The 144,179-nt window shown below is 42.9% G+C and overlaps 4 protein-coding genes across 4 annotated transcripts; 1 reads left to right on the forward strand and 3 right to left on the reverse strand.

The window, feature by feature from the left end:
• Positions 1-817: 817 nt before the first annotated feature.
• Positions 818-27,925, reverse strand: EFCAB7 (EF-hand calcium binding domain 7; the record flags this gene model as incomplete). The annotated part of the gene is made up of 13 exons (XM_080623023.1): positions 818-892; positions 1,948-2,055; positions 5,774-5,983; positions 7,589-7,737; positions 9,924-10,057; positions 10,410-10,567; positions 12,466-12,575; positions 13,292-13,433; positions 18,154-18,278; positions 19,368-19,563; positions 20,367-20,453; positions 23,235-23,446; positions 27,739-27,925. 13 exons carry the CDS (start codon positions 27,923-27,925, stop codon positions 818-820), a joined length of 1,893 nt encoding a protein of 630 aa, XP_080479149.1.
• Positions 27,926-30,599: 2,674 nt separating this feature from the next.
• Positions 30,600-63,463, forward strand: ITGB3BP (integrin subunit beta 3 binding protein). The gene is made up of 9 exons (XM_080623159.1): positions 30,600-30,621; positions 34,729-34,771; positions 38,391-38,529; positions 45,450-45,522; positions 48,209-48,287; positions 49,392-49,482; positions 51,908-51,967; positions 61,723-61,776; positions 63,355-63,463. The coding sequence occupies exons 1-8, from the start codon at positions 30,617-30,619 to the stop codon at positions 61,773-61,775; spliced, it is 543 nt and encodes a 180-aa protein (XP_080479285.1). The 5' UTR covers positions 30,600-30,616; the 3' UTR covers position 61,776; positions 63,355-63,463.
• Positions 63,464-67,280: 3,817 nt separating this feature from the next.
• On the reverse strand, positions 67,281-87,563 carry ALG6 (ALG6 alpha-1,3-glucosyltransferase). The gene is made up of 14 exons (XM_080623342.1): positions 87,468-87,563; positions 83,858-83,942; positions 80,396-80,485; positions 79,382-79,470; positions 77,077-77,159; positions 76,323-76,428; positions 73,938-74,112; positions 73,326-73,461; positions 70,960-71,045; positions 70,066-70,150; positions 68,902-68,972; positions 68,297-68,365; positions 67,952-68,150; positions 67,281-67,494 (listed from the first exon to the last, which is right to left on the reverse strand). Exons 1-14 carry the CDS (start codon positions 87,547-87,549, stop codon positions 67,297-67,299), a joined length of 1,554 nt encoding a protein of 517 aa, XP_080479468.1. The 5' UTR covers positions 87,550-87,563; the 3' UTR covers positions 67,281-67,296.
• A 10,247-nt stretch (positions 87,564-97,810) lies between these two features.
• FOXD3 (forkhead box D3) lies at positions 97,811-99,749 on the reverse strand (the record flags this gene model as incomplete). The annotated part of the gene is made up of 1 exon (XM_080623415.1): positions 97,811-99,749. One exon carries the CDS (start codon positions 99,747-99,749, stop codon positions 98,541-98,543), a length of 1,209 nt encoding a protein of 402 aa, XP_080479541.1. The 3' UTR covers positions 97,811-98,540.
• Between the last annotated feature and the right edge of the window lie 44,430 nt (positions 99,750-144,179).

Raw genomic sequence — 144,179 nt, forward strand, 5'->3', positions numbered from 1 at the left:
GTTTTCGTTGCTATTGCAGCCTAAACTTGAGGGGACTTCAGTGTCCCTATTTCAGCTACCCTGGAAATAATAAATTGCTGTTAAAAGTCAAGAGCCCAAGACAAAAGTTCATTTTCCTCAAATTAGGTTATTTCCTTATCACATATGAAAAGGCAGACTTTATTTTATATAAAAGAGCATAAAAATCAGGCAGTGATTACTCAGAACAAGTGTAAAATTAGTGTTATTATCAAATAACAAAAGAAAATTAAATACAAAACTAAATCCTTTATCAGGTGGCCATACAACATGATGAACCCCACCTCTTCATACCTCTTGCATCAAAACAACAGGAGTATTTAATTAGGAATCCATCAGACTCATTAAACAAAGCTTTTCTTCAGTTCCACTGTGTGATGGAACTACATTATGATATTATGTTATAGAAAACAAAGGCAAGTTTAGGGAATTTAGCCTTTATAAAACAGTTACATTAGAACTGTCAGCTCTATTACTGAACAGCAGTAATTTTTACTGTCTTAATATTTTAATGCCAATTTATTTTGTTAGACTGTATCTCATGAACACTATTCTGTCAAAGGATTTTACATACTTACAGTTTTTAAACTACCACTATACACGTTTCTTAAAGCCATCAGCAGAAATGTGATAGCAGAAATAAGTATTCAGATGATTCATTGGCTTTAACAAATCAAACTCAACAAAGTATAAATGACAACTTTTTGAGAAGTACAAGACTATAAATTGTCTAAAAGCTGCCAAAACAATCTGCTGGCTTAGTCTGAATGCTACCAAGAAGCAGCTGTAACTGGATTGTTTAACGTACAAGGGAATGCACACAATTATAAAGCCATTCTTCCTGCTCATTCAGTGGCATCACATGCTGAGAAACCTGAATAAAAGAGAGAAAACAGAGGTGAAATAGTTGTTTATTGGAGAACTGCATGTTAACTAAAGTGCTAGTAAGCAAAATGAACTGTTTTAGTACTTATATCACAAAGATTTAAATGATGAACATTGACTTCTGTCACAGTTGGTATTCAAAACTTAATATTGGATTTAATTGTATGACAGCAAAACATCCATAAGGGGCACTAAGCCTACAGCTTATACTGAATGAAACTGAAACTTAAATAACTAAAACACTTTATGAGATCAGGCTATGGATATCTGAAGTGCCAGCAGCAATATTAGAACAGGCCCCAACCCTGCCTCTGTCATGGGACTGGTACCTGTTCAGAACAGCTTTGAATGCATCTACCCTGGGAAGCAGTGATATGAAATAGTTTGGATGCCTTTGCTTTTAAAGAAAGAGACCATACTTTTAGAATAATAAAAACTGGATTTTCTTCATTCATTCATGAAGAAAAATACCATGTAATACATTTTCAATTTCATTCTATCCCTTAGAACCCTCATGTAGGCTTTCACTAAAGCCTGCCTAGCTCTGGAACAGGGATCAGCAGATCAAATTGCTGCATGGGTACACATGATCTGTAAGTCAAGCCTGCAAATCACATTGCACGTAAGGGCTGCAACACATACATTTTTGCTTCTGAGTATCATGCTTGGTCTGTATCTCACAGACATCAAAATACCTGGTTAAAATTCACTAAGTAAAGAAAATACAGCCTTAAAAAAAAGTATTAAAAATGAAAGAATATTAAAAACATTAGTACAGGGTACATGTATTGAATGGACAACTGAAACAGGCATACATAAGAAAAACCAAACAGCTACGGACTTCTATAGCAATCTGCACAGGAAAACATGGATGCATCAAGTACAGCTTCAGCTTGGAAATATCTGATCTGTGCTGGTGATGAAGATGCCACTATCCACATTCTCCCTATCATGGTAAAAGATTTGCAGAAGGAAACTGTAAAGATGCTATGTGATTTTGTCTTTTGCTTTGATTTGAAGTTGCCCGAACAATACAAATCTTACCATCATGGATTTTGGTGCCACTTCTACAGCAAAAACAGTAAGTCCCCTATTACTTAGGCAGTTCTTGCTCTGCTCATTGTTGACATGAATAATCACTTTGTTTTCAGACTGCAAGTGAAAAAACATGAGGAAACCCATTAGTCTCAATGGTTAAGTGGGTATTCTTTTTGTAACAACTTACACATTCCTCTCACTTGCTCCTGCTTTGTTATTTCATGGGACAGAAATGCTTTAACAATGCTGACAACTACTCTCTTCAAGAATAACAATTTCAAAGAGTACTTTGGCATCACCAGAGCCCATATTCATTGCCAAAGTCATTTAAGACTCATTGATACAATGTAAGCACTTGTGAATATACAACTTGAGAACACTATTGAGTAAGAAACCTCTTTGCCACAGAACATTACTGATACTAATGGTTTACATAGTTTCAAAAGGCGACTGGAGAAAGTCATGCTGAAAAAAATACATTAAGGGGTTTTAAGGACAGGGATTTTAAGAATTTAAAGGAGAGGGATTTTAAAATCTTAAAGGACAGAGATTTTAAGATTTTAAAGGACAGGGATTTTAAGTTTCTGGCTCAAGTAGTCTGTGAACTGCAAATAAGTAGAGGCTAGGACAGCACCTGGAGAAGCATCATTGGATTCTTGCCCAGTGTTTGTACTTGCAACATCACCTACAGGGCATTTACGGAGGCAGGATGCAGACCTAGAAGAAGCTTCACCTGTCATTGCACACCCATTTTGATTTTCCAAAATCCTATCCCTCCAGCAAAAGGCCACTTTCTCCAGAATTTATACTACACATTCTTAAATTCTCACCAGCTATGTATGATTCAATGGAGACCAGGCTCCTCACAAGTGAAGTTAAATGCCCAGTGTAAGCAGTAGCAGCATCCTTCATATTTAGTTTCCTTTCATATGTTTCCTTAGCAAACTTCGTACATGGTTTCCTTTCAAAATAAGTGACCAGGATTGACTATTTCTTCACTGCCACAAATCAAAGGTGCTTGTAAGAGACACTCATCAAGAGGTGACCCATCCCAATATAATTATAATCACCCAAAGAACAGATGTTCTTGCTGTGCAAATACTTCCCAGAAGGCTCCAAGATATAAAACTGAAAGGCTGGGTGATGGAAAACTCATCAGCCACCAGTTTATCCCATGCAATACTCAGACATAAGACCCAAGGACATGCTATATTCTCTGCTATTCAGCTGTCTCTAGATAAATTTCAGTTTGACAGAGACACTAGGAAACGCTACCCAACATTCTCTCTGCACTGAGAAGTGGAAGAGAAACACAGTTACACCACACAATCAGCTTTACACAGCAAAGCTACTATTAGACTGGTGAGGACTGACTAGAAAGGTTCTCTGGTGCTCACAGTACAAAGGGTTTCTGGCCAGCAGAGTGTAATAGTCATTTTTGAAATATGGTATTGTTGCAGACATGTAAACACAATCTAAGCTGCTTTCTGACTTTGATCCATCTGCTCTGGCATCACTTCAGTGAAGTCCTCATTTCTACATGGCCAACAAAAGAATTAGCAATGCCCTAAGTATCCTCCTGTAACAGGAACAAGGTCACAAAGATTCACCTAGCATAGAGGGTCTATTGTAGTAAGTTTGTGTTTTGAATGACAGGACTATTTCTTTTGGCACACAAATGGGCAGACAATAGATTGGGTAGTGCTCACTCCCCGAGAAATGTGAAGCTCTGTGCACAAGGTCTTTTCATCTCCCCAGCTCACACCCTGGCTACAGAGTGTAGGGTGTAGCCCTACACTCTCAAGAAGACAGACACCTTTCTCTGCCCACTGAGTCAATACATATGCAAGACTGAAACAGAATCCCTGAGAAACTGGAATATTTCCTTAATTTAATTACAGAAATAACAAAGAAACAATTATTTTCATTGAAATCCTCAGCACAATAACTGAAGATACAATCAGGCTGCCTGCACTGTGGGAAGCTTAGAAGACAGATGCATAAAATTTCCTTTCTTTCTTTCACAGAACAGAATCATGGAATCATTTACGTTGGAAAAGACCTTTAAGATCATCAAGTCCAACTATTAACTCAGCACTATCAAGGCCACCACTAAACCATGTCCGTAAGTGCCACATCTACACATCTTTTCAACCCTCCAGGGATGGTGACTCCCTGGCCAGCCTGTTCCAGTGCTTGACAACCATTTTGGGGAACAATTTTTCCCTAATCTCCAGTCTAAACCTCCCCTGGTACAGCTTGAGGCACTTTCCTCTTGTCCTGTCACTTGCTCCTTGACAGCAAAGACCAGCCCCCTCCTGGCTCCATCCATCTGTCAGGCAGTTGTAGAGAGCGATAAGGTTCTCCCTGAGCCTTCTCTTTTCCAGACTGAACCCCCCAGGTCCCTCAGCCATTCCCCATCACACTGTGCTCCAGGCCCTTCACCAGGTCTGGCCCCACTCCAGCCCCTCAATGTATCTCTTGTAGTGAGAGGCCCAGAACTGAGCACAGGATTCAAGGTGCGGCCTCACCAGTGCCAAGTACAGGGGGACAATCACGGCCCTGGCCCTGCTGCCACACTGGTGCTGAGACAGGCCAGGATGCCTTTGGCCTCCTTGGCTGCCTGGGCACAAGCTGCCCATGTTCAGCCACTGGTGACCAACATCCCCAGATGCTTTTCTGCTGAGCAGCTTCCCAGCCGCTCTTCCCCCAGGCCTGTAGCATTGTATGAGGTTATGGTGACCCAAGTGCAGGACCCATTACTGAGCCTTGTTGAACCTCATACAACTGGCCGCGGCCCATCGATCCAGCCTGCCCAGATTCCTCTGCAGAGCCTTCCAACCTCCAGCTCCACATGGTGTCATCCACAAATGAAACTCAAATGGTATATATGGCAGTGGTCAGTGATTTTTACCAGACAGCATTCAGCTGCCTCAGTACAGACCTCATCTCCTTCTCTGACATGTACTGGAGTTATTTATATGTTTGAGGATAGCCATGCTAAAGGGCGAAGTGCAGATCTAAACCGGTAGTTCCAAGGAGACTCAGCATTCAGTGGACTAATATTAGTCCACAAATCCACTCCCTTTTGCATGTTTGTCCATTTAAAAATATACTTCTTGCTGTGATCTTTTAGGATCTAAAGCATCTTAAGCTCAACATCTTACTGCACTGTATTTATTTACTCACACAGTTCCTGATATAAATGAAAGTGAGAATGAACAGTACATTCATTATGATCTATGCAGAAAGGTTTTAAATCTCTGCTTCTCACCGAGCACTTCTGCTTGGATTTACAGTTCTTAGCTTGGGTAAGTAATAAAGCAGACCTGTAAGACTGGCCAGTTAGCAAGTCACCCATAATATGCTTCTAAACCACAATCAATGCAGATCAGTGCTCTTTTCCTGTCTTATGAACACTGTAAATATTAAATAGGGTAAATGCTGTAGTCTTTGGTCTTTCTATAATTGTGCTTCCTGTTCTCAGTATTGGTTTTCTGGTATTATGAACATATTATGTCTCCAATGATTATTAACATATTGAAAAACTGGAATATGAACACAAATACTCATATTCTGTATGATACTTAAAAGCGCTTGCCTCATTATAACAAGCTGCCCCTTCAAGAGCACTGATCCAGACTGTTTTAGAGCCGGAGTCATACGTCAAAATCAGCTTGGCTTCTTCTTTTTTCTAGTTTTATTAACTAGATACAGAAACTTTATAACAGAAATATTAGAAAATGTAATTCTCAAAACTGAAGCAAGGAGGGAAGAGGAAAATAACAACAGACATTAAGCCAAAGTACCTTACAGAAGTCTCATGCCATACCTTATTCTCAATAACAGACGTGATTCTCCCACCCGTGCTGTAGGTATAGACGATGACGTTTTCACAGCCATCCAACACTTTGGCCTCTCCTTTACTAACAACAGACTTGCAAACAGCCCTGTTGAGTTGTGAGCTCCCTGCCTCTAGATACATGGCTTTAATTCTGGGTTTGCACTTTTCTGCATAGATGTCAATGACAAAGGGGCATGCCTGCAATGGAGAGAGGGAGGTTTATCATCACTTTCATCTGCAGTTTTTCCCCTCAGATTTTCATCTACAGCTCCTAAATATTTTCATTGATGCTCTGAAGTAGGAATACCCAAATACAAGCATGTCACTGAATATTAAATATTCAAAACCTGAGAGCTGTGGCCATTTTCTAAACCAAATGAAAGCCCAGGACAAATGAATGTTTTTCATACACTCTATATGCAGTTCGGTGCATTTGGCTCCAACACAGCAAACCCTTCCTTGGATAGCAAACTGTACAGGAATTAAGATGAAGTACGAGTGTATTTCAGGGTCTGAAATAAACCTGTCTCCTTTATCTGTTACACTCTTGCTACTTATGCCACTTCATACAGAGTTAAAATATCTACAGCACTGCATTAAGCACTCTGCCGTTACACTCTCTTGGCTAAGATTAGTACATGTAACTAACAGGAGTTCGCATACTCTCACTACTAGCAGCTCCAGTTTTTTCAAATGGCTGTTGGAATCTATAAGGATTTCTCAGGTTCTGTCCTTAATTTGTTAGAGGCTCAGTGCTCCTGAAATACCAATTTCTTAAGTCATCGGAAATCAAAGCATTCAAGAGTTAAGTTACAGCACAAGTTAAGGAGAGGTACATTTATTAGATGGATGACTAAAGCATTCAGACAGCTACGTTGTCCTTTGTGGCAAAGGCTACAAAGCAAGTAACCACAGCGAGTGTAAGGCACAAAAATACCTTTTTGAAATTCCTAACTTGATGAAAACTTCCCCAAAATCTTCTTTCTTACAGGAGAGCTCCCTCTTACGTCCGAAATGCAGAAAGACACTTAAGTAGTTGCTCTGGCCAACCATATTCGCAGGAAAGGGGGAAAGTGAAAAGCATTAAGAGATCAGTCACAGTGATCTCAGGATTTTCACTGAGACAACTGATGTCTCTCAACCATACTGAGTATTTTTGGGTCTGCGTGTATTTGCTTCACACACATCTATTTGATACGGTGGCTATGCAGACCTGTTTTAGTTTAACAAAAGTTAAAGAAATACTATAATCAGACAATGATTTTTAAAAATCATATTTTCTTAGAAATGATCTTTCAAATGTTAAATTTTCTGCATATTTAATGTTTTATTTTCCATATTTTGTTTCTCTTCATAGATCCTCTTTCCTAAGTGAGAACTATTAATACCAGCACAATTCTATTGTGGCTTGGGCCAGGAAAGTGACTTTTATAAGCAGAGCAAGTCCTGCATTTTGAAGGTTAGTTGACAGGCCACAGTTCACCATCACTGTCTCCTTATCACTTCCCACCTGTAAGGTGCCTGAATTCTTTCAATGGGTACAACCCAGGATTCCTTCCTCTATAACCCCACAAAATACCAGCTTTCTCTAAAGCAAAAGGCAAAATTCTTCTTTTAAGAATGTCTTAAGGAATAGGATACCATAATGACTGAAAGTCATAGTGTAAACCCTGTATTATCAGTGTTTGGACTGGATCACTGACTTAACGAAATCAATTTACGACAGACAGAAACACTCCTGCAGTTAAGCATGTGCACCAAGTTATAAGTGAAGCAGTTATTTCCGCTATATGGCTGTCATACCTCTGTCATTTCTAATGCTTTATTGTAGCCCAGAGACAATAAAGTGACCCAAAGGTCACTAGGATCCCCTTCACGGTCATTGGCTTCCATGAGATTCAAATCCATAAATCCTTGTCTTGTTAGTTCATTCTTCCTCATATCAAAATTCTCTGTTTAAAAAGAAACATAAGGTAGCACTTAAATATCTGTTCTCTCTACAAACACCCTTTATCCTTCCAAAAGCAAACTTGCACTTATGTTAACAAGGTTTAAAAGATGGAGCCATCCTGCAGCCTCAGACTCTCCAATATTATTTGGGAAACAGTATCCTTGACCAGCTCTTTCCAGAGCTTCCCTGTGGATTTTAGATAACAACTAGAAACAGCTGCCCCCTGTATAACTCAAAAGAGGGTGAGATTTCAAAACAGAAAGAGTTGATACTGGGTTTTGGTTTTCTTTTTGCTAGCAGTATTTGTTATGGTTGAGATTTGGAGAATGGGATATATTAGGAATAGGAAATGAAAGTCTGCTGGAGCCAGCACCCTTAGTGCTTGAGGTCCTTGGTACAGAAATGATTTACTTAGTTCCCAAAAAGCAATAAAATGCCAGTAATCCTAACACCCTTCTCTAGAGAGGATATCATAGATCGAGCACTCTAATGTCAGCAAACACATAATTGAAATGTCCTTGTGTCAGAGACTTTTAAAAATGGTTTTTCCATCTTCATAACAATGCTAAATCTTTACTATATATTATTAAAAAGGGATTACCAATTTCATAAATCTATCTCAAGGTACAGATGCTATGATAAATGGCTTGAACTTTGGTGTCAAGATTTATGACAGTCATCTGAACCCTTCCACTGATTAATGACCTGGTAAAAGATTCACCATATTCTCTTTTTCCTCTCCTATGCATTTCACACACCCCCCTCCTACTCATGTTGAGACCAGTGCACAGAGATATAACACTGACAAAGTCATCAAGCATGGAAAAGCATGTACAGGGATGAAACAGAGGAGAAACTCAGTTATAGCAAAGTATGTTTGTATGAGTTTTCCATTCAATATCTTTGGGGAGAAATAATTAGCAGGACTTGCCAAATCTGAAGTATCTTGCAATGTATCATAGCTTACAAAGGAATTACATCAAACACGAACTGAGCTAATACACAATGATATGCTACATTGACATGCCAGGTATGAGTTGCAGAAAAACTGCATTTCTTATAGAAACTTCAATTTTCATGCAATGGCTTCTAAATTTCCAGCTGTTCACTCACTGCAGTTGAACCACCCATGCTTTGAACCCACTGCTTTCATGTACTGCATTATTAGAGCAGCCTACATTCACTGGTGGTTCTATGACAAGGTAAATACCTGCAGGTAAAGGTAAAGGCCTTTGCAAGCTTAAAGCAATGTCCCAGAACTCCTTTTTTCCTTCAAAACTGACATTTTGAGCCCCACACTGCTCCTGCAAGCTGGCAATCCAGTAACACTGAGGAGCTGTATTGGCAGATAGAAAACACTGAAAGAGTCTTAACTGCCTATCAGCTTCCTTACCTCACTCACAGAAGTGAGTATCTCAGTATGAACAAACTGACACCCCATGTCTGAACAGAATCTGACAGATTTTTAATGAAAACCTGCTTACATCTGAAGAAAATATATAGTTGCAATAGGTATTTTCTGATGTCTAATTTTCCGAACAATCATCATAAGGTCTAGATGCCATTTTTAAAGCATCATATACACACTAACGGAGTATCCCCTCAATGCTTTCTTAGATCTGAAAGTAGCATCAGCTTAATCTGAAGAATGGAGACTGATGAAACAATTATCTGTTACAGTTTAGTTGCCATATGATCCAGGATACATGCCCCATTCCTTGGCTTTGTTCAAGGCCAGGCTGAATGGGGCCTGGGACAATTTGTTATAGTGGAAGGTGCCCCTGGCCATGGCAGGGGCTTGGAACTGGATGAACTTCAAGCTTCCTTCCAGCTCAAACCATTCTAGGATTTTACGGTAAGAAAACCTGCAGTTTTTCACAGCTACAAAATCTTTCACCCACAAAACTTTGCAATGAGCAACAGGAAGAGTTTTCTCAGTAGAAAGTCAGTGGCACAGAAACCAGAATGAAGTAAAACAAAGGACAGGAGACTGGGGAAGGGAAAAAAGAAAACCAAAGGGGGATGAGAACAGTACCCGCATGTGTTCTTGGCATAGGCTACAAAATACTCAGTAGTTCCACACTAGATACATAGTAGCATGCTATTAACAACAGCATGTAAGTAGATTATAGGTTGTAAGTACATTATAGCACTAATTATTTGTATCAAGCACAGCAACAAACTTACCCTTACATACAGCCCATGCTTCTTCATCACACTTCTCACCACTAGTTCTCAGCTCAAAGAAATTGTATTCCTCCAAACACAGAAGTCCATTTCCATCCAAATCAATTGTTTCAAATATATCCAGTAAAGCAGCTCTAAAAGATTAAAAATGCAGAACTATTTTCTGAGTACTTCTGTTTCCTTTACTGTTTCTTAATACTGTTGATACCTAGTCAATCTATTTGAGAATATTCTGCACCAACAGTATTTTGTGGCTGCTCCATCCCTAGTAGTATTTAAGGTGAAGTTGGATGGGGCTTGGTGCAATCTGGTCTAGTGGAAGGTGTCCCTGCCTGTGGCAGGGGGTTGGAACTGAATGAGCTTTAAGGTCCCTTCCAAACCATTCTAGGATCCTACTTTAGTAACATACAGCTTTAAAAAGTTAGATGTTATTTGGAGCACATACTTTTACAATGGATACCATGCCTATTTGGGAATACAACTCACCGGAAATCTGGGGTCAGAGCCAGTTCTCCATCTTCATCTCTATACACCAGTTCTGCTTCTTCAGTAATTTGTGTTTTTACCTTCTTCAGCCTACAGCCAGTAGTGAATGGGAGCAGCCAGTAAACACCTGATCCAAGCTCCCCTTTCCAGCCAGACACCTACTCTTAAAGGAAGACAGACAAGTTTGTAAGTTACTTCTCACATGATGTGTTTCTTTATCAGTAGTAATATTCATACTAACATAGTTAATGACTTGAAAGCACTGGCAATGCTAGGTTCTTCACTTAAAGAAATGTCTGCAGCAAGATGCTGTGTAATGTCACTTTAAAGACACAAAAACTAGTGAATCTCTTAGTTATAGGGGCCCTACAAGGATGCTGGAGAGGGACTCTTCGTTAGGGACTGTAGTGATAGGACAAGGGGTAACGGGTTCAAACTTAAACAGGGGAACTTTAGATTGGATGTAAGGAAGAAATTCTTTCCTGTGAGGGTGGTGAGGCACTGGAATGGGTTGCCCAGGGAGGTTGTGAATGCTCCATCCTTGGTGGTGTTCAAGGGCCAGGTTAGACAGAGCCTTGGGTGACATCATTTAGTGGGAGGTGTCCCTGTCCATGGCAGGGGGGCTGGAACTGGATGATTTTAAGGTCTTTTCCAACCCTAACTATTCTATGAGTCTATAATAAAATCTACAAAAACATTCATGACCAGAAATGAGCGGAGAAGAGGCATTACTAGAAACGTCTTCTAACAGTGCTATCGTTTTTCAGATTTGTAACACTCTCTAATTGTTAAACCTTAAAACAAAAGCAGCCAGAAGCAAGCTGACAAAAACCATTGAGATTTTTATTTCCTCCCTAATTATTCAGCTTTGTTCAAACTAGCAACAAAAACTTCCTATGTAAAAAGTCACACGTGACTTAGCATTTAAGAACAAGCTGAATTCCCTGTGTCTTGGGAGGGAGAAGGAAGTCAATGCTGCCATTTCTCCTTCCCTGTTTCTGCCACAGGATAAGAATATTCTGTGCACTGTGAAGTTCAAAATCATATATAAGGCAAGGAGAAAGAAAATTAAAGGGAATTTTAACAAATTATACCTTCGAAATTTTGGGTTTGAAGGTGCAGGAATACAAGTGAGTTTCTACAGAGTATCTATACAGCTATATAGAGATATATATATCTATCTATATGTGGAAGTATAGAGACTTTCCACAGAGTTATCTATACAGGTAACCAGCAACTCAACAACACTTGCCAACACACCACATGGTAATATGGACCTCAGAAGAATGTCACTAAACTTCTGAACAAGTGCAGTTCTGGTGTCCTCAACACAAAAAGGACATGAAACTGTTGGAACAAGTCCAGAGGAGGCCACGAGGATGATCAGGGGACTGGAGCACCTCCCGTATGGAGACAGGCTGAGAAAGTTGGGGCTGTTCAGCCTGGAGAAGAGAAGGCTGCATGGAGACCTCATAGCAGCCTTCCAGTATCTGAAGGGGGCCTACAAGGATGCTGGGGATGGACTCTTCATCAGGGACTGTAGTGACAGGACAAGGGGTAACGGGTTCAAACTGAAACAGGGGAAGTTTAGATTGGATCTAAGGAAGAAATTCTTTACTTTAAGGGTGGTGAGGCACTGGAATGGGTTGCCCAGGGAGGTTGCGAATGCTCCATCCTTGGCGGTGTTCAAGGCCAGGTTGGACAGAGCCTTGGGTGGCCTGGTTTAGTGTGGGGTGTCCCTGCCCATGGCAGGGGGTTGGAACTGGATGACCTTAAGGTCCTTTCCAACCCTAACTATTCTATGATTCTGTGATTCTATGTGGCTTGCAATTCAGCCCATTCAAAGGGCAAAACTAAGATAGTGTTACATCTTACCTTGCAGAAGTGCTGTCAGTTTTGAAAAGGAACATGCACAGAACAAGTGTTCCTTCTCTCCTCTAGTCTGATTAGGTACAGTTTGAGTTCCTTCAAAGCATGTGGGAACTCACCTATACACCATTAAAACAAACACTAGAGATATAACAAGTAAAATAAGAATACAACACAACTATCTAACCTCTTGGTTTTGTTGTTCAGTAAAGCTCACAAGCTGCAGATTTTCTTGGGTTTCACCTTCCTTCAGAATATACAAAGCTGTGTCCACTGACAACCAATGACAACATATTCCTAAAAAGAAAAACATTCCCAACACAAATGCTTAATAATGACAAAAAAATCCTTTTTCATTGAACTCCAAAATCGATATTTCCAAGGTATTTATACTAATGATCCCTGTCAACGTAACATAGAAAAGAAGAAGCCATTATATGCTATCTGGGTTTCCTTCCTATTTAGGCTGCTCAGATAAATTGTTCCAAATCTTCTAATTGTCTTACAGATAATGATTACTATTCTAGTAACGATTACTATTCTAGGTTCTAATATTAAAACCTTTGATCATGTCTGATTTGTTTGGCTTGGGTTGGATTGGAATGGAGGCCTGGTCACACATATGTTGAATTGATGTCAATTGAATCTCTCTCATTTCTTGTAGACACTCAGATCCTGATGGCAATCAATCAATGAGCTACTGAGTGGTCTTAAAGTTGATCAGACCACAACAAAACAATGAATGCAGAGGCTTAGATCTACAGTTAGGAGTCAAAAACACCAAAAAGTGGCTACACACCACAGAACTCTGTTAAAAAGTTGAAGATATTTTTGATTTCACACAAAAAGGTAATTGCTCTGCTATCATGAATCTTTTCCTTACATCCCAGTATAATGCCTTCCTCTTCGCAACAAAACACAAAGAGATTTCTATGTGCAGGACAATAATGTGCAAAAGTAGTATTTGTTTTACAAATTGTAAGTAAGTACTCCTTGGTTACACAGACATTTACCTTCTTCCTGATGAATGTTTAAAGGCTTGATGGTGATACACACTGTAGACCTTTGAGGTACATGCAACCTGTACTTGTGGCTAATGATTTCACCATCTTCTTCTAAGTAGAAGCATCCTTTGGACTGTGCACAGTGCCACTCCTGGAAACCAAGCAAACATCAGATGTTGCCTTCATCTTTGATCAAGATAAAGTTTTCTCTTTGAAATATTAATTTGATGATTAAAAAAAAATCCTACATAAAATATACCCCAAAATACAGCACTGATCTTCTACTTAAAATATGTATTTACTCAAATAGTCCTTTTTGTAGTTCATTTTCAAAGCAGTAACATTGCTCCACTTGTGAAAATGCTTGACAAACATAAAGATTACCCCAATGCTCAAATAATTGAAATGAAATTAGAATTGCCACAAAGAATCAAACTGAATTCATGAAATTCTCTGAACTGTGTGATTTACTGACATTTTGCTACATTAGTTCTATCAGGCCAATCAAGCAAAGAACATAACTGATGAGCTGAACAACGAGGAGTCACTTGCTCAGACATAATCACAAACACACGTACTAGTCAAATTAACTGATTCTGCCTGATTGCTGTTAAAGCTATTGGAAAGACAAACTAAAAAGTGCTGTTTGTGAATAATGTGGTTTTCAGAGAACCCATGAGTGTGCTGAGAATCTGTAACAGCTACATGCTTCAGTCTGATTTTTTTTAACAGCAGGTCCCAATTTTCAATTTCAAATATCATTTGACTGATATTTCGTTAGCAAAATAAAACTAAAGGCTATATAAAAATATCATACGTTCTGAGGAATGGAAGACATTCTTGGTTTGCCTTCTCTGCTCTGGATTAAGTCCATGAGTTCCAGTCTCTTCCCTAGCAATGGAAGATGATGTTTCTGGGTGGAGCCTAGAAGAAGGAATCTTCCAGTGTAACTTTAGCAGAGAGCTTTGTGCAGGCAGCTGTACCCATGCTCAGTCTTCACTACCTCAGGTAAGCTAACACTGACTTGAGAAGAGAGATGGTAAAAATTGGAGAAGCTCTGCATGTAACTCACAGTTATGAGGCTGATGACTAACTCCACATATGGTCAGTCTTACCAGAGTGCTGCATTTCATTTCTCCTCTTAAAGAGCCACTTCTTACAACACACTCACATCCGCTTTATGGTACTTTACAGTCAGTGACCTAAAGGTGTCAGGCAAGAACTGGACTTTACTAGTGTACATCCACTCAGGATGCTGAGTAACATTTGGAATGCATGCAGCTCTGACCCTGAATTTGGATTTCTCCACTGAGAACTCTAGATTTCTTAAGAATATTAATTACTCAGGGACTCCTGGATTGAAAAGCTTTCAGTCCTGTGCCAATTTTGCCACTGATTTTTATGGCAACAGGATCAACTTCTCTATACTAAACATTTCTCATTCAAACATTACCAAATTCATCTTCATTATAGTCCTTTCTGCTTGAAGAACTTTTATAAACTAATCAGAAGAAAGAGAGATGTACTCTGAGCAAATTCACACTCCGTGTCGGCACAGTCAGACTGCAGAATCTAATACTATCTCTCGCTTCATTTTCTACCTCTGAATATGCAGGACGTTGAGATTTTTCCTTAAAGCCTGACACAGCTGAGGAAACTGGTTGTCAGCTCATATAGTCCCTAAACTTAATACTTTACAAAATAGTTTAAAAACTAAACATTTCCAAAAGATCAAAAAGTCTGCTAGAGAAGCAGTATGGCTGTTTTTTGAGACATAAAAGTGCATAACGTAAGTTTTAACAGCAGTCCAACTGTGCTAGAACTATTCAAAAACATACTGTGACAACTTGTATGTTCAAAAACTACTAACAGCCATGTTCTATTGCCCCTTTTCCACTATGGCAGTGGTCTTCAAACCATCACTTCAAGATAGTCCATGGAGAGTAGCTTTGGCCTGTTTGCTCACCTATTTTTCTAGCTTTCCTTTCAGATGGAAGACTACCTCTTTTGCTGTTTGCATTCAGATAGACATTGCTACAACAGAGACATCAAACAATCCAAGCAAGCAGCGAAAACACCTCATGGAACAATTGTAGGTTAAGATGTGAACAACAGTAAGGAAAAGTTTGGCAATGCTCTGGGAATCAAATACTAAACTGTTATTCTTGCAGAGACCATAAGGTGGTGCTATGCTCTCTAAATAATCCATGTCAAATTACAAAGAGGGATGTAAATTTGGGAAGCTAAAAGATGATTTTCTGTTTTGATTTTAGTATGTCACTTCAAAACATAACAAGAGTTGTCAAAGAATAGCTATCACAGTGGGAAATGGTAGCATTGGAAATGTTAATCATGAAGAAATTATATACTGAATTAGCGACAGAATGAAAACACTATCTGCTGCTGCCAGTGCTGGTCACCGCCCAAATAATGAATTCTACTGCCATTACATTTAGTTATTATTGGAATTGTCCACACTGTCATGCATAACTCCAAATAAAAAGCAACGTTTGTGAGAGGAATTGTTTTTCTGACTAATGCAAAGAATTTCAACACTTTGTCTTATACAAACCTGTTCATACACAAAGAGAAATTCTTGCTAGTTCAATTGCATGAGGCTACTTCACAGGTAGGAGCGGGGTCATGTAAGTGCTTCTTTCAGGAAAAAGACTTTTTTCAGGTATTCCTTCTGCTACCCTCTGTATGTACAGGTCTTTCACTGACTTAAACAGCACAGAATGCAAAAGTTAGACTCCTTAGCAGGGATAATTTGGCTACCCAATGCAGACAGGAGATTTCACACCACAACACACTGCTTGGGAATTCGTTTTCATGTCTTTCAATCTTGACTAAAACCAACACAAAGAAAATTTGGTAGAAATTTAAGATCTTCACTAGCCTTCTTTTAATGAATTGTGACTCAACTCACTTGAAGTCCAACAGGTCGGTATGTGGTTTATGCACATCTGCAGCACTTCTGTAACTGATTTTTTCTCCCCCAATTTACATATATGGTTTTGAATATTCATTTTGAACTCCGCTAACTAAAACACATGGAGAACGTACTATGAATACATTCATGTTTTCAAGGGATTCTGAATCTAGACTTTCACAATGTTTTGACTTCCACTATTCTGCTCTGTCAGAAATCTGTTCCACTGTTCTCTTCTATTAGTATTGACAGTACAAGGGGTTTTAACCTGCCAGAGGGGAGATTGAGATGAGCTCTTAGGCAGAAGCTCTTCTCTGTGAGGGTGCTGACACACTGGCACAGGGTGCCCAGAGAAGCTGTGGCTGCCCCATCCCTGGCAGTGTTCAAGGCCAGGTTGGACAGGGCTTGAAGCAACCTGCTGTAGTGGAAGGTGTCCCTGGCTATGACAAGGGTTGGAACTGGACAAGCTTTAATGTCCCTTCCAACACAAACCATTTCAGGATTCTATGAAATCTAAGCTGGCAATGGTCCAACTTCACAATGGCAATATTTTGTCACTGTCCCCAAAAGACAGGTAAACTGCAGGGAAAAAAAAGGTAAGTATTTATGAATATAAGATAAATAAGAAGAACTTCGGGGTGTTAGATTCTGATCCACACCACAAATGAATCACTGTGCATTTATTCATTGATTTTGACATTGAGTTTGCATTGTGGCCTTAATAGTTAGGATTTAAAACATTACTAGTTCTACTTACATCTTTTCCTGTTTATTGATTGATTTCAGGTTTGTATGATGCTAATTAACAATAATCAATATCTGCAGCTGCTTTTTTTCAGTCAGGTTTTACTAGCTTGTACAAAGAAAGAGGAATCCAATATTGGGGAAGTGTGCGATGGTTTTATATACTACATATCATGTTTGAACAAGGTGAAATTGCAGGTTAAATTGCATGGAGGTCCAGATACCTAAACAGACTGCAAAGAATTCCTTTGAGATTCTGGTTTGAAATTTTAATATAGAGCAAATGTCACTGTATAGCAATGTGGAAGATATAAAGGACTTCAGAGTTCAATAACAAATACAGAGTTGTTATTTGAAACAAAATGTAACTCATGAGAACAATCAGTTCAGTTTTCTAGCAGCAGTTATACTATGTGGTCATAACCATTTTTCCCCCTTTATACAGGAGTCTCAAGGTGCACATTTTTAATGTATCCTAGCAGTTTCCAGTTAATGTTTTATATTTCTACAGCTATTATATTCTGGTGAAAGAAAACTAGTAAAGGTTCAGTCAAGAAAGGGAAAACAAAGGAAAGAGATCAATATTAACACTCTACAAATATTGACTTAGCAAAGTGACTTTGTTGTCTTTCTCCCACAGGGAATTATATTGAATGAGTGATTTATTTAAAAGAAAATCCTGATAGAGCATATTAGTCTAACTAAAAATCAATATTTTCAGGCTACAGCATATATTTACAAAGTAATGCCCAACAAACTGAATATGCTCTCAGCTCTGTTATTTATTTCCAATTACCTTTCATCTAAAGGTTTATGATACACAATCTTTCAGGCTATTTAAGCATTTAAAGTTCTCACCAACCTAATCAATTATTAACTTTTAAATATCTCAAAAAGTCATTAAATGTTTTATCCAACAGTGGTTTCATTTATAAAACACACACTTTGTTCTATTAAACCTTCACACCTGAAAAATTATTGTCAATAACTAAGTGTCAGCAAAACCAACAGTATATAAAAATGTTGATAACAACATGGATCAGGAAACTGCTCAGTAGTTTATAGCTGCCCTTGACAAACTATTAATAAAACATAAGATAAAAATTGGAGAAAAATGGTTTCTTATTTAAAATGCAATAACATATGTGCCTACAGGAAAACAGCATAATTCCAACAGGACTGGCTGACAGGATACCTTCATTGTGTCTGGCTCAATTAGCTTTGTGTTTCTGTTGCTCCTGGCAGCCATGCTGATAGCGGTAGAGATAGATGCTTTGCAGCTTTGAGCTGATGATGGTCTTGAAGGAGTTCTGCTATCACCTGTAAACATAGGTATTTAGTTACAATTACATTACTTCATTCCACTTTTAGTGCTATTTAGCATAAAGCTTTACATTTATAGGCACACAGAGAAAAACTGGATGACAAGAAATTCAGTCAGAGAAGCTGACTTCCCTTATAATTCCCTTATAATGAATTTAACAATTCATTAGTCAAACATCCTTACTTCTCTGAATGTACATCCCAGGTGAATGGGAATACAAACGCAAAACCTTGGAACCAAATCTGCCTGAAGGATGAGACATTGTTACCACATGATTCCATTTACCTTGGAATCAACGTAAACCTCTCGTAAGTGGATAGGTTTTACCTGCTTCTAATTTCAAATTATTTCTTTTCAGGACAATGAAGTTTCTCTGCCAGATAGTGCATCATTTACACAAAGCTGCCCAATGCAATTACTTCCAAGGATTTACCTTCTGGTTCCTTATCTTGGGGCAACTCTACTAGTACAGTTGTTGATCTAACCACATAAACTCAGTCTTCATCACTGTTCTGTCATTTTTGCACCTCTTCAGTATTGCCTAGAATTGAAGCAACTTAAATGGCACACACTACATGCAATATTTCACACATGGTACCTTTGCAGTCTGTTAGCCTGTGGTCTTTTTCCAGGTTGGAAAGGTTTTAGGTATCTTTGTAACTTCAGGAAGAACATTAAACTCTCATATTCATTGTGCTTGAAAAGGGGCCTCAATAATTTAAACAAACAGACTGCTCATTGAAAAAAGGTTAAGGTTTCATCTCTGACCCGGGAAGGAAGGAAACAACCTGTCTGTGTTACAACATCTGAGCATTCATTTTCTCTCTTCCCTCTGGATTGTGTCATATGAGAGTCACAAAATTCACCCTTTACAATTCAGCTTGAGAACATAAAGGTAGCCAAAGTCCATGTGAAAAAGAGGTCAGATACTCTACCGAGACATTTATGTGATTGCCACAGCAGAAATGAACATTAGTCAAGAACATCCTCACTAATCTAAGAACATTAAACAAATTCCCATACGTTCACTGACCCAGAGCATGATCTCCAACAGAAACACAACTCCCAACATGAAATACAAATACCTTTTGTAGTTGACAGTTTGTGATCAGTTTTCCTTGAGACTCTTGGTGATGGTTTTGACACAGGCAGTGTGATCTCTTCGGAGGAAGGTTCAGTTTGATTTCCAAACTGCAGTTGCTTCAATCGACTATCAAGTTCCAGTCTCTCTCGTGCAGTCTTGCAGCACTGCTCTCTGGTTGTCATGTATAAGTCACAAAACTTTGCATAAAGAAAAGTAATCTGGTAAGTGAAACATTCTTTCTCTTTAAGGATTAAAATGTAAGGAAAGGACAGGTCAAGAGATGCAATGCTTTTTTTCTGAAAGCACAATACTCATTTCACTTTCATGAATCAGAGACCAATTAAGTGACACAGAAAAATAGAGCCATGATTCAACACAGAAGTCCAAATCCTGAACAGAAATTAAGTGCAACTTTCAACCCAAGAGGTGATTTATAGTTCTTTATAGATTCTTAATATTCTTAGTACGGGGTTGTTTTTCTCCTATGAAACTATATTTATGTACAAATCATTGCGGACTGTTTATTCAGTTCAAAACTTAATCATTTAGCAGTTATGTCAAAAAAAACCCCAGTGAGATGTTGCATCTTGAAAATAAGATGTTCAACACGTACATTATGTGCCCCACATAAGAACTTATGAAATGCCACAGACGTATCAACACTTACTGATCAGTTAAGTTTACTGTCAGTTGTCATCTTTACTCTGCCATTCCTTTAAATCTTGGCTTCACACAGGCTGTTAGGCTTCATGCTGGCTATTAGGCTTTGCTTAATACATTAAGTTCACTTGCAGCAAGTGACCTTTTCAGGGATAATAGCCAGATAAAGTGAGCGAAACAGAACTATACAACAGCTTGTGTTCCAGTATGTAGGCAGCTGGGGGTGGCCTAGGCCAAGGTAATCAACAGATGGAGGTGGTATGTATTGTGTTTGATAATGCTAATACTGTCAGTAACATCAAGCCAATAAAACAAGAACAAATATCACTGTTTGCCATACCTTCTTGTAGTCAAGTTTGCCAGCACAGTTAAAATCAGCTTGTTCAGTAATGGCATTCACTTCATCCTCAGTCATTTTTTCACCTCTCTGCAATGAAAAACACCACCTCAGGTTGGGTTCCTAATCAAGACTGATGGTCATCTACAGAGTACATTTAATGAAACCACAAAGATTCTTTCAATATCTTTTCAGGGAGTCTTATCTTGCAAAAGATCTAAATGCACTTTAATGTGAACCATCAAAATAGAGGTTGACACTGTAAAAAATTATTGTCCCTACAATTCTCAACAGACACATTGCATCAGTTTATGCAGTTCTGTTGGTGTCTTCTGGAAACCTACCACGGATGATACATCAATCTCAGAAAATCTTCCACAACTGGGGAATCCCAGCTCTCATTCTTACTAACATTATAGCGTGCTAACAACCAAGAGCTAACTTCACAATGGTTTCACTTACTTCCTTGAGCTATCCTATTATACCAGGCTACATCTGCAACTCAGTTCACTAGAAGGGTTACTCCAGGCATGAGCTTGCCCTGCGCCTATCTCTGCTTGGAATAATTAGTGTGAAGCCAAAGCAGTTTCTCTCCTTTAGGAACCAAGTCTGAAGTTGCACCATCTCAAGTGCCCAAACTGCAATGGGGACACAAGGTACATCTCTCAGGAAGAAAGCATGTCTTCCACAAGGTCCTCCACCAATGTCCTCTACACAGATTCACAGGGCGGTTAGCAATGACAAGGCAATATATGTTTGCTGTACAGAAATCTACATCACATCATGTTTCAGCTATAGATCAATGGTGTAAATTTAGGACTGAAAACTAATGCAAACTTCATTGTTGGTGAATACATGATGTGGACAAACTGTCCCAGAGACAGAGTGGATTGCAACAAATCAAATCCTGATACTCCCCTCTTTGAGCAGCACCAGTTGCTACTGCAAGTAAAAATCCCTCAGTCTAGGTCTATATAAAGCAATGCCCTGATGTTGTCTAACAATACAGAGTTTATAGCTCTTCATGGAATAACTACAGTAGCATTCAACATCTGTACTTCTATTTTGCATTATATAAAGAGTATTCCCTTACCATTGCAACTATATCTTTTGGTTCATGCAGAATGAGGATTGAAGGTTCTGTCCCAATGTTTGAAGTAAACAAGTAATTCTGTTTTATTGGGTCAAGCACGACAAATACAATATGTGAATTGTTAGTGCCTTCTGTCCCAGTTTGCTCTCCACATTTCCTTAAAATTGTTTTATTCTCACTTTTGAGCACTCTACTAGAACTCTACTACTAGTTTTTAATTGTTACTGCTCCTTAGTGTTTGTGCTGTGCAAGGTGGCTGGCTTTTACAATGAAGGCGGTGGGTTTCATCATCTGTGATGTACCTCTGTCTAGTTTAAAGGCAGAGCATCAGCTCTACAGCAGCTTGGAAGACTTCTGTATCAGAGGTTGTTTGCTTGTTTTGCAGATCCTCAGAGGACCTGGTATCCTTTCAGATTATACAATGAAGCCTAAAACTACGGTGGCAGCTCAGCAGCTAAATAAGAAGTTCCAGGTATTTTTTAATGTCATTATTTTAAGCCACGTTAATGACATGCACGGGTAAGCCTTATGACATTTGCATCCTTTAGGTTGATAATGTATAAACTCCAAACCAAAGTATTCACTTACCCCAGTACAGTTTACTTTAAGAGCCTGATGAACTATCTGTAAGATCCAGTGAAGTCACTGGCACGATAGAACATCAAATAAAATGAAAGCACTGACCTTAATATTTTATGTATAACATAAAAACATTATTAAACTTTGTATCTGAACATGCATAGATACAGCTTGAGGGGAGAATAGCAAAGGTATGTCATTAATTCTCATGGTAAAAGCTTGTAAACCCCAAAGGGATGAACAGAGGGTTTGCACTAACTGAAGCAAGGGAGAGACCCAGGCTTCCCTTTCTGCTGCTGCACTCCATTATAAACAGGGTTTTAACAAAGCATTCTCTCAAACTACACAAAACAGTTTTTCTGGCAGCTTCTACCTTCAAGGCACAGACAGGTTATCAACTGCACGGCTGTAAAGGGAAAAAGTGGAAGAAAGATCAGCTAACCACAGAAAATTAGACATAAAATTTGGGAGAAAACAAAACCAAACCCAAAGACCATGCATCAGGTTTTGATCTTTTCATTCTTCTGATCAGGAAGATGTGTTTACACATGCAGAACAGTTTTATCACCTCATTTCTAAAATCATAGATTGAGTTGGGTTGGAAAGGACCTTAAGATCATCCAGTTCCAACCCCCTGCCATGGGCAGGGATACCTCACACTAGACCATGTCACCCAAGGCTCTGTCCAACCTGGCCTTGAACACCGCCAGAGATGGGGCAGCCACAGCTTCTCCGAGCACCCTGTGCCAGCATCTCAGCACCCTCACAGTAAAGAACTTCTTCCTTGTATCTAACCTGAACTTCCTCTGTTTAACTTTAAACCTGTTACCCCTTGTCCTATCGCTACAGTCTCTGATGAAGAGTCCCTCTCCAGCATCCTTGTAGGCCCCCTTCAGACATTGGAAGCTGCTATGAGGTCTCCACTCAGCCTTCTCTTCTCCAGGCTGAAAAGCCCCAACTTTCTCAGCCTATCTTCATACGGGAGGTGCTCCAGCCCCTGATCATCCTCGTGGCCTCCTCTGGACTTGCTCCAACAGCTCCACATCCTTCTTACATTGAGGACACCAGAACTGCACACAGTGCTTCAAGTGGGGTCTCATGAAAGCAAAGCAGAGGAGCATGATCACCTCCTTTGACCTCCTTACTGGTCACACTACTAATGGTTAAAGATGGGTAATTAAGTTTCCACTGATACTTACCATTGTGAGAATTCTATAAAGTTCATCATGTAAAATATATCCAGTCTTATCTTTGTCTATTTTTCCAAATGCTTCCAGCAGCTCAGTTTTTGTGGCTGGTTTTTCTTCTTTTAAAATAGTACAAAAGTCATCAAAATTCAACGTAGTTGTTTGTGAAGTCCAGTATTTATTAACTGTCTTCTGAGATGGATTTCTTCCAGCCTGTTGAAGCACTGAACAACAGAACACAATATTAACTATATAATCCAGCTGTCAGTAAAGGAGTTTGTTCAAAACATCCTTTAATCACTTTCCATGTTCAGACTTTCTATTTAAGCCCCATCAATCCAAGGGGAAAGTGCATATGAAGGACTCAATCCTCTACTGATACTGATGACCTTCCCTGGTCTTGAATTCTGTGGTTTGCACTAGAGAGGCTCAAGCAGCCTGCGGGGCAAAGGAGCTCACTTACATCTTCTTTTGAAAGAAGACATCAAAAAGGCAATGCCTGGCACCCCGCATCATCCCTTGTGAACTCTGATCCAGCACAGAGGTAGTGCTGCTGAGAATCACACTCACTTTCTTCTACAGGAAAAGGAAGAAGCTAGAGAGCAGTTTGTGACTTGCTATAACACAACAATATCACAGGAATTGTTTTGCTCAGGCTCTGAGCTGCAGTTTCCACTTACTCATGTGCACTGTTGTACTAAACTCAATGGGATGTCTTCCTTAAAGTTAATGGGTTTAAACCCTTAATTAAGCAAAATATCCATGAATTCAAAGACAGTCTCCTTAAGTGACAAGTGTAAAATTCAGCCTAGTGTCTATATTTCCCTTGCCTTAATATCAAGAACCCATTATTTGTAAGCTACTACACTATAGAATCCTAGAATGATTTGGGTTGGAAAGGACCTTAAAGCTCACCCAGTTCCAAGCCCCTGCCACAGGCAGGGACACCTTCCACTAGAGCAGCTTGCTCCAAGCCCCTGTGTCCAACCTGGCCTTGAACACTGTCAGGGATGGGGCAGCCACAGCTTCTCTGGGCACCCTGTGCCAGCACCTCAGCACCCTCACAAGGAAGAACTTCTGCTTAAGAGCTCATCTCAATCTCCCCTCTCTCAGACCCACTTGTCCTGTCCCTACAGGCCCTTGCCAAAGCCCTTCTCCAGGTTTCTTGTAGCCCCTTAGGCGCTGGGAGCTGCTCTAAGGCCTCCCCTTAAGGAGCCTTCTCTTCTCCAAGCTGAACTGGCCCAACTGTCTCAGCCTGTCTTCATAGGAGAGGTGCAGCTAGATTATTAGATACTGTTTCTACTAAGATCCACATAAGCCTTTCACCCTTATTTTTCCAAGAACTGAGATCTAGCACAGAATTTATCTTCAACAATATTTTATGTCAAATCTATACATCTGAACTCATCAATTCAAATTACACAATGTGTATTTCAAACGTGAAGGAAAAATTATACCAACAGCCAATATCGTACATGCAACCAGTATGCAGTATGCAACCAGACCTGGCATTCTTCAAAATCCATTTGCTGGATCTAGTTAGCCTCTTAAAATCTTTACTGAAAACAACCTTTCATCAGCTGCCAGTGTGAGGAAGGTATTATGTTAAATTGAAATTAAATCCAAATTCAGAGTCTATCTGGAACTGGAGAGATGTTTTTGTATCTTCCCATATAATCAAGTTTTTAGGGAAACACAAATGATCCTTCATCTCTTCCTACACTGGCAGTCGGATTTTCAGCCAGCTGATCAACGACCAAGTCTATACAGGCTGAGAGCAGATCAGTAGCATCTGTGAAATGAGGTGGTGGCATTGTTACAATTCTCTGTAGGCAACTGTGTCACCATCAGAACAAACACAACCAGCCACCTTTGTTGTTAATCTCTGATTGAATGCCAAGGACTAAATAAAGATTTCTGCCCTGTCATCTCTGCAAACAGTCAGGAGAATACAGCAAAGCTCATATCTTTATCCATGCAATGCCTGGGCACGCAGCAATTGTTTAAGGATTTCAATGTCAAGGTCAGCCAAGGAAGGGCAGTTTCTCTGCGTGTTTGTGTACGTGGATAGCTGAGCTCCCTGGAATGTCAATATAGCTCAGTATTCACTTACTTTAACAGAGTATCCTTCAAATATATGATAATTCTGTATTTTTATACATCCAGGGAGATCAGCACTTGCCTCCCAAGTCTGTATAGCTGGAAGTTCAAATAGACTGCACCTTTTATGTATACTTTTTTTTTACAGACTGATCCTGCTAAATACCTTCAGTAATGTTACAACACAGGAAATGAAGTTACATTCCATGATTAAGTCAAACTCCTGCAAATAGCATTTTGCAGGGCCAGTCTCTAGTGAATATTTCAGTTTGGAATTTAGGCAAACATCATGTGGCAAGAGATGCTTAAACACTGGCATCAGCCATTTGATAAACACCAGAATTTACTTAAGATGCAATAAAAGTCTATAATAACACTCAATGCTTTCAAATTTTAAAGTTCTTAAATATCTCTAAAGAGACTGGGAGCCTGAGCAATTAATTGCCCTTTCTGAGTCGACCTTGAAACCAAAATGCCCAAACACATGCTACATGGCAAAGTGGCATATGGATAGAGATGAAAGCCAAAGCATATATAAAAGAGATGACATTTGTTCACACCACTCCTATCTTACAATCCAGATTATCCAAAACTATCATTAGGATGCCTTTATAGGCACTTTTATTACAGCTGAGAAAGCCTGGATAACACTAAGTCACATGGGGAAAGAATGCACTTTCTAATGGGTAGAATTTAATGCACTGGTATAGGGAAGAAGCTACACTCAGCTTTTGTAGTACAGTCTCCACATGGAGACCTCACATATTTTAGACATGGGCCATTGTAAGAAATATTTGTTCACATATGCAAATAAAACCTGGTCATTAGAATTAGAACTAAATTATTTGACAGCTCAGCATGGTCTTGCCTTTAGCTGTTGCTTGGGGGTTTTATTACAAACAACTGAAATGCCATAATACACACACATACGTTTTCCGGGCATCATAACCTATGACGAAGACTTGAGAAACCACAATCCCAAATGCATTCTGAGCTGCACCCCAAAACCCACAAAATAAAAATCATTAGGTTTTTAATGACACATTTCAGTTCTTTTTATCTAACTGAAGATTTATGTTCTCATGATTTCATGAGCTGGAAATATGTTTGCAATAAAGCAAGATAAAACTTTCACATCACAGAACTCCAGGTAGAAAACAAGACAGAAAGACACTTTCATGAGTTCCACAGCACAATCCCATGCTATTATATACAACCATGAATAAACCTCTTCATGAAAAGACAAAAATGCTCTAAGAAAGAAAGAAAACAAATAAAAAATAGACAACAAAAGACCCTAAACCCGTACAACTCCAAGAGGTAGCAAAATTGGATCATATTTGCTTGAAAAGTTTTATCTGGGAGAGTAAAACCTATTTCAAAATTGAAACAAGTTTTCACTTGGTCTTATCTTACTCAGTCACTAAGATATGTTATAAGGAAATCCATTTCCAACACACAGCCCTAACTACCATTTTTGGAGTAAACTTTTCTAACTTTCCTAATAACTCCATGAAAAGAACTGTGAAAGTCCATAGGTTTTCAAAACAAACAGGATCTACTAACACCTTTATCCGGCACAGCTGAAGCAGGTATTTTTTCCTGTCATGCTGCTGATAGCAATAACACTTATCCACAAATATTAGAGGGATGAAAAAATGGAAACTTCTGATTTTAGTCTATGGGAACATTGTAATTCAGTAGGAGGTTAAATAAGAGTAAGATTTTTTATGAACACCAGTGCCTGAAACAGTCCATTTGATCACATAAATTGGGAGCATAAAGGCAGTATGTTCACTCACTCAGAACTGCTCTGAGGGTAAATTCCTGTATCTGCACCTCTAGTACCAACCTCTTCTCTGAGTCTGCAAACCTCTGTGCCAATTCATGCCAGTTCATGGCGATTTTCTGGGTCAGGGCAATTGTCCACAATTATTAACTGAACTGAGACCAACTCCAGTAATCATTTGAAACGGAGAGGGAAAAACTTATTGTAGAAGTGTCACAATCACAAAGCTAATCACTAAGCAGGCCCACCTCAGGTAAGCAACAACACTACCATCAAATTTGGTGCTTTTAAACAACTCACTTGGGTCTCCTGTAAGCTGACAGCTAGCATTGACTTTTGCCCAATCCTGCTGGTGATTTACAGATGAAAAGCCCTGTTTACTATTCCCACTTCCATGAGTCTTCCAACACTTAGCAGCAAAGAGTAAGGATGAAAAGGTCTTCAAAGATGCAACTACCAACACTTGAAATTTGAACTCTATCTAAACCTACTGTAAATTCCTTGAAACAGTTACTGAGTTTATGCATTGGGTTACACACTACTGAATTGCTGACTACTGCTTGTAAACTACCTGCTGTAATCATCACACACAGTAGTTACAGGGAAAAGAAATAATCTATTCCTTACCTAATCTGAGTTGTTCCTTTGATTTAATATTTTCTAAACTGCTTTTTAGAACAGCTAGATAAGCTGCTCGGCAGTTCATGTAAAAGGCGGCTTCTTCTGCATGCTGAGACTTCTTTGCTTGGGAACTTTCTGGGTGCACGACTTTCTCACTGGATAGGGAAGTGTTATCCTCAGGACTGCTGGCCATTCTGTGAAGGATACAATTACAGTTAGAATTTGTTACTGCCTTGCCTGTTTAATAACACAGCTGCTTTGTCCTCTGAAACACAGACTAGCGAAAACTATCCTAACATCGAGGTCATGTTTTTAATTCTCATTTGATATCACAATGATTGTATAGTCATGTTATTTGAAAGCATAAAAACGAACTTTCAAGTTATCTGTGATAGAAATCACTGCTGTCCATGTTTAGAAATGAACCAGTAGGACTTGTCCTTACTACACACTTCCACCAGAATTTCTATTCTTGCCACATTAGCTAAATTCTCATAATGACAGAAACAATGGGATACTTTGTACAGAAGCACACTTGTTGGCTCTGAGGACTTTCCTACCTCTGTCTATACTTAGCATGATCTGTCACAATGTTGACAATATTAATGGACATAATATTATTATGGTATGTTCATATTAATAAATCAATATACCACACTTAACCACTGTTTTGCTCTCAGTGCCACTCTCACTGTTGTTAGAGCTCACCAACAGTAGAAAAGTTGGAGTGTTTTTAGGGAAAAAAAGCCAATTTAAACATGGCCACAGGTGTGACAGGCACAGAATTATCTAAAAGACTTTTTCATCAAACAGCAACAACAGTAAATACTACCAAGAATGGATGCAGTGCTTATCTCACTGGAGACAGCTCTGTGGCTGCATGAGTGCGACTGACTTACGTTGGATTCTCTGTTATATTTCTTGGTGTTAACAGCAGAGTAAAAGCCTCCTTTGTCCTCCAGTGGAAACTACACGTGAGCATGTTTATGTTGAACTGAATATTTGTCAGGATTTTCACCCTCAATCAAAATCTGACTTTCATATTTCCAAGACTGATACAGCTGGAAAACCAGGTAGCTTTACATAACTTCAGCAGACACACTGTTAATGTCATAAACGCCATATAACATCCAGTGTTAAAGAAGTGATACAGCTATTAAATTGATTAAATGTTTTTTTATGGTGCCAACTCACACTAGACTGGGCTTTTGGTTTCTGATTTTAGTTGTAACTCAATAAAACATACAGCTAATAGTAAAATCAACCAAAATTATAACCCTTAATCCTTCAAGTATGTGAAGTAAAGCACACTATTCTACTTTCAATAGTTATCTGAATACATTGTGCATAAAACTGTGCCACTCAGGCCTTTAAAGTACAAGAACACTGCCCATGTAATTGTAAATATATGGTAAAAAGTATAAAATGTGGTTTTTCTACAATATTACAGCCACTCAAAACAGTAACTAATACTGTTTGCCCACCAATGGCCAGTAAACTTTAACAGCAGCTCTCTGCTTTTACCAAGGGTGATTAAGGTTTTTAGAAGGCCATCACAGAGGGCCACTAAATCCTGTTGGTCTAACAGCCTCTCCTATTATTTTACCCAATGTTGACTTCAGAAAATATATTCCAGTATAGTAAATTAAATATCTCAAGTTCAGCAACAAGACAACGACATCGTAGGGTCCCCTTCAGGACTCATTGGATTTTTACTCAGAAGGCCTAAATCACTTGCACCTTATTGAGTTATATAGGTCTTTTACACTTGGGAAAGAAAGATAATAATTGCTTATCATGGATGAAGTACCCTATTTATAATACACAGACCGCCTGCCTGACACTTTAATATTACACTGGCATTAGAAGGACCCCATAGGGACACTGTGATACAGTCTGGTTACTGCAAACGGGTGTCACTATAATTAAGCACCAGTGTTACACACACAAAATGGAAGTGGGTTAAAGTCGAGGAGGAAAAGAAGAATAAATGTTAATTTTCCAGCAACTGGTTTATAAAATGTGAACTCTGGTTTATACTCCTCAGGCTTCCCATTACCGAGATATTTCTTATGTGGGCCACAATTCTGACCAGAAGTGCTGCCAATGCATTGCTCAGAAATCCAGCGAGCAATAGCTTAGTGACAGCTCTGCCAGCAGCCCCATGGTATGTTTTTACTGCACAAACGACACTTCAGACAAAATAGATGGAGGGGAACGATCAAGCCTTGGCCTGAAGTGGGAAGACAACCTATTACATGCAGTTTTAGTTCTATGATTCTAATAAAAACGATGTTCTAACTACGAATGAAGCCATATCCATCTCTGCCACACTGACCTCTCCCACCACGGTCCCAGACCTCCATCCACAGTGAACACACACCAGCTGCCAGCTTCCCACTGCTGCTTCCAACCTTCCGAGCCCAAGCACCGAGGCCTCACCTGAAACACGGAAACTTTTACCACACAAATCTTGCTATGTCCTCCTCCAGTGGGCGCAGGGATTTTCTTGGGTTAAATTTACCACCCAAAAGACACAGAAGTCATTACAACCCCTGCCCCTCAGATGGAAACCATCCCGCCCGCCGGTCACCCTCCATCCTGCTCTGAGGTGACCCGTTGGCAGCCCCTCACCTCCCGCCCAAGCTGGGCTCGCACCAACCTTCCCGAGAGGAGGAAGCCGCCACCGGCCTGGCTCCTACCGCTGCACAGCACCGGGGCGGCGGGGCCCGAGGAGCCACCCCTCCGCCCCGCGGGCCTGATCGGCTCGGCTCTGCTCCCGCCCCGCCCCTCAGCGCCGTTTCCAGCCGGAGGCCTTTGGCTGGTGCACGGCGGCAGCGGCGGGAGATCCGCAAAGGCGGCGGGAGCGGCTCCAGGCGTCGCGATGTCGTAGGTACCGGGCGCGGGCGGCGGAGCTGAGGAGCTCGGCTCTAGGAGGCACTTTCCCCCCTCCACCCCGGGAGCCGTTGGAGCGGGGCTAGGCGGGCGAAGGAGCTGGGGCCCGTGTGGGACGCTGAGGCGGAGCGCTCCTCCTCGGCGGCCCGCGGGCTTCTGATGCGGCAGCGCTCTCGTTCCCTGAGGAGAAGCGAGCTCCTCGGGATGTCCGGAGAGGGGAGGAGCGCGCCGCTGCGTGGGAAGGGCAGGTTTTGTTCCCAGCCCCGTCTCCCGGGCGTTGGATTTGACTGGGAAACGTCTAAGATGGTGGCTCCTTGGGGCAGAGCCCTTGTCCAGGTGGAGTCCGGGTGGACGATGCCCGCTGGTATGGGGGGAACTTTAAGTTGCATGTCCGTGCCCGGCTTCCCTAGCCGAGGAAGGGAGGTGGTTTATCTCTGCACTCCCCGTGGATAAACATGTCTCTTCATCAGGGATTGTAGCAATAGGACAAGGGGTGATAGGTTAAAACTTAAACAGGGGAAGTTTAGGTTAGGTATAAGGAAAAGCTCTTCCCTGTGAGGGTGCTGAGGCGCTGGCCCAGGGTGCCCAGAGAAGCTGTGGCTGCCCCATCCCTGGCAGTGTTCAAGGCCAGGTTGGACACAGGGGCTTGGAGCAAGCTGCTCTAGTGGAAGGTGTCCCTGCCCGTGGCAGGGGTTGGAGCTGGAGGAGCTTTAAGGTTCCTTCCAACACAAACCATTTCATGATTCTGTGATTCAAAGTCTGGTGCTGTTCTTGTGTATCTATGCTAATCGTGGGCTTCTGAAGAACAATAAAGAAAATGTGTAGGCTGTTGCTAACTTCAACAGCAGTAAGGTGAGGCCGTGAGGCTCATGCTGACTATATACAGGCTTGGGATATTATCCCAGTTTACAGCTCCTTACACAATTTCAAAGGTAACTTATGTTAGAGCTAGCATAGGTTCCAACTTCTGCCATTCTTGACCACTTGAAGTTGAAGTAATCATGCCAGACAGTAGTAATACAAAGAAAACACCAATACACAAACTTTGATATTATTTTGGTGTTTAAGTCCCTGATTGCACACTGAGCTTAACTACCATTTAAGCTGAACATAGAAAATGATTCAAGGTGATTTCTTCTGGTTTTCCTATTAATAAGACATTTTTGCTGGCAGGTTTTGAAGATGAAGCAAATATCATGAATATGTAAATAGCATAGAGGTGCTTTCTTTTTTCCCCAGTAAAAGCAGAACCTTAAGTGGAAGCTGACTGAAATGGCCTCAAAATGCACTGCAGTACTCCCTAGGGTGTTTTTAATGAAATTAATATGATCAGGTCCTTGATTCTCTATGTTCTTTTTTGTGTGTTCAATCTGTATGTGGCTGTTGCCATTGCATTTATTCATAAATGAATTGTGGCGAGAACGTTAAGTGTACGTGGAATTAAAAACAATATAAATAATTTATCTCTTTATAGAAAGTTAAATTACATACCTAAGACTCTCACTGTTAAACAGTTCCTCATCTAAGTGGTTTCATCAAAGCATTCTTCAAATGAGTGAAGGTATTAGCAGGAAACTGACAATATGACCTGGAATGATGGATGAACAATATGCTATAGAAGTAATATGTAATTCTTTAACCTGATAAGTCCTATGGACAAAATAATCATTGCAGGGTGGACATTAGCCATAAACATATGTCATCATGCTTTGCCTAGTTAAGTTGTCAGGCCAACAATTCAAAGGCAGAAGAAAAACTCGGGTAAATAAGTGTACTTTTATTACATATGCCTAATTTTTCTATCTCCTTTTATTGTTCATAGTCTAACATTTTATTCTACACCATAGCCAAAAGAAGGCTTTTATAGAATCGCAAAGTAGTTTGGTTTAGAAGGGACCTTTACCAGCCATATAAAAAAGATAAACCAAACCAAAGCTAGTGCTCTTTCTCCATCGTGTTTCCTAAAATACTTCAGGATTTTGTTTGCACCTAGATGCATGCACCTAGATGCATGCATGGGGTTTTCTCCATGTTCATCTTTGGAACGATCTGAAAGAAGACACTTTGGCCAGCTGGATCTTCATGTTAGATGTCTGGATGAATTTTGTTTCAATTGTCCTAGCCACATGTTTTAACTTAATATGAGTGAATCGCAGTTGCCCAGAGATTTACCTTCTCACATTATGGCATCAGAAAGACAGTCACTAAAAGCAAGCAAACCAAGCTGCTGGGAAGGGTGGACTGGGAAAAGCAAGGCAAAGTTGAACTCATGAAGCGAAAATTGTATCTCCCTATACGATATGCCAGCTCCTTCCAACATTGAAGTCCTTGTCTGGAATGAGGCTGCCTCTTTGCCACCATAGCTCAAGGAGTTTGCAGGGGTTTTACAGACCAGCAAAGAGAAATCTGGGCTGTCTGCATCTCTACTGCTGTACACAGTATTTGACAGACTTTAAAGAACATAGCCTTGACCAGTTCACAACTTTCACCATAGAAATTTTCTAAATGTTTATAATTTACTGGGATTTTCATGTCATTTCTCATTTATCTACATCCTACAGCTATGTCGAGTCCAGATTCTGCTTTGCTTTGGCTTCCAGCTTCTTTTGAAGTCCATCATAAAAACTTCCATCATAACATGCCTTAGTATAACATGCAAATGCATTGGCCCCTAGAGCATCCTTTCAGAGTAGATGTATTAATAAATATAATGTTTCTCTGCTGCCACCGGGGTGAAAGATGGAATGGAGTCTGCATTCCTTAAGCAATATGGGCTCTTATTAAAAAAAGAAATACATTGTAAAGAATTCCATCAAACTGTTTCAGCTTTGACTGCCCTTTGGCAAGAATTTCACTCCCTTTTTTAATTTAAATGTTACCTGTTTACTTGGCTTTTTTAAGATAGAATACTTCTCTTCCCCTTCTTGTAATAGAGATAGTTGTAAAACACTGTTCGTATCACACTGCTACCTGAGATATATTTCAAAGATGTGTTTTCATTCTATTTTTCCAATCCTTTAATTTGCAGGTTTGGAATAGTAACATAAATTTTAAAAGGATATGTTTGGAATGAGGTCATCTTCAAAGTCAAAACATTCTTTTCCACGATGAGAACTGAACTAAGTCCTTGAAATATGCATTTTCCAAATCTTGTTTGATATAATAAATATATTTTTATATAATAAATATGTTTCTTGGGGATTGTTCTAAGAAATATTTTAATTTCCTTCCCCCCCCCCCCATTGTTTTATATCATGCTTTTAACTATTGTTAAGATTTAGGGGTGTGCTTAAAAAGTTCCAGTTGTCTGTGGGAAAAATAGTCTTAATTTATGTTGACCTTTCTTTCCTTGGAGCATTTAGTCTGCATTCAATAAAATTTTGATGACTGCTCTTTAGAAGACAGCTGTACGATATAAAGTATTATAAATATTCAGCTTTCCTCTTCTAGTGTTGCCATTAACAGCTGGGCATCCAGTTCAGCAGAGCAGATTTTGCAGAGAGAGCTTGGCATGTTCCTGAATCAGTATAGTGAAGAAGACTAGCAGATAGTTTCGTATGGTTTGGGGACCTGTAAAGACATAGAGCATCTGTTCCCCAGTTAAGTCATAGTCTGGTAGCACTGAATCATGTTAAGAGCTAAAATGATGGGAAGAACTACTTTTTTCACCTTGGCTGTACCTGTGTTTTAAATGCCTAATACATTATTTCTACTAATGGCAAAATAATTTCAACCCTTGCTCAGAAGGTATGTAAATGATAATGCTTTTGCATTCTTTCCTTGTTTTTAGTCTTTGAAGAAGAGACAAATACATGGTGTGATTTCGCTTCACTGTCTTGATTTTTATCTCTAGTATAAAATGGAGAAGTGGATTTTCTTATGCAAACACTTCATCCTTATAAACAAGCAATATTTTTGGTACCTGGTATTTTAATCAGTTAAATTATTTTCTTTGGATGACATTAGTTTTCTTACATGGTATTAAAAAAATGTGAAACACAAGAAAGAAAAATGTCTATAAAATTACCAGTTATAGACCTTACTAAGAGAAATCTTTGTGTCTAGATGACCATAAAACTTGTCTGTATTTTTCTTTTGCAGAGCTAAGAGAGAGTTGAAGATGGACAGTGTTAAAAAAGATATTGTAAGTATTTTTTGGTGTATGGAATCATCTGGGCTGTATATATGTGTATGTGTATATACATATATCCACACATGTATATATAAACATGGTATTTCATTAGAGCTTCATTTCTGTTGTTACAGATTGGATATTGTCTAGGAAAATCTTAACAAGACACAAAACTACTGCTGAAAATATTAGTATAAAATTTATTATATGCCATTTGTCATGGAACTGCCTGGCATTAAGTAATGTACATGTGCATGAATCACTGGAAAATAATGGAGAAAGATGCACATTTTTATTGCCATCACTATTTATCCAAGAGCTGAACGAGTTAAGATCCTTGGTGAAATCATTTATTAGAAATTAGCTCCATTATCCTGGAAGCAAATGTTCTGCCATGTAATTGTACGTGGAACAATATGGAATTATGATCATGCTGTAATCTGCATATTATAAACTGCAAAATTGAAATGAAAACATTAAAGGCATTTTCATGTCAAGGATATAATTACCTCCCTCAGCTAATCTGGCAGAATGAAACACTAAAGTACCAACACTGCAATAAATTTCACCACAGTTATCACAATAAAAATAAAATTGTACTGTTGCTATTATTTTCTGTAAATGCAGCTATAGTATACTCCGAGTACCAGCATGTCATGACATATGTCAGTTTATTATCTGCTCCTACCAACAGTGGGTGTTGCTGCAGGCGTCAATCCAGAGGAGCTGGTGAGGATGGCAGTGTTTAAAGGAAGGAAAATTTTGGAGAAGTAAATAGAAATAGCAGGTCAGCAAATGAGCTCCCAGTAAATCTCTGTGTCATTTTGCAAAGATTTGCTTATATGCAGCACATATTTGGAGCTCTCACTGGTATTTAGGGAGACAGAAATTTGCCATTTTTAAAAATTTCTAGATACTTTTTCGTTTGAATTTAAACAAAGGTGGCAAAATACTGCAGTGGCACTAAAAAAAATCATTAGCAATTTAATTAGCAGCTTAGTGTACCATTACCCAACTTGTTCTGCTCAGAATGCAGCTGTGACTGTAATTTTGCATCTGTTTCTTGGGCTTTAGTAATGTTGTTGTAGATGAGTGGTCCAGCTGAAATTGCATAGAGTTCTTTTCCTGCACTAAAGCTATTCTTTCCCTGCTCCCTCCCCATAAGATAGTTACTTGATGGTTCCTTGCATTCAGGTTCTTGTGCTGCAAAAAGCTTAATAAAAGCCCATCTGAATGATAAAAACTTCTACCGGAATCTCAGTAATGTATGTTTATGTTATGATTTTTAGTTCATATGATGCCTCTAATGGGTACATGGCAACGATTTAAAGTGTGCCTGCTGGACAGTAGGGGCTTTAAGTCACCTTTGTATCTGTAGCTTTCTGATCTGATCTGGCTGATATCCTGACATGATTTGTGGCTTTCACACGTGTTACCTGATAAACCTGGGTTTTGACCTTAAAAATACTGCAGAGCCCTTTTGAGATCTAAAACTGCTGTAGTTTAAGTTTCCAGGGGTTATTTGTGAGACCTTAAACCTATGAGATTCAGGCCTTCTCAGAGTTGTCTTTCCATGCTGTCCCATGCTCCCAGCTCAGCTGCGTTTGCCCTCAACCATGTTCCCAACCATCCTTTTCCCAGAGCATGCAGGAGATTCCTGTGTTGAGGAATCCTTACTGGACTCAAAGATTTGTATGTCCATTGTTTAATCTGGTTTAAAAAGGGGTAGTGTGAGGATCTTATTCCAGGAAAACAGGACAACATATGATTAAGTATGAATAAATGAGTTATTAATTTGAAATTGGAGTGGATAGGTCAGTTACCAGAGTGCAAATATCAGTTTTAAGCCCCCAACTTGGCTTAACTGCTGTGTATTCTTTAATGAATATAAATCATAGATCCTCACCTTCTGTTTCATTCATGGTGTTGAAACAGAGTAATGTGCTTACCTATTATACTTTCTAACATTAATAAATGGAATAATAAATGGAACTTAAAGAGATTATGGAATAATCATGTACAATAAAGCTTTGATTGAAGAAATACTGTAGGAAATTGAAGGACTGTTATGAATGACATGAAGACAAATGATAGATATTCAGTTTTACAGATGCAGTGAGGCTCAAGCTGGTAGAAAAGGATGGTTATTTGAGAAGTGGGTTAGTCAATCTTTTGCTTACTACGTAGAGATAAATTAATTTGCTCCTCAAACTCAAAGCCTCAGGATCGTAACAAATTCAACAATGAAGAAATCACTTATTACATTTTAATGTGAGATTTGCTTTGTTTATACTGTGTTTCCAAGAGAAAATAAGGTACTAACCAGTATACAAAATGTCTGTTTCACTGCATTGGACAGCCCATCTTTAAGCCCATGAAAGAATTTTGAAAGGGACTGGAAAAAGTGATGTTGCCCAAAATGTCCCTTTATTCTTTGTACAGCTGATGCTAATACAGTGCAAGGGGTTTGGACTAGATGACTTTTGAAGGTCTGACCCAGACCATTCTATGATTCTGTGAAATCAGTTGTTCACTACTTGGATTCTCCTCTTCAGAGGTGGCTAGTCTTGTTTGGAAGCAGTAGTTTATGTGCCTGCGGACTTTATCTCCTTGAAATGAAAGGTAGGCAGGACTAGAAGGCTGTCATTCTGCAGCTTGCTACATGGAGTACCTGCCAGCTCTTTTGTTGAATGGTTGGATCAGCAGGTCATCAAAGTGAAGTATTGTAGGTCTGGTAGTATGCACATTGGTTAATACTCCAAATTCAGCTACCTGGAAAATCCTGTAGCCACTTATCAGTTGTTTCTAAGAGTGTGACATGACATTATGATGCTGCTGGTGCTATTGGAGCCTCCTTTAAATCCTATATGTGTTCTGTTACTGCATATGTCTCATTTGTGACAGTTGTTGATGGTGTTACTTAAAACTACTAGACTTAGTTGGAATCAAGTTGTTACTAGAGCTAAAGCCCTTTATGTGCAAACCAAGCGTGGGTTTCTTTTTTTTCTGTGTATATCAGTTGTGCAGTGAAATCCTAGTTTCTCAGAGTTGCAATTCAGCATTAGAAATAACTGTGTTTTTATAGAATTAAAATAGTATTAAATAGATAGAATGAGAACTAGTTGTTTATAGTTCATGTGCCTTAAACTCTCAGTACTATAGGAGAAATAATACCAGGGTTTAACTGCTTAAAAAAAGCCCAAACAATCAAATGTTCATGCCAGAATAACTAAATATCTGGAAACTACATACTTTTTGTATATGAGAATTGGTAGGTTAGTATTTGAAGGGCTTTTTATTTGAGTAAAACTAATGTTATTGAGGATGGGGAGTGATAGAGCAGCTCGGTGGGCACTTGGCAGCCAGCAAAAGTCAACCCACCACAACCTAGAGCAGGGACTTCCCATAAAAGGGAGTACATAAAGTTGGGAATTACTAAGGAAAATCTATTAGCAGATAGTAAGTGTTCAGAGAGGCTTTGTCTAGTTTGGGAGCCAATATGTAACCACTGATAGGAAGGGTAGAGGTGACAGTGTGTTTATTTTGCAGAAGGGAAGTTTACAGTGGTTGTAGGTTTAGATGGACATAGGTACTTATTTATCTTTAGCCAATGTCTTTTGCTATGTTTTAGCGATATGATGCAACACCTTTGGAGACCAAAGTGAAAAATCTAAACACTTACTCACCAACAACAGGAACACGTGAAATGAGTCCATTCTCATCTCCTATGACTTATGATGCACAAAATCTCAAGAATCACCTATCAAATGGTTAGTTTAACATTTTGTCTTTCTTAATGCAACATTTTCCTTGTTATTGACTTGATTTAGTAACTTACCTGGTATGTTTGAATTCTTTTTCCTCTTAAAGAATTTTGATCTCTTCTGGAAAAGCTGATGCTGGTTTTTAAAGCTTGAATCTTTTCAGTGTAAATCTTGGAGGTGTTAATGAAACAACTTGGTTATGCAACAAGTTCTGCTTTCTGTTGATCAGTATTGAAATTGCTGGCTCAGAAAAAAAAAAAACAAACCCAAACACCTGCATTGCGTTTTTCTCAAGAATTCCAGTAACTCCACTGCTTGGGCATGTTCGTGCTAACAATATCCTTTGTTTCTTTCTTTCTAAGTCACAGCTGTCACTGATACATGTGTGTGTACAGTGACTGTTCTTTGGATTATATGGGAGATGCTCTGAGGTTGCTGGGTGCAAAATTACTGCAAGGAAGTCATAGAATCCCAGGCTGGTTTGGGTTGGAAGGAACCTTTAAGCTCATTCAGTTCCAACCCCTGCCACGGGCAGGAACATCTTCTACTAGAGCAGGTTGCTCAAGGCCCCTTCCAACCTGGCCTTGAACACTTCTGGTTGAATGCAAAGTCCTGGTTCACTCTAGCAAGGCAGTGTAATTCATTGCACACAGGTAAGGTCTGGACTCTCTCATGCTCAGGAGAGCTGAAAAGAAAAGATGTTTGCAGCTAGTGCATGTTTAATTTTGTGGCCTTTTGAGAACTACATTGAGATTTGCAGTGCAAGTCCTGGTTTATGTACTTCCAGGTTTCTGGTGGTAAATTCTTGCATGGATGTGTGCATACATGCATACAAGATTTCTCAGCTCTGAGTTTTTCTTTATGAATATTGAAAGTTATGTAGATCTTATCAAATCAAAGCTAGAAGGGGAGTTCAGTTTAACTCTTCCACTTTGCATTCATTTATGTATTTTTTTACTATTGATTTTCATAGTAAGGCACTTCAAGGCAACTTTTAATTAATCTAACATAACACTGAATGTCATTAGCTCTCAGAAGATTTCCGGTTGACTTTAGTCCACTTACTAACACAGTCACAGGTTTTGATGCAAACTAAGACTTCTTAAGAAGTATATTTTCATTGACTAACCTACCTTTATAGCTATATAGATTGTGTTCTTTTTAAGTGTTAATGAACCATTAGGTCACCTGATGTGGCTTTTTAGTATGAAATAAAATAACAAAGAAACTTTTTTGTCATCTTTCCCTTACAGAGCCCAAGAGCTTTTATTTCTTGGAATACAGCTCCTGGAAAGATGCTGACGTCTTGATTTGAAGACTTCAAATTATTTAAATAATATAATTTAAATAATTATCATTGTAATAATAATAATAATATCTGTCACTTCCCTTTTTTAGCAAGTTCCTTGTTCAATTACCTTTGCTGTTAAAGGAACAAAATTCTCCTGTCTGATTTTGAATGTGTCTGGCTTTAATTTTGAGCCATCACTTCTTGTTATGCCTTTTTGTTGGGTTAAAGAGCTTTTTATGCCCCATATATTTTGGAATTTATGTGCAGTAATTGAGGCCTCACTAACATTCATGAATTATGATGAGCAGAAATATTCTGAGCAGGATAGAATAACCACTGTTTGAAATTTATCTAGATATCTGCGGATTTTTGCACTGGTTATCACAGCATATGCTCTTATGATGGAGCTGAAGAAGTGAGGTTTTCCTCCAGGAAAAAAAGGAGGTTTATTTTTTAAAGGAATGTGATCAAGAAGTTTTTGTCAGAGGTGGCTGGCCAAAAAATGGAAAGTACTGGAAGCCTTCAAGCTGAAAATAGTACAATTTGTGAGCATTACCTCCCTTTTCCTTATTAAATTAACAGAGTACTTGAGGAAGCATGGAAGCATGGGGTGTTTTGGTGGCAGTATAGCTTTGCATAGTTACAGTGCAGAGGTTTGGTTTTGGTTTTTACTTTTCCTAATTCATAGTCATTCTAGGAAACTAAATAGAAGCACCTATATCCTAATTCTTTAATGTGCTGTCAGTCTTCATTATGACCTGGCTTTATGGCCTTATTACCTGTCTGTCAAACAGCTTTAACACAGTTGAGTTTTCATGAGCACTTGCTGCCAGTCAGAATGTTCACAACTCTCCTACCACGTTCTCTGCTGATTCCAGTTCTTCCCAGAGTAGCTGTTCTCCTCCGCAAGTGCTATGTTTTTGAATTGGGCACCTGGAACTAGTACAAAAATGACTCTGTTGACCATTGACATTCCAAGAAGCCTTGGAGGAAGAATTACCCTAATTTCTGCCCATTCTTTCAGTGAATGATGGCATGTCTCAACTAGTTGTGCAAACCTGGTACATAGAATCAATCATAGAATAATTAGTGTTGGAAAGGACCTTAAGATCATCTAGTTCCAACTTCCCTGTATTGAAAGGAACACCTTTGCCTTTACATATTTTAACATATATGTAGTTGGTGTGTGTTTAATTTTGTGGCCTTCTGAGAACTATATTGACATTTGCAATGAAAGGCATGGTTTATTCCTGGGTTGGGATGGAAGGAAGTCTGTCTGCCAGACAGCAAGTATCTTTGCCACAGTGCCCACCCTGTCTTGTGAATAATTTCTGTTCTCAAAACTAATGGCTCCTTGATTCCTAAAAATATGTTTATTTTGAGTATCTCCACATTCCCACTTATTTTAGATCTTTAGTGACATTTGATCAGCCTTTCAAACTATTGACCCCTGTATTCTTAGAAAGACCATAAGCAGTTTCTCTTTAGGGTTATTTTCCTCTTCAATAAAGTTGCTTAAAGCATTGTGTTAAGTATTTCCACAGATATCCCTAGTTATGTGTTGAATTTTCTCCTTGGAGCTTAAACCAAGTTAGGTAGCAGTCTAACCGCACTGTTTTCCAACTTTCTTCTAACTGTGAAAATTAACTCTTCTGGTGAGCAGCATTCTGACTTAGTTTCTTGGGAACTTATGTCTTATGTAAGTTTATCTACTTTACCTTTCTATAGAGAGAAAGGTATTTTCAAAGTATTCCCAGGACAAATTTCTGTGGCAGTGGTGTCTGCTTTCATCAGTAAGAAGGAAATATTGTGTTTGTATGTATTAACTCCTTTAGCAGGTGGTGCTTGATGGTGCTTCCTGGGTAGAATGAAGAGCCTATGTCTTTTTTTTTAACTTCCTCATGGTAAATATGAATCTCTTCATCCAGTACAACAAAACCTTTCAATGAGAAATGTTGTCGGTAGGTGTTCTCCATCACAGCAAAGAGATGGATGTTAGTGCAATCAGTGCCTGTCCTGGCATCTGTCATGTCCTGGAAAGGTCAGCTCATGCCATGCTCCTATTAATTGTTTTGTCATGATGTGGCATCCTGTGTTCTCACCCAGAATGGAGCAATAAGTATTCAGAATCAAGCAAAGTGACTGCATGTCACACCTAGCTGCTGCTTCTGGCTGAATCAACATCGCCTGTATACTGAGGGAAGAATCGGGTTAGAACAATCTATGTTCCCACTGACTCCAGGGTGAGGCACTGGCAGCAGTAAGTTTGCTCTTAGTGTTGGCACATCACAAAAGCAGTTCTGAAGAAAACCCATATTTTTTAATGTATAGATACAGATTTCCATGTTATGGATGTCTGCGGAATATGAAACTATACTTCAACCTGGCTGGAAATCCACCTGCACTTAAACACTTTGAAAAAGGCTTTTAAAATTGTATATCATGATAGCAGTCAGATACAAAATTAAAAATGCTGTGGCTCTTTAGATATGTTCTCTTGAATATCCCTCCATGTTTGTAATTCCTTGCTTTAACAACCTCTTTTCCTTTAGTTTTAGTCGATGCCTTTTTGGTGACACAACACATGATAATACACAAACATTTAAATCTACTACAAGTAGTAAAACTTCTTCAGCATCTCTGCATTTACATTAAATGCCTTATCTCTTAGGTGAAAGAAAAAAGGAGGCAAAATGTCTTGTACTAAAATGCCTGTATATTAGGATGTCAATGGGAAAGGTGAACCTGTACTGGATTTCCGTACTGATATTAAGTATGGACATAGGGGAACTTTCTTTTTGCCTATAAAAAGACCAAGCACATGCTCATAGCTGACATTTAGATGGATAATTATTCAGTAATGTAGTACCAGACATCTTTTTTTTTCCTTGTGTTCATATAGCTACAAGGTGGTGGTACATGAGCCTTCCTCTTATATCACAGGTTTCAGGCTGGCCTTGTAAACACACAATTTCTTTCCTTCTTCTGAAAAGACACTTTTATTTTAAGTGTAATAGATTACACATATCATCTGTGAGGCCTTGAGTGTAATCTATGTCCTATTTTTCTATTATTAATATGTAAGAAAACAACAGAATGAAAATTATTGCAAATTAATGCCATTAGCTGTGCAAATGTAGTTTGCATTGTGTGAAGTATCATGAAGTATCAAAGTAGCATGGATCTATCTCACTGAGAGGACAGACAGATGGGAATTACTTGTCTTATGAATATGGCTTTCTTTTGAATATCAGTGTGGAGGAGTGCCTTAAAAAAGACTAAATACCTACAGAATGCCAAGATTGCTCAAAAGTAACATTTATGTTAGGAGAAGACATGAACCAACCCAATTGTAAGATAGTGGGTCTTTATGATGTTGTCCTATATATGTCCTGTAGGGCTGCCTGATAATTCATATATTGCCCAATTATCCGCAATCTCACAACCCATTTATGACATAAAATGCTAAAATAACAGAATATTAAATCTTCATTGGTTTCTCATCATTATTGGTTAATGTATTTTTAAGATTTATTTTAAACCAATCTATTTTTAATCAAGTCAAACCAGTGTTCCACTATTCCATAGTATTTGTCTGAAAGTAGTGTCTTTTTGATAACTGGTGACTGGTTTAAGTGCAAGTTCTATGAATACTTAGAGTTAAAATGAAATCCTTTTGGGTCTTAACCTTTAGCTACTGTAGTTTAACAGCTTGAAGTTTCATAGCAGCTTGTCATTCTGAGGTCTTTGTAAATGTTTTACAAAATATTGAAATTAAAAGTTAATTTATCCTTCAGTGCTGATACGTGCATGTAATAATTTAGATCTAGCAAGAAGAAATCAGTGTTTAATGCATAGTGTGGCCTCTCTTTTCATGTCTGATGTCAAAAAGGAGACGTATTACAGTGAAATGGGAATAGCACCTCATTGCAGAGGGTCTGTTCTAGGATCAGTGTTAAGGCCACAGTAAAGACTGTTGGATTTGTCTCCAAATCTTTCCCTTAAAGGTGAATTTCACCTTACAATAACAGCCGTTGAATATGAAACATTTTTAAGATGTGTATGTATCTGTTGGAGGGACAGTAAATAAGAACTCATTTTAAACACCTTGTGAACGTCTTTGGCATAAGGAAATGAGCTCTTTCTTGGGTGTTGGATAGATGAGCAGAGTCTGAATGGCTACAAGTCCAGGGAGACTGAGATGAGCTCTTAGGCAGAAGCTCTTCCCTGTGAGGGTGCTGAGGCGCTGGCACAGGGTGCCCAGAGAAGCTGTGGCTGCCCCATCCCTGGCAGTGTTCAAGGCCAGGTTGGACACAGGGGCTTGGAGCAAGCTGCTCTAGTGGAAGGGGTCCCTGCCCGTGGCAGGGGTTGGAGCTGGATGAGCTTTAAGGTTCCTTCAACTCAAACCAGTCTGGGATTCCATGATTCTACGTCACCAATTGTCAAATGCACTAGTCATCTCATTGTTCTCATTATTTAAGGGAAAGCTGTTACCAGAAAAAAAAGAATCAAGGTATGGCTATGTCTCTCCTCCTTCCTATATATGCATACACCTCACTGTTTTGTTTTTAATGACTATCAGATCCAAAAGAAATCCATTGCATAGGAGAACAGAACTGTATCCAAACCCAGGAGCTTTTACATTGTAGTAGAAAATGAAAGAGTAAGTAACTGATACTGTTAAGGGGGGAAAATCTTAAGGTGACAATTACAAAAACTCCAGGTTATATGGTATCTTCAACTTCAGCTGCAGTGAAACAGAGATCATTCCCACTATTCAGATGTGACCTCTGTGTTGCTGGAGCCTCAACAGGTAAAACACTTGAAGCAGTGGAAAGTGACCATATAGGTTGTGTGGAGCACAATACTATGAATAGTTACAGCCTCACTAATTTAAGTAGAAACCAGGCAGTTTACCAATTTACCAACACCACGTGTGAGTCGAGGAAGTTTTATCAAATCCATGGGAATGGACTTTTGGGATAATACATTCCTGTTTCCTCCCAGAAACATGCAACTGCTCAAAATATCAGTGCACTGCAATGTAGAAACATGACTTGCCATGCAGAATAATGGCAACTGGCATATGATTTATCATACCCCATCAGAGGACAAGCTAGAATATTATATTGTCGGTATAGCATGTCCGAGCCTTTGGAAATAATTTGCAGCATCTCTTTGTAGTTGTTTACAAGATGGAGTTGGGGGCCAGGCACTTTTTATTGAAGGAAAACAGAGGTTTCATTGCTCAGTCGTGACGGTATTTTCATGATAATGGTCTGTGCTAATAAGCTGTATTGAGGCAGTTAATAGGATAAAAATCTTCTGAGCAGAGCATGTAACTATCTGTCAGAATTATCCTAAATCCCAGTAACTATTACTATAATCCCAAGATTCCCACAAATGTAAATGTCATGTGAACTGATGAGAGGTCAAATTATGAAAGAGTAAATATAGTGAACTTAATGTGTTTCATTACAAGGGAATCGGTCCTGCTTTGTGAGTGAGTTTTGGTTCTTGTCCTCTTCCTAAAAGATCATACAGCAGTCAAGGTTCATACTAACACTTTTTTTAAGTGCTTTAAATACTCAATGTCTTATTTTCATATTTTTTTTCTTCCATGTGAACCTCTTAGGAAATCGAACGGAGCAGAATGGTTCAGCAAGCAGATTACCCAGAAGAGGGCAGCCTCAAACAGAAAAGGATGTGTAAGTATGTGAAGTGCAATACTGTGATTTTTACTTATGAAAGATTAATATTTCATACAGAATTAAATTAATAGCAATTATTTTCAATACTTTTAATTCCACAGGATCGGATATTGGAAGGCAGTGAATGGCAGCCTTGCAGTTATAGGTACAGGGTTTGCAATACAACTGTCCAGCCAGTTCTGCCTTTCACTGAAGTGTGGGGCATATGACACTGCCAATTACAGGAGCCACACTCACAGTACTACACAATGAGGTGTCATAAGTCAGCTACTGGAAGGAAGATACGTTTTGTCTTTTCAGACTTCTGGAAGTGTACATTCCTTCACCTTATTTTTGGAAGCATTGACTGTCAAAGTTAAAGGGCCAGGAATGCAGGACACTTCTATTAAAAACTAGCCACAGATGCTCATGGTGAAACTTCATGTTTGCTTTGTAGGATCTTTTAAAATTCTTGTCTTTTCTTCCACAATCTTATTTTAAGCTGTAAGTTTCTTGACATTAATGGGTTTTGGACAGTCCACAGTTAGTAAAGCACTTAAATAAGTGTTTCAGGTGAAGTATCCAATAAACTGTTTTCCTAAACGTGCTAGATATGAGGAGGGAGAAATGATAAACTGTGTTATTAGAAGTAAGGCTGTTGTTAGCATTGCTTGATCTTTTCTGTTATGCAAAACATATGTAATTGTTTTTAACAATTCCAAATCTCAGCTGAAAAGTGAACTGAACTTTTCTGCACCAACAGCCAAGTGTCAGGCTAAATGTTTTATGCATTTCAGCCACAACAAACACATCCATCCATAAGAGCTAGATAAAGGAAATATTTGTTTTGTGTTGGTGGAAAAGTGGAAAACTGACTCTCTGTAAGTTGAATTGTATCAGGGATGTCTTTTGTCTTTGCCATTCAGAAATCCTGCAAGTTATGAGGTTTGTTAATACACAAGGTGTAAATGCTCAGTAAAACTACTTTGAGTTTAAGCTTTAGAGCAGCTAAAAATCTGCAAGTTTCTTCCCTCAGTGAGCACAATCGTACTTCTTGCTGCTAATACAGTATTATCCCAGGTAGCCCCCCATCCTTTTCCATCCTTTTTTACTCAACTGGAATTGCATTCACCAGACCTTTGTGATCTTTCTTAGGAAAATTGGTTTAAAAATTCTTTATTCTCATTCTTCAATAATCTACATTTTTGTTCTTGAGATCTTCTTATCCTGTTGTGTTGTCCAGCTTTTTTATTTGGTACTTCAACTTGTCCTTGGTGGCATCTTGACATGTATCTTTGACATCTATCCCAGGAAGTCTAGTTCCCAGCTCAGCATTGACATGGCTATACCACATCTCTTCTCTCTTCTACATTATAACTTATTTCTTTCATCATTCTGTGTAGTGACTGTCCTGGATGGCATGTTAGATAGTAAAAACTAAAATCTTACAGTTATAACAGTGGGAAGCTGTAAACTGATTAACTGAGGGGTTTTTTGGTTCAGTAAATCCCTTGGTCAACACATCCAGACTCATTTCTTAGTGATAGTAACCTTGAATTGCAGAACAATTTGAGTAATCATAGTCTTCATTGACATGTAAATGTTTGCATTCAGTAATTCAATATGTTTTTAGAAACTGCAAGAATTACAGAAGGATGTGTCAGTAAAACACATTTATAAACACAGTAATATTTATGTGAACTTCCATACACTTTAAGTTTACAGGTGGAAAATATACTGTACAATGCACTGACATTAGCATTTTCTTTTGTGAATAGCATTCTGTTCCCATGTTGAGACGCAGCAGTGAGAAGTTTTTCTCATACTATAGTTCTGTTTCTAAATTTGAGGTTTCTTATAAGGGTGATTCTCTCTTCTGTAGAAGGAAGCAGTAAATAATAGATTATTTCTCTGTTGTCTCAATTTGCTTTACATATTTAAATGGTTGAAAGAGAAAATAAGCCTAAACATTCATTGCACGAATGACTTCAATACATATTCAGTGCAAATCCTTAATCACATGTTAAAGTCTGCCATTTAGATCTAATCTGATTGTATATTACTTTAATTTTTATTGCAAAGCCCATTAAACTCTGGAAGCTGACCATCTTTATACTGGTAGTAAAATATTTGTAGCTTTGAAGAGGAGACATTAGGACAAAGCTGAACAAATTACATCATGCAATGTTAGAATCGTAGAATCAACTAGGTTGGAAATGACGTTTAAGACCATCAAGTCCAACCATTACCCCAGGAACTGGGGAATGTTGTCCCTGTTGGGCTCAGTTTTAACTTCCTGTGTCTCCTACAGCTACAAGCAGTGTTGTATGGCATTAACCAGGGCTTTGGGGAGCTCATCCTCTTCACTGAATTCCTGTTCTTAGGAACAAATGAGTTAAATATCTTCTTTTACCATTGTCATCCTGCACAATCCTCAGAAAACCCTCTAATACTGCTGAACCTGAGCTCCTGTCCTTAAAATTACATATATATTTGGCAGTCTGCGTATAAATCCTACCCAAAGGCAAGTTATATTTGGTGTTCTTGACACAGTCAAGTTGCACAGCCCATCTGTTCGCAGCTTATCTACATCCATCCTCATTACAATGTGAAGAAACTCAAGGCAACATTGTAAACACTGATTTTCAGCAGCAAGTGGGGATGTGACTAATGGAAATGGTTTGATTTTTACCTTTTGATGCAGGTTCATGGAGTTGCAGTGCAAAGTGAAAAGTTCACTGGACAGAATCCTGAAAATAAGAGCAAATCTGACAAGCCTCCAGGTCTGCTTTACACTGATTTACTTCTTGAATCTACTTTTAATATAGGATTTGAAATAAAAATGAAAATCCTATGGGCAACATTTGAGTTTTAATAAGGAAGCAAATAAAATGGTTTAAAGCTGGGAAGTTGGACTTGCAAATCCAGAAAGTGCGAAAAAAAAAACCCACCCAGAATTTAGTAGATTATTTTTTTAAACTAGTAGAAGTACTTTTCCAAGTGCACCATTTTTATCACTGCTCATTTTGTCCATGAATAAAAGCATATGAAGCAGTTATCAACTGTTATTTCTAACTTAAAGTTAGAAATATGACTTATTACTGCATAGATTTTTTTCCATTAAGATTAAATATCCCTTTGTGTTCAAGTGATTGTACTCTTTAATTTACCACTAACGCATCATCATGGAGTACTCTGTTTAATACATGCTAGAATGCAAATCACTTTCCTGCTTTAGTCACATTTTGTTTCCTGAATAAATTTAGGACACGGTTCATCGCTGTATATTGTTATCTGTGAAATTATTCAGTGTATTCAAAGAACTGTATTGATTTATTTTACTTGCATACATGGCCTGAGAGTATTTTACTTACAAAAAAAAAGATTGGTTATAGTTTAAAATATTTGAATTTAAATGTTCATTTGGAAAACTATTGAAAAAAACTGTCTATTTCTCATGAAACATAGTTATATGTTCTTAGGTCTGCCACAGTGCTGAGAAGTGTGTTCAAGTATCTTAAATGCCTGTAGATTTCCATTTTACTGACATATTATAGCTTGTCCATGTGCCAAGATTGCTTTTCTGGGGATCAAGTGTTAATCTGTTTAGACAGCTGAAGACTTACAGATGTAGCGTAAATAACAGGAGATTTTTAAGCAACACTTTCCAAGGCACCTGAATGCCATTTTCAGAAGCAGGGTTTGTTCCTACGTCCTTAAAATTTAAGTCCCCTTAACTCTCTCTGAGGTGGAGCCTCGAGCATCATTTAGAGCTTATGAAAACAATCCAAAAGTTCCTTCTATCTGATGTTTTTAATAGATTGTAGACCTCTAAAGAGACGCTTCGGGATTGAGATTTAACAATGTCTTTGGTTATTTCTTTCCAGGCTTTAGAGGGCAGTGGAGAGCTTGAAAATGCTGGTGTTTCAGCCTCGTCTTTCGACTTGAGGGATGAAGTGCAGAAAACCCAAGAGCTAAGTAAGAAGGATTTTCAGTAACGTTTATCCCCTTTATAGCAGTTTATCTGTGATCTCTCCTAGAGTCATACCCCACTCTGTGTTATAATGGAGTGTTATACCCCAAGCCTCTGCCCTGAGTCTTTTAGTTGGGACAAATGCACCTCCTTGTGCATCCAACCGGGGATGTAAAAGAAAGGCAACCCCAGCATCCCACTCTTCTAACTCCCAGTCACAGGTGGGGAGGGAAAACTTGCAAGAGCAACACCTTTTCTAATGTAAATAGTTAGATACTTAGTGGGTAGTTAGCTCGTGATTAGGCTAAACGTTTGCACTTTGGTTGCATTGCCTTTCTACTCCTTCTGCAAGGAAGTTGTTTTGTTTGTTTGCCTGTTAGGAGGATTATGCTGAATATAGGTTTCCAGGCTTTAAAAATTGTTATTCATGTGTCTTTAAAAGATGGACATACCAGATGCTTATTGTGTTGGGATAAAGGCACTTTACAGATGGCACATCTGTATTACTTTTCCAAAGGAACCCAGAGAAAGCAAAGATTTTCATTTACATGTGTCCATGTTTAGGAAACTCTTTATCCTTACTGCAAGTCAGAGGTTCTTGGGACATGTAATTCTCAGCAGCAAAAAGTGCATTCATGCTTCTCCTCCCAGCTGCCTCTGCAGCTACATGGGAAATATGTGATGGGGAAATACTCCAATGGAAAAACCTTGCATTATGGATAATTGCAGGAAAAAATAGGTATTGGCTTTCATGGAGAAAAATTAAAGATCTCCCTTACGAGGTAATTCCTTTAAAAGTGGTGAAAGGTAGCCATAGACACCCAAGGAGCTCCAGCATTTATCACAGAATCCTAGAATGGTTTGAGTTGGAAAGGATCTTAAAGCTCATCCAGTTCCAGCCCCCTGCCACAGCAGGGACACCTTCCACTAGAGCAGCTTGCTCCAAGCCCCTTCCAACCTAGCCTTGAACACTGCCAGAGATGGGACAGCCACAGCTTCTCTGGGCAATTTGTGCCTCAGCACAGGTAGTTCATTTGTTTTCACAATAGCAACACCTATAAAAGGTGTACCCACTACATGTTTGTGGGACAGGTGTGTCTCTAAGACTGCATTCACCTACCACTGCTTCTCAAAGGTCTGTATAAGTAACACTGTTCTTGTAGACTTTTCATACCAACCTCTGATTATCTAGTTTCCAGCTGAACAGGGAGTATAAATAACATAACCATACATATATTCCCTGTGTGCAGGCTTTGGACAAGCATGCAGTGATGATGAAATAGTTTCTTAACCTGCAGCAAACAGGACGTTTTGTTGGTTTACATTATTCTACAACCTCTCGTTGCTTTGTTGCCTGCAGAGTGTAAAAACACTGAACTAGGTATAGGAAATCAAAACCTGGAGTGACTGTGACTGCTGCTTTGTTTGCAGCTGGAAAGAGGTGGACAATAAAGGCCCAAGTGCTAGAGAATTTCTCTTCGCAAAGAGCCCTGTAACCCTTCCAATTCATTAGCTGAATGGACCCCAACAGTGGAATTTATGCACCACACAATTCCAGCAACTACTGTTGTTTAAATTACCATTTCTTTCCTGACTCCTATTCCCATGCTCATTCCGTTTCCATTTTGCATGTGTATACACTGTACTGTTCCCACTGTAATGCACTTAACCAGATGCTTTCTTATACAAAATGAAGTTTTCTGAATATAGTCTGTGTTTACATTACTACCCTACACCAGGGATAGGGCAGTGACTTCCCAAATGAGCTGCCAGGCCTGTTGTTGACACTTGCTGTTAGCTTCTTATTGCCTTCCAAATGGGAAAGAATCATCTTTTCCTCCCACCTCTAAATTAAGAACAATGCACCGTGTGTCGGTGCTAGAAGACAGAAATGGGAACAAAATGTGTGTACGGGGCTTGTAAGCCCAAGTCCTCAAAATTATGTTGATTTTGAAATGGTTTTGTTAATTTTTTGAGTACAATTACACTGGGGTGTTTTTTTTTATCATCACCTGAAGAAAAATCCATATCAGAATCCCAGACTGGTTTGTGTTGGAAGGGACCTTAAAGCTCATCCAGCTCCAACCCCTGCCACGGGCAGGGACCCCTTCCACTGGAGCAGCTTGCTCCAAGCCCCTGTGTCCAACCTGGCCTTGAACACTGCCAGGGATGGGGCAGCCACAGCTTCTCTGGGCACCCTGTGCCAGCGCCTCAGCACCCTCACAGGGAAGAGCTTCTGCCTAAGAGCTCACCTCAGTCTCCCCTCTGGCAGGTTAAAGCCATTCCCCTTGGCCTATCCCTACAGGCCCTTGTCCAAAGCCCCTCTCCAGATTTCTTGTGTGCTTTGAATATGTGAAAAAGGCAGCATAGATATTTTCTTTGAAATCTCTGGGGCAATGTTTACTGATTGCAGATTTCTTTCCTCACTAGTGAGTCAAGCAGAAGAACTGCAGCTGCTGAAAAGAGACCACGGAAAACTTCTTGCCCAAAGTAAGAAATGTAATAACTCCTATGTAACAGAGGTTTTGGTGATTCCTGTTAGGTGATTAGTTCTTTCCACTTGCAGTTGGGTAACCTTTAATATGTGAAAATGATGATCATCAAATGTGTTTCCTCTGAAAACTTCTGAATTACTCAGATGTAAATTTCATCTTTTCTGCTATTTCTTTGGATTGGGTACTCCTCTATGAAACTGTGCAAGGAGAAGAAATCATTAACGGTGTTACACTTGAGGCATGGTCTAGAAATACGTGCAGTCAGGTCCTAGAGAGCTTAAATATCTTTCATACATAATAGTTATCCTTGTTATTCCTCATTCTCCTCCCTCCCCTTGCATTTTTAGTGCACAAGCCAGGTAGCAAACAGCCTTTGCAGCAGAATCTTTTTCACCTTATATGTATTGTGAGGTATTTAGCACGCTTCAGGGGACTGTGAAATCCTAACTATTGAGTTTCTTCATAACTAGTGCTGTGAAAACACTTGAAGTTGGTGGCATTTAATAGAGTGTGGCTCATGTAGTCACTATAGTGCCTTGTCTAGCAGGGAATGTGGCAGGGGGATTTATGTTTCCCAGTAAAATCAACAGTCATCACTGATATTCTGATATTTCTGGTATCTTCACATATCTTCACATAGAGCAAAACCAGAACTAAAATAATTGATGGCATCTCTGCTGCTCTATTTCCCAGCTGCCCCAATCAGCAGCACTGGTTTGCTGACGACGCTAAGTTATGTGGTTTGGTTGATACGCTGGAAGGAAGGGATGCCATCCAGAGGGACCTTGACATGCTTGTGAGGTGGGCTGATGCCAACCTGATGAAGTTTAACCATGCCAAGTGCAAGGGCCTACACCTGGGTCGGAGCAATCCCAGGCACGGCTACAGGTTGGGCAGAGAAGAGATTCAGAGCAGCCCTGCAGAGAAGGACTTGGGGGTGTTGGTCGATGAGAAAATGAACATGAGCCGGCTGCAGTGTGCGCTCGCAGCCCAGAAAGCAACCGTATCCTGGGCTGCATCAAGAGCAGCGTGACCAGCAGGTCGAAGGAGGTGATCCTGCCCCTCTGCTCTGCTCTTGTGAGACCTCACTTGGAGCATTGTGTGCAGTTCTGGTGTCCTCAGCATAAAAAGGACATGGAACTGTTGGAACAAGTCCAGAGGAGGCCACGAGGATGATCAGGGGCTGGAGCACCTCCTGTATGGAGACAGGCTGAGAAAGTTGGGGCTGTTCAGCCTGGAGAAGAGAAGCTGCGTGGAGGCCTCAGAGCAGCCTTCCAGTATCTGAAGGGGGCCTACAAGGATGCTGGAGGGGGACTCTTCATTAGGAACTGTAGTGATAAGACAGGGGGTAACAGGTTCAAACTTAAACAGGGGAAGTTCAGGTTAGATATAAGGAAGAAGTTCTTTACTTTAAGGGTGGTGAGGCACTGGAATGGGTTGCCCAGGGAAGTTGTAAATGTTCTATCTCTGGCGGTGTTCAAGGCCAGGTTGGATGAGGCCTTGGGTGACATGGTTTGGTGTGTGACGTCCCTGCCCATGGCAGGGGGATTGGAACTGCGTGATCTTAAGGTCCTTTCCAACCCTAACTATTCTATGATTCTTTGATTCTATGTCACAAGCAGCCCCTTCGATTTTGTTTGTATCTGCTCTTCCATGTGCCTAAATTCATTCTGCTCTGGGGAATTCTCTTAAGGGAAAGAAAACTGATCAAAATGGAGTATCCTCAGCTCCAGATTACCAAAAAGTTATAATGGTGGATGCTGTGGGCCATTGCAGATGTAAACAGTCATTGCTTGCTTTGTGCAGTGCTTTTGAATGGCCACCAGGGTATACATTTATAGTTCTGTCTTTGCTCCCGGCACTAAACATACATCCAGTCTCGTTAGATGAGAAATGAGATATTTTGTGAAACTGGGCTGGAAAATAGAATTACGAGGTTAAGTTGACCAATTTTGATGAAGTTTCAATGTCAATTTTGCTTTAATAAAGCATAAATTTGCTTTTGCAGTCTTGCACATGCAATAGTAGGAGAGGCAAAGAAGTGTGTAATACAAGAAGAGCACTTGGAGATGTTTTACTTTGCCTTTTAGTTTTGGATGTGGTTTTCCATAATTATTTTTAATTAGTTATGCTCAAGACTTAAAACTTATGACTGTTCAGTGGCTTGATACAGATGGAATGTCACATTATTATCACATGGTGAGGCATGAAATTTATTTACTTTACATAAAACAACCTCTACTTAAAACAACTTAATACAAAACATTCCTTGCTCAATGGGCACCATTATATAGAACTCAATATATCATTTTGTGTGGCCAGCATAACAAATGGCATCTTTGTCTGTCCATGACTAGCATTTACAGTAAACAAAATATTTTTGAATTAGAATGTAAGCAAACTGCAAAGCAACTGCCAAGAGATGAAATCTGGTTGGTATGTCACAGTCCAAACCATGCTTTGTGCCTCTTGAGAAGAAATGTGTAGGTTGTGATATGCATATTTTAAAGGAAAATTTAATAGGTTCAGAATCTCAAGGAGTCAAAATAACATTCTAAACAGGAAAGCTGGTTCTTAAATATCATACTAATGCTTTGCTTACCAGAAGCACTGACATTAATCACGTCCATGCCTCTGTCTGCTGTCCAAGTAAGGAACAACAAGAGAGCATTACAGGAGATCAAATAGTTGCAGTGTCAAGGAAAACTACTTTCAGCCTATGTCTCGTAGTGAAATAATAAATACTTTCTTTTCATGTTGCTCATCCTGCCAAGCCCAGGGGCGGATAGGATCACCCCTATTATAGAATCATAGAATCATAGAATAGTTAGGGTTGGAAAGGACCTTAAGATCATAAAGTTCCAATCCCCCTGCCATGGGCAGGGACACCTCACACTAAACCAGGCCACCCAAGGCCTCATCCAACCTGGCCTTGAACACCGCCAAGGATGGAGCATTCACAACCTCCCTGGGCAACCCATTCCAGTGCCTCACCACCCTCACAGTAAAGAATTTCTTCCTTAGATCCAATCTAAACTTCCCCTGTTTCAGTTTGAACCCATTACCCCTTGTCCTGTCACTACAGTCCCTGATGAAGAGTCCATCCCCAGCATCCTTGTAGGCCCCCTTTAGATACTGGAAGCTGCTCTGAGGTCTCCACGCAGCCTTCTCTTCTCCAGGCTGAACAGCCCCAACTTTCTCAGCCTGTCTCCATACAGGAGGTGCTCCAGCCCCTGATCATCCTCGTGGCCTCCTCTGGACTTGTTCCAACAGTTCCATGTCCTTTTTATGTTGAGGACACCAGAACTGCACACAATACTCCAAGTGAGGTCTCACGAGAGCAGAGCAGAGGGGCAGGATCACCTCCTTCGACCTGCTGGTCACGCTCCTCTTGATGCAGCCCAGGATACGGTTGCTTTCTGGGCTGCGAGCGCACACTGCAGCCGGCTCATGTTCATTTTCTCATCGACCAACACCCCCAAGTCCTTCTCTGCAGGGCTGCTCTGAATCTCTTCTCTGCCCAACCTGTAGCTGTGCCTGGGATTGCTCCGATCCAGGTGTAGGCCCTTGCACTTGGCATGGTTAAACTTCATCAGGTTGGCATCAGCCCGCCTCACAAGCGTGTTGAGGTCCCTCTGGATGGCATCCCTTCCCTCCGGCGTATCAACCAAACCACACAGCTTGGTGTCATCGGCAAACTTGCTGAGGGCGCACTCAATCCCACTGTCATCCCACTTAACCTATTAAGGTTAGTTCTAAACGTTTCTAACTTTCATATTGTTTTTAATACGAGCGACTGAAGCTTGCACTCTTTGCAGCAATAGTGGTGGCTTGCCAAGAGACTAGATCAGGGTTAACTTGATGAATTTCCATGGAATGCCACTTGAAATTCTTAATGAAAGCAAAACTGGAGAGATCAGGGACTAAGTAATACTGAGTTCCCACTCACCAATCCAAACTGTGTATATATGGCAGAACATTAACTCCCATTTCAGAAACACTGTAAAATATGAATTTCTCCTTAAAAAGTAGAGTTCCTTCTCAAAACAGATAAAATAGTAAGGATTTTATTACAACATTCCATTATTTATCCCTATTTCTGTCCGTTTGAGTTTGGACTTTGCATTGGATGCTTGTGTACAAGCAACTGAATAGCTTGGGCCTGGACTGCTGGTGGCTTGCTGTGAGTGAGGGTAAATCAAGTTTACAAAGTATTTCTACAGCTTTCTCAAACAAAGTAGAATAGATTTGTCGACTTTTAGATACACTCAGGGGTCTGTCTCCCACCCATCCTTCCTTATCCTCCTTCGGGATCTTCTGTGGAAAAGGGGAATACGTCAGACTTCAGATGTACATTTTCAGGAATGTATCTGTGGAGTTTTTGGGCTGCTTCTCAGCCCAACTTTGTATTTCCTTGCAGGGAACAAATGTCACTGTGCCCTTTCCGGTCTTGTGAACTGGCTAAGCGGAAATACATAAAGTGAACTGAATGAATTCACATGTAAATTTATTCAGAAACTGAGTTTCTTTCCAGAGTTTCCATTCCTTGAGAGCAAATAGAACAAGTATCGGGATTGTTTTTGCTTACAGCAAATACTCACTTTTTAGGGAAGTGATGAGGTGGATACTGAGGTCAGACCTAGGGTTTGCGAAAGGCCTTCTTACCAAACAGATCTGTAAGCCCCTTTCTTAAGAGCCAGTACCCAAGCTAACTCAGGATGAACCACATGCTCTTGTTTATGCAAGCCCCACTTCCAGGCATTTGTGATAGAGTTTCATCTGAGGTTCAGCTCTTCCACGTTTTTAATCTGTTTGGGAAAAGCTGCTAATGCTGACACAACAGTTCCTTCCTTCCACCAAGGTCCTTTCAGTTAAATCCTAGGCTTCTTTCCAGCAAAAGCTTGACAAGATCTCTCCAGCAGCCTTCTTTGTGGTATACATCATCTCTAAAAGCAACGCAGATGATGCTGAAGGACTTCTTTTTTCCCAAATAGATTATTATTAGATGGAGATTTAGAGCTTGTGTTTGTAAATTATATGTTTACTTCAATTCTTAATGCTAAAGGTTTGATGTTTTGTCCCACATCAGAAACATCTGCTGGGAGTTAATGTCCCTACACAGTGTTTGGAAGAGAGATGGGGTCATCAGTACTCTTTCGCTTGAGTCCTGCATCCCACCAAGATATGAGCTGCCCACTTGGCCTCATCAGAGAGGCTGTTGAAGTGAGGCAGAAATTGCATTATGCCATCAGTAAGACTGCTTCAAGAAATCACAACTTGGTTCTATGTGATGCTGGAGGGAATCTGGCCTTGTTCACCTGCTCTCCCGGGTGGAAGATGTGTCTGTATTTCTGCTCATAAGACTTTTCTACCATTAGACATGGGAAAAAAGTTAATGACAGTTACATTTTTAAGTTATAGCTCAGTGTGAACACTTGTAAATGGGACTGCATTCAGCAACACTGAATTAAGAGTATGCTGAGTGTGTGTGCACACATGGACTTGGTGCACCTTTGAATGTCCCCATGCAGAGACCCAGAGAAACCGTTCTGCCCTCCTGCATTTGCAGTCAAAGCTAAGTGTGAGATTGTCCCAAAAGCACCCAGAGGAGGTGTGTGTTGTGGTGTTGGGTTCTAATACGTATTGTGTGAACTAAAAGCTGTCATTGCTCAGGCTAAATCTGACTGTACATCTCTCATTCTGTGCAAGCAGGTCTAGTTTGTAACATGCAAAGTCCTTTACAGTCTAGAAGAGATAACAAAAGCACGTTCTGGTGCCCAGAATCTGCAATGCTGGTGGTTTTCCTAGGACAAGTGAGTAACCTCATTTACCAAGAGGTGAAGGAGCTGGTGGACAGGTTTCTGTCTGACCTCAAACAAACAGATGTGGGTCTGTCGGATTGTACCCACACCTTATATTTTAAAATACAACCTGAGATTGAGAGGTACCTGGCCCTGAGGTCCTTGGCATGATGAGCTCTTTGGATGGAGGGAAGGGGGCAAATTACAAACCTCTCCAATGATTTAACATCCTCTGCTATGTAGATGAAATATTAAGCTATTAACTTCTGTGGCAGATACAGAAATGCACATGAGAGATATGACTATAGGCCTCAGACGTATGTACATAGAGAACTGTCAACCTGCATTTTGTATTTGGGTGTCAGCCTCATTTATTCATGAATTCCACACTTGTGTTTATTCTCTCTTTTCCTACGTACCTGTTTATGGACACAATAACTGTTAATTTTTAATTCTAGTGGATTTAGACTTTAGAGTATTAAGCTTAATGAAAAATTGAAAGGGACTGTAGTTCTTTCAACAGCTCCATGTAGCAGCTTCTCTATGAGAATAAATACTGCTTTCTCCCATGAATATAATTATTTAAAGTAGAAAAGAAACATTAGTTTGGGCTCACTTAGTAGCAATTATATGTTTAAGAGGTGTAAATAACTCGCTACCCAGACATTACAAATATCCAGGTGCTCCGTATGTGCTGATGACAACAAAATGGAAAAGAAAGACTGTAATAATTCTGACTGGTTTTCTCTGCAGAAGATATTGATTATTTGTGTGTGGTGAGAGATTTGGAAAATTCAATTAAAGGAGTTGTGCAAAGGTTTCATAAATTCCCCTCGTACAGCGTGTACACAGACATTGGTGCGTATTAAATCAATGCAGCACTTCACAATATATTTTCTTTGAAACATAAAAATAAATAACATTTAAACAGTTCTGCTTACTACAGAAACAAATTTTATTTTCTGTGAAGCATTTAGTCATGTGCTCCCCCTGACTCATACACATTTGCCAGCTGTAACAAATTTTATAGACGTTTTCTCCCGAGACATAGCTCATATACTATGAATTTTTAAATGAGCAAATGGTGAAGAAGGGATGTCAGCAATATAAAAATTGATCAGTTAAAAGATAAAAGCATAAGTAAAGAGATTTGTATGGTAGTCTTAATAGGTTTTATTAAATAAAAATACTATAAAACGACAGTAATGAATAGACTGAAGGTTTTAAGTGTGGTTGAGGTGGAGAAAAATTATTCTGGCACATTTAGGAGAAGATTGGTTTTATATCACCTGACAGGTGAACATTTTTTTCCTCTCCACTTTTCAGATCTGTAAATGTTTTAGAGCAGTCAAACTTGGGGAAGAACGGTGCTGGGAATAGCAGGGGAAAGGAACTTGGGGAGATTCTGCCCTTCTAAGGCCAGGTTGGACAGAGCATTGGGTGCCATGGTTTAGTGTGAGGTGTCCCTGCCCATGGCAGGGGGGTTGGAACTGGATGATCTTAAGGTCCTTTCCAACCCTAACTATTCTATGGTTCTAATGCTTTTGTGGGCCAGGGACAGGAGACATCATGCCAAGGGGCAGGGCTGAGGTTCTTGACTTGCCCTACGCAACCCCAAAGTGTTTGTGATGAAGGAGCATGAGCTGGGCCAGCATCCAGCATCCACTTAGTGCTTGAGCCAATGTCCTTCTGGTCACCTCCACAGACCCTGCCCTTCCTCGGTGCCCTGGGCACAAGAGTTTTTCATACTGAAGTTTTGCTAATGTTCTCTTTGGGTTTTTTTGGTGTTGGAACTGGATGATCTTAAGGCCCTTTCCAACACAAACCATTCTATGATTCTATGTAGTTTAACTTCTTAGGAGTTCTACATAGAATCGTAGAATCAACTAGGTTGGAAAAGACCTTTAAGATCAAGTCCAACCATTCCCCAGCACTGCCAAGGCCACCACTAAACCATGTCACATATATAAAATATCGAGAGAAGGGTTGTTGCTAGGGGATGTCTGTTCTGTTGGGGTTAAGAGCAACTCACTAGCTTCACACACCCCCCAAAAACATGTATATAAAACCCTGAAACTGCTACAACAAGCACTGTAAGTTACTGGAGCACATGAGTAGCTGTTTGGTTCCTTGAATAGCTACATCTCAATGACATCTGTATAAATATTATATAACTAAGGCTTTGGTCACAAGGTGCTGTCGTGGTGTATGTGTGGCAAGAGGGACAAGTTAATGGTGTTTGATATGAATCTGGGCAGCTTACATTTTTTAAGAGGGTTTCTTGGAGTGAGATGCAGATCTTGGCATGGTCACAGGTTCTGTTAAGTACAGCATAGTCTGAATGGTGCAATCAGTGCAAATCATAGAATAGAATCATAGAATCATAGAATAGTTAAGGTTGGAAAGGACCTTAAGATCATCTAGTTCCAACCCCCCTGCCATGGGCAGGGACACCTCACACTAAAATCAGGTTTGTAAAGATTCAATTAGGGACTTGCATTCAGTATTTGTACCATCTTGTAATTAAATCTGTCTTTTTCTGTTACTGGACGGTTTCCCATTGTAAGCAGTAGCGGTATCTGTGTAAACAAATGGTGTTTATTAGGTGTGATGCTGGGGAACTGTGCCTGAGGGTGTTGAATGGGATGCCTTTATCTGGAGTGATTTCTTGAGACCCAGGGTAGGGCAGGATTTCTGGCTTGGTCAGCTCCAGCTCATGTCAGATCCACAGGCAGGTCTGTGCCACATCCTGTATGTGGCACCTAAGGAGTCACTGCCTACTAGACAACTGAGGAGAGCCTTCCCACCGACCCTATGGTTTTGATGCCTCTCTCCATCTAAGTTTACATGCAGCCCCTTTCCTCACAGTAGTCATCTTTTTAGCTATAAACGACTGTAAATATCTGTTTGTTGGTCTTGGTATGTTTAGTATAAACCCAATAATTCTGAATTCTCTCTTCACCCTTCGGTGCTGCTGGAATCCAAATGCAGCGTGATCCATCAGCAGGCACTCAGGGTACAGGGACCAGGGCTGATCCTCTGCTGCAGTAATCCATGTGGGGGAAATCTTGGCTCTCAGGCGCACCTGCTCCCAGAGCCTTTCCCTGGGTTCTCATTCCCTGAATTCCTTTCTGCCTTTGCACACTTTTCCTCTACTTCTTCCAGCCATCTGCTCAGCCCTTCACCCTGGCCCTGCCCTCACTGAGCACAGGACTCAGGTGCTGTTCCCTCTCGTTTTGCTGTCCTCTCTGAGGACACAGGAGATGGTTGTTCCTCACACAGTCCTTGACTGAATCTGCTCATATGGTTCCCACAGACTCATTCTTTTATTATTAATAGCAAAAAAGAGCGAGCAGCTGCTAATACTTGTAACATGTTCTGTTCTGCTTTGTCATCACTGGTGGTCATGTAGCCTGCGTGCACATACAAGTAATTAAGACAACTTCCTAAATTACTGTTGAGACAGTGTAACTGTATGAAGTAAAAGGGATTCTGTTAAACACTGCAGTAACTTTGTTAACTTGTATTTGTGGGGGGATTTTCACAAGTTGTATAATAACACTATTATTATGTTTAGTTTTTATATTTTTGTTCTGTTTCCGAGAAACTTTTTGCAAGGGCATGTAGTGATAGGACTACTATACAAAAAAAAAGGACATCCTTTGCAAAGGATGTAGTGATAGATGGTTTTAAACTGACAGACGATAGATTTAGATCAGCCTTTAGGAAGAAGAGGATGCTGAGGCACTGGCCCAGGGTACCCAGAGATGCTCTGGCTGCCCCATCCCTGGCAGTGTTCAAGGCCAGGTTGGACACAGGGGCTTGGAGCAAGCTGCTCCAGTGGAAGGTGTCCCTGCCCGTGGCAGGGGTTGGAGCTGGGTGAGCTTTAAGGTCTCTTCTGACCTAAAACATTCCATGTTTTATCAAAACTGATTTTCCTCCTCCATAGGGTGCGTTCAGACCACCGGTAGCTCTGCGTTCCTGAAGTCTCTCCTTGATTGAGGTGAGTACGTCCTCAATCCACTCTGTGCCTTGTCCAGCCACCACGTACAGGTCAGGTTATCGGAAGGGCTCAGGTACTTCATTTTACACCACTTGCAGGGTGCCCCAGTGTACTGGCCTGCAGTGAGGACTGGAATAGCTTGGGGAGAAAACAGTTGTTACTCTGCATGTGGTATTTTCTGTTTCTGGTTTGTTAAGCAAAATTGGGTACTCAATTTGCAGAAACTCTGTCCTACCCTAAAACATCCAGTATCCTTTCTGCTCGTCAAGACTGTCAGTTTCTAACTGCATGGGTTTTTTCAAGAATGGCAATTCAGCTGTAATACATGTAACAAAGGCAAGAAAATTTGTGTACTTGAGATTATCCCTTCTTAAATGCCATAGTGATGCCCTGGTTGCCACTTCCAGTCCCCCACTTCCTCGAGCATTTCCCACCCCTATTCCATCCATCTCTGCTCATGCAACTCAGGCACATTGGGATCACTGCTGTTCAATCTGTTTCATAAAGTCTCATCAGACAAAGAAGTCTTTAGAGATGAGAATGTAATAGAGTCATAGAATGGTTTGGGTTGGAAGGGACCTTAAAGATTATCTGCAGATTATATCAATTGCCCATGTGGTGTGAGAACATCCTTCCTCTGGAAAGTTAAAGTATTCCAGTTCCTGTAATTGAGGAATATGAGACAGTAGATCCACAAGGTGTGTAACTGACTGAGTGCAGGGCTGAGCTCAGACACATGCATTTTGCTTCTCAATGAAGGCTTTAGCCCTTTTATCTTATAATCACAAGTAACCTAGTAGCAAAGAAGCTTTAAACCCCTGCTTGTCCCCAAGCTAATGCCACCCTAATACTTCCCAGCTGCTTATGCTAGAGATGCTTTCTCCTCTTTACTCCTTCCAAACCAGCTACCACACCAGAGCAACGGAGGGGTGGGAAGCCCTGCAGGCAAGCAGCACTAGTGCCCTGTTTAGCAGCTCATTTTCCATTCAGCAGAATTTTAGAGTCCCAAAGAACACAGAGTGACCTTTCTATGGTACAATAATCACTTTAAGCCTTACACTGGCTTATTAGCCTGAAGTAAACTCATGCTGACAACTACAAGGTTTCAAGTCGAAGTTAGATCAGAAAGCGCTCATCCCTACCATAAGTTTATGTCCAGGACTAGTGTTTAGTCAGTGAATATTTGGTTTAGACCCTATGGTCAAAAAAGAGACACATTCACTCTTCCTGGTTCTCTCTACCCCTTTCCTAAGTGGAACCATCACTATAAAGCCCTTTGTTTTCTTAGTATTTAAAAGAAGTCAGTTGTGGCAGTTAAACGATCTTTCAGCAATTACTTCTCAACTTCTTCTACAGATAAAATGACAGCGGTTCCTTACAACATCTGAAATGTGGCTGCAGCGACCATCTGTTGCTCTGCATTGACTTAGGCTGTCCGTGGGTCTGTCTGTCCTTTCTTACGCAGCGAGGCTAGTTCTGGCTGTAGGACAGCCATGTAATGCCGAGCAGATCACATGAATGATGCTGCTGCTGCTGCCTAATTGCTATTTATTTTAGTCATTCCTTCTCTCCAAACAGGCATTATGTGAAAAATGCATTCCACGGCAACCCGAAGTTCTACATCTGCGTGGCTGTACTTAAAAGGAGAGAAGAAATGAGTGTAAACCAATCTCCCCAGCAAATACCAGTTTGGGATTGCTCCCTGTGATGGGCAGGTGCACATCTAGATACAATGTCTGGCATTTATTTAAACTGAACAATGTGCACAACCAGATGATCCCAATGTAAATAATACATCCTGGTTGGTTTATGCAAGCAGGAGTGCAAAATGCTCATTTAGGTTGGCTGCTGCATGGAAAACGTATGTTCTTATGGCAAACAGAGATTTATGCTGCCATGGTTTTACAGCAAATAAACCAATCCCCCACCTCTAACCCTCCCTACAAGAACCAGGCAAGAAGAAACTCTGCTCAGAGATGACCTCTGCATCCCAGGCCTTCCGTGGGAAACGGCTGCTTCCTGCCCGGCTCCTGTCATCACGCCACCAGCCCCCCAAAAGCCAGTTAACTGTGACTGAAATAAATGCATCCAGCTTTGCGACAGCCTGTCTGGAAATGTATGGCTTCTCCTAATGAGGAGTTGGATCAAAACTGGAGGAAGCTCTATTGTGCAAGAAATTATTCCAAGTGCTGAGCACACTGCAGTTGTTTGCAAACAACTTCCCTGTCTATGGCTGCCACAGTTAGAGATGTCATCCACGGTCCTGTCTCCTCTAACCTCATAGAATGGATTGTGTTGGAAGGGACCTTAAAGCTCATCCAGCTCCAACCCCTGCCATAGACAGGGACACCTTCCACTGGAGCAGCTTGCTCCAAGCCCAATCCAACCTGGCCTTGAACACTGCCAGGGACGGGGCAACCACAGCTCCTCTGGGCACCCTGTGCCAGTGCCTCACCCTCATAGTGGAGAACATCAACTCAAGACACACAACATAAAGGTGTCACCTTCAAGCCCCCAGTGTTAAAACACATGGCTCTAATACCATTCATTTTTTATGTCAAGATTTTACCTTGGTTTTGGCATTTAACGGTGTATGGGGAGAGTGGTTACAAACCACTATCCTCAAAACCACCCCTCCAGCCTATTGCAGCCTCTGCACCTCAAATCACTGTGTTAGCTGCAGCCTGTCTCATATTGAAAGAGTAGGATGTTTTTCCTTTATTTTATATTCTATTTTTTGCTATTCTTCCAGAAAGTTCAATGTAAATATGAATAACCCTTTCCACCGCTGCAAAGAACTGATTTTTACAATTAAAATACCAAGGACCAAAATGCTGTGTTATAGCATGGTTAAACACATCCACACACTCAAGCTTTGGGCAGTTTTAGTTAATAAAAATCATAGAACACCAGGGTAGAAGGGACCTCAAGGATCGTCTGCTCCAACCTTTAACAAGTTTACACTTTAATACCTGTGCAATCCGAGTGGAAAAGCTGTTAGTAACTGTTGGGAGCTCCTACTCCCTTCTGCTCTCAGCTTCCTGCGCTGTTGGGTGGTGGTTGTACTCACAGGATGGCTTTATGGGGTAGTGGAAGGTGAGCCCAAACCAGCTCTAGCTTATAGAAATATATATATATATAGTTTATATAACCTGAGTGTAACCTCTGTAGCTGGAAATACTTTTGATCTAAAAAGCATCTGGAAACCAACCACACACTCATCTAAATCAATCCCTTCTGTCTAGTCTTAGAGAAGAACAAAAGAAAACATGCATACAATAAAGTAACAGCAAAGGTGATGGATCACATGAGTTCGTGGTGCCTCACACCATGGTAATTACTAAATAAAATGAAATTTGGTGTTTAATAATGTTTTAGGGAAGCAGAAAGCTCTATACTGAGATTCTGCTGCAAATGCTCCTCATTACATGCCTGTGCTAGTCGAGCAGTTATTGTTCCTTTGACCCCTTTGCTGTACCAGGCTGCTGCCTTTCAGAAACAGCTGGGGCTGTTAAGAACCATTTCCAGTTCCACACAAGGTGGATCGTATGACTCGCACTTTATCACCCCTTGAAGCCATCTCAAGGACAAAGAAAGGAGATACACTCAAAACTAATGTTTTTATATGGGGGGAAGGATCTCACCATCATCTCGTGTTGAACACGAGATCAAGCTCATTAGAACCTGAAGCCCTTTTGCTTCCTTCCACCTTCATTTGCCGTTTCAGATGCAGTCTGGGTGGAAGGAGATGTTCTCCAGCCAGCCTCAAGGGCTGGTGGTCCCTCACCCCATCACACGTGGAGGGAATACTGCGGGTTTTGGCTTTCACAGCCTCTGGAGACAAAGATCCCTCTTTACACGTCCTGATACACATCTCTGCCCCTCGGCCTACGCTCCTCCAAGGAAAGGCCATGCTGTGGGCAGAGCTCTTGTGTGCCACCACCAGGGTCACACCCTCACAGAAGCTCTACATACTTGTGGAAATACTTAAGTTGCATTGCTTCATAGTGAACTGTTACAGTGCAGGCACACCACTAACCTCTACTCGCCTCCAACACCATCCCAACTACTACCCCAGAGCATCTTTTGTGTTCTCCCTGAGCTGCCACAGGTAGAACCTTGTGGAAAATGTAACTGCAGCCAACAAGTAAAGCTGGAAAAGCAGAAGAACAAACACACTCAGCTTGTAGACACTTCATTTACAGCAGTCAGAGCTGACACAGGTGGAAGTTCCCAGAACAACTGATTCACACACTCACCATAACATTGCCAATGTCAGCAGCAGTCTGGAATGTGACAGTGCACAGGGAAGCCTTAAATGAAGATGAGTTTGCTTTTTGTATGTGAAGGAGAAGGACAGACTGGCTCCTAGTTAAACTATACTACCAGGAATGGCTTTATGATTTATTTTCTATGCGCTTTATATATATAATTATTCAATCCATTTTTATTCTCTCAATTATTTGCAGCAGAGGCTGTGCTGTGCAGAGGGAGAAATTGCAGTTTAGTTCCATTTACCCCTGCAAATTACTATGCAGTAAGTGGGGGGTTTACTGGGGGTTTTCATCCCTGAAGCACCCAGTACCTACTTTCAAAGCACAGTGTGGTATCCTCAGCTTTATTTCAGTAGCACCAAGAGCTTTGGTCTTTTCAGCCCTGTTAGAAACAGTTGAGAGTCAAAAGGCTACAACCGTGTTAAAACCAAATCACAGCTGATGACTACAGTGAAGGAAGATGCATCCTCCAACCTGCTGCACACACAAGAGCCTTCCCCTTCCTGAACATCACAGCCTCTACCCCTGCACCCAGCATCAACCTGTGTGCGTGTCTGCAGCTTAGGCAACTCTTCAGCATTCCAAAAGTGCTGGTACTGCAGAAAGTAACACGTAACACAAGAGAACCAAAAGCCTGTGGGTGAACCAAAGCTGCTATTGAATTGTGCTGATGGGCTACAGCACTTGGGTCTGTGCTGGGGCTGAGCTTTGGATCCCATGTGCTGGAGGCCACATGTCCTCCCTTCCAGCACCAGATGAAGAACCAAGAGCTCAGCTTGTATCCCTACATCCAGAGCACGCCTCCCACCAACTCCTTGGGCAGCAAAGAGCGATGGGGGAAAGAAACTGACACAACAGAGTTTATGTCATAAAACAACTCAGTGAGACAACTTCAGAGCTACCAGTCAGGAGTTTCTACTCAATACTTCACCCACTTGCTCATGCTTTTTATGCTGGGAAACCTGTAAACTCAATGCCACCAAGCTGCTTTGCTAATACAGCCGGGGGACTTCAGCCTTAACTCAAAATTTGGTCCTTTATTAGGGAGTTCAAGTTTACAAATGGTAACAAAAAGTATTACACGTCTGCGGATGACACCAAATCACATTTCCAAATGCTCTTCAAAACAATCCTTCCTTTACAGGAATTGTATTACAGCACGAGCAGGTTTACCTGCAACACCAGACACTGCTCATGGAGAATACTCTGCCCTTTCACAGTTTAGTCCTTGATCTTCACAGGTTCATTAACTTATTTTCTTCTGACTTCTACTGTTCTTTGAGTCCCAGAGAATAACAACATTAAAATACACCAAAAATAGTATAAAATGTAAGCAAGAAGTAACAGACACAGCTAAAGGGAATAAATCCGGTAACCTCTGTGGGGGATGCACCGTGGCACTCATCACAGACAGGACAGCCATCAGGGTTATGGACAGAAGGAACTGTAAGAGAAGGAATGATGCATTAACTAATGGTGATTCAAATCCTCAAACAAATAAGCTGTTACTTTACTGCTTGGCTGCTCTGTATTCTTCAATCTATACTTGCAGAAAAACATTCCAGCACATCTCTACACAGACAGTGTGGCGTTCCCCGTTTGGGCTCTATCATAGAATCCCAGACTGGTTTGTGTTGGAAGGGACCTTAAAGCTCACCCAGTTCCAACCCCTGCCACGAGCAGGGACCCCTTCCACTAGAGCAGCTTGCTCCAAGCCCAATCCAACCTGGCCTTGAGCACTGCCAGGGATGGGGCAGCCACAGCTTCTCTGGGCACCCTGTGCCAGCGCCTCAGCACCCTCACAGGGAATGGACAGTTATGGACGTAAAGCTGGTTTATTCAACTCCTTCAGTAGCAGGAAAGAGCTGCAGGGAAGAGCTGTTGGAATTAAAATAACTCACCAGTGTCCTGACAATCTTGGGAAAGGACTTAAACCAAGAAACGTATCCCTTCAGGGAAAGGGAGAACTGCTTCAGGTGCAGGTCCTCTGCTGAAGTCTTCTCAAATATGGAAAAGGAAGTGGTGCAGACTGACAGGAACGCCAGCATGGTCACAGTGTAGGCCAGCAGCAGACCATCTTTCAGCAGCAGAGGCAGCATGCTGTTAAAACAGAATTACCCACAGAAGTGAGGGCACATGCCAAGTTATACTTCAAAGAACATAAAATGAAAGGGAAAAAGGAGATGTTTACACTGGAACTGGGGAAAGGACATGTTTTTAAACACTATTACCAGTGTCCAACTCACCTGAAAGTTGACACAAGTAAAAACCACGTGGCCATAAAAGGGATTTCATTTATGATTAAGCAGACTGGTCTAGAACGAAGAGAGGAGAAACAGATAAGCAAACTCTAAGTGACAGCACTTCCCCCTCCACCCAGATGCTGTGCTCCCGGTCCTCCAGGAGGCCAGGCAGAGCTCTATTCCACACTGCCACAGGCTTGGAAAACCCAGGAACAGGCAGCACCTGAAGTGCATCCTCTGCCAGAGCCTCTCAAAATCCTCCTTTATCTAACATTACTTTCAGGTACACGCAGGACATCAAGCTCAACCTGCAACCATGCTGGGCAGCGGATAACACCTCTGCTCCCCATGGACCATCACCTCACCCAGCCCCAGGCAGGCAGCTCTGGCCTGCACCTCTCCGTGCTCCAGGACACACAGCCCAGAGATGGGTGAAGCAGGAGAGAGCAGCATGGCTCTGTTTGCATGCTTTCACTTATGAGGCGTTCAGAAAGGCAAATGTATGGAGTTTTTACAGTCAGATGTATTTGTAAGCGAGGAAGCAGCATGCAATAATAAAGTGAGGAAAAGAAGATCAAAATATATCCCCAGAAAAATCATTTACTTACACTGACACTAGAAGAATAGATTTTTCATGTACTTGAAAGGAGAACAGGAAAAATGACAATGCACAACTAACCTTAGGAAAGCAAATCAGAGACACATTAGTCTATGTGACTGCAATGCAAAGGGAGGCTTTGGTTTCTCTGCTGGCACAGACTTTACAGGAATCTCTGAGCTAAATGATGTGGTTTTTCTAATTAACTGTTACATTTACTCCAGTGCCATCTCCATGGGCACAGAGGTGCTTCTGTCACCACCTCTACACACTGAGAAACGCATTGTTTGAAGGTTTACTCAGTGTAGTCACAAAGCACTTAACATGAAGAGCCCTCGCTCTTGCTCTGCTTTACTCCCAAGAGCATCCCCAAACTGTGGGATGCTGTTGTGTGGCAAACAGAACATTCACATACACAAACACTGGCAAAGCTCAGTGCTGGTGAGAGCTACCCACCTCTCTGACAGAGGAGTGTGCTCATCATCATGACCAGCCAACACACCAAAGTTAAGTCCTGTTTCCTCTCACCAAATGAAACACACTAAAACATAAACCAGCTCTTAGAAAGGATAAATGTTAATTTTAAGGCAAGGCTGTGATGAACTTCCAAAACTCTACTTGCATAAAATTAGAAGTATAAATTATCTTTTAACTCTTGAAGCCTTAGGACCAGCTCCATAGGATTTTGATTTCAAGGAAACCCTGATTTTTGCATGCAAGTCAGGTTCATGTGCTTAAATTCAATGATATGACTAAGCAAAGGCAAACATTTGAGAAAACAGTATCATTTTCAAACCACCAGGAACTCACATGTCCATCTTGGCACATTTGTTACTGATTTTTGCAGCTGATAGAGTAAGAAAAACTAGTACTTTGGAAGCTAAACAATAAGAGGAGACATTCCAACCCTGTATAAGGCTTTCATGTGTATGGAACCTTCTAGAGACTCTTCAGAGGAAGAGAATAAAAATACACACTAAATATTTGAGGCTCAGGGAGAAAATCTGGATTCAAAAGACAGGTCAGTGCCCTGGACACATGATAACAAAGCACGTCAAGTGAACTCTTCAGCAGCAGCACAATGACATTGACTGGTACCACACTTCACATCACAGTGGGTGGAACTACTCAGTGGTTGATCTAACCCAAGGAGCAGTTAAAAACATGCACTTACCAAAGCAAACTTAAATCCTCGCAGAGAAGGCTGGGCTGTGAGCTTTACACAAGCAGGCAGCAGACTCAGGAATGTTACAGCAAAACTAAAGAGTTGTGTAAGAAAACCAGCTTCAGTACACGAGGAGCTGCATCCACGCTCTCGTATGGTCACTTGTGAAGATTATCTAAGTTTGGAATTCAGTTTTCATTTTCAGAAGTACAAAATGACCCAAGGAGGCTCCATCACAAGAGCACCGAGTGCTCTTCACTGACAGACAACGCTTCTGAACAAGGAATAAAGCGTTTATTAATGGCAGTGCTAGGGTAATGGTTGGACTGGATGAACTTAAAGGTCTTTTCCAACCCAGCTGATTCTGTGATTTCTATTAATATTTCTGACTCTGAAGACCTAGACTTGAATCCTCCCATTTAGTCAGAAAACCAGAGCTGTGAACTCTAACTTCCAAGAGCACTACAGGAGGTAGTTCTTTAAGAGGAAAGCATGGAAGTTTTATCTGAGTTTTAACCAACCAAGTAGCTCAAATCACTATGTAACCAAGCAGGAATTTTTTCAGTCATTGGTACTCCTAACAGCACTTGGGGAACAGAATCATAGAATGGTTTGGGTTGGAAAGGACCTTAAGATCATCCAGTTCCAACCCTTTGCCATGGGCAGGGATGCCTGACACTAGACCATGTCACCCAAGGCTCTGTCCAACCTGGCCTTGAATGCTGCCAGGGATGGAGCATTATCACTTGGAGCAAGCATCGCTTGGGAGGAAGGTACAGTAGAGGAAGGAAAACATTTATTCAAGATTTTAAACACCATTTCTCATTCTTTGACCAAAATCAGTCATTTTGCAAAAATTAACACCAACAATAACCTATGTAAACCACTTCGGTTATGTCTTACCTGAGCTTTAGTTGAGTTTGAGGTGATATCATATTCTTTATCTTTATAAGGACACTTAGACTGCACCAAATATTGGCTACTTTATCCTGGAAGGGGGAAAAAAAGGTAATTAGTGATAATAACACTCATTCAAAGTAATATTTGTGACAAGAATGGGGCTTGGGAAGTGGGGGATTGTTGGGTTTTACCATGATAGTGCAAAGAGACACTTGCAGATATGCTTAGATGTACTTTACATTATTCTGATCTTCCAAAATGGGAACTCTCAAAAGACTCAAACAGAATCACAGAATGGTTTTGGGTTGGAAAGGACCTTAAGATCATCCAGTTCCAACCCCTTGCCATGGGCAGGGACACCTCACACTAAACCATGTCTCCCAAGACTCTGTCCAGCCTGGCCTTGAACACCGCCAGGGATGAAGCATACTTCACAGTAACTGAGAAATAGTTCTCCAGTACAAGAGACTGCCCCTGAACTCAGCAGATCACACACTTTGTGTGAATAAGGCTCTGAACCTACCTGTCCCTGAGTAAACCCTGGTGTATACGAATCTGTGTTCGCATGTGAAGACATTCTGTACACTGCCACGTTTCATGACGTACCTGCGTGTGTTTAGCCGTGCTTACTGCCTGCTAGCAATGACAGAGTTAACCTCTAATAAATCAAGAGCTCTAAAGACATCAGCAGTTGTGCTAGGATCACTTTCAAAATTAAATCTGTAACCACAGCTCTCATGCTCCTGAAACTCATCCCGAAACAGCTGCTGGAGGCACAGCTGTGTAGGCATAACACCGCGAAAGCTGCTCGCACCAACAACTGAGCCATCTTCCTCACATGCTCAGCAGCAATACAGAGCATGTGCCTCGAACCTGCTCAGGATTACAAGCCAACAGAGGGTTTGGCAGCACCAGCACACACACACACAGGGCGCCTGCTTAGGAGCCAATACGGTTTTACAACCAGCAGCATTTGTTACTGCTGCTGTAAATGGGAACTGATTCAAAGAACCTGTTCCAGGCACCCCGGTGTAAATTTACTGCGCGTTGCTTACGTGGACAATTCCTCGGTTTATCTCGATCAGCATCCAGCAACTCACCCCCTGATCAGCTCAGGAAATATCTGGGCTAATATTAGACTAAAATCCTTCAGCTCTTTCAAACTCCTTGGTTATTGTCATTTACATGTTTTAGTTTTAAACTTGGTACTGAATGAAAAGCGCGATGACCAAAATTATCCATTTCTAAATTCCAGATAATTCCTAAGAAATGGGGTTGTTGTTGGGGGGGTTTTTGCTCTATTTGGGGATTTTTGGACATGGTCTTTTTTGGAGGGGTTGTTGGGGCTTTTGTTTTGTTGTTGGGTCATTTTTTGGGGGGGTTGGGGTTTGGATTGTTTGTTTTTAACTAACCCACTAGAGAATACACTGAGAATACTTCAATAGCACTGCCTAAATGAAAAAGCTGCCTTTGGCCCTTCAGCATTAACTTTTGAAGAGAGGAAAGTGCCATTTGTGATATTTGTATCTAAAGAAGATAAAAACGATATTTAAGATGAATCAACCTATGTAAATATTTGCTTAAATCTCCGAGACATCAAACCCTGGAGATTCCAAGCTTCATTTTATTGCTTGAACCAGAAGCTGAGAAGCTGCTTATTAAAATGTAATATTAAGATTCATGCCCTAACGAAGCAAAACAGCAGCAACAACTCAGTGTTGCTGAGGAAAGGAATCCCCTTCCCTTTATCAGCAGGACTCCCTGGTGCTGTGTTAGCATTAGGTGAATGAGGAATTGCCTTCCCGGATTAAGGCTGCGGTACTCAGCACCCTGCAGCATGCAAATCTCCATAGCCTGGGGACAAGGAAAAGCAGAGCTGGCCTAAAACCTCTGGAAAACAGCGGATTTTCAGTGCCAGTTTCCACAAAGTGGGATAAAAAGGAAGTTGTAAAATGCACTCAAACCACTGTTTTTAATTATTTGTTTTTAATAATGAATCCTGTCCCAAAGAAGCTGAGCAGGACTAAAGAGAGAGACTGAAGCTGTTGACTTTCAAGGTTACATCTTCTGACACTGTCAATTACTATGGAATCTATTTCAATGGAAAAATGTATGGATTGAAGTATGGGTTTGATGATGGGATAAGTGTTGTCTACTGGTATAATATCCTGGAAGATGCCAGCTGAGCTGGGGTTAAATACTGGATTAAATAACTGGCAAGAAATGACTGCTGAAGAAGGCAGCTCAAATTACGAGCTCTGTGGTGTGTCTCCCACATGAAATCCCTAAAGGTCACGCTGAAGGTTTCTCAAGGGATCTAAGAACACAGAACATTTACAGTGGGGTGGGGGAGAAGAAAACATGCATGCCTCAAACAAGCCTCGGTCAATGGGAAAGAGTCTTCTGAGTACTTGCATGATTTGTTCCATGTCGGTACAGAACGGGAGCCAGCAGACAGCGAAGGAAACCACCACTGTCCCTGCTATCTTAGTTAGCAATACTAATCTGCAAGCAAGAGAAACACATCAGAAAAGATCAATCCACCCACTGGTAACACAAGTCAGCTCTTAGCTTACAGCATAAACCTCTCACAACACATGATACAGAACTGAAGGCAACAAATCTAAACCAGGAGCCACCAGCACCACAGGAAGAGCTCGTTGTCCCCAGGTTAATGAGAACAACCCCATGAGAACCATAGAGTTACTGCTGTCAATCTAACCTGCTTGCCTGCTGCAGCCCAGACTTAAGTTAGCTTACAGCACAAAGAGTGCTAAACACACCTGAACAGATTTTGCTGTTTGTTCAATGGAAATACTTCATGCAGACCTCAACAAGACATATGTATCTTGCAAGAGAGGGATACATTAGAAGAAGTAAAGTATCTTCGACTAGAAATTAATGCAGAAGTGCCCACATGCAAGCAAGGAGAATGACATTCCCAATGCCAGGAAACAGATACAATGGTTTAGGTCACTTACCCCTTTCCTTTCAGTCCCTTCTTGAAGCACTTGCCAAGCAAATAGCAGAAAAAGGGCAGAGAATGGTAGAGTTCCATTTGCTTGTAATTTAAGGCCAAGCAAAAGGCCACTGAACCCAACAGGTCCCAGTCATAAGACAGATAAAGTACACCCCACAAGGCAAGGCCCAGGCTCACTGAGTTGTATATGGTTTTTTATGTCAAGGACAAGATACACATCTTCATACTGGAAGGCAGCAATGAATGTCCAGAGGGATGAGTGTAAAACAGCACACAAGGGTTCTTTCAAGTTCTAAAAGCACACTGCCCGTTCTAACTGTGCTGGTCACACAGAGAAGTAACTGTACTTCTATTTAAGATTTCCAAAGCCTGATTCAAAGTTTACACAGGCAAATTTGAGGCTAAATAGTGTGTGTATTCAGTATACAAGTAACACGTATTACGTCAACCAGGATTTTGGGGACTATATAGTCAAATGCATCAGGGTAAACGTGTTTTTCTCGGTATTTACATGATTAAAGATAAACATTTCAAGAGTGTCTCCTCCCAGCTCTCAAAAGGTACATACAAAATCTTCAAATACATCAGTATTTAAACTATGTATTACTTAGATCAAGGACTCCTGAGGTTTTTGTGATATATTATACTCACACCACACTGTCATCCACAAGCAGTCCCCTTAGCTGCTAATGCTGTACAAACAAGGAATAAGTTACTAAAACCTGTGCCAGCGCCTCAGCACCCTCACAGGGAAGAGCTTCTGCCTAAGAGCTCATCTCAGTCTCCCCTCTGGCAGGTTAAAGCCATTCCCCTTGGCCTGTCCCTACAGGCCTTTGTCCAAAGGTTTCTTGTAGGCCCCCTTTAGGGCTGTATTTTACTGCCATGTTATTTGAGATCTCAATTTCACATCAACACCAAAAGGCTCTGTCCTTGCAGAGTCATGCAGCAGCAGTTCAGGTTAAGTAAATCTATTGACTTCTTGAGAGCTGGTCACAGTTAGGGAAGTTATCCGTGCAACAGGGCTGGAACAGAGCACAGGAGACCCTGCACTGCATCTCGCTGCTTCAACACAGCATCTGCTACACCCGCGTCACCCAGACATGAGGTTTGTGGAACCTTTTCTTAAGGATTTGATGCTCAGATTCCACAACGCCCACAATCTATTCCAGCATTCCACTGTAGTTATGGTTCAAAGATTTTTCCACGTATTTAAAAAAAACACCCAAGTATTCCCTATGGTGACTTAGGGACATTACTTCTTGCCCTATCCAACGTGGAACACGCAGAGCAGATAACTGCCTTCCTCTTTATACACGGTAGAAAGTGTAACCCTGTGCCACCTCCTGACCACCACCTTCTAAGAAGAGCTACATTCATTCCCATCCCTATCCTTGTAAATGATGTCTCCCAACAATCTGTATCTTTAAAGAGTCAGGCCACAAATACAATTTCAGGAGCCCTGAACTGTAACTCAAACACTCAGTAGCATTATGAACTCTTTCCCTTTGAAATCTACATTCTAAGATATGCTGTCTTCCAAGTTCACCAGGCACTCTCTTAGAAAACCACAAATTAGTAAACTATTTGATCGTCAAGACTTGATTTAGTGGACGCAGAGATTCAACATCTCCCTGGATTAGTTAAATATTAACTATTAGTATATTATAATACAGTATATATAATATAGTATATATAATATAGTCAAATATTAACAAGAATTAACATATATTACAACTCCAAGATTGTGTCCCACTGGCTCAATGGCACTACCTAGCACAGCCTGGAGGAGTCAACTAACACCATTTGGTTTATGATGGGCAAAACTAGTGTAAAACCAGCAATCTTATTCAAATCTTATTCAGTCTTATTCCATCTGTGAAGGTGTCTGCCACCAACATTGACCAGCCAGCCTGACAGCCTAACTCATGTTAAGTGCTCAGCTGGTAAATGGTTAGGCATTATGTGAAGTGAATCAAGTCTCATGTAATGGAAAAGGTAAGACAGAATGGCATACTTTATAGAAGTGAACATTTTACACACTCCATCTGACTCACTCCTCTGCCACCTCAGGAAGATCTAAGGTGGTTCTCTCTCCAAACTCAAAGCACAGGAGCACAAGCCATCATTCTTTCCACTCTATAGTGTTGTCACTGTCATACTAGTGATGTTTTCTGCAATAAGGTGACTGACAAACATGAGCTCGAGGCACAGGAAGAATGCTGTTCATGTTTGATTTGTCCCAATCTCAGCTACGTATCCCCAGTATATTCCAAACTTACAGTTTTATCATCTCTGCTCTGGGGTAGGCAGAAGCCCCTCAGATGCCTTTGTACACAGAAGTAACCTCTCGCCCAGCTAAAGACAACTACTAAAAGAACAGCGTTACTTTGTAAATCGAAAGGAATTATCACTGCAGAAGAAGGATACTGGAAGTGTCCATGGTCAATAAGAATGAGGCCTGGATAAAGCAGTATGCAGAGAGCACTGGAAACCTGGGAAGAAGGATCAAAAAAAGAGGAAAATAATTATTTCTAAGTTAGAAATAGAGGAACTTACACCACTACTCCAGTACAAAAATCTGCCCCTCCACGGTGCATCCTGTATGTGGGAATCTGATTTTCTACAATATTCTGCCAGCAATATTCTGAAGAATAAAGAAGGATCAAGATTTTCCGTAACTGAGGAAACATGGAATAGAGACCAGGCTCCCCTTTGCCAACCAGCTGAGATCACCCGCACCCATCTTAAACCTTGAAACCACACCTAAAACCATACGACTTATTCCAGAATGCATGGGTTCTGCCATAAGGCCTGTGCAAGACAAAGCAGTTCCTGGATTCCCCCATCTTGGGTTTACTTCCCAAGTAATAAGTTCATAAAGAGACATAATTCAGGAGTTCATGGCATCTAAACTTCAGAGCATCTTGTGATGCTCTATATTAATTGCTGTCAGATAATTAATGGCTTCATCTTTTTAACTGAAAAGCCTTTAATACAAGATACAGTGATTGACAACAGTTCTCTGTCAACTAAAACCATCACAGTGTTCTACACATTAACTCTCATGCTGTTACATTCCTCCCCTGTTTTAAGAGGATGCTCTCTTTGTTTCTTCATTTACACACACACCAGATACTTGCCTTCTTTTTAGTAGACGTTTCTTTCAAGGAAAAACAATATAAAATAACTGCAGGAATATAAACCAGCAAATCAGCAACAATCACTGAAAAACAAAGAGTAACTTTACGTTAGAAGGCTCACACATACCTCATTTAGTGCTGCTCAAGTCACACATTTTCATGTGGATTGTGAATCACTGACTTACTTATGGTTTTAACTTCTGAATGCTCCACGTCTTGGTTGTGTTTGGTGTTAAAAAGCACTCAGATGATAACTAGACAGTGTTGGGGTGAGACCAGTTGGCTGCCTTTTGAATGCAGGGTTTACCTCTGTACCCTCCTTGAAAACTTCACTTTAGTCATTCAATTCAATTGGAGTTCAGAAGTCCCAGGGCTATAGTTCCAGCTAAATAAGCTTTTCTATTGTCTTACATTGTGTTACAGTATGTTTCATTGCTTTAAACATAGCTCCAGTTGGCAATAACACCAAAGCCCTTTTTTTTCAATAGTTTTGGGAAAAACACAGAAAAAATATAGGGAAATAAACATTCAAATATCCGAAAGTTCATTGGAATAAACTGGGGAGTTCCACTTCAAAGGACAGAAAGAAATGGGTGTACAGAATTTGATCTTGTTAATGTCTCGAACGCTATCATTTCTGATGTCCAGAAGCTGCTGCTTCCATGTGTTCAGCTGTCTTGGCTTCTGGCACAGCCTCAGTCAATAAGGGAGCACACTCTAGTTCCTCACATGCCGAAATGAGAGAAGGCATTCTTCATTCTCCAAAGACATCAACTACAACCAGATCCAGTCAAGTTGTTTGATGAAACAGACAGTCTGGAGACACAATTACGAAGCTCTAGGTTATAACTATCCCTAGTCTGTGTGATGTGGATAAATAGTCTAAAACTAGTTATTTGGCTTTCATCATCTGCCTACAGCAAGTATTTGTACAAGGGTGGACAACAGAACCAGCAGCTTCACCTGACTGGAATTGTGTCAACTGCTGCTCATGCTTAAACCACCAGGTGAATTGAGTGTTGTCTTAAGAGCCTGAGAAAGAGAGTCAGATTATTCCTATACACCAGTTTCAGTTATTCCAAGAGATAAAGTATAATTTGCCTCTTTGTAGTCATAGGATTTGGAAGAGAACGTTTAAAGACATCAGTTATTCAGTGCTGAAGCCACAATTAAACAAATAAACCCAAGGCATTAGCAAAACAAATCCACTGACACTTCAAACAAAGGTGCGATGCCAAGAGCTGACGCTGACCACCCTGAATTATTTGAGTGCATTCTTCTAATGGCTATTGTTCAAAAGTGTTTATCAGCCCTGCTCGAGCCATCGGTGGTTTGTCAACTGAGTTGATTTCAAAACTAATAAAGCCCATTTCAAGGGTAATTAAGTTCTAGTGATTTTTATTTCTTTCCAATTCAATCAATTCCGAAGACCAGACAGGGAGGTTTGTGAAGTACTGAAAAGCTACTGAGGAGCAACAGATTCTGCTGTTGCAATCAGAAAGCATTTTGTGTGATTCCAGTGCTACACAAAGCAAGAGAAACCCTTCAAATGAAAGAAAATAGTAACAGGATAACACAGCATCTACCATTGTTCAGAGAACTGGAGCTCACAGGCCACACTGTTTGCAGACCCACTGACACGGCTACTGCATTAAGTTATCCACATGTATTTTTTCAGCACTTACTTTAACCTTTCCTTTGTAGCTCAGAATAATCAAATGGTCAGAGAAGTGACTGCAGGAAAATGAAGTTTAGGGTAAAAGTGGTGAAATACAACTTTACTTTTTTGTTAACAGTTTATCCCTAGAAAGTGGTGACTCTGAAAGTGGTATCTTTAAAAACGTCAAATACCTCTTCCTTTAAGATAAAGCACACAGCTCATAATGAACCTCTCCAAGATCTCAAGAGGTTGTTAATGCCAGTCTACATATGAAATAATTCCACAATTAAGACCAAGCCAAGCTGTAAATGAAAAGCATGTGTATGAGAACGGAAGGGAAAGCAGCAAAATGATTTTCAATTCAAAAATGTTATAAATATAGATATATGCTATAAAAAAGTGGCTTTGTCTTAGGAGTTTTTACCAAATCAATTGGGTTAAGAACTTGTTTACGTATTTCATCAGCTTCACGGTAGAAGAGAAAAGAACACAGGAGTTTGGCTCATAAATGGAGCTGCAAGGCTACCCAAGTCCAAGAACTGGGAATAAACTAGTAAAGACAGAGAAGCTGCATGACATTAAACATGCTAAACCAGTAAGCAAGACAATCTGTACCTTCATCCTGAGGAAATGTAATTTTCCTACCTGTTGTACGCATAAATAACTTATGTGGCTGACTCTCATATCCCCGAGATGTGTGCAGGGCAATCCAATCAGGATTTATTAACTTTGCACTGTAAAACAAAGCACAGACACATCGAAACGTAGACAGTTCTCATTTCCCTTTACACCCCACTCAGCGATAAAGATGACACGCACAGGAGCATATTCCAAGAATTAAGATGAATGGAAAAGGAATATTTCAAAGAGCAATAGTGATCAATGAGAGATTTCCCTCCCAGCTACATCAGTTTATGCTACAGACTTTAGCTGCTATTTCACAATTAAAAAGGAATCATCTTTGCAAACAGGACAACTGGAATACAATATTTATTAGGACAAGGTAACCACCTTCAGTGTAGTTCCACTGACTTTTAGAAAAACAATTGTAAATACCTTTCATGCTTAAGTATTAAATATAAACCATTTACAGTTCACATAGATGCCCCACATAACTCAGCCGGTGCACTTTAACCTACATTCTTATTCCATCAGTCTCATTCCAACAGCAGTAAAGCCCTTGTGGAAAAAGTATTCCAATAACAGAATTCTATTTACATGATATCCAGTCATCAAATGTCACTTGGGCTCTCAACACACGAGAGCTTTCCCATGAGATATGCCCAGTTCCTACGGCACTTTTCTCTGTGCATCACTGATCCAACAGTAGCTTCTATGGAAACATAAATGTCTTAAGTCACATCTAACTCTGCTAAAGTTTACAGACCTGGCAAAAGGAATGGAACCCTTCAGTCCCCTGTGAGGTAATTACAAGGCAGAAAACCAGCAGTATTAGTTTTAAGCAATAGGGATACACATAAAATCTATTCCCTAGCTTTAAGGAAGCAAACAATACTCTCCATTTCATCAGCTGTCCAGATTGCTGGTTTTTAGCTACTGGCTTCTCTCCTCAGAAGAGACAGACACAAAAAGGGGAGAGCAAGGGGGGAAGAGAGATGAATTTGGTATTTCATAAAGTACTTTAAATCATCCACTTACATGTAAGCACACACAAGACTGTGGTAGGCGGTAAGAGGCGGATAATCCAGGCCCCAGTACAGCAGGTTGTTACCAGTTGTATTGAAGTACCTAGAATAATAATAATTAAAACTTTAATAAGGCTCTACATCTCCAGCTTTGTTTCAGCTCAAGGAAAAGGCTGAATATTAACCCAAGTATTTGTATTAACACATTCAAAACCCAACACAGGAGTCTGTAACTTCTACATCTGCTTTATTTTACTGCACACCAAAATATCTCAACAAAACAAAGGCAAAAGTGATCCAGAGCACTCTCACTTGTGTTTGCAAAGTATGTTTAAAAACACTGCTAAAGCTACTTACCTGGAGAGGGAAAACCCTTGATGTGAATGGCGTTTGACAAAAATCCAAAAACTAAAACAAAGCCTGCACAAGAATCGCTATACACATCTACTGCAGCTCTAGGCTTCTGCCTGCGCTGGGCTTTGCACATCCTCACCTCCACCTACAAACCAAGCCTACATATGTCACCCATGTCAGTAATTCCAGGAGACAGCAGTTTGCCAAAATAGAAATAAAACCAATGGAAACTGCAAAAGAAATTTCATTCACTGGTTGTTATTTTTGTCCTTATATTTAATCCTATTCCTTTCTTTCCTGGACTTGGACAGCACACGGAGCATGTGACAATGACTTTGGAATAGTTAAACTTTCTCTGCTCCTATTTCAGACTGTAATGTAGCACATCGCGAACTGCTTCTGCTCAACAGAAAACCTGGAAGTACTGAAAAACCATCTGTTGAAGTTATACGGCTAGAAAGCAACTGAACAGAAGTGGAAAAGGGCGGCATGAAGATATTACACAAACAAAAAGCACCATATATCTGGAAGAAAACTACGTCACAGCAGGTGCACCTGGGCAACAGCGTCAGCATGAATGCAGAAGTAGAGGCTAAAAAGTTCCTTAGAAGGCAGCATCAAGTTATCAGAGTAACCTCAATAACCACACAAGGGCACAAACCTCAATCAGATACATCAGCCACAGCCACTTTACCTCGTTCTGCCTCAAAACTCAGGTGGAACACGTGAAAGAAAGGAAAAGGATTTGCCCATTTGGAATTACGTTGTGTCACGTGTTTGGAAGACTGGCAGCAGTTAGAATTAAGTCACCTCTTCCAAATGTGAAACAGAAGGTCTTATCCAAGGAAAACGAGTCATAAAAATAAGGCATTAGACCCTTTATATCTCACAGTGAAACAGACTGACTAGCCTAACTGCCATGGGGCAAGCTCCTGGCTCTTCCAGTTTCTCTTGTCAAATGCAACCAGTTTTTGACATCTATTATAGTAAATGATGTTTCTTGAATTCTTCATGAGCTGCCTGAAGAATCTGATGAGCTGATGATAAATCACGTTTCTTTGAGCTGCATCTTTGCTTCTTATCCTACAATTCCAAAGTGTTCATGCCAAAGCAGTTACGGTTCTTCATGCAGATTGTACGATTCCACAACTTTGTCATAAACTTTCTGGGTTTGTCTTAGGTTTGGGGTTTTTGTTTGGTTTTTCTTTAACTTTACTGTCCATAAACTCATAGTTTCAACAGAAAAAACAACCCCCCTACCCAGTAATACTTAGCAAAAAAGCTGACACAATTTTAACTAGCAGTGTAATAAGGAAGGATGCTCTTAGAGTAGCCTTTAATAAATAACATCAAGAATATAAAGACTAATATAGAAAACAAATACTTACGTTTTGGCCTCTGGCTCAGAAATGTCACACAAGGAAACTAATACTGTAGTGTACTGCAGCAATTTGTCTTATACATCTTTGTTTTGGACCAAAGAAAATAAGCACGGAGCACGCAGCTATATTACCTATAGGTGCCTGTTTAACAGTCAGCGTGACAGCTCTCCTCCCCAGAGCTTCTCTCTGCACATAGAGCCAAGTTTACAGAGGAACGCTTGCTTGCTGCATAGACAGCTCTTCTCATACTAAACAAGCAACAGCGTGAGAAGTGATTCGAATCCCAACTTCAAATATGAATACTATTTTTACACCCTGAAGTATAATGTGTTTTCTGCTTATTTCTATACTACAGGAACAGAAAGCCAGCTTCGTTTTCTAGAATGTAATCCCTTCCATGTCAGCCAAAACGTTCTTTTCCACCACCCAAAACTGAACATGACTTTGCTGTGTTACAAATTCAATTCCCAAAGCAGACCTAATCCAAAAAACTTCTGTTATAAATAAAACAAAGAGCAAATACAACAAGGCTGAGATGCCAAGCTGGCAGCCCAGAGGCGAAACCCAGCCTGCAATATAGTTTCATCTGCCCTCGGGGAATGCCTAGAAGTAATGCCTCCTATAACTCTTAATTTTAAGTACATACAGTTCCACATAGCAGAGTGGATCAAAGCTGCCAACTCCATAATTATGTCAGCTCTCCACTAGCCCAACTCTGGCACAATGAGGGTTTGGATATCCCAGAAAAACATAGAAGAGAAATGATAATATAGATATAACAGGATGATCCGAAGTCACAATATAAAGTCATCTGCAGAGTTTCAGAGTGTCGTACTTTCAGAACTGACCCCATATATATTTACAGCAATACAATTGAATTAATATTCTATTCTGTCATATTAGTCTCTTCCTCAACAGACAGCTGAGGAAAAAAATCACAGCAAGCAGAATGTAACTATCCCTATTGGAAAATGACCTGAAGTTCCAATGCGTTCCAATTTACATTGTAGCATACATAGCGACAAAATAATGTTTACCATTCCATGCAAGCTCTAAGAAATATTAGGAACAACACAAAAAGAAGTAAAATATTTGGAATCATCTTCCTACTGGTTTAAGTGATCTGTACAAATGAAGCTCACTGTCATTACAGCTAGAGTCCAGGCACCCACATTTTAAATGCTATAGTAAGAACACGGGTATGAACAACAAATTCACAAGTGTAAAAACCAACCAGTGCCTCCAGCACAAGAATTCAAATCTCTGCATTTACTGGCATGCCTCTGCCTTTCAGCTTAGGGGAGATGAGCAGAGCTTGGTTTGGTTGTGTCATTGCAGGTTTTAGTGCATTAGAGATCTGGAACTCAGGAAGCTGAATGATTTGTTTTCTAACCCAGGAGAGCAAGCTTCTCTAAGATCTCATATAAACCTAAGAAGAAATTGCTTCTGGATCTTTCCATTCGATCAGAAACAAAGCTGGAGCTTCACAACAGAGAAGTCAGAACAGTTGGCTATAGAAACTCATAGCCAACAAGTCAAAATTCCAAATTTTAGCTTTTTTGAGAAGAAAACAGTGCCTCAGTTTAAGAACAGGGTAATACTGCATTAATACAAAAGGAATTTTAGCATAGTTCAGAGAACAGTAGAGATGCTGCAGAGAGATCTTAAAGGTATATTAAGGAAAGATACAACCCAAAGTTTCATTACATTTACCCCTTTGTAACCCACACACTACATACCACTGCCTGATGGGCAAATTGTAAGTAACTTCTTGCCAGTGCCTCTGAGCTTCATAGTCTCCATACATAGGTGGTTTTCCTGCACCTAAAAAGAAGTGACAGTACTTAGGGATTTATTAAGTTTATGCAGATTGCTTTTCCTGTAGATATGCATTTGCATATTAATATATCACGAATTTTATTCTCCACGGCCTTATGATATTTGAGAACAAAATAGAGACCTCATCGGCTACGCAGTCTAACAGGGAGGGGAAAAAAGAAAGTTACACGTTCTTTTGGCCTTCTGGATATTTCTGCATCAAGCATTTATCAAGATATTCCGCTGTGAAGAATTGCTTCCTCATCTGACAAAAAAATCATTTCCAAGTGTAGATGAAAAATGGGGCACTTTCTCTGAAATAAGAAAACGCACGTAACAGACACCCTGTACTGATTCTGTGTGAGCTACTGCGTGTCCTTAGTATATAACAACTGACAGTGTTCTCACTTGTGCTTCAGCCACGTTGTGGTGCTTTGCTTTTAAAAGTAACAACCAGCCATATCTTTATATTCCCTTAGAACTAGGACTTGCTGTAAGTCCCCCAGATCCCTTCCCTCTGCTGCCTGCCTAGCAAGAACACTGCATCTGCCCCTTAATAAGGAGTTCAAATGAGCCATTTACCGAATGAGGCCATTCATCACACAGGATAGGTTTGGAAGGATTTTTTCTTATGATCTACAAAGCTTTCTAAATAATAACTGCTCCATTTTGGTTTACAGGAATTCTCCCTCACACATTTTTCAACTGAGTGATTGTTATGTAGCAGTTCTGCAGAGTGAATTACGTTAAAGGACACTTCTCACGCATGCATACGTAAGTCTCCCAGGAAACCAAGATATTCCTTTTATTTGCACAGGAAAAAAAGCTTTATCAATGCAAATACTTCAGATGTCTACTCATAAACAATTGCCTCAACAAAAGCCTAACTCTGATAACGGCAGTATGTTAAGCATCTTTATCACAGAATTTATTTACTTATATTAACCTGTGCTTATTGAGAACAGGAACTGGACTGGTAACACTCCCAGTAAAATATTGACACGAACTAGACAGGGATTTAAGAGTTTCTCTAAAATATAGGAAAGCCATCTATATTTTTTCACGTGATCTATGTCTGTGGGAGTCACACAAGCTCCGATATGTACTACTTATTCCTGGGAAGTGGAAAGAACATTATCTCCGCTATTTTAATCCTGGGTAGTAGAGAAAAGAGATTATCTCCACGGTATGGCACATTCAACTCAAAGTTTCCCAAACAAGTGAGGTCACTGGAGAATAGGAGGTTTAGCAGTGACTGTTCTGTAACTATAAATCTAGAACAAAAAAACTGTCATAGGGTTACTGAAATACAAGAAAAGGTATTATCCAAATTATAGTGTTTGTGTGTGTGCATATGCACATCGGTACATATCTAAAACCACACATTTTATTTCAGCTGTCACAAGAAAAACCATCACAGGAAGAGAAATTAATTCCGTCAGAACGACCAAGAGAGATCTTAAAGTTCGATTACTGAAAGCCAAACACAGAGATGGATCACGCATCCGTCTTAGTCTGAGAACGCACATTTAGCTTCTACTTACAGCAAGCATCAAGTATGCAGCTAAACAGAAATCAGAATTTATAAAAATTGAGTGTTTTATTTGAAAAGGGTCACAAATACTTTAAATTTAGAGCAGTCTTATTGAGTTCTACTGTGATCTGGAAGCAGACATTTTTAAGGGTCTGAAGCTGCCTTTCAACAGAGGTGTTTAGCTTAATTTAGCAGTTTAGCAGTGCATAAAAAAGTATGCATTAATATATGAAGCCAAGTTTTTCCTCAATAATTCTCCAAGATCAGCCAATCTAAGGTCATCATAAATGGTGACCTTTCAGAACTAGGTATTGGTTATGTGCTTGCAGAAGGCAGATCCAAAAACATGCTGGATGGCTAGCAACAACAGAATGGAACTGAGATGGCAACCCAAGACTCTACAGCAAATAAGGGCAGAATTAACCCCCTTGCTTCTGGCCATCCACAGCACTTCAGAGCATGCTGAATCAGCACTTTTACCAGAGCCCACTTCAGACAATGATGACTGCTTCTAATCCTTTGCTCAACTTCACTGCAGCGACCAGCAGTGAAAGCAAAACAAGATCACAGCAGTTTAAACACTACCCTGACCATTTTTTGCCTTGCTCCTGTCATTAAATGTATATTACATCTGAAGGAAGTCAAAGAGGAAAAAAAACCCCAGTGTAGATAATGCATGACAGCTCTAACATTCAGGTTTGCCTTTTCTTTCAGCCAGCCAATGCTCAAAGTTAAGCACGTGCTTTAATAATTCGCTGGATTGGATCAGACTCAGCTTTTCCTATTCCAAAAGAAGTTATACAATCATTGCATAGGAAACAAGATTAGAAAAGATGATATTTTAGATCAGGCGTCATTTTAAGACTCCCAAAATCTTGATAGGTTTGAAATTAAATCAACTTTAAAAACCCTACTTAGCAAAGTAATTGTAAAGACTTGCAATGCAAGTCTTTAAAAGACAGAAAATTTAAACAGAAATTTAGCATAGTGTGGCAAAAGACAGGGTGTTTGGTTTGCTGTCTATGGATGGGTAAAAAAGCCTCTGTTACCTTCAGAGCAGATTTCCTACAATGGCATCTTCAGAAATCAAGCAACTGTGCAAGAAGGTGTACATGCGACTTCTCTGCAAGCAAATTCCTTCAAGTAAGTGAAACCCAGAGGCTATCAGTTTAAAAAAAAATCACTCAAATGCTACAGAACAGCTCCAACTACTTAGGGAACGAAGCTCCCAATTGCCTTAACAGAGACCTAGAGCTGAATTTGAGCTTGTGATTCTTTTAGTTGATGGGGATTAAAAGTAATAGTTTGGGTTTGAGGGGGTTTCAATTTGCAGAGAGCAAGCTTTGTACAAGCTCATGCTAAGTGTAGGAATGGCATTGAGAGGTTTGGAAAAAAGAACTTGCTAGTTCGTTCAAGCATACTGAGATGGGGAGGAGAAAACCTCATCTATTAAAAGATCATAGCTGTAGTTTATGCTGTAAACAACTTTAAGGAAGTATAGCTACAAGGCAGAGTGTAATCACTCACTCCACATCACCTTCACACTGTCTTCATTACCACCAGTACAGTTTTAGCTAAACATAAATTAAGGCTGTATCTGTTATAGAACTTAAAGGACAAGATTAAACAAATGTACAATTGGATTGCAATAACATTCTGCACCTACTGAAACAACAAAGGCATGGGGTGAACTGCCAGCTGTTCTTTGGCTCCTAAAACATTACTGACCATCACACACACAGAAAAACACACTGTGGTGTTTTTTCCGCAGCATTTTATTCCAAGCAGCTGTGACGTTAATCACTGCACACTTCAGAAACATAGGAACAAGGTATTACACGAACCCTAGGGAAACAGAGAGGCACTAAAATATGACAATACTTGAAATAACACATTGCTTCCTATTTACGATTTTACATGCAAGTTTATTTTAATTTATCACAAGCTCCATAATTCAGCTTCATGTGGTTGCTTTACAGACCATGAACATGTATTACCTGAGTAAGAACTGAGCGACACAGTCCAGCGTACAGTAAGTGCCAGTAAAACAGTGATTGTCATTAAGCTCCACTTCTCCATAGCTGCTCTTTGTAACAAGCCAAAAGGTACCTGAAAAAAAAACCACCATAAACATTGCTACAGCACTGTCTGTGGGTTTGTTCCTTAGGCATTTAATAGCACAACAGCTACTCCCAGCTTTCTCTCCACCCAGAAGCATTCGGTTACTGTCTCATGTGTGGAAGCACGGTGCAATCAGGAGGGGTTTCAGTACTGGAGAATTTCTAACCATGATGCCCAAAGCTGCCCAGAAGCAATTTCCTCCATTTCTGAGCTAGAAGCTGAAAAGGCATCTGATAAAATGCATTAAAACAACAGCAAGAGGGGTAAAAGATTTCAAACCACTTGAGAGAATTCAGTTACCAGATCAGCACTGCGCTGTATATACACATACAAACTTAAGCATCATCTCAATAAGCTCCACAATTTGTTCTGCAAACATATAGCATGTTTTTACCTGTGACAAGAGAAGATTCTACAAGAGACCAGTAGGGAAGATTGTAGCAGCACTCAAAATACTCATGCCAGCCATGTGCATTAAGTAGCTCACATACTATTTGTCACTGAACAAGAAAAACCTCTTCTGAGAAGTCTGTAAAAATTACTATATTAATAACTCACTAGGAAAAAAGTTATTATTAACAAGCACAGTTTTAACAAGTGTCCCAGTATTAAGTATTTGCTTGATTAAGAAAACCACTACCAAATTACACAAAGTGCAGTCTTGTATGTGTGTAGATCAACAGAGAAAAGTGATTTAAAAGATAACTATGTGCTGGCAGGTGTTAGGCTGGACAAAGTATTATCTGTTCTCCTGCTGCCATTATAATGCACAGAGCCCACTATAAACTCTGTAACAAGTGTTCCAACTAATTCCACAGGAATACGGCCCAGTGCATAATAAAAGAAATGACCTGTGTACCACCAGCCTAGGAATGCAAACATCTGGCACTAGTGACCACATACAAATCCCTGATCTAAACCTTACTTCAACCTCCCCAGTATTCAAAAAGGGGTTTAAAATTCTACCTCCCCCTTCCCAAGCACCAGCAATGTCTCCCTAGAAGATAGATCAAATCAAACCTACCCAGCTCGAGAGCTCTTCTCCATGTTTCTACTCAGTAAGGCAGGAAGACTGATCTCCCACCAAGCCTGCTCACCACGGTAAGGATCCAGTGAGATACACTGCTAGATCTCTCAAATTAAAGGCCACATGCATCAAACACAAAAATCAAGAAAGTAATGATGTTGCCCTAAGCAAACCCCCTCTAAGTATAAAATACATAAACTTTGACCCAGGGAATCAAAAACATTCGAGACTGAGTTAGAAAAAACTGAAAAAGAAACTACTCCAGTGTTGACAGGGAGAGGCAGCAGTAAATCCAAAGGCTGCACTTTGCCAGATCAGCAGCAGCCGCACCATTCCCTCCACAGTCAGCAACAGATACGTTATAGATGAGCGGATGAGCCTGGGTACAACTGTCAAAGACTTTCCTTGCAGAAGAGGCATCATCCGATTTAAGTGAGTTTAATACACTTGCCACTGCCAAAAATAAGGTAACAAAACCCAACCCACACAGCAGCCCTGAACTGCTACTTTATTAACAAACAACATCAAGGCATGATTTTCTGCTCAAACTAAATCCGTATTTATTTAGCATTCACAGAAAGGTGTGACCCAACATCACCACCAAGGGTAAAATCAATGTTACTTTACCAACGTAACTGGATGACAGCAGCAGATCACCATCTATAGGTAGAAAGGTGAATACTGGTATCGGCAATGCTTGCAGTTCTACAGCTGTGCCCAAACCACAGGTGAGGCACCTTGACCTTAATAACAGATACTGAGATTGTCTTTGTGGATCATTTTACCTTAAAAGAATGCTTGTGCTTCCTCAACTTGGGTCAAATAAGCCCAGAATCCTACCTGACTTCCAAAATCAAGCGTCACAAAGCCTGCCCTTTCTCTTCTATAAAAGTTACATCTGCTCTTCCTTTGTATTTGCAGTTGGAACAATTATTAATTACATCTTCTTAATTCCTATGTAAGGCCAGTCTCACCCACAAACTCCCTCATCTCTGCTCCTCCCTGTATCTCTGCCATTCCCTGCATTTGGGGTAACATTTTCTGGGGTACTGAGTTTCTTCTCTCTGCTCAAAAGTGGTTCTTCAAATATTCTTTCCTCCTCCTTAATAATTACTCCATACTCCCTGAAACAAAAGCCATGCCTTCAGTAGACTCTAAAGCACAGATCCCTAGTTTTTGCTATACCATTGGGTAACAAAGTTAAACAGCGTTTTCAGGATAAGATAAAGCTGGTTTGATCAGTCACAAACTCTTTACCTCCATACGAGCAACACCAGAGGGTCTGTCAGCGAGACGCCACCCTCTATGGAGTGAATCACTGCCCCGAACACCACACCGCCTGCTATAAAGATGCAGATAAACAGCACGGATGCAAACACCCGCTCCCTGCAGAGGGAACCTCACAGAACTGGGTCACAGACGCTGGTTTACGGGATGCCAGCACTCAGCACCACCGCACCGTGTCCCTCCTCAGGACCACAAGCACCACGTTAACAGCGTGGTTTGTGGAACCAATCCCCGCTCCATGAGCCTGTCCACCACTCCCCGTCACAAACCGCGTTTAACTCCCAGATTTCCCGCTCAGCCTCCCCGGAGGGACACCACGGGTGGATGCTGCGGGGCACCAGGGCCTCCCCTTCCCCTCAGCCGCCGCCCGCACTGCGGGGTGGCGCGGCACACGCGCCCCGCGCACCAGCACCGCGGATGCTCCGCACCCGGGCCCCGCGGGGCTCCACAGCGGCCCGAGGAGCGCTGTGGGAGCGGGAACCGAGCAACGGCTCCCTTCCTCCCGCCCCATCCCGGCCGCTCCCGCCGCTCCTTACTGGGCAAGTCCCGCGCGCACGCGCTTCCGCCTCACCACCGGCTTCCGGCCTGCATCGCCGGCGGCGGGTGCGCGCGCGCGTCCTCATGAAGGCGGCGCGCGTGCGTGCGTGCGTGCGTGCGTGCGTGCGTGCGTGCGTAGGGGGGGAGAGGGAGGCAGGATGCTCTGCGCCTGCGCAGTTGCGCCCGCGGTGAGGTGCCCTCGGGCGGGAGCGGCGCTGAGGGGAGAAATGGGGCCATGGTGCACCCGAGAGACCGGGAATGGCGGCGGGCAGCGGCTTTACCGCAGGGATGCGGGAGCCGTGAGCAGCCCCGGTGGAAACGGGCAGGGGGGGTCAGCAGTGCGCAGCTGCCCGAGGAGGAGGAAGGTGCGGCTGTGTCCTGGCTGCGGCTGGAATAGAACCGTGGAATGGTTTGTGTTGGAAGGGACCTTAAAGCTCATCCAGCTCCAACCCCTGCCACGGGCAGGGACACCTTCCACTGGAGCAGCTTGCTCCAAGCCCCTGTGTCCAACGTGGCCTTGAACACTGCCAGGGATGGGGCAGCCACAGCTTCTCTGGGCACCCTGTGCCAGCGCCTCAGCACCCTCACAGGGAAGAGCTTCTGCCTAAGAGCTCATCTCAGTCTCCCCTCTGGCAGGTTAAAGCCATTCCCCTTGGCCTGGCCCTACAGGCCCTTGTCCCAAGCCCCTCTCCAGGTTTCCTGCAGCCCCTTTAGGCACTGGAGCTGCTCTCAGGTCTCCCCTTCAGGAGCCTTCTCTTCTCGAGGCTGACCCAGCCCAGCTCTCTCAGCCTGGCTCCATGGGCTGAGAACAACTTTATTAGCTGAGATCATGAGGTTAAGAGAGAAACAGAGGTTAAATCAGAAGAAATGGTTTAAAGCCATTCCCGTTGTCAGAAGTGGATGCTCATTCATCTTTCATTATGCTCACATGCATTCTTCATGGCGCAGGTAGTGCTTGCCTCCTACTGCAGTAGCGCAGGGAAATGAGGTAATGGGTGTCAGTGGTGAAAAGCACAGTCTTGACATGTGGAAGATTCAGGCCATGAATCCAAGGGTTTTTTTAGCAGTGGAAGGGAGCAGCTGGAGAACTTGTTCTTTAACCCTGCCAGAGAGCTGGGGAGCAGCTCCTCAGCCTTTGTGTCTGGGAGCCATTGTATAGGAACCAACCTGGAGAAGAAAGATCCTGTACACCACAGGCCTCCTTCTACAGGCTTCCAGCTTCAAGGGCTTCGATTCCCTTTAAGTACATAGCAGAACATGGTGCCCCATCCCTGGCAGTGTTCAAGGCCACGTTGGACACAGGGGCTTGGAGCAAGCTGCTCTAGTGGAAGGTGTCCCTGCCCGTGGCAGGGGTTGGAGCTGGATGAGCTTTGAGGTCCCTTCCAACACAAACCATTCTATGAGTCTATGTACAACCCTAGATCATCTTTGTACAACCCTTATTTAACTTTGTACAAACCCTATTTCAAAGTACACTCTCTTTTCCTTTACATTGCTGTATTCTTCTGCTGGTTGTGTCTGACTGAGGCTGGTGTATGAAACTCAGCAGAAAATACATTGGTTTTAAACAAACACCACATACTGAGGGTTTCATGGCCAAACCTCCAGATGAACTGCCAGCGGTGCTCTCCTTGGGACTGATATCCCAAGAAAGTTGTAAAGGGTTTAAACTCAATCGCTACAAATGGAAGTGTGGTCAAGAAGTATTTGATCACTTAAAATAGAGACATTCAAGTGACCAGAGATGACAGGAAAACAGATTTCACCATAGAATATGGGTTTAGATGTTCGGGTTGTGTTTAAAATACAGAAACACTTGGCAACATACAGTATTTCATACTACCAGAGCTGGCTGTCCTTCGTTGGTGTTCTTCCCGTGCAAAACCATATGGAATACCAATTTCCACTCTCCCAGCCATTTTTGAGTTGAGTGCAAACTACTTGGATGTCCTGGTTCCGCTGGAATTTCAGGAACTGCCATTTGTGAGTGTTGCTCCAGGCGGGATGGTGTGAAGAGGCTGGAAGTTTGTGGTCCTCTACAGGTGAACGTACAAGTCATGCCGTTCTACTGGCTTATGGAAGTGCTTGGAGTCATTATCCTGTTGAAAATGGTGGATTATGATCATCAAATGTATATATTTTACCTAAATCTGTTAGACTCAATCACTCAGATTGCTGCGAAGTAAAACAAGTCCATTTTAGGGTGTTAATGAGATCCTAAGGGATGTCTGGAGATATCTGTCAAATAAGCAGAGTCCTAACAATCCATCAACACCAAATTGGAAGAGGGAAAGAGTTACAGCTCCTGAACCCTGCTGCAGCTCCAGTCTGACTGAAGATACACGATGCAAAGTGAACTCACAGCCTGAACAGGGAGGGGGGATCACCAGGGCAGGTTCCTGTCTCAGTTTCTCCTCTCCCAACCCCTCTCTCCGTTCCTTCCACTCCTCCCTCCAGGATTTTCCTGCCTGGAATTCCCTAATCGCTAGGCTGGGGAACCCCAAGTCTATGAGCGTTGCCTGTGGGCTCCTACTGCAAAATAAACCAGGAATCCTTAGGCTTTGCCTGGCAGGTTATCGATAGTGCGGTCCCGGGGCCGGTCTGGGAGCGGGACGGGGGCTGCCCATTCCAGTGCGTTACTAGGATTAGCTCCTTGTTGCAGGGTGAAATCATTCACTTCCCCGGAAAGCTTTTTTATTGAGTGCTTGCTAAACACCCGCCTCGGTCCCATCGCCTGGAATCGAGTCCCTGTCACCAGTGTTCCGAGGTGACTTTGACCAGATCAACGACTGGAAAAGGCGTTAAGGACACATCGACGCGGCGGGGCTCGGGTTTGGCGCTCGGTGGTAAAGAGAAACCGGGAACGAGCAGCTAAGCGGCTTTCCTTAACCCTTGGCGTCCTCGGGAGGCTCCCGCTGCCTCTCCTGATGGAAAGCCGAGAGGTGGCGAGGGAAACAGCTCCCGGGTATTCCAGAAATTTGGAGTGAAATGCGGTCGGAATAAAGAGGCAGCCCCAGGGAGGGCAGGAGGGAGCGCTGGGGGAGCCTGCGGCCATCCCAAGTTCCAATCCGGCTCCTTTAGGATTTAGGTTCGGAGCGGAGCAGGCGGGATAACAAACTCTGGAGACGTTTTTAATTGCAGATTCATGATTTGAGCTTTTCTCGAGTTCCCGAGGCTCTCCCTGGCAAGAACAGGGGGAAACGCGTTTGAAGCCTCTGTCCTTACCCACAGGGAGGCTGGATTTGTTGTTGTTGTTACTATTATTATTACCGTTGTTGTTGGTTTTGTTATTATTTACTACTAATATTTGCTATTAATATTATTTGCTATTATTATTTATTACTCATATTATTATTTTCCCTGAAATATTAGCACTTAATGAAGTAAGACTCGAGTTTTGGCGTTCTTTTCTTAAATCCCCTGACGCCCTCGGCCCCCGGCTCTTCCCATTTAGCTAAAGCTCCAGAAAACTGGGATTTTCCTGAACCGGGAACCGAAGGGACACCCCGTCTTTCATTTTACCACCTTACTAAAGCAGCGAAGCACCTGATTCCTCACCTTGCTTACCAAATCCTGCCATCATAAAGTTTACTTAGTTATATCAATAGATTAAATGTCACGTTTAAAATGGAAGGGAAAGGTTCTCCCTTACTGCCCTGTTTTCCATTTCTGATTTAGAAAAAGGCAGGATTAGCATGGATATTGCATTCTCAAGGACCTCGCCTCTATTAAATAGACTGTTAAGTGCAGTTTACGGCTGAAGAGCCTGTTCTCAGCTCAGTCGGCAAGACGTGCTAAGTTCATCTCTACCTGCTACATTGAACTCTCACTGACTACAACGCTTCCTGAGGATGGAATTCCTCCGCTCTGGAGCTGCTCGGTGCATAACGCTTCCTGGTTTAGGGTTAGTAAAAGGTGATTCAATGAAACTCCCTGCAACAGAGGTGTTGCCACTGGAGAAATCTGCTCCGCGGGGTGCGGCCAATTGCACGGCAGAGATTTAAGCGGGCGCGTATCAAACGGGACGCGCTAAACGCTCGGGCCGAGCCCTGTTCGCAGCAGCGGCTCCGCGGGGTTGTGCTGCGTAACTTCCGTGCCTCCAAAAGCTCCCTACACCTCCGAAATGGCGAGGCGGCTTTTCCGTCTCCCCCACAACCGCTCCTACCTCCCGCAGCCGGACCGCGGAGCGTCTGCCGAACCGCCCCAAGAGAGAAATTCCCATCGAATTCCCGGTCCCCTGGGAACCGCCAGAGGAAAACCCACCCCTCACGTAAAGCAGGGTCTCTGGTGGGTTTTTCCCGCAGTGGGAAACCCTCACGGAGGATGAGAACGGCGATTGCCAACCGGAGATTCTCCCCCACAACCCCGTGTGTTCCCGGCCCTGAACATGGGGCCGGCGGGGGGGAGACGGTTCGGGCAGCGCAGTGGGTTTGCGGGGCGGGCTCCGGGCAGTCTCCCCCCGGTTCCCCCAGCAGGGACACAAGGCAGCGGGGAGACCTCAGCCGCCCGTGGGCACTGCCTCCGGTGCCGGATTCCTCCCGCACCTCTCCGTGGGACAGCCCTAGAAGAGGTCCCTTGAGCGGCGTTTCCCCCGGGGACGCTCCCACCGGTGCCACCGGCCTCAGCTCTGCCCTCCCGCAGCACTGGGGTTCGCTCTGGGACCCGACACGGCCGCTGCCCAGGGGCTACCTGCGGGGCTCAGGGGCTGAAGGGAGGACACAGCCGAACTGTGGGGCTCCGTCCTGAGAAACAGCCTCCATGTGCAGTGAATCCATTTAGGTTAATAACTACAAAAGACGTTTTCCTGCCTTTTCCAACGCTCTCCGCGATCTTCCATCACCCCTTAGCCCGTAACTTTCTGCCCTGCGCTCTGCCTAGAAGGGAATTGATTACAAACATGGCGGGGGGAGCGCAACTTACGCGGCCGCGCAAACGAGAAAGTGCCCTGGGAGAGCCGCAGCAGTCGAGGACACGGCCCTGCTGAGCCCGATTCGTTCCTTTTTCAAACAAAAAAGTGGGGTTTAGATTAGAGCCAGATCCTGTCTCCATGAACAATGGGGAGTCAGGGGGTGTCTGGCTGCAGACGGTCATTTTCATACAGTCATAGGACCCCATAATGATTCGTGCTGGAGGGACCTTAAAGCTCATCCAGCTCCAGCCCGTGCCACGGGCAAGGACACCTTCCACTAGAGCAGCTTGCTCCAAGCCCCTGTGTCCAACCTGGCCTTGAACACTGCCAGGGATAGGGAACGTTTTCCCGGTGTTCAGGATCTGGTTACTCTCAATACACCCCAGGGACCGACATGACACCTCTTATACTAATGGGCATCTGTCACCGACCGTGTCGGGTTTTGCCATATGCGTCGGGCACAGGTTTGTGGAAGAAGAAAGAACAAGAAAACGGCTGCGGAAACTTCGCCGGGAGACGGTGTCTCCGGTTTCCCCGGCCCGGCCCGCTCCGCAAGCAGTGAGAGCCGATTATGAGCCCTCCCCGCTTCGGGAACCTGCTTCTCTCTCCCTCGTCCCGCCGTGCAGGAGCGAGCCCATCCCGGGCACCGGCTCAGCTCCCGGCCCCAGGGGTGAGGGGTCCCGTTCCCCGCGGGAGCCGCCGCGCCCCCTGCAGGTCCCGGTGCGCCACTGCAGCCCCCCGGCTGCTGCCGCCACCGGGAGCCCTCACCTGCCCGCAGGGCCCCCGCTGCCGCCCCCGGCCCCGCCGCTCCTGCGGGGACGCAGCGGGTCCCGCGGGGAGGCGGCCGCCGGGAGGGGGTTCACGGCTACTGCGTCCCTACTGAGCCCCGCGCCCTCTCGTTGCTGCCCGGCCCCGGGAGCCGCCGCCGCCCCTTCCCTGGGAAAGGCTTCCCCAGCGCCGCAGGGTCCTGCTGGAAACGGGGGTCGTTGGAAAACGGGGTGAGGAAGAGAGAACGGAGGTAACGGGGGGACTGGAAGGGGAGAGGCGCTTCCCGGGGCCGCGGCACGGGGGGGAAAGTTGCCGGCGCGGCGCAGATGCCGAGCCCGAGGTATTGCTGCTATGCGGGGAAACATGAGCGAGTAATTTTATAAGTAACAAAGGCTGGGGTGGAATGAGCCCCGGTCACCCGGTGTCCTCTGGAAGCCCCGGGCCAGCGGCTTCCCGAGCCGAAACGCGAACTCCGCGGCGGCTCCTTCCCCTTTTCCCAGGGGTATCCGGCCCTAAATATAGAAATAACCGCGGCGGCTGCCCGACCCCCCCCCGACCATTTGCTGTTTGTGCAAACCCGATGAGGCACAACTGGGAAACTACTTGTTACCCATGGAGCCGCCCCCAGTAAGACCCAATTAGGGGGGACCCCCCCACCTTGAACCCTCAGGTGAGGCCCCCCCTTCCCTTCCAGCCCATCACCGTGGCCTTGTTAAAGTTCAACCTCCCCCCTCGCCGGGCTGCTCGGTTTATTTTAGTCTCTGTCTGCCGAGGTCTAAATATTTCCTTAGGATGAAATAATATTTACCGCTTACCGGGGCGCTTCTATTTACTATTGCGTTCAATCCGCGGCTCCCGGCGTGAAATCAGCGCCTCGGCCGGTTCCTCATCCCGCCGCATCCCGCCGCAGCCGGTTTTCCTAACAAAGACAGCGAATTATTTGGGCGGAAAAATGAATATCTACATTAAAACCCCAAAATCCAGCAAGGTTTTAAAACCCCAACGTTTTACGAGGCAGAGAATAAAGCGTCAAACACCGTCCGAGGGAAACGGTGCCCGAGATTAAACCCCCCAACGCGCGTTCGGAATCCTACAGATCTATTTCATTTTCATTTCAATCCTGGCCCTATCTTTATTTTAGCCCCTCAAATGCTAAGAAACACACAAATACACCTCGTTCTGAATGTTCGCAGCAGGTTTAAAACTCGGCTTGGAGGAATTCGCTGGGAAAGGCCGTTCCCACCCGTGGGAACGCGGAGCCGCTTCCTTAACCCCGCTTCTTTTCCCGATTTAAACGAAAGATCCGCGCTCGGACACGGCTCGAATTTCATTTTATCGCCTCCCACCCTGCGGAATAAATCCTAAACGTTGCTTAAATCGCCCCAACGGCTTTTATTTTCCATCATTTCCCTTATAATCAGCCCTAAAAGCCAACCCCTAGCGTGCCTATTCCGGCTGAAAGGGGCAGATCCCGCAGCGCCGGGATGCGGAGCCAAAGCCAGGCTGGGAAAAATTAATTCCTTAGATATCTAAGGAAAAATCCCGGCACGGCACAGGAGGCCGCGGATCCACCGCGGCAGTTTTAATTCGGGAAGAATCGGAGCGATGCCGATACCGCTGCGCGGCCGCGGATGGAGCCCCGGGACCGGCGGGAGGTGGGAAGCTCGATCGCATCGCTAAAGCTCGTCGGGAAGGGGAGAGACCGGCGCTCCGCGGATGCGCGTTTCCAGCCTTCGCGAGTGCGGAGCCGCTCCTGCGGGTGGGTGCGGAAAGATACGCGCTCACACAAAGGCGGGCAGAGCAGTTTAAAAATTTATTTACAAAGTTGTGTACAACACGAAGGGATAACATTTAGAATACATAGATCCATTCATATATAAACAGCCTTTATAATAGAGTGACAGCGATTTCCTCCTGGATTCCTTTTTTTCGCTCCAATTTTTTTCTTGCTCGTTCAATATTTAAAATTTCCCCCGTTTACTATTATTATTTTTATACATTTTTTCCTTATTTTTTTTTCTCCCTCGTTTTTTTCGTTTTATTTCGGATAAAACCGCTCGGAGCGCCGGAACCTTCAAAAAAAGTGAAAGTTCGCAGCTCCTAATGGCGACCCTCATCCGCCTCTTTAGAAAAATAAAAACCCCGAAAGCAACGTCAGTGATTTTTGATACAAATATGTACAAGCGGCGGGGGCCGGCAAACGGGGGGGGACACGGAGGGACGGTACCCACTGCGCCCGAGTGGCCGCGGAGCCCCGAAGGGGCGGCCGGTGGCGGCAGGAGCTGCCCGGGGCTACGGGGATCTCCCTCCCCGCGGCTGCGGGGTGTCTCTCCCCGGGGCTACCGGTTCTCCTTCCTCAGGGCTACCGGCTGTCCGTGCCCGGGGCTACCGGATCTCCCTCCCCGGGGCTACCGGCCGGGGCTACTGCGCCGGCCACTTGGTCTGCACGGCGGCGGCGGGGGCCGCGGGCTGCAGGAACTGCCCCGCGATGATGTTGGTAGGCACGCTGAGGATAGGGGCGATGGCAGCGGTGGTCCTGGCCAGCGCCAGCGGTTGGTGGGCCATCAGGGCCGACTGCACGGTGACGGGCGGCCGTAGGAAAGTCTGGGCGCTGGCGGCCGAGCTGGCGGCCGGGACGCCGATGATGTTCTCGATGCTGAAGGACGGGCGGCTGCTGGGCTCGGATTTGACGATGGAGCCGGCGGCGCCCAAGCTGTTGAGCTGTAGCTGGAGGCTGGGGCTGAGCTGGGAGTTGAAGGCTTTGCGGCTGAGCTCGCCCGACGGCAGCAGCGGCACGGCCGGCGGCAGCATGGGCCCCACGGGGGGGATGTAGGGGTACTGCAGCGCGGCGGCGGCGGCCGCGGGGTGCGTGTATGCGCCGGGGTGCAGCCCGTAGGGGCGGCCGTAGGGGCCGGCGAGGCCGTAGGCGCCGAAGCCCTGCATCATGAGCGCCGTCTGGTCCCGCAGGTGCTCCTGCTGGTGCCGTTTGAAGCGCTTCCTGCGGCGGAGGAAGCTGCCGTTATCGAACATGTCCTCGGATTGCGGGTCCAGCGTCCAGTAGTTGCCCTTACCGGGGTTGCCGGGCTCCCGAGGGATCTTGACGAAGCAGTCGTTGAGGGAGAGGTTGTGGCGGATGCTGTTCTGCCAAGCGGGGAACTTCTCCCGGTAGTAAGGGAAGCGGTTGCTGATGAACTCGCAGATGCCGCTGAGCGTCAGCTTCTTCTGCGGGCTCTGCAGGATGGCCATGGTGATCAGGGCGATGTACGAGTACGGCGGCTTCACCAGGCTGCTCTTGGGCTTGCTCTGCCCCGCCGCAGCCCCGCCGCCGCTCGCCCCCTCCTCGCCGCCCCCCTTGCCGCCCTCGGCCGCGCCGCCGGAGGCCGCCCCGGCCGGGCTAACGCTGCCGCTGCTGCCGCTCTCCGCGCCCGCGCCCACCTCCGCGGGCAGCGCCAGCTCCGCCGCCTCGTCCAGCGGCAGGCGCGGCAGGGCGGCGGGGCTGCCGGCCTCGCCGTCGCTGTCCTTGCCCGGCCCGTCGTCGCCTTCTCCCACCACGTCGATATCCACATCCTCGGCCGCCGGGACGGCGGGGCCGGACATGTCGCTGGCGCTGCCGCCTCCCGACAGGGTCATCCCCGCTCGGCGGACGGGGCGCGGCGGCGGCGGCGGCGGCGGGGCCTCCCTCCCGCACCCGGCGGCGGGGCGGGCAGCCCCCGCGCCCCCCTCCCGCCGCTGCTCCGACCGGCCCCTGCTGCTACACCCGAGCGGCCCGGCTGCCCGCCGCCGCGCCGGCCCCGCGGGGCATGGGGCGGCCGCGCCCGCTCCTCTCCCGTCCGCCGCGTCCCGCGGCGCGGGGCTGCGCGGTCACCTCCGGCTGCGCGCCCCGCTCCCGCCGCCGGGCATCGGGCGTCAGGCGGCGATGCTGGCTCCCGCCCGCCGCGATGGGCGCCCGCGGGCGCCGGGCATGAGGCCGCCGCCGCCGCGGCTCCGCGGGCACCCGCCGCTCCACCGCTCCGCTCCGCGGGCCGCGGCCCCGCCGCGCAGGCTCCGCCGCGCTCGGCCCGGCGGGGTTTTGGTTTCTTTGCTCTTTTTCACCCCTTTTCCCTGGGCTGTTTTTTTTTCCGCCCCCCCTTTGGCGGAGGGAGGGGACGGAGCTCCCGGCGCCGGGCGGGGCGGAGGGGGCAGGAGGCCGGGGCGTCGCGGGGCCGCGCTCGCCACTTGAGAAGCGCGGCGGGGTCCGCTCTGCTGATAGATTTACTTTCCCGTTAAAGATATACTCGGAGGCGGCGCCACGTGACCGCGTGACGTCAGGCGCCCCGCCGTGAAGTCATGCAAAAACTCGGGTTGCTTCGTGGGCTGTCAACAAAGAGCGCGGAGGCTCCGCTCCCCTCCGCCCGCCCCGTCCAGCGGCCACCGGGACAACCCGAGCCCCCCTCCCCACACCCCGAGCCGTTGAACGCACGCTCCGCGGGTGCGGTGATGAGTTAGGGTTTAACCCCCCCACCCCCCCACCAAATTTGGGCTCCGAAATGACTTTTCGGTGTTTTTCTCGATATATTTTGTTTTATTCCGACAGCAGCAGCTGGGAAGGGGAGGGCAGAGAATGGCTCTTGATCGATCTACTTGGTTAGTTGAGAGGAGAAATAAAAAAGACGTAAAATAGCAAAGGGAAACTATAAATAAAGAAGCTTTGAGCCGGTTCCTTTATTTTGTTCCCTTTCTTTTTTCCCCCTTTTCTCCCCCTTTTTCTTCTTTTCCTTTCCTCCAGAGGTGTTAACGACTTAATCATTGAGGGCCTTAGCATATGAAAAAGTAGGAAATGAGGGAGTGTGTGGGAATGTGAGCACCGTATTGCCGCGACCCCAGGTAAGCCCCGAACCCGGGAGAGGGGCCCAACGGGAACGCAGGGGCCGGGCCCGGCCTCTCTCCTCTGCCCCGGGAGGGGACCCCCCCCGACTCCCATCTTCTCCGTTCAAGTTCCTGCCGTCATCCCTTTGGAGTGCTCGCACTTGTCGTCGGGTTTCGGGAAATACAATTACATTGGGAAAATGCCCCGCGAGGGAACGGTTTCGCACCGTTTTGGGATAGGAAAGGCAAATCCACCTCTTTCCTCCCCCCGGATCCATGGCAGCCTCGAAATACCGGTGCCCTCGAGCTAATACCCGGCCTCGACGGGGCCTCTCCGACCGCTTTCTACGCGTTTCCCTGCAGATCTCTGCGGCCCGTGGCCCTGCCCTCCTCACCCGCGTACCGCCCGCTCACACTCACACTCTCTCAGCCCCTCTCGTTACAGGGCAAAGCCCCTCCCAAGAAAAAGGAAGGGAAAAATAAAAGACCAACTCCTCATCCCCCCTTCATTTGTTGCGCTTTTGTTCGACACAATAAAAGTCGAATTAATTGATTCATACCATTAATGACGGTGCTTAGCGTGAAAAGAAACGTTTCCCCTCGATTAGGGCTCGATCGCACTAAGTCCATGTTCAATCACGGCTCCGCGCTCCTCCGCGCACCCTCCGCGGGCCAGTGACCGGCCAAGTTTAAGGAAGTATTTAGAAGCCCACCCGGCTGGATAATATTTAGGAGTCCATTAGGGAGGAATGGGAAAAGCTTTCCTAAAAATCAGGGAACTTATCCCGCAATATCCCGGACCCGCGGAAGTCCAAGGGCTGAGCGGGAGCTGCGCTCTGCGGAGCACTGAAATAATTAAAAGAGCTTCGGTAATAACGCCTCCAGAAATAGAAAGTGGGCGCCCATACGGGTAGATAGATTTAGCAACAGGAGCAAAAACAAACTGTATCGTCCGGATCGATACGGAGTCAAATAGAGACGCGGCAAGCGGCGGGGAAGGGAGGACGGACACAAGTTATGAGAGAGAGGGAGAAATTAATTACAACTCAATTTGATTCTAATATGGCAAAGCAAGATCCCGGCTGCGGAGCGAGTTAAAAATAAACCCGGAGGCTGAGGCTCGGGGGCTGGGGCGATTTCTGCTTCTGTAATCGTTTTAAAGGAAGGAGAAACCCAAGGTGTCCCCTTTCATCTCCTTAAGGCTATTACTTTCACTAATGAGTTATATAAATCGTTGACCTGACCTGGATTAAACCAGCATTGTGGTTCGTTATCAACGCGAAGGGGACGGAAGGAGAGGGGCTGCGGGAAAAAAAAAAACCCGTCAAATAACATATTTCCCCGTGAAATAACACGGCCAAAGGAAGGGGGACGCGACAGAAGCATCCCCCGGCCGGGACCGGGGCTGCGCACACGGCGAGGTCCGAGGCCTGGACCCCCCCAGCCGGCTCTTCCCTAAAGACTCAGCTTTCCAAATATATATATGTCTATTTCTCCTTTATATATATATTGGTTTTAGGCCTCTATTTGCAAGTGTTTCTTTTCTTTTTTCCTGTTCCTTTTTTTCCCTGTTTTTCTTTTTACCTTTTCTCCCCTGTATCTATTTCTTTTTTGATCATAATAAATCGCCTCTAAACTCGGCAGACCTCAGCACAAAACGAAATCGCTCATGTTTCCAAAACGGTTTCGGATTTATTTGTATTGGAAACGTCTAAACATCCATTCTGTAAAAGGCAACACGTTTAATTAACGATGAGAGAGCAGTTAGGGGCAGAAAGCTAGTAAAATTGTGTGATAAATTTATGGCATTGTTAGCGTGCTTTTAATTATGGCTATTATGTTAATTATTTCACATTAGCATGGAGTTATCAGCAGCATGTCAGATTTAATCAAAACCAGCCTTTCTCTCGAAAATTGTGCTTTTCATTCGCCGGGAGGAGGACGGGGGGTCCCGACCGAAACCGCTGCGTCCCCCCCACCCCTTTTTCTTTATTTATTTAAGATAAATAAATGAAGGCTTTTAAAAGAGGACTTCCCGTTGCAAAGCAGTGGCTGGACGTGATTCGGGCTGGTGCAGGCGGCAGATCCCTTTAGGCTACTGCGAGCAGCGCAGGGAGGCGGAGGAGAGAAGCGACGCTCTTGTTTTTTAGGAATTCACCATTTTCGCCCCCTCCGGAGCAGGCATTTCATCATTTCGGATCCTTCTGTCAAACAATGTGATGTTGCTCATTTTTATCTGTCCCGTTTTACAAAAGCCCCCGTTCAACGCTGCTGGCCAGGACAACGCGCCTGAGTACAAAAGAATAAAAGAGACAAGCCGGGAGGATACAGGATCGCTGCCGGGATCAGACAGGAGGGAAGAGGAGGAGTGTGAGTGAGTGAGTGTGTGTGTGTGCGTGTGCAAAGGGGGGGGTGCGGCGGGGCTCGCAGAGGGCCAAGGCCGGCTCTTTGCCCGGCGCTGCCCCGCAGGAGCGCGGCGGTGGCTCCCGCACACGCTCCGCAGCCCCCGGGGGGTCGGGGATGTCGGGGAGGCGACCCGCCGGTTCCCGGAACGCCTTCGGTGCTGCCCTGCGAAATGACAACAGAAACTAGACATTTACAATTATAATGATAGGAATAAATACATTGCAGAGGAGAAGTTTTGGGGGGCTCCGTCCGCGCCGAGATGCGGAGCTGCCGCCGCGCCCGCGGACGGCAGAGGAAATCACGGCCGTCCTCACAGCAGCGCGCCCGCGGACCGGCCGCTCCTCGCAGCCCGTCCGGCCCCGTCCGCGCCGTGCCGAGCCCCCTCCTCCGGTCGGCCCCGCTCTCCCTTCCCCACGGGAGCGGGGGGCTGCGACCATGGCAGCTGCTGGCTTATTTTTAGAGCATTTCCATTCCTCCGGTTAATTTTAGATCGATTCATTATTTAGCCCCAGTTCGCCTTTAGGGAAACCCAAGCTGGGGGCGGCCGGAGCTGCGCGGCCGCGGGACTGTCCCCCCGTGCGGGGTGCGCGGCCGCGGAAGGCAACTTCGGGACCCCCCCCCCCCATTCCTTTCTTCGCCCCCGGGGCTGATGCAGGGGAGACAACCCCAAACCAACCCAAACCTTCCCTTTGGGGAGACACTCCAATATCCTCCCCTTCTGCCCCATGGATTTTTGGGATGGGGGGGACCCAGCTCCCCTCAGCTCACCGGGGGATATCCCTGTGTTGGATACGGGCAGGAAAACATCCCGGAGACCTGGCAAAAGAAGGCAGCAGCACTCAGGTGTCCCCATAGCATATCCTTTTGGGACTGAAAATAAACCCGGAATGGTCAGAAGAGTGGAGCCCAGCAGAGCTTCGAGATTTGGGTGCTTTAGAAAACAGGGAGAGAGCGAAATTAATCAAATGATTTAAAGCACAGAATTATTATTGAGTAAATTGGGCTGCGTGAGCAGAGGAACTCTCTTGCCTTTAGTGCAAGACGGCTGCAAAGTTAGTTGAGGTCTGATTTTGGGAAGCCCTCCCCCCCACAAAACAGTTGTCAGTTGTTCAATCAAAATTCGTTTAGTCTTCAGGTTTCCGTTTTGCAAATCCCAGCTCCAAGCAATTGGAATAGGTGTCCCCAGGTTGTGCCTGCCAGTCCCGCACAGCCCCAGCATCCAGCAACGTTGGTTCCTGGAAGGAATCGTATCCCATCCACCTCCGAGAAAACGGCTAAAACTTGTCCTCTGGACACCCTGCCAAATCCCTGTCCCTGGACGAGGCTCCTGTGCTGTGAGGGGTAATAAATACACAGGAGCAAGCAGAGGCGAGTCTCAAAAACTCCTTTAAATTTGCTTTATTCGACTCTATCAAGGGAAGGGGATGGGTGGAAGGGGCCACCCTGGACCAGCTGCTGGTGTGGGGCACAGGGAGATGTGTGGCAGCCAATAAATTGGCTTCGTGCTGAGTGCAATCAGAATCCCAGCCTGGTTTGTGTTGAAAGGACCTTAAAGCTCATCCAGTTCCAATCCCCTGTCATGGGCAGGGACACCTTTATATACCAGATTTCCCAAAGCCCTGTCCGATAGCACAAGCCATCACCCTCTGGCTTGTGATCCAGGGAATGGCTGGTCAGGGAAGGCATGTGCTTGGGCTATCACTGCTCCTAAGAAACCCAGGGATTTCCCCATGTGTGGAGGGAGGGGAGAGGTTTGATGGGGATAAAGTGTTCAAGGCCAGGTTGGATGGGTGGTTGGAACTGGATGAGCTTTAAGGTCCCTTCCAACCCAAACCAGTGTGGGATTCTATGTGAAGATGCCTTTATCTGTCTAAGGAAGGGGAGGAAATCGACATGACAGAGTATCATTCTCATCAGCTACACGTGGCCCAAAGGGACGGTGCAAGCGATGCCAATTTGATGACAGACATGGGAACATGCCTCAGAAAGAGTGGATGAATCCCAGAAAGAAGGGACACAACTCAAAGGGAGGATCTGCAGAGAGGCAGCGGTGGGAGCTCCTTTCACCCGCTGCCCGTGTGAGGTTTTGTAGTGACTTTGCAGGTAGGTACAAGGTGTGAGGGAGGCACAGCAGGCTTTTCTCTCAGTTATTCCCCTTCCCAGTGAGATGCAAATGGCTGAGAAGAAGCTAAGAGGATTTCCAGGGCTGCGAGGAAATCCCTTTGCCAAAAGCAGCATCTCCAGGAGCCCTCCATGGGCTGGCCCCGTCCTCTTCCCAGCATGAAGCCAACTTGTACTGAACTCAGTGACACTCCTTTGAGACTTTACCTATCACGAGGGTGCCCAAGGACCACCACAAGCTGATTCGAGGTTTAGTTGTGTTAACCAACACCGGACGTCGGCAGCAGCCAGCTCCATGTGCTCTCATGCTTCCCAGAGCTTCAGTTGTTTGTGTTTTTCCAGGATAGTTTGTAAGCTGTTCCTCTGGCTCCTGTATAACACCCTCGATTCCCTTTATTAAGCATGGAAAGACAAGCAGTGAATGATTGCTGTTGTTAATAACATCACTCTGCTGATATTTTTCCCCAACACATTGAGTCTTACTGATACATAAGGGCTGAAGTTCCTGATGCCGGAGGACGGCTCAGGGCCTATGCATCACCGCAGCTCCACGTGCACCATCCAAATGGTGCCTTGGTGGAGCGTAAGCAGAGCACAGGCCTTTTATGGGCCTTCTGCAGAATGGTGAATTTTACCCAAAATACAGGTTAAAGCCCATGCTAGGTATTAATGTAATCAGGTCCATAATCTCTCTATCAAAACCTCCCCGAGCACCTCTTCACCTGCTGAACCAGGTAGCTCCTTATCTGGAGAATGCTCTAACACGTTTTAGGGGACTCTGCTTTTTCTGTCTGTGAAGAAAATAGGCATTTCTAAACTATTGCATGTCCTGGCTCTGTGGCAGGGTAAGGGCAGTCATCAAAGGGCCGTCCTGACCTGCCACATATCCTCCTTCACCCTCTAAATCCAGAACTGAGTTATCACTATTTTAATATGAACAGTGGGTGATCTCCATAAACTTGTTGGAAACAGATCTGGCAGCTTTAGAAGGTAAGAAGTTGGATTTTGTTCCCCCAGGTACTGTTTTTGGGCAAAAATAATATTGTTATAATTTTTGGGGGTAACGTGGACCATTTCCACCAAAGCATCTTCCTGCTGTACCCCATAAAGCTTCTTCATCAGTTTGGCCATCAGAGTGCTTCTTTGAATTCAATTTAAACCTTTCACCTTATTAGGGGAATCTTTATTAAACGTTTTATTAAGGTATTTTAATGCCTTCCAGGGCATGTTGTAAAACCCTACTGATTTGAGAAGCTTCTTTGGGGGATCAAAGGGAGCACAGAGAGTGGATGAGCATTTCCAGCACTCCGGCAATGATGATAGCACACATTGGCAACGCAGCTCACGTATAGGGCAGGATGGATAATACCAGGAAGGGCTTTCATTTTGACAAAAATCCTTGAAGGGTGGTATTCCCAATTGGAAGGGGAGGATGTCAAGAATCGGTATTCATTCCTTAAACCACGTCAGCATTATTTTTTTGTTGGATTTCCTGCTTTTGCCCAGGTAAGAAAGGTTTCCAAGAGGAATTCCAGCTAAGGAGATGACAGAATAGTGTATTGAGCTCGTCAAGCAGTATTTACAGTCTGTAAATAAAGCTTATTTAGGGGCTTTTGTTAAACTATTACATGATAGAGGAGTTCAACTGGCTTGTTTAAATGGATTCTAAGCAACCGGGCACAGAGAAAATATGTCTGCGGGACCATGAAACATTTATCTGTCCAGAAGGAGAGGGGGAAAAACCAGCCAGCAATGATCTATCATAAGGGAGGAAATCTGCCCCTCAGCCTTTGCCAAAACGTCTTAATTGCTTTGCAAACTCATCTAAATAAATAAAACGTGGGGAGCTGTGGTGGCAGCTCTGTGATGGGTGAACGTGGTCTGCACCCAGGGAGGAGCGCTTGGGATAACAGACCCTATCCCATCCCGGGGTTTATTGCAGCTGTGGCCACCCAGTGCTGGTGTGGGAGGGTTGGGAGGTTCACAGGGCTTGGAGGGGGTCATGGAGGTGTGTGAGGGCTGCTGCCCCCCTGGTTGAGTGGCTGATGTGAGGAGCGATCCCTGCGCCAGCCCTTGGCCATGGGCAGGAGCCACTCCAGTGGCTTTTGGCTCTGCTGGAAACACAGAACCATCGTGGCCCCACTTTACTCAGCTCTTATACCTCTGCTTGTAAGTTTTCCTGGTGAAAATGGCTCAGTGTGATGCTTGTGGATCATTCACTTTGAGGGCTCCTTCTGCTTCTTTAAAACTTTCCAGTTTGCATATTTTTCTCTCTGCTTCCCTTGGGAAAATATTCCACTGCCTATGAGACACTTCTTGTGTTTGGTCTATACAGGCTTCCATTAATTTTACTTCATTACTGCTTGTTACACCTCTTAGCACCAACGCCGAATTAACATGCATTCATAATAAGAAGACATTTGTGCTGACATAAAGCTTTCAAGCTTTATCTCAATACACAGAACAGAAATGAATGAATTTAAGTTGTGCAACTCATTTAATGATGGGAAAGCATTACTGTTCCCCAGTGCAGCAAAGGAAGGTACTAGGGTTCACAGGGAGCAATCCCAGTTAGTGCACAACACTCAGGTCTGTCCTCATGGGGTTGCACACTCACCTTTCTTCAGGCTCTGAACGTCCTTCTTCTCCCCTGCTTATACTCTTTGCCCTGCTCTAAATAAATGGGTAGATGGCTTTCCTCCCTCAGATCCAAGAGGTGGTTGCTCAGGGCACAAGGACATGCTACATTTCACCCTGAGAGCGCTGGGGTCCTGGAACTCTGCAGCAATGAATGGATTCACTTCCAATATGCTCTTATTTAGTCCTTCGTGGCTTTGGGTTTGGAGATTTGGGGTTGGTTTGTTTCTGGAGTATAACTGGCTTCCATCTACTCCTACAGCCAGTCACAGCTCTGGCTTTGTTAGATCTGACACAGTCTTCCTCCAAGTAAAGGGATGAGCTTCCTGAATGTTCTTCCAGTCCTATAGCCTGTGTTTCCAGAATTATTCAGTGTAGCATTTAAACCAGGTAAATTAATGGGACTTAAATATATGCTCCAAGTTAACACTACTCCAAAGCTGAACTAGAGTTTCATTTTTCAGGTAAGTTCAGCTACAATTCATAAAGTAAATTTCCATCTTCATATATATGAAATATCTTCCATCCTTGCTTTCTCCTGATAGATTTTACTGCTTTATTTTCATCTCTTAGTGAACCTGGACCTGAAGCAATGGTCATTCCTGCACTGAAGCCGCAGCAAATGCAGCTCCTGAGTAACTTCAAGGTGTCCTGCAGGGCTGGTTTGTGTTAACATGCTGCTCATGGAGCAGTGATGATCAGAGGGGGAACACGGCTGAGACTTTGTCACAGTATCCTGCTGGTTTGGCTTCTATTAATTGCTACCTATAGCCTGTAGACCTGTGTCCCTTATGTGGGCAAAAAGGACATTTACTTAGAAAGCAATGGCAGATTTTGAACTACTTTACTCATGTAGCTCCTCCTGTGCAGTAATGATTTATGCCTTGAGCTGGGAAGGGTTTTTTGGGCTGTTGTTTTGGGAAGGACATATGTCTGCCATAGCTTTGGCTGACATGTCCTGCATGTTTTACGTGTTTCTGATGTGTGTGAAATGTAATATACCTATATGATTTGGAGTAATGTATTTAGATATGATCTCATATAAGTCTGGCTGATAAAGATATTCGTATCATATAGCACTGACATACTTGTTTTTACTTAGGACTGCTTGTATTTGAGGGCTTCTTTCTGTGCTGGGTAGGGTCAGTAGGAGCCTTGTTGTTGGCATTGCTGGATCATCATTAGATCCAAATTTTCCCTTCAAATCGCAGCATCTCTTTGAAAGAAAAACATGTTATGCAATGTAACCACTGTGTTCAAGTCAGATGTTATTGTTAGATAAGGACCCATCCTGTCAATGGCAAGAAGATTTATGCCTGTTTGTATGACAGTAGATAATCGTTTGAAACAAGGATGATGTTTTGTTTTCTATCTGCTCAAGACACCTCATGCTCTGTCTCCGGGGGTCTTATTCCTTAGAAGATAGAGGTGACTGAAGAATGATGCAGCTCTTGACCAGGTGAATGGCACTTCCCTTTGCAATCAACTTTGTGCAACTTGCTGGCAGAATTAACCTGGATAGAAAACTCTTATTTACCTTTCTCCTACATTATTTCCCTGAAATCATGAAGCTAAGGAGGGGAAAAAGGCAGGAAGAGGAACATCCTTACTCCGAAGAAGCGATGGATCTGAAAATGGAGAGGCTGAAAAAATTCCAAGAGGATAAACTAAATAAATAAGTGCTGGGTATCGAAATCAAAACCACATTTCCAGACGGGAGAGGGCAAAATTAGTGAACAACCCTACTGCCAGGTCTCTGTGCTCACTGCCCCTTACACCTTACTGTGCTTCTACAGGGCAATATTTGTTCCTGCTTTCTTCTGGTAAAGTTTATAGCTACAACTTTATAAAATGGGGGTGTATTCCCTGTATTATTCATTAACCAACCTGCTGCAGTAAATGATGCCCCAGCCCCTGTGCCTTCCTGTTGAACACAGATCAGATGAGAGCTTCGTATTTAGTTTAATAAAGGATAATTTCTGACAAAGGTAACTGTCACCTTTTGTTTCATTCTGCCCGTTTATTTTGCAAGCACCAGAGCTGAACTCCGAACTCAATCTGCACTTGCCTATTGATGCATAAATATCTGTAATATCACAGTAAATTAAATTCAGTTTTAAAGGGTTTCTATTTAACAATCTGTCAGAACTTTCACAGCATTTGATTTCTAGTTTCCTCTGTCCACTGACAGGTTTATCTCAGTATGGCTTGAATAATGAAACCTTTTATTTGGAGTAAGTATACCTACGCTTACCATAATCTCTTAATGCTTGCTTAGGCAACATTGTACTCTGACAGCAGGGCTCCAAAAACTTCCAGCCCCTTCACTACTTGGCAGAGCAGGCAGCAGGATTTGAGGGGCTGGGGACAGCACTGTTCTTCCCTGCATTATCAGGTATGCAGAATGAAGCCGTTTCCCAGTTTAGCAGGTTTGGAAATCCTGTTTTCATGGAAGCTGGTGTTAAACATGCTTTATTACAAAGCATTTTTACTTCAGACTAGCAAACGCACATTTAATTTCTGATTAGTATTATTCTAGGGGTGTTCTAAAGGTGAGTTCTAATGGATGGTTCATTGCATTTAGGGAAAAAAATACTATAGCACAGCCTAGAGAAGTTTGTATAGATTTAGATATCAGAGTCACTGACTTCTAATGCTTGGTTTTCCTATCATATGGCCTTGGGTAAATCACTTAATCTCTGAGCTGTAATCCCATCTCACTGATGGTCATGTGTAACAGAGTAAATAGAGTTACACCACGTGAGTGGCAGAGTAAAACTGCTCCAGCTGAGAGAAGGGGCAAAACATTTCCATTTTTCTCTGTTGAGTGGGAATAGTAATACTGACTGCTCACGAGGGTTTGGAAGCTGAATGATGGATTCCACTGCGCTTTCAGCATGTAGCATTGCTGCTGGTACTATGGACTGCTCTGCAACAGTGACTTGGGTGAAGGATGAGGTGCTTTGGTGCCCTCAACAAGACAGAAACAAGGAAGTAATGAACAAGCTGCATTCCTGGGTTAAGAAAAGAGAAGGACTGCGCTTTTCATCCCTAAGAAATCTTTATGTTTAGACAAGTTAAGGAGATCTGCACCTTTCCCTGGGCTCCCCAAGGATTTTGCTCCTTCCCAGCTTGCACAGGCGGTGGGTGAACTTGCAGCTCCATAGAGAGCAATGGGAGCGCTGATACTGACTTCGGCAGCACCAGGGTTTGCCAGGAGCTTAATCCCATTCTTATTCGTGTTTACAGCGGGGGTCTGGGCTTTTTCCCAGCTGCTCCTCCGTGTGACTTCTTTGTTTAAGACCCAATTGTCAGACTCTATCAGGTTCTGCAGAGTCCAGCCCTTCTGAAAATGGAGACCTCACCTCCCATCTTGACCACCTAAAAAGGGATTGAACAACCCAGGTGGGCTCTGGTGGTTGCGTTTTCTCCAGCTTTCCAGGGACACCTTTTGCTTTCAGCTCCCCAAGATCTCCAAGAGACTTTCAAATTGAAGTCCGTATCCTGCTGGAGTCAGGGACAAAGCTCCCACCAGTGTAAGTAGAGATTGGATTGCTGTGCATGCCAGCGTAAGGATCACATGTGGAAAATGTCACGTGTGGTCTGTGACTCCAAATAGTCACAAATCCCTTTTGTGCAGAAATACCAAGAACTACCCTGTCAGCATCATGTAACTGTTAAAGGTGAGAACAGTTTTAAGGTGATTTGTGCACTCGTCTCTGTAGAGCAAAAATATTTCAAGAGGTTTATTTCATTAAGATATTAACCAGCATCAGAAAATGTGTTCTCAGTTCTGCATTAAGACCCAGAAAGGTGCCGTCATTCCCATGTAAATAACTCACATATGAGGATTGTATTTATCTGTCAGCGTACCCATACAGTATTGTGCCCGTATACGGAATATCTTCCTGGTATAAGAAGTTGGAGGAACTCATTAGAAGCAAATTGTATATTTTCAATCAATAAATGCAATATGGTTCAATGGCCCTGCATACAATGTGTGTTTCTGCAGTAGCAGGAGCAACACTTTCAACAGACGAGTGCTTTCGGTTGTCATAAAGATGTTTATTTGCCGGGAAGCACAGACTTGTGCTCATGCAATCCTCCTTGTAGGATTATTATAATTCTCCAACATGTTTCCGACTTTTTGGGTTGTTTCACACTCTGCTTTTTAACCTTCAACAACAAATATTGTTGTATCATGAAGACAGCAAATCCAAACAATTACATATGTAGTCCAAAGGCATACACAAGAAAATCAATATTTGACATCTTTGCAACTCCCTCTTTGGAGCAGCGCTCAATAGCTCTTATTCATTATACACTTATATCTCTTTCAGATTCGCCTTTGTCACCAGAAGCCCATTTTTTTCTCTCCTTTGACTTCCACATAACTTCTTTGCCCTGTACTTTTACAGATGCCTTCTGGCTATAAATACTAATGAAATCTCTTTGCTTAATTCAATTTTGCTGGTACACTTACAGTTATGACCTAACTTTCCCACGAGAGAGACTGATTGAACATTCCAATACCTTATGGATGGGAGCAAACACTCCTCAGAACTGGACTGACAATTTCCATAATTATAGAATTCACAGCCTAATGACCTTAAAAAACAATAAAAAGATCTCTTGCTAATTCCATTTCTGTTACTGACATTCAAGAGATTTCATTTTTCACAGGACAACAAATTTACTTTTTATTTTCAAAAGAGCAGTCTATCCTTTTACCCTAGATTAAATTTTCTGAATATTGAAGGATTTCATTGAATATTTAGCATTTCTTTGTCTTTTAAAAGTTAGAATATTTATGATCCTTAGAATGCCTCTGACTGATTTATAGCAATCAATTATAAGAGTGCGTTTTCAAATAGCCCTTTTAAAAATGAAGAATAGAATAATTAAAAAGATCAGAAGTCCTCCCTTGCATATAATTATTTCATTATTTCATTACAGTGCAGAAATTGTTTTTGCTGACTGTGAACAATTGTAATTGAGCAAAAGCTCTATGACTGTACGATAGCAAGCAGCTCTTCCTAAGAAATAAGACCTCTAATTGCCTAAATTTTTATTCAGCACAGTGAGCCTTAAAAGCCACAATGTAATATAAACCTAATCACTAGGTACAGCGGATACTTTCGCCATAGTGGAGATGTTCCCAAAGCATAACCTTGCTGTACAGCTAATTTATTCCTTCAACAGGTTTATTGCCGCAAGAAGCACTTGTTTGGGTGCTGATTTGTCGCAGGCTGGGAGCAGAGGGCTCCCTGCTCAGGCAAGGCTCCCCATGCCACTTATGGCCACCTTGTTTTGGTGGGGACACTGCCATGCGTGGCCATGTGCCTTCCCTACATTGTTCTTGTTCCTCACCTTCCATTGCCTGGCTCTTCTCTCCAACTGCTCTGTGGTTTCTATCTGCTCAAGAGAGGGAAGCACCACCAGAAAGAAATTGAAAGTGGGAGCCTAGCTTTGGTGTCTAGAATCACCATGTGGATGAGGTCTCCTCTTATTTTAAGGATCTGGGGAACTTCTGTTGTTGCTGAAAGATCTAAACTGTACATACCCCACCCTGGAGCACCCAATGGAAAGATAGAGGTGTTTGCTGCAGGTTGGGTTTTAGGTGGGCTTACTTTGACCAGAAGACCAGTTCTCCATCATCTGCTGTTGATCTCTGCTTTGGGACCTGCATTTGAGTGGTCACCTCCAGGCTGGTGTCTACCTGATAGACCCCAGTCAACTCCAGGCACTGGGAGGAATCTCCAGAGGAACAAAAAGAGTGTTGTGCACTAAAATTGGGATTCTAACATGTGTTTCGCTGTCACTGGTGCCTCCCTTTGCGTGGAGGGATTTTGCTTGCCCCAGCGACCTCCTCTACCACCTTCAAAAGCCATCCTTGTGCTGACCGGATTGAAACTCCCCTGGCCCCATGCGTCATGCCAAATTGTCATCTGCTTTGCAAACACACAGTGGCCACAATGGTCCTTCCTGGTGCTTGACACAAGGGAAGACAAGACTTGCAGGAAGGGTGAGTTTGGGCTGCCCCTGATAGTGTGGGCACTGACGGAGGCTATATAGGATCCTGGCTGTAGGGCCAAGGCCATAGGGGCAAGAGCACCCACCAACTGTTCCTTGCTCCTAAACCCTCTACAGCCACTGGGTTGTAATATTCCTGTGTGCCAGGCACAAACAATCCATTCTTGCTCCCAAGCTGACCTGAACATCCCAGGTGAGTTCATTATATAGACCGAGAAATACTGGTGAAGTTGGCTCTGAGTCTTTCAGCTTCATCTGAGGGACTTTCTTGGAATGAAGTAAAGTCTTTTTAATAAGTAATACCACCTTGGTTGGCACAGTGCTGACAGACAGCTTGTGATAGCTTCTGCCTAAGTCTCAAAGCTTGACAAGAGCAAGTCCACATCAGAGGCAGCGTGGTGCTTGGAAGTGCAGATGTGGAGTCATCAGGAAATGGTGGCTGCAGGGGAAATCTGGAGTTTGTCTGATGTGAAGTTTCTCCTGTCACGGCGGAGTTGCTTCCGTGGTGCTGGGGGAAGTCACAAATGGGGCTGCTGCTGGTTTGTGAATAAGGCCCTTTGTTAGTGCTCAGCTATGACCTCCCTGCTCTCAAAGACTGGCTGAAGCTTGTGCAAAGAAGAAAAGTGGAAATGAAAGGTAAAATTCTGGGCCGATGCAGTAGCCTTAATAAAGTGTCTGAATGGGAGAGAAAAGATTCATAATGACCTCAGAGTGAGGCTGGATTTTTCCTCCTGAGCTCACTGCTTTCCAGTCCCACTGTGAGGTCTTAAATGCAGTTTTGGTGTCTAATGAACACTGTAGCGTTAAAGTAAGAACACTGGAACTACTAGAACCAATAACACCCAGCAGCAATCAAACGCAGGCACATTAAGGATTGCCTGGCAGCAGATGTGATGTATCCCTCTGCTATTCTGTAGTGGCAGCCCTCAGGTACATAGTTATAATTCCTGAGAGAGGCAGGCTCTGGAGATGACAGACTGAATAGTTATAATCTATCATGAAAAGTTTTCAAGGATGAGTTAATGATTTTGTGCAATTTCCAGACCAGTTAGCAGAAGCCTGGAAGCCTGGAAGCTGGAATTTCACTGGGTTGCAGCTCTCCAGGAACAAGTAACTGGTTTTTCCCTTGTGCCTCAGTTTCCACATCTATAAAACGAGCAAAGATCCTGCCTTTTCTGTGAAATGATTTAAATCTATTGCAGAAAAGTGATGTATAGGAAATAACTCAGAGCAGGAAAGGGGGTTATAATCAACCCAACTTTGCTTGCAGTGAAATTAGTGCTAACACTAGTCCTAGGTTAACACTGTTGTTATTGCTGACCAGCTATATCCCATGCTTGCCTGAAGAACGTAGACTGTAAGGCAGGGAATAGGCCTCTTTCTTGGTGACTTTGGCATCTGATATCTGTGCTCAAGTGGGCATCTACATTTCAAGCATCCTGCTACAGGTCTTCATAACTCAGCCCTGCTAGAAACTCAGTATAACTCAGCTAAAATTCGTTTTTGGAATTCAAACCAGATATACACAGTAATCCAAGCTACTGATGCTGTGAAACAGGCCACTCTGTGTTCACTGGCCTGGCTTACGCACAGGACATGGTCACTCACCCTATCCCAGGAAACACCAGCTAAGGTAGGATTGAACTGGGAGAAATTTACTGTCCTCTTCTGCAGGTGGAGGTGGGAAATACTGGAAAGCTCTTTTGTGGGCGCTTGTTTCTAGCTGAGGTCTGCTGCTGGGTGCATGGATTTTGTGCACATGAAAAAGTCTTGCACCTTCTCAGGTGAGCTCTGCTCGCTGTGGGATTCCCTGGCAATGGCCATTACAAACAACTCCACTCCAGCAGTAGCTCCATTTCCTCCCCAGTCCTTACCAAGTCGGTTTGCAGAGGTCTGAAGCTTCATTTCCCAGCCTGTAAGAAACAATCTGCTCTTCCAGATGGTGCGGAAAAGCTAAAAAGTTGGGAAGGAGCCTGTGTGATTCCACAGCCCTTCCCTTATGGGTGTTTGCTGGAGCTGCTGGTACCCCGTACCCTGCTTCCTGGGCACCAGCCCCGCAAGGCTGGTCCTTGCAGTGTTCCAGGACTATGGCAAGGAGAGGAGGCTCCAGCTGTGCTCAAACACATTTCTGCAGCACTGACCCTCAGCTCACAGCTCTGTCCTTTGGAAACTTCAGCACTTTTACTCTGGTGAGCCCTCTTGGTGCATCCCTCCGTGCCCAGGGTAATCTGTTCCCTTGCGCTCCCAGGACAGCTCTGATGGCAGTGTGTGTTACAAAGGATTTGAGCTGCCTTCTGTGTCCTTTGTGCCTGCTCATGCTTCTCTCCCTATGCCCGGCAAGATGGAGAAGGTTATTTGTCTTAAGAACATGTTCTCTTCCTCCTTCTTTGTTGTACACCAGTGTCAACAAGCAGTTTGCTCTCTGTAGCATAATTCAGTTCTGTTTGGGCTCTAATTGTCCCTCCCTGTACCGACACTGGCTGGCTGCTTGCCTAGCTATTCCCAGGCTCTTCCTGGGGTATTTCACAGAGCTTCATCAAAGCAGGGTCAGTTCTTAGCTGCCAAGTGATGGTTGCTGTGATGCTTGTGTCCTCCATGCAGAATAGGGACTGCTCCAAGGGACTCCCACGGTGCTTGATGTGAGTGGGGATGGGGAGAGCTCCAGGCAAACACTCTGGGTCAGTTTAATGTGTTACTGCCTCCAGGAGAGCCAGGAATCGCTGCCCATGGAACTAGATGAGCTTTCACTTTCAACCCAAATCATTCTATGGTTCTATGGTTTTCCCATCCAGGTGGTCAGGAAAGAGCTGGCATTTCACTCTCGTAGATGCAATGGGAACATCTCCATTGCTTGCAAAACATTGCAAGGGAGCAAAGATGTATCAGAGGGCTCACTCTTCCTGAAAGTGATCCTGATGGCAGGAATTGTTTAAAGGGAGAGAAAACTGTGCTCTTGGGTAAGGGAGTCCACTCAGCTCAACCTAGAGCGGGTTGGGAAGACTTGATGATAACAGAGTTCTACAAGGGTAACGGAACTTTCATCATGGTCTTTTCAATCTACATCAATCAGGCAGGACAACAGCAAGGTGCAAAAGGATGCCAGGTCAGTTCACACGAAAAAACAGTGCATGTTTTTACAGTGTGGGGAACAATTCCACAAGAGGCCCAGTAGCTCGGGCTTTTTGCTGCCCATTTTAAAATTAGGATTGTTCATTTCTCTGAAAGAGATGCTGTAATTTAAACAAGAATAAAGGCAGGATTGTCTGTGCCTGTGATATGAGAAGAGACTGAGAGATCCTCACAGTTCTCCCTGACTTTATGTTCCACCAAGACCAGATTCCTGGTTCTGCCCTTACCTCCATCCCTGCAGCAGAGCCATCAGGAAGGGGCTGTATCCCTCACCATTACCAAACAAGAAGAGTTGCCTGACTTGGGTGCCCCAGGGAGGATTTTGGGTGTCCAGGTGGTGCAGTGAGGCAGGGCTGGTCTCCCCTCCTATGAGCATCGAAGCACCATGCCCTGTCCTGTTGCCTTCCTCCCTCTGATGCCCAAGGAGTCATAGGAGAGTTTAAACCTCAGGAGTTCCACAGAGGGATTTAGTGATTCACCCAGAGATACCTATGCTGTGAAATCATTTCTGCACCCACCTCCTCTCCAGCACCACTCACACACACAGACACACGCTGCCCCTCCAATGGCAAAAGCCAAGATGTATCTCTTAGAAAAGCTCCGAAAAAAGCCACTTTTCTTTTATAATAATATTTCCACAGGCCAAGCAATTGATGGCTGGGCCAGGGAAAAGCATACATCTCTGCTTCCAAGTAATAGGCTGCAGATTTGCAAGGCTAAATCCTTTTAAAAGCCCAGAATCACATCCATCCAGTCCGTAAAAGAAAAAGAAGTCTAATTTGATAACGTTATACGTAAAGCGTTTTCTTGACTTAGATGTATTTTAGGCGTGCCAGTTATATAATAGGGAACAAGCAGGGGGAAAGGACTTGATCACATTCAGATGATACTAAATTATCTTATGACACAGGCTGTATCTTTTTTACAACAGAAAATGGAAACAACTGTGTCCTTGACCTTCAAAAAGGAATTGACTTCCCTAGCTTAACTATTCAAACAAACAACTGTGTACTCTCTTCAATTCCTGTGATAATTTTGATTTACTGTAAATGACTGAATTTAATGAACTAAATTATGCTATTTAAATGCATTTTGTGAATGGTATTGTAGTTTGTTACTAAGCATTATGTCTATGCTAAAGTGTGCTGTAAATGATATGATATGGAACATATGTGCTGTATTCATAATTTAACTGTTGCTATGGAGTGCCTTCTTCAATAGGCTTCTTTGAAAAACGAGTTCTTTATTTACCTGGTGAAATGAAGGTGATTTCTCAGCAAATCTCTAGGTCTCACTGACCTTGACAGAATTACAGTGCTAATATTTTCACATGGATGAACTGTTCTTCAATAATTTTTCCAAAATAGATGGCACAAATAGGTTTTCCATTAATGCTGGGACATATTGCATGTTTTCTAATCTCACTTTTCTTTTTGTTTGAACAAATGTTTATTACAGCTATTGCAAAACGACTCCCATCCTCATTAGTGATAACAGGTTTCTGAGTTCAGAGCTGGATCTCAGGGCCTTGGGCATGATTTCCACAAGCGCCTTGAGGCTGATGCTACAGACAGCCAGTGCCCAGTGTATGCGTGATGCAGAGTGTGTCGTGCTCCTTGTAGGAGCGTTTGTGTTGTGCTTCTGTAGAAGGTGGCTGAAGCGCTTTGTACATTTGGATGTCTGTGTTTATGCTGATTTTTTATAGTGAACTGAATCAGTAAACCCAATGTTGTTTTTTACTGCTGGTCCTGCAGTGTTTGTTTACCACTGCATTGGTTGTGTTGTGGGAAACAGGGCTGCGAGACTGCTTATTCCCCACCTTCTGTGATCTGCCTCTCAGTGTCCCCAAAAGCAATAACCATTCAGCCTTGCCGGGGCACCAGGACCATACTCAGGTCTAAATGGAGATAACCTGTGAGTCTTCTGAAGATTCAGCCTGATCTTCTGCAGAAGCTCTCAAGTGTGTGCTCCTGCACAGACACTCCTCCTTATTCTACTGCCCCTTTTGCTGCTTGGTTAGGAGATGGCAAAACCACCCTGCTCTTGTGGTAAAGCATGCTATCAACTCTGAATCAGATGCAAAAGCTCGTGTGGTTGCTCCTGATAGCTTTTCACAATCCTAACCCCGTATTTGAGCCTTACTTTCAGGTGTGTTGGCGATCAGCGTCCAGAGCATGGTTTAATATGTGGTATTAAATAGGATACCACTAATGAACAACCAAATCCCGATTCCAGCAAAATCAGGGGAATGAAGTAGCAGTTGGAAGTGGCAGGAACACACTTCTTCAGGTAACCAGATCACTTACTGGACTATATGTGAAGTTTGGTTAAAAAGTTAAGCAAACTATGCAACCACCCAAACATAGCAGCCCATGGGTAGGGTGCGTTTTCTTTTGTAAGAGATGGATGCAGCATTTAAGTCCAGAAATCCAACAGGTACTTTGGCAAGTTGGTGCTACGTACACTAAAAATGTGACATGTTTAAATGGAAAAGTCACCTAAACTGGTACCTTTGGTACTGAAGGACACAAACTTGACTCTGTTTTGCCTGTATTGTTATTTTTCGCACGTAAAGCCAGGTTGATCAAAGCTGAATCCAACAGTTGCAGCTGGTTCTGTGACTGTTTGCAAAGTCCCTTAAATTAGGTACATTTTTACCTCTAATGTTCCTGTACTAGTCAAAGCCACATAGTGATCCCAAATTGAAGGTGTTCTATGTAAAATGATAAGTAAAATGAATTTTAATGTTTTCAGAAAACGAGGGGACATTGAGTAAAGCCTGTAGAATTTCAAGGGCTACTCTTAAATTTGGAGCCTCGTTTCAGGTTTTTCTTACTCTTTTCTTCTTTCCAAAGGCAAAATGGCAATACTTTGTGAGAGCAAATAATGCAAGAGAATTCTGGCAGCATCAGGGAAGGATTTTTACAATATCTTGGAACATATCAGTCTTCATATAATGAGCATTTAATGGGTCAAATAAGGACTCTCTTTAAAGTCCTGATGAAACATTGAGCCATATATAAAACCACCTTTTAACTAATTTGAACATTCACAATAAATTATGGCTGGGTTTCATAACTGTTCATCAACCCTTGGCTCCCAAGGAGAACAGCCGAATTTCCTGAATATTCATTCTTTGGGAAAACCTGGCTGGTTGTAACTACATTTTGTGTGCTACCATTGCAAACAAATGTAGCACATATTGTGAGGTTGTTTTAATAGCCATACTTCCGAGAGTATGTATCGCTGTTGGCATTTTTATATGTACAAAGGCTCCTCCTGGAGGTCAGTTGTGTTGTTAGATGCCCTGCTCCACAGCTTAGCATACTCAGGTGGATTCCTGCAGACCGGCCTGGGTTTCTGTGTATGCACTGGAAAACCAAACTGTTGAAAACATAAAATCAAACACATGTGGGGTGCTTAAGAAGCTCTTGCTGAAAAGGCCATTCTGGATGTTTGCTAAGTGGAAAGGGTGTCTGTCAGTTTGGATGGGTCTGTAGAGGGAGAAGAACCTGAAGATAACTTCGTATTTTCACTTTCTCATGGAAAAATAAATGGGAAGATTTGCTGAAGGAACTGTGCTCACCCCTGCATGGTGCACAAACAGCAATGCCTCCTCAGAAAGGGGACAGCACTTTCAAAGGCCTGTCTAAAATGGGTACCCCTGGCATCTCCTGCTGTGGGGAGCCTGAGCGCATAGACGGTGTGTCCAGGAGGATGAACATGATTTGGGCCTGAGGTGAAGCTCAGGTCATCCTCCTCCTGCAATGCCAAAGCAGAGCTTGCTGCTTCAGTGATGGCAGTGCTGGGACCCCTGCCCACCTCCCCTCCCAGCACAACTCTGTGAGAGGGGCTTGTTCTCTTACACTGTGTTGTCTCTGGTTTTATTCTGTGTTAATCAACTTCAGTCCAAAATGATGTGCAGAAAGTGGATAAGGCCTCTAAGTCAGGAATTACCATGGCATGAGCAGTCTCCCCTGGGTACCTGCTCTGCATTGTGTACCATAATTGTGGGAGAGAGAAAAAGCTATTTTTCAGCAAGTGGCTATTGGATACTTCCTGTGCTGCATATCAACAACCAGATCTTGACCCAGAAATGTCAGTCCCCACTCAGAGCAGACAAGGAAGCATAATTAGAGATGCTCTGGCAACGTATTTTAGCACTGACGGTGACAATGTTTAAATTTTTAATCAGGCATGTAACATAAAAAGCACATAACATGAAATGTGAAAAGAAAATTGGCAAATACCAACGTGCTGTTTGACACTTTATTTCACTGAAGGAAGTGAACATCAATAAACATTATTCATCATAAATGACAGAGAGGAAGGCGTGTTTCTAATAAAAACCTTCACATTGCAAGGGGTGAATCTCATAAAAGCACCCTTACAGTACTGTAAAAGCCATGCTGGGCCAGATCACAAAAGGAAACACAGAGACCTTTCTTGTGAAGCTGTAATGTGCATCCAGATGTGTTCCCTCTTGGCAAGTGGCTTTGGGGGCAGAGAGGTCCTCCCAGAGTGCAGGGACCTTACTCCCTTTATCTGCCATGTCTGGACGTGGCACAGCTCTGAGCCCTGTGTGGATGACATGTCCTCATGAAATGTTCTCCCAGGTCTTGAAGGCTCAACCAAGCATCCTGTAGCAAGTTTTGCTCAGGGCTGGCAAACATGGAGCTCACTAATCAGATATTTCTAGCTGGAATATTAGAGACAAACCTAAGAGGTGGAGTGGGGTGCAGCTTACTTTGATCTACTGATGCAAGGTGTGAATGGGGAGTTGTTGTATGACCCTTTCACACCAAAACTCTTATAGTCTCCTCTTGTTTTTGCAAAGCTTTTCAACATCAGTGCCTCTGTAAACTGTTTGGCATCTTTTCATGGCTAAACCCTGTCTGTGCCACCATACTGATTAGATACGGGCTTTGCTGAGCAAGGCCCCATGGTGTTCTGAGCCCAGAGAAGCACTGAGCTCGCTATTCAGGGCTAGATGAATGCTTCCAAAAACTATTTGAGGGAAGTTCTAAGGTGCCAATCCAAGTATGCCAAAGTTAGAAAAGGCCTGATTTAGGGCTATTCTGGTCACTTTAATTTGTCTCTGTCATATGCCTGAATAGAAAGTCTCCAACTGCATGATTCCAGCTTCTGCAACAAAAGATGTTGTGGGGGAAGAGCCGAGAGCTCAGGGAGGAAGGCGGTCTGGAGCAGGAGGGAGCCTGGGAAGTTTTTCTCAAGTGCCCAAACTGTGGTCTGCTCTTCTCTTTCTTGCTCTGATGGGGTCATAATTGCCTGGTTGATGGGAGCTGTGAGGAGAAGCAACATGCTGTGTGCAGAAGATGGGGTCGTTGGAGGATGGAGTTCACAAACCCTAAAACCCCTATTGATTTTTCACTTTTTCTGTTTTAACTTGACCAAATCCAGACAATTTTTGTGGGAAAAGTCGAGAGTTCATTCCCAAAAGCAGAAGTCTTGCAGCCAGATTTTAAGTACAAACCATACTGAAGTGAGATCTCAACAAGATGGTTGTGAGATTCCTTTTAATGTGGGCAAAGTAAAATCCTTTGCCCTATCCTTGTTTTAAGGAAGATGTGAATGGTCTCTTTTTTTTTTTTCCTTCTGAAATGTAGCAAGATAATCCATCTTGAGACAGACAGTCATCATGGGATATTTCATTTCAAACTGGCAAAAGCTGGAAAAGATACGGGCAACTGAAAGCACAGTTATACAATGGGACGTGTCAGACAAGCTTAACTGTAGGTACTGATCTGCCCCACTTTTCATGGTGCTCATAATAAGGCTTTTCATGGGAGCCAGCCTGGGCTAACTCCTGGACGATCACAAGCCTGCATGCTGCTAATAATAGCATCATTGGCTAAAATATCTCCATGTTTATTGAGTTTCATATTCCAGTTTTGTGTGTCTCTTTTGTCCTGCATTTTCTCTTTTGTTTTCCATTCCCGTCATGCTGCTACACTAATATTTTCCGTCTTGGTTCCAAGGGCTGCCATCATTAACTCTTGCACCATGTGAACATTTGTGCCCCTCCATCAGGTCTGTGAGGAGGATGCTATGGCATGGCCAGCTCTCATGGCACTGTTTCCAGATAGCAGATGGTGACAGCTCGGTGCTGTCACCTAGGGCAGCCGGGGTGAGTTCCCTCTCTTGGAAGCATGCACCATGGCTGGGGCATGCATTCACACCATGGCATGGCTGGAACTGATCAGAAACTCTGGGGAATTTGGGCAAAGAAAGACGATAGAAATTATTTTTTTGCTTAAAGAGAAGTAGTTTTGCATTTATTTCAAATTGAGGTGACTGATAAAATGATATGTTGTCAACCCTCACTAGCCAGCAGGAGTAGCTGTTTCTATTACCTCTCTAGTCCTCCTTTAGACTCTATGGACTCGGGCAAGCACAAGACAGTTTCTGCTGGACCAAAATCACAGCTGAAAGCCAGGAATTAATGTTTATCCCAGCTTCCTACCAACTTCTGGGACAAACCTCTTCAGATCCTTACATTTGATTCATGGGGATTTAGATACAGAAGGATTTGGGTCTTAACCTCTGCTCTAGTTTCCCAGCTGAAAGACAGTAGTAATATTTCTCTGCCATACAGCAGACTTGCACTGAGTAATTATTTGATATTTGTAGACTACTTTGGAGAGAATGTGCTCCATATTGCTGACATTATTAACTTCTGGAGCCTCAGATGGAGCTGTAGAAGTGTCTCTGCGCTGTCCAGCCCTTGCTGCTCTTGAAATCCAAGGAATATTTTGAGGCTTTGACAGAAAAAAACCTCTTAGGAACAAAAAGAAATCCTTCCACACAGCAAGAACTTGGGGAAATAATGGAGAACTCTCAATACACAGCTGGTCTTCTTGTTGCAAAGTGAGTGTGCTTCCAGCCTATGTAAAGCCCTATTTACTTTTCTTGTCAGATGATTTTGTGAGTGTGTTGCAGAGGGTTGGAGCATGCCAGGGTAAGTTGGTCAACTTGTGGTGAGGACTTAGACAGCAGACATGTAAGTAGAGGTCAGGATTAGCATGGATAAGGCACAGGGTCTAGTGAGCAGATGAGATCTGCAGAACAACAAATATGTCAAACAAATATGGCCATAGAGCTCACATCTCCTTCTCCTCCAGTCATGCATATCAATGCAAGTTAAGTTAGTACTGGCATTTTCCTCAACATAGTTTCCTCAATAGGAATTCACCTTTGAATAGACTCCATCAAGTTTTAGTGTACTGGGTTCGTGTGGCAAGGTTTTGGTAGCAGGGAGGCTACAGGGGTGGCTTCTGTGAGAAGCTGCAGGAAGCTTCCCCTGTGTCTGATAGAGCCAATGCCAACCAGATCCAGGACAACCTGCTGCTGGCCAAGGCAGAGCATGTCAGAGACAGTGGTAGCAACTCTGGGATAACATTGAAGAAGGGGAAAAAGTTGCTGCATGACAGCAATTGCAGCCAAGGAGAATGAGAATATGTGAGAGAAACAACTCTGTAGACCCTGAGGTCAGTGAAGGCCACCTTGTCGTAGAAGGAGATCAGGTTAGTCAAGTAGGACATGCCTTTCATAAACCCCCATGCTGACTGGTCTTGATCATCACATTGGCCTGTATGTGCCAAGTGATGGCACTCAGGATGATCTGCTCCATAACCTTCCCCAGCACTGAGGTCAGGCTTGTAGTTCCCTGGATCCTCCTCTGTTCTTCTTGTGTTTAGGTGTCACATTTGCAAACGTCCAGTGAAATGGGACATCCCTGGTGAGCCAGAACTGCTGATAAATGTGGCTTGGTGAACACTTCCACCAGCTCCCTTGGTAACCTTGAGTGGATCCCATTTGGTCCTATAGATTTGTGGGTATCTAAGTGGTGTAGCAGGTCACTGACCATTTCCCCTTGGATTACGGGGGCTTCATTCTGCTCCTTGTCTTCCAGCTCAAGGGGCTGGGTACTCAGAGGACAACTGGTCTTACTTGTAAAGACTGAGGCAAAGAAGGCATCAAGTAACTCAGCCTTTTTCTCATCCTTTGTAACTATGCTTGCCCCCTCATCTGTACATATATGTGTGTTCAAAGTTCCATTAATTCAATGTGCATTGCGTGCAGGAATGTGAAGAAATAAACCCGTAACTTTTCATATAATGCAAAAAAGCATTAGGTTTTAAAAACATTGTCCATTTCAGTGTGCATCCACTCTGGCCATGACATTTGACAGTTCAGCTGGTTGCTGTTCTTTTTCCTATTCCTGCTGGGAAAGTTAGATATCAAGGCACTGAAGTTAAAATTTGGATTTCTGTTGTCTGCAATGGAAATCGTGACCTGGCTCACTTTGAAGGCTGCAAAATGAAGGCTGAGTTGGTTTTTTTTCCTTTCCTTTTCTTGTTTTTATATTATTTTCGATAATTTCCTCTTGCTTTGTGCTGTTTTAAGAGGTTTAACTAAGTAGCTCCAGAAGAACCATTCACAAATAGTGTTGATCTGTGTTTTGAAAGTTTAACATTCACTATCCGATGCACATTTACATACACCACCGAAATCCCGCATTTGGGAAATTAAAACAACAAAACTTGATTGCATATCATGTTTTCGTATTTTGCAGATGTTAATATTTAATCATATGCAGAGCCATTTAGCTTAAGTGCATTAATGTAACTCATTTAAAAGAGGCCAGTAATTGTCCTATTAACTCCCAGCCTGGATGTTATCCATGCTGCCCTGCTGGTAAGGCCAGAGGGAGAGTCTCCTATTGGCACCCACAGAGATTGCTCTGATCTGTTGAAAATCCTGTTAAAATCTAATTACTTAGGAGAATAGGCCAGGGAATATCTAATGAGCTTCAGGAAACCCAGTGAAAGAAATTCTCTTTTAATACAGGCTGAAACGTCTTCTGTGTTTCAATTACAGTGATACCACAGAAACATAATTACACTTGTATAGAATGGGACTCTTCTTTGTTATTTTAATATCACTAGATTTTTCTTAGTCACGGGAGAAAATAATTTGATTCCCCACAGAGGTTAAGCGTTGGTGAAAAGCTTCGTGTTATAATAAATGTAATCTTTGCTTATGATAATCCCTGCTTTGTTTTTGTGAGAAGATGTTAGTAAACCCAGGTCACCCGGGGAAGCCAACCAACTCAATACATGCTGGGGAGCCTGGGGAAGGTGGGAATGTTGTTCTGCCTATGTGAAAGACTTCAGAGGTTGCTCGTTTCTTCGCCTGCATGCAATTTGACCTTACCTTTGTTATGGTTATGGTCATTTATCTGTTGACATTAAGTGAACAGGAAAACCTCATCGCAGCAGGAAAACAGACCCCTCCTTCCAACAAGGGGGATTATTTGTAATTTCTTCTGCTTGCAGACTCTTAATTTTATTCATCTGAAAATTCCCCTGCTGTAACATGGCCAATGTTATCACTGGTGGCTCTCCACAGTGATGCTACTGGTGTTGCTTCTGCCCATGGCAGTGGCTTCACCCCATCAGGGGAAGCAAAATGTGGCACTGTGGCACTTTGTGGGTTTGGAACCCCGGACACAGAGCAGATGATCCCAACAGCCCAGAGCATGACTGGGCTCTCCATGGAGGAGCAGCTCAGCTCTACTGAATTTAAGGGGATAAAGCCTTGAGGAGATGATGTAGACCCACATGAGGTGGGACACCGTGTCTGCCTACCTGAAGGAACAAGCTGAGCAGCAGAGGTCCCATCCCAAGGAATGTTATCCCAAATTACTTCTGCCTCAGCACATGGTCAGATTGGTCATCCCAGAAGATAGGGATGGCAAAGAAGCCAGCGATAGAGGAGGTGTTGGATAACCCCAACCCCATCCCCAACCCTATCCTTATCCCCATCCCAATCCCCATCCCTGTCCTCATCCTTGTCCTCGTCCTCATCCTTGTTCTCGTCCCTGTCCTCATCCTTGTTCTCTTCCCCGCCCGCGTCCCAGTCCTCGTCCCCATCCTTGTCCTTGTTCCTTTCCCCATCCCCGTCCCCCATTCCTGGTCCCCTGGCTCCCTCACAGTGCTGTGAAAGACACCAGGGAGGCGGGAAAACACTTCCTTGGCAGCCAATCACAGGCTGCCATCTATCTGCTTCTGATCAGTTCCATGCGCGAACACGTGCTCCTGACCAATCAGGTGCTTCAACACAGCCTGGCTGCCCTTGAGGGAAGGTGACAGGATGAGAGGCGCTGAGGAGAAGGTGGCGCCATGTTGGGTGCTGGAGGTTTTGTGTGGGGAGAGCCTGCCATGGCCTACTGTTTCCAGGTTAATTTGCCCACCCAGCTTCAGTCATGATGAAGAAGGTGTAAATGGAGCTTGGCAGTACACAGAACTTCGTATAGTGACTGGCAGAGGTGTCCCTCGGGTATCTGACAGTGCTGGGGTAAGCTGTGAGCTGCACTGAGGTTTGAATTAGAGGGGGCTGACTGGTGGCTATACAGCACATGGGTGTGATGAGAGATTCCCACTCCTCAGAAGTTATACGAACTTGTTATAAACCAAGGTTTGCTGTCTAGCACTTCAGACTCCTGCCCAGGGCTTTATGCTGTGATGAAGCTATTGCAGTCGGTCTGGTGGGGTCAGGACTGCAGAACAGCTTTTAAAAGGTTTAGAAGAAGCTGTGTTTGAAGCTGACTTGACTTCACAGGGAGTTGGTCTGATGTTTGCACAACCAGGGACCCAGGTAACAAGGCATTAACTCTGTTTTCCTTGTTTTAGGTGGTGCACAACCTCAAATCTCTACTGATGTTTTTGCTTTGGTGCTGACCCTAATGTCTTCCTTTGGAGGCATTTTGATACTGGGAGTGTTTGAATGGCAGACCACGGGAAGCTGACAATGCAGGTAGTGTACACAGTGCATTTATATCTGATAAATAGCACTGTATTTTAATTGCTTTTTATTCTTTTTCACCACTGAATGCACTTTACAAACATGACTCCTGGTCTGAAAATAATCTAATACTACAATGCAACTGCAGAAATGTGTACTAATGGAAAGCATTAGCAAACTCCACTCTGGATGAATCCAATAGAAGTCTTAGTGAAGACAAAATCACATCTTAAGATGTTGAGGGCTGAATATGAAGAGTCAGAGAATAGATTGTAGAGCCCCAGGTTTGTAAAAGGCTCTTTAAACCTCTTTTAAGCCGTCTTTAAAAGGGTTTTCTTCAAAGTTCAAGTGATAAGTCTTCATCCAACACTTTGTAAACATATTTACTGTGATCATTCCAGCTAATTCAGCTGAGTGGGATCACATCCACTCTAATTGGTATTACTGGAAGTGAGGGATTCAGTACTTCGTTTGACTGTATCCAGGAAAAAATGTGCTCCCTCAAGCTGAACTCCCACTCATCTGCCTAGAATTTGAAGGCAAAGTGCCTTAGCAGTCCTATATAAAATCTATCTGTAATATTCCTCAATACATCCATTCAAGTTCTTTTTATACTATTAAGATGTATAATTGGCAGGGAGAAGGGAACAAGCTCAGGAAAAATACTAAGATTTGGCTGAACTGTAAACTCTATATCAGGAATTGATCCAAACTTTTGAGTTTGCTCTTTATAAACCACAAAACTGGATCTAGATTCAGAGCAAGTCATTCTCAAATTCTCAGGCTCATTTTGGTTTGTCATTAAGGAGTTCCCAAAAATCTGACCCAGGCCCCTGGGTAGGAAACCCTTGGAGGCAAAACTGGCAAAGCTTGAGTTAGAATGAGAGCTAAAGAACCAGAGGAACTTCCTGGGCACTGCAGTCTCATTCACTGAGTGATTATAGTTCAGACTTCTGCAGTCTTTTTCCTGAATCACATCCTTAAAAGATGTCACATAAAAATGGGATATTCTACCTATAGAACAAGCGAAGAAGCTTGGAGACTATAAAGACTTGTGGGAAGACGAAACTCAGTGACAGGAGGTAAAAAACCAAGGGGAAATGGCTACCATGAAAGACAGCTAAACCACTTGAAATGTTCCCACCCCCACCCATCACCCTGGCTCCAGCTCAGTATCCAATCTTTTTTGTGGAAAAAGAGCCAGTCAAAGTACATTCCTCCTCAAGCCTGAGCGGGTGCATTATAAAAATGGAGAGTAACATGTAAATCATTCATGGACACAGGGAAATAAATAACCCTTTATGCCCATATAAATACTTATCAGATGTTCATAAGGGGAATTTACATGGAGTTTTATTCAGTACTGTCAGCCATTCCTCTGTCTTCCATCATTCCTGCCGTGAAGACAATTCAAAATATGGCGGTGGGGAGAGCAGCCTCTCCACCAATTGATCCACAGCACATCATGTAGAAAACTCTGAACTTGCCCTCAGTACTGCTGTTATTTTTATTATGGCTCCTAGCCGAGTGAGATCATTCTTCCTGGTTTGCCTCCCAAGAAATAATGGGAAGCAGTATGTTTAGTCAGTGGATTGATTCAGTGATCTATTAGTCTAATCCTGACTCTGCCAATCATCTACTAGGTGACTGCAGGCAAATCACGTCACTTCTTCATGCCTCTGTTTCCTCTCTCACCTTCTGTCTGTCTTGTTTATTTGGACTGTAAGTTATTGAGGGCAAGGGCTACCTCTTGCTGTTTGTATGTATGCACCATGTCTAGTGCACTGGGACCTCTGCGATGGCTTAATCTCCAAGTGGTGCTGCATGTAAATAATAACATTCAGCTTCTCTTCAAGGGAGTCACAGAAAGAGAGTGAGTTGGCAGACAGTTATGTGAAGTGGTGGCAAGCTAGAAAGAAACAAGGAAGAGCCTCTAACATTACTAGGTGCTACACAAGCACAGAGCAGAGAGACCTTACCTGCCCCACAGATCACAATATGAGGCTGCTTTGGCCATCACAAGCTGCCTTGAGCTCTCAGCACCTGCATACACAGCTTACAGACACTTAAGGAGCATCAGGGACTGAGACATATGCAATTGCAAGGCAGATTCATGCCAAGTGACAAATGGAATCTAAGGTGACTTCTTTGGCCCAAATTAGGCTAAATTATGTCATATTATATGGCATCTACTGAAAATAAGGAATACAGCCGAAGAGCTCCTGCAGGCCAGGTGGAAAGCTGTGGTAGCCATGGGTTTTTCAGCTGAGTCCTCAGACTAGGGCTATTCTATCTAGAAGGATTAAGCTGAAATTTCTTTTGGTTTTGGGGAACTCCCATATATGATGGCTAGCTTCTGAAATCATAGAGCAATAATTTGGATGATGTTGCAATCCTGATGTATGGTAATATGTGGAAGCAGATCCTGCTAGTTTTAATGGGAGTGACACGCATAAATCCCTGTGCATTGAGAAGATTAAATTAAACTCTCCAGTTTTAATTATTACTTACATTACTTTTTTATTTGTCATACTTGGTTCTTGATAAGGGAGCCTCAATGCAACTGATGGCTCACTCCTCAGGCAGGCTGGTCAGTAAGGGCTCATGAGAGCAGCTAACACCTCTCCTGGGGACGGATACACTGGCTGTGTGCCTTTTGATAGCCACCTCCATATAGCCTGTGTTCATTTTGGTATCTGTCTTCTGTGAGTGCTGTTCAAAGCCACTATTTGAAATACTAAAAAAATGCCCCAAAATGAGAATGAGCGCTGTGCTAACCTGTCAATGCCAAGTGTGTTGTTGCCCACGGCCACAGCATCAGGAGTCATACAGAAGGTATTACTGTCTCACATAAGAATTGCCTGGACTGGACAGACAGATTGGAACAACCCAGACCATAAACAAGGGCTACTTCTGCTTTCTGTGGTAGAAAATAATACAGGGAGACATCCCCATCTTGCATAAACCAGAAATACTCCATTGAAAAACTTCAGCTTATTCATTCACATGAATTTTATGGTGCTAAACTTATTTATGCTAGATGACAACAGTTAAAAACTGACACATACGGACTACATGTCCTGTAAAGCAAACACACAGTGACACGCTTGGAAAGCCATAATTGGAAAGTTAAAGCAAATCTAAGCCTGAAATCCAAAATCTGATTAAACTTTAAAAGGTTTGATAAATAGCTTTTAAATTAATTGTGTGTGTACATGCCTATGTGTGTATTTTATTTCTTGATATGTTTTCCTATACTTTGCCTAATATCTGAAATAATTATTACCTTTTTTCTGAAATCTGTGTGTTTTGAATTGTAGTTTCAGTCCTGCAGAAAAGTAAGTCAGACAGAAACACAAACATAAAATACCATAGTTCAATATAAAGACTTACGTGCTTTAAATAAAAAATAACAAGATCATTGCTATGAAATTAGAAGAGACTCATCAAAGTAAAAGTCATTGTGACTAAGGACTATGAAAATATAAAGGGATTGACATATGTGGTAATAGGGCAATTAAAGCCTCAGCTTTTTCACTGTGATGATTTTATAGCATCTTCTTACTGTTGCCAGTTTGGAAGCTGGCAGCAAATATTTTCTTAATTGCAAAAGGAGACAATATGCGTCCCACTGTTTCATTCATAACATTTGATTAAGTTAAAGAGCTGCACTTCTATTTGAGGGAACAAAGAGTTGGAGGTGGAAATAGCAAAGACACATTGTGCATTTGAAAAAAGATCCCAGGAACAAATGATTAACCAGAAATTTTACAGGGGGGAAAAAAAAGTCTACTTGTCTTGACAGAATAGCCTGATCCTGTAATAAACCCTCCCAAAGTCAACAGTTCATAAAGTCTTTTGTTCTAGTAAAAGGGTCTTTAATTTTTAACACAAACTCACACTTTGGTATGCATGAGCTTAAGTAAAATTAGAAGACATGTATATAATAGGATTTAATGGATTATCATCTGCATTTTCCAAAGATGTCAGCTTCTCTCAGCTCTGATGGAGTAGCACTTAATGTAAATTTAATTTGAAGTGATGTATGGAGGGCTTGAGGTGGTACTCTGTGATTCCCTAACTGCCTGGAGAGGCTCTGTGGGTAGCATCTGGATTTGGCTGCTCCACATGCCCAGCAGCATCTACTAACTAGGATTAATGAGGTGGCCTGTTCACCAGTGATCCAAAGGAGGTATGCTACATTTACTCCCAACAATATGAATAGGAGGGCCAGTTTCCTTTGGGGGCACACTGTTTGATGAAACTTAATGATGGTCTTGATATTAGGTGTAATAAATATACTGTATAGAAAGCACTTTTGCTTTGTCAGATTTAAATGTTAGTTAATCATAAAATGGTGTTTAGCTTAGCAGGGATGAGTTAAAGATCATAATGGCCTCAGATGACACCTTTAAAGCTAATATTTTGCCTAAGTTGGGAAATGAAGTACCAACTTAAAGATCTAGTATTTACCTCTGAGACAACTCTCCCCTCTCCCCCGCATTTTTGGGAAGAGAGGGACAAAATCTCTGCTTGTTGCAAAGTTAGGAGACAGTCTTAAAAAATATCTTTGCACTTACCTCAATGTGTTTATGTAAGAACCAGCAGCTGTTAACTTTTAGGCAAAACTTCTCTGTGTGGTCTCAGCCTCTGAATTGTATTTTGCCTTTGTGTCTAACTGAGCATTGAATGAAATCTCAGCTAATTTCAAATTCCCTTTGTCATCATGGTTTTCAGCCAAAAGTCTATAATAAATGGTCAGAAGATGAGCTGAGACTGAATGAATAGTGAGTGGTATTCATCAGCCAAACATAGAGTCCAGATCCAATTATATGTATTCATTAAGTGATAATGATATCATGGTCTTTAACTAGGAAGAAAAGAGTGTAATTGAATAATAACAGTTGTACAATCCCAGCGGAACACACTTTCCATCCCAGCACAGCGACCCTCGGGGATGATGCAGAATTGATGGAATTCTATTACTCTTTGATAGATTTATTATGAAGGGCTGAGTGGACTTGCTACTCCACTTTGTCACTCACACTAATCAGTATCGTAAGGCCCCGAGCGTGCAGGCTTTTGTATCCCTTTGACAAAGACAAGGTTAGGGGAGGATGACAGCCACCCAGACCTTTCCAAACCCATCCTGCAGGATGAAATGGGCCAGCTGAGCTCTGAGCTGGGACAGAATTTTAATTTGTTTATCAATGGCTCACATGTGCAACACCATAAGGATATTTGTCAGAGGAGTAACACTGAAGCTAAACTCTTTTGTTTGGCAAGTGGAGCTTGGAAAAATATTTATTGAACTGTAAAAAACAGGGTAAATGAAAGGAAGGTGAAAAGTCTAAATGGAGTGGAAAATAACTTGCATTACTGTGCATAAAGTATAAGGAGGATGGTTATCTTTGTCTATTTTTGTTTGTTTCACTTGAAAGAAATTTACCCACAAACTACAGGCTGATCTCTTGTTGATTTAGAATCTGGGGGGGGGACACACACAACTCAGACAGAACAGAAGCTGGGAAAATGAATTTCATGTGTTGGTGTTCTATTGTTGTTTATTTATTAGAAGCTTCCAGTTCAGACAGATGGATTGCTCTCATCCTTTTTCACATTAAAAAACCAGCAAAGTAAATAAAATACCCTGGCCTTAAAAGCTGGAACTGGTAAATGCAGTCTTGGATTTATAAAAACAATTTTGTATGTGTTCAAGTGTGGCTGTTTCTACTATTCACCGTTGCCATTCAAATGAGGCAATAGGCTCTGTCAGCATGGTCACTAGCTATCAAAGCCTGCTGGGTTCAGAGGAACAGACAATTTGTTGTGCTTCTGATCCGAACAGGAGCTGCAACCAGTGTTGGCACAAACAAGGCATTGCATAGGTGGCTGCTGCCAGGGTTTGTTTTTTGTCAGTGTTGTTGAATGATAGATATTTCCATCCTTTTCTTCTCTCTGAATTGCTTTTCTTTTTCTTTTCATAGTGGAGCATTCTGCGTGCTAAGAGGGACTTGACAATTCATTGTCTGAGTTCAGCGTCCCTGTCCATAAAAACAAATAACTTGAGCGATGCTGCTGTCCTGGGTGGATTTGCCATGCCAATGCCTCTCTCTCTGGTTGGGATTTGTGTCAGGGGCAGCACAGTCAGCTGTGACTGCAGCAGCAATTGGCTTCACTGCCTCGGCAGAAGCAGGGATACCAATGAGCAGAATGGAAAGCATTTAGGAGAACATCAGTTGCCCACATGTTGTGCTGTGGATTCTCTCTGGGGCTTTTCTCCCACAGAAGCTCCCTTTTTTTTTAGTGTTTTTCTCTCCAGCCAAGGCACGGTTATGTGGATGTGCCTGTGATGATGGCCCTGATGGGTACTGCTATACGTCAAAGTAAAGGGGCATCTGGAGCACAGGGAGGCATGCCCACACTGATTTTTATCTTGCCAACAAAATCAGTGAAGGGAAGACGACCCAGGTTTTACCATATGTAGCAAATACAGCATAGACCTGCTGCCTGGCTGATGCTTGGGTCTGGAGCTCAGACAGAAGCTTGATATCACATCAGCATGTGTACTACATGGGGTTTGTTTTGTCTCTCTTCTTCCCCTGGATAAGTAACTCTTGAGGTCTGGCAGTGGACTCTTGCTCTCTCCCAGAACCAGACACATCCATAAACTCTGAGCTTACTGAGGTTCAGTGTAGTTGTTGGGTTAAGGTGCCAGGGAATGTGTGAGTATTTTGGAACTGCAAATGGTTGTCTGCACTACAAATAAGACCCACCATGATGACAGCCCTTTTACATGACTTCCTGTGTGCGGTACAACTGTGTCTGCCTTTGGGTTGGCTGGAGGCTGCTTTCCCATACAGGCCTTTTTTTCACTTCTTTGCATCTTTCACAGCCCTGGAGCAACGAACAGACGGTGGCATTTTGCATCTGTTTTGCAAGAGGATGCCCAGAAAATTGGGTTCTGTAAATGGACTACAAGAAGGGTAATCCTTTTCAGTGCCATGCACTTTGGTGACAGGATGGGATTTCACAAGCCTCTGTGGCTTCTGAGTCTCTCCCAGGGGCTGGCAAAAGTGCCTGTGAACAGCCAATCCTGTCCTGCTCTGCTTCTCTGCCTTGGCACATGGTGATCAACACGTGTAATCAAGTGAAAGGAGGTGTGCAGCACCTTGGTCCCACAAAGGGACACTTCTTGCAGAACAGATGTCACCTGCAGTGTTATGCTGCCTCCCATGCAAACCCCTCAGTCTGGCCAAAGACCTGACCACCATGCAGGCAGGCACAGAGCCTCCCAGACAGATGGGCATGAGCATGGGCAGGCCAAGGATCACATGTGAATGTGAAATATGTTGGAGGTGGACATTATGAGCAGCCAGGAATGCCATAACATCTTCCATTCCTAACGCCTTCATAACAGCAGCAAGATCAATCTATTTAGGGGTGACTTAATGCTCATAAGCAGAGAGGGGAAGTGAGGAGGAGTGAGAGCAGACACCTAGGCAGAGAGTCTACCTGGAAGGAGTGTTTTAACAATGTCATCCCTCCTACTCAGCTAATGCAGAGGAGTGTGTCTGGAAAAGGCCAGAATAAATGTTTGTAGCTCTGCAGTGGGGATCCCATTTCTGGCATTTGCTGAGCAAAGTTATTGTAGTGAGAAGAGGTGTGTACATACCTAAGCAGACTTTGATATAAGACAAGAGGAGAAAAATTGGAATAGAAAATACAGCATTTAAAGCTGTTGTCAGTTCACAGCTGTCACAATGATTCTATTCACTGCAAACTTTCTTGTGCAGTTCCAAACATTGAACTATTTTGCTGTTAAAAAAGAAATGTATTTATTAAAGAAAAAAATCTGGAATAGGAAAGGGCAGCTTTTGGGCAGTAAAAAAGGCCAAAGATGCCATAAATACATTTTAAATGAAGTCTGCAATGCATCAGCTAAAAAAGGAAGATGTTCAGAGAAGGAAGCCTTGCTAGCTATTTTCTTGACAGCCTTCATTTTCAAATGAAAGATCATTTTCCATGAAAAAGCACTCTATATGTGCTTGTCATAGTTCGATCTACTGAGTTGGCAAAGAGCAGTAAGTGCTTGAAACTCATTATATGAGTGGGAGCTTTGTACTGCAGGGTGGAGATCATAAGCAGAATGCTCATTCATGCTCTGTGCTACTGGGAGGAAGCAATGGATTGAGTCTCTTGGCACTAACATACTCTGAGGTCAGTGGAGCTGCTCTGGTGTTCACTACTGTAACCGAGAGCAGGATCAGGCCACTTGGATTTTCACAAGTTTAAATCAAGGCAGCATTTACCTCTGGATCTAAGTGTGGTTAACAAGCATCCCTATGGGAGCAGCAATGGGCGTCATTCACCTAATGCTCTTGCATGGGCGATAAACAAATACTGATTCTATGTCGACCAGGTACTTTGTTATAAATGATATCAAGCTTGTGAAACAAGGATTCGTATTCTTAGGAGAGTATATGGTTGTAAGTAACATTCTGTTCCTATGGGATCTCCACCATAACTGGGGGGTTCCAGCACTGCAGGCAGGGCTGGCCCAGAGTACACGTGCTGCAGCTGAGTGAGGTGGATGTCCGCAGTTCTGCCAGTAAAATGGTGTGGAACCCGTTCCTGTGTGTGTCCTGGGATTTACTTCCCACAAGACAGTACAGTGTACACTAGCTGACTTATCTGTGAACCATGGAAACATTTTGAAAAGGTAAAGCAGACAGTCCACTGAAGAATCATTCGTCACAAGTAATTGCAGGCAGTCAGAAAGAGCAGAGAGAGTATATGAATCATGACGTAAAAACAGTGAAGGGCAGGCATTTAGTCTGGTCTGTGGCTATAAGTGCAGTGACACAGGTTAGTCCTGGCATGATATACAAATGTTATGTGCAGGGGGACAAGTACAATGAATAAAGAATTCCCGTTTTCTCATTATCTCATGCAGCAGAGAGGTTTTTTACTTCACACATAACTCATAACTTTCAGTAGGCAGGAGATGGCTCCATTGAATTAGTGGGAACATTTTGTTTCCTGAATTTAAATATTCTCCCCGTGACAATTTATTTCCAGTGTAAAATCCTGGTGGCACACACAGCGGCAGGGATTTCAGGAACCAGCCATTTCAGCTGGCCAAACCTGGGCCTGGGAACAGCAGAGCCACCACCACCAAAGCACCAGCCACAGCCAGCCTTTGGCAACCAGGCTGTGGATGATGCTGACAGACTATCAGGCAGCAGTGAGCAATATAGATCAGGTTTGGCAACTTTCTGCTGTATGAGCAGGACAAGAGCTCTAAAGAAGGATCAAAATTCATATATTGAAGATACATGCTGATTTTTAACTTTGACATTTTAAAGCTAATATGTAGTGTCAGCAGAGATTAACAAAATACTTAGAATTCTAAAATTAGGGGGCTATAGGAATGCTGGGGATGGACTCTTCATCAGGGACTGTAGTGACAGGACAAGGGGTAACGGGTTCAAACTGAAACAGGGGAAGTTTAGATTGGATCTAAGGAAGAAATTCTTTACTGTGAGGGTGGTGAGGCACTGGAATGGGTTGCCCAGGGAGGTTGTGAGTGCTCCACCCTTGGCGGTGTTCAAGGCCAGGTTGGATGAGGCCTTGGGTGGCATGGTTTAGTGTGGGGTGTCCCTGCCCATGGCAGGGAGGTTGGAACTGGATGATGTTAAGGTCCTTTCCAAATCTAACTATTCTATGATTCTATGATTCTATCGTTAGAAAAATAATAGTGTAAAGAATTAGAAACAAACAAGACAAAATAGATTTTTAAAACTTTCGCTTCACAAATCAGCGTTTCCATTCAGAAATATTCAAGATAATAAAATCCACATAACGTAGATAAGGAGATTAGGATCTAGAGTGAAACCTATCATTCCAAAAGGAACAGCTGAGAAATCATGTACAATGCTATTGCTTATGAACTTGTTACAAAGGTAAACAATGGTGGGAACTTCTGTTCTTATGTCTGCTTCAGGAATTTATTATTTATGGGCAAACATAAGCATGATACATAATAACTTTTAGTTATTCTGTAATTCACTTCACTCAGGCATCTCAAAATGATCTGTAAATGTGGGTAGAATTATTAGCCCCATTTTAGAGAAAGAGGAATCAAGATCACACTGTTGGTTGTTCACAAGGCATGGCTGGATTGAGGTGCAAATGTTGCACCTCGGAGTTCCAGTGCAGAACTGGACAAAAGGTCTTTGAGTATGGGATAAATGGATTTCTCTCACTCCAGTTTTGTGTCAGGGTAACTCTGTGGGTTGAGACCTCTTATTCACAGTCCCATTTGGGTTTAGTCAAAGTAGCTGAAAAGGTTATCTATCTCCACTGTTTTTCCCCTCACGACTAGCTGACAGAGTAAATTTTCAGTCTAAAATACTTGCATAATCATGTGCATAACAAATATATTCAGAGGAGCTTTAAACTGTTCCAGCATGATTCAGCAGGACTTAACAAGGTTGCATTCTCAGTTACCGGCACTCAAAATGTGGAGAGCTCTGCAAAGTGTGCGAGCCACGTCACCCGGTGGGTAACGTGTGACTGCTTCAGACTGCCTCAGTGTAAGCAAGCTATTAAAAATTGCACGTTACTTACACCATATAGTAGAAGTTCCTTGTAACTACAGTGTTCTCAGGATATGAAGCACTGGCAGCAGCACCACAGAACTGATTATTATCTGTGGTGAAAGTACTGAGGACACTGAAAGCTCTGCTTCTTTTCTTGTCCAAGGGTTTTCTTGCTCTGCTTTGTAGACTTAGCAGCGGATTAGGCTGTAAATTGCATATGTGTCTGTAACTAAGTGACAGAGTAGTTACTTGAGAAATGCAACTCAGCCTCTTCCTCCAGAACCTGTCAAAAAGAAACTGTTTTGAGTAGCGGGATAGGAAATGAATGGCTAGGCTTGTTATCAAGTATCAAGAGTAGCACGTCATCAGCTTTCCTGTCTGTGCCGACAGCAGGTTGTCCCACAGATTCATGTAAATCATAGACTCATAGGATCATAGAATGGTTTGGGTTGGAAGGGGCCTTAAAGCTCATTCAGTCCCAACCCCCTGCCATGGGTGGGGACACCTTCCACTAGAGCAGGTTGCTCCAAGCCCTGTCCAACCTGGCCTTGAACACTGCAGGGATAGAATGACTAACCCAATCTGAAAATTCTCATTTTCAAGTAAAAATGGGAGGGAAAAAGTTCCCAGAAAGTTGAAATATCCTGTTTTGACATTTTCAGAGCAAAAAGTGGAAATCTCAAATGTTGAAATTACTTTTCATTTCAAATATTCAAATTCTGTATTATATTTAAATGTTGTTAGGAGATAAAAAGGTCAAATTCTAAAAGGCCACGTTAGAATTATTGTTTCAATTTTGCACTGAAACTATTTGCCACGTTGTACAAATTTTCCTTCATTGAAAATTCCATGGTTTCATTTCAGATCATAACAAAGACAAATGTTCAAACTTCAGAATCCATTGCTGTGAGTCTCTTCCCTCTCTTTTCTCAGAATGGCTCTGAGACTCCTGAGAAGCCCAGTGGAAGCAGTCAGGAATTTTTAGGAACCAAAGAGTGGTCTTAAACCAAACCATGAATTTGCCTTTTTGGAAATCACAAGCCGAATTGATGAATCAAAACTTTCTGTTGATAGATAAAAGAATAAATAAATCTTAAGCTTCTTCAAAACAGACAGAAAAAACTACCCCAGTTTTCTTAAATCTGTATAAAGGAAAAATGGGAATCAGAGATCTTTGTAGACGTGCTTGTGCATGTTTATTGTCTAAAGACAGTACTGATAAAACTGAACATTTGCTTTGCTCTGCCAGGCTTCCATTTCCAGTCTTGAGATTAGAGACATCACCTCCTGCAGTTCCACCTCCTTCCCATTTTATCAGGAATTGGCTGTCACCTCATCTGTTCTCTCTTCTGAAACGCGTATTTTACCGACTGTGATCTTTGCTGTAGTTGAGTTATTCTCTGGTTACTTCCGTATTGGCTTACTGAGGTGGGGGAAATCTTGTTGCCTGCAAAAGAGTAAAACTGAACTTCAGTGGAACTGGAATCTCACTTTCATCTGCCTCTGCCAGTGTAACATTTTGTAATCCATTTGATTTTTTTCTTCTCTTCCATCTCCTGTTTCTCCTTTGTTAAGCAGTTCACCTTTGAAGTGAAGGATCAAGCTGGAAATCTTACTGTTTTACAAGTAAAAAGAGAGATTTGGAATCTAACGTCTTTTTCAGCCCTAACAATAACATCACTGCCAGCAACTCTTTAACAAGGACTGTTGTACTCCCACTCCTACTTAGTGGCAGAAATTGGTCTGGTTTATGTTCCTGCTCAGCCATTTCCATTCATCTCTGCCTTGCTTTTAATGGCCCAATCTGTTCCACTCTCCTTAGGCAGTGTTTACATTCATGGTCCATTTGGGCAGAAGGATTTCTCACCTGAGAATCCCACAGCTATTGTTCTGCTTAGGATTTGTGCACTGGTTTTATTTTATGCTGAATCTGGCAATGGGTGGCTTTGTGCTTTAAGATATCCCTATGTCTAAGGGTTGAGTGCTGTTGGGACAAACACCAGCTTCGTTGCTGGCATAGGCATAGGTAGATCTGTTAGCACAGCACTGTATGTCTGTAACCTACTTCTGAAAGGGTCCCTATCTTCTGTCTAGTACCATCCACAGGGTGCAGACTGGAGCACTTTCCCCTTCAGCATTGTTTTTTGAAAGACTTCTGTGGGTAACCTAGAGAGTGTATGCCATAAATAGATGAAAGTCATTCCTGGTATCTGAACATCCCATTTTTGCAGGACTCTAGGAGAAAGTTGGGAAGATAGGTGGAAGAAAAAAGGATGAAAAATCCTTTCTGAGCTTGTTGTAATATATCTTTTTTTCCTTTTCAACTGTGGAGTCTTCCGGACTCAAATGAAGCTGAAGACATGAACTGTTATTTTTATACAATTAGCTCATCAGAGAAGATTTTTGAAGGCAATCAGAACCCAGTGAATTACATACTCACCAAAGGGTGGCTGAATCAGGCACCTGCAAGATGCAGAACCACAGTAACTGGAACAGTTGAGCAACTGAGACCATTTTATTTCAGTTGAAATCTTAGTGAGCAGCTGCTAATTCCAAAGGATTTGGGTTTGGATTTTGTTTGAGTCTTCTAGGGGGGTTTTATGGGTGGCATTTTATTGAATTGGGCTGGTTTTTCATTGCAGTTGGTTTAAACTGTGCATCTCAGCTGCTGCTTTGATTTAAATTTAATGAGTTATTATAGAATGATTAGATACAAAAAGACTATTAAGAATGTTTTCAAATTTAACAGTGATCCTGATTACACATCCATAAACATCCTTTCAATAATCAATTGGGTTTTAATCACACAATTTTTTGGTGAAACTTGTTAAACCTTATTTAGATCTAATCAAAACTGACTCAAACAGATACTCAAATACCTATTACTGTAAACCAGCAATTTGTCTTGCTTAACCGCTGCTTACATGAATAATAGTACATAGCTTTTTGGTCTGGGTAATGGCCTGGCAGGATCTGGAATGAGAACTGCTGGGCAGGTGTGATAGAACTGAAGGGTGGAAAAAATGGGAAAATTGGATGGAAAGATGGAAATTGCTGGTGAAGCTACCTTTGTTTTCACATTGCTGACATTTTTCTAGTCATGGCTGCAGATGTGTATTGAATAGCATTAGCATATTGATGGTGAGTAATGCAGCCTGGAGAATGTTGTACTGTGTGCCATATTTTAGAGTTTACTTGCAATTTGGGAGGGAGAAGAGGGATAAGACCTAACTTTACTTATTAAGGACCTGAGCTTCAGAGGTTATAACTCCTGTTGAGCATCTGTGAGGAAATAACAAAAGTGTCTATTTGACTCACTGACGTATGCAAGGGTAGGTAGAAGAAACTGTTCTACATGGTAAAGGTAGTTAGCCATAAGAAGATGTATGTTGGATGAGAGAGTGAGAAACAGATCTGAAGGAAAAGCGGGAGAAAGAGGAATGAGAAGAGGGAAATGCAAAAACCGGTCACTTGAATTGAAGATGAGATCCACCTCAATGTATGTGTGGTTTATCTGCCATCAGATCCCTGGCAGAGTGGTCATGACCGAGCAGGCATGCAGCCAACGAGTAAGATTAAGTCTAGCCAGGCTGACCCTCTGCTGTCTGGGTGCTTGTTCTAGAAGAGTTAGGCACTTTGCGCCTCAGAAAGAAACAGCAATGTACTTTATTGCTATAACAAAACTCACGGGTAAATGCAACAGTTGCTTAATTTGATTTGATGACAAAATTCAGTTGATTATTTACTGCGTGGATGTTTTCAAGATAATGCAGAGGATACTTGTGTTTGATCAGTCCTGATTTTGGTCTGCTTCACCTCACACGCTTTTGTAACAAAACTGTTCTGTTTCATTTAATGTGCTGTTTATATCTTTTATTCCTGGCAGTAGAATATCACAGATAGGTGAGAATGTTTCCTAAGCCTTTTCTGAAATACAAGATTGTATGTTCTTCCAACAGTTGCCAACTTCCCTGTTTGAATGGGATTGCAGTGCAGTAGTGGGGAAGTTGGCCACCATTTATTTAGCTGGTCAAAAAAGAAAACAGAAGTCACTGGCCTGCAAGTGATAGAAGAAATCATTGGCAGGAGTGATACATTATTGTTTCTTTCCATCTTGTGTTCTAAAGCAGTCATGAGCATGTTGCATTACACCTTTCCCTTCCACAAGCATCCTCTGAACCCGGTCTATGTCTTTAGACCTTCTGTGCAAGCTGTGCACCTTCATTTGTTCTATCTTGGCTCCACGCACAATATTTCACATTCTGGTTGCCTACGTGGCTTGTGAACTCTGGGGAACAGACAGGCTGTTGTTACATGTATGTTCAGAACTTCCCATGCTTAGTTCTCTGCTCAGCCACATCCTCTAAGTGGCTTTATAATGCCAATAAATAACAATATTAACAAGACTAGAGGCCAAACCCATTTCTGGCATTACGTTGTCAGTCTGGAGTCAGCTGTGCCATTATCTTTTTCGTGGTGTGGCTCTTTTCTAGTAAAATTATAAGGTGAAACTGCAGTGGATTTACTGATTTTATTGCATTTCTGTAAGCGATCTAGGATCTACTGAAGTAAAGGACAATATTCTGTGAAGAGGCGCAAAACCAAGCTCAGAGTTGTTGATCTGTCTTTCTGAGATGTGGTATTCTTTTTTCCATGAAGGGTCTGGATACCAAACGTCAGTTTGTAAACCATCTGTAGCTCCAAATATGAAGTCCAGAAACAAATTCCCACTGACTTCTGTTAAGAACTTGAAGAATTGGACCAGTTATTAGGGACCTGTTGCCATATTTGTTAGAGGCAGCAAGGTACAGCACAGAACTTCTCAGCCATCCAAAGGATCACAAAAGACAAACAAAGAGATCTGAAACCTGAAAATGTTATTATAGTCTGAGGAAAAACTCTTAGACTTCCCTCATCCTTCCTGCTGAAGTATTCCCCGTTAGCTTTGTAATATATACACGCAAGTACATCACACTGACTTTCTGTTGTTACACTTGGTACAGGTATAGTATCTTACTGTTATCTCTGCGGCAATGTTTTAATGTAGCATAAACTTCACAAGCCAGAATAGGTGTGAATGACTAATTGTGTAATTGTCCCTCTAATACTAACTTAACCTCGCAGCCAGCAATGGTGTTTGTGTTCAAATCTGTTGGGAGAGGTTCAAGGCTTTGGTATATGTTTAAGAATCACTGAATCTGAATTCATATGAATTTGTAGAAGTCATCTCAGGGTCAGAAGGGCTGCTGCAAATGTAAGTGATGTGGGTTATGATATCTGCTTCCTCTGCAGGTTATCAGCCTTCAGCTATGACAGCACAACTGCTGGTGTAATGAGTCATTAACCCAGCTCAGTCAGGAGTGATCCTGCTTCAGAGAACCTTGTACTAAACCTCTTTAAGCTAAGCCAAATCATTTGACAGATTTGGACTAACTAATGGCTACCTGAACAGTTGTGT

Source organism: Psittacula echo, assembly GCF_963264785.1.
Source record: "Psittacula echo genome assembly, chromosome: 7".
NCBI classification, from domain to species: domain Eukaryota; kingdom Metazoa; phylum Chordata; class Aves; order Psittaciformes; family Psittacidae; genus Psittacula; species Psittacula echo.

Coding starts and splice junctions, on each gene's coding strand:
- ITGB3BP (XM_080623159.1), top strand. Junction 48,288..49,391: donor CAAATCTGACAAGCCTCCAG/GTCTGCTTTACA, acceptor ATTTCTTTCCAG/GCTTTAGAGGGCAGTGGAGA. Junction 49,483..51,907: donor GCAGAAAACCCAAGAGCTAA/GTAAGAAGGATT, acceptor TTTCCTCACTAG/TGAGTCAAGCAGAAGAACTG.
- ALG6 (XM_080623342.1), bottom strand. CDS start 87,549: ATGGAGAAGTGGAGCTTAATGACAATCACTGTTTTACTGGCACTTACT. Junction 77,160..79,381: donor GTTATTTATGCGTACAACAG/GTAGGAAAATTA, acceptor TTTGTTTTTCAG/TGATTGTTGCTGATTTGCTG. Junction 73,462..73,937: donor AAGGGACTGAAAGGAAAGGG/GTAAGTGACCTA, acceptor TCTTGCTTGCAG/ATTAGTATTGCTAACTAAGA.